At 44.7% G+C, this 128,764-nt stretch overlaps 4 protein-coding genes, 1 long non-coding RNA gene and 1 pseudogene across 5 annotated transcripts; all 6 read left to right on the top strand.

Annotated features, from left to right (window-relative positions):
• The first annotated feature begins 24,075 nt into the window (after window positions 1-24,075).
• Window positions 24,076-25,101, top strand: LOC121549170 (trace amine-associated receptor 1-like). Its single transcript, XM_041861038.1, has one exon. It carries the CDS (start codon window positions 24,076-24,078, stop codon window positions 25,099-25,101), a length of 1,026 nt encoding a protein of 341 aa, XP_041716972.1.
• A 2,830-nt stretch (window positions 25,102-27,931) lies between these two features.
• Window positions 27,932-40,525, top strand: LOC121549171 (trace amine-associated receptor 1-like). The gene is made up of 2 exons (XM_041861039.1): window positions 27,932-27,980; window positions 39,819-40,525. Exons 1-2 carry the CDS (start codon window positions 27,932-27,934, stop codon window positions 40,523-40,525), a joined length of 756 nt encoding a protein of 251 aa, XP_041716973.1.
• Window positions 40,526-62,683: 22,158 nt separating this feature from the next.
• On the top strand, window positions 62,684-65,053 carry LOC121549172 (annotated as a pseudogene).
• An 8,904-nt stretch (window positions 65,054-73,957) lies between these two features.
• Window positions 73,958-80,131, top strand: LOC121548982 (syntaxin-7). Its single transcript, XM_041860734.2, has 10 exons — window positions 73,958-74,028; window positions 75,130-75,242; window positions 75,499-75,568; window positions 75,692-75,782; window positions 76,864-77,001; window positions 77,087-77,136; window positions 78,707-78,803; window positions 79,053-79,125; window positions 79,527-79,609; window positions 79,738-80,131. The coding sequence occupies exons 2-10, from the start codon at window positions 75,158-75,160 to the stop codon at window positions 79,831-79,833; spliced, it is 783 nt and encodes a 260-aa protein (XP_041716668.1). The 5' UTR covers window positions 73,958-74,028; window positions 75,130-75,157; the 3' UTR covers window positions 79,834-80,131.
• Window positions 80,132-83,168: 3,037 nt separating this feature from the next.
• On the top strand, window positions 83,169-95,573 carry LOC121549296 (DBH-like monooxygenase protein 1 homolog). Its single transcript, XM_041861158.1, has 12 exons — window positions 83,169-83,633; window positions 85,018-85,164; window positions 85,367-85,534; window positions 85,717-85,800; window positions 88,062-88,241; window positions 88,386-88,488; window positions 88,690-88,856; window positions 89,080-89,271; window positions 89,662-89,721; window positions 91,156-91,298; window positions 94,567-94,735; window positions 95,233-95,573. Exons 1-12 carry the CDS (start codon window positions 83,352-83,354, stop codon window positions 95,386-95,388), a joined length of 1,851 nt encoding a protein of 616 aa, XP_041717092.1. The 5' UTR covers window positions 83,169-83,351; the 3' UTR covers window positions 95,389-95,573.
• Window positions 95,574-107,720: 12,147 nt separating this feature from the next.
• LOC121548983 lies at window positions 107,721-128,022 on the top strand. Its single transcript, XR_005996719.2, has 3 exons — window positions 107,721-107,912; window positions 122,462-122,568; window positions 127,379-128,022. It is a non-coding gene; the product is annotated as an uncharacterized LOC121548983 (long non-coding RNA).
• The last annotated feature ends 742 nt before the right edge of the window (window positions 128,023-128,764 follow it).

Genomic DNA, 128,764 nt, shown 5'->3' with positions numbered 1-128,764 from the left:
AGTAATATTGTAGCGACCGCACAGACAGCTGTGTGTTATGTGTTAGGCTAGTAGATGGTTGTGTTGTACCTACCAGTACCCAGTGTTCGCGGGTCCGACATGTCAATCAACCTGCTATCTGCCAATCACGGGAATGCCTGGAATGTTCTGATGCCGGGCATCCTGGCGGTTGGCGGAGTGGCATGGAGGGGGGTTGGGCAGGGGATGGAGCATTGGAAGTTAAGACCAGGTTTAGCCTTTGTTCTCTCTCTTTTTACGTCTGGGCTTCACAAGAGAAGGTCACGATTGGCTTGTGGGTTATCTTTCATTTATTTGGCGTGGGCTACGGCCAAACAGTAGCCTGTGTAAAGTTGGTTTAATAAACCGTCCATTCGTAAACTCAATCCTCTGTCTGGACAGTTGTTCTTTTATGATCTAGTCAGGTCATTACATTGGTGTCAGAAGTAAAAACGTTGATAAAAGTTAGCCAGCTAGCTAGCTGACTTCTGTGGCTAGCTACCGTAGGTGAGAACGGGGGTTGAAGATGCTTCGAGGAAATCCAAAAGTGAAGGTGGAGGTAGGGGACGATTATGGCCAAGGAGGTGCGTGTGCATGGACGTCGGGGGTTCTGGCTGAGGAGATCGCCAGGGCATCGGAGCCCAGAGGCCGCTTTTGAGGGAGGACGTTAGAGTGATGGCGGCTGAAGCGGGCATGAGTGCTTCGTCGACTGTGTTGCGCGGATTCTGGTGGGCGGACCGAAGGGGTGACGTCGACGCGGCGGGACGAGGAATCTGGGGCTCAGGATGTAAACAAACATGGCGGCGCCCAGTTCCCGGCTGCGTCCGTATCCATTAAGACCCCGAAGTATTCCGGTAAGGCGGATTGGGAAGCTTTTCATGCTCAGTTTGAACTGTTAGCTCATTTTAGGGGGTGGTCGGATGAAGATAGGGCACTGCAGTTGGCTTTATGCCTCACGGATGAAGCTCTGGCCTGTTTGATATTGATTAGCCCCGAGGACAGACGTGATTATGGTGCTTTAGTGGGAGCACTGAGGAGGCGCTATGGACAGTGTGTACCACCCGGGCTACTGCGCTCCGAACTGAGTAATAGACGCAGGCAGCCTGGAGAGCCTCTACGGGTGCTAACTAATGACATTGAGAGCCTCTCTCGGCGGGCATATGCTCACATGCCCCCCTCCGTGCAGAGCGAGCTAGCACGGGACCAGTTCATACAGGCGCTCTCTCCTACGGAGCTGCGCATACAGACCCAGCTGGCTCATCCTGAGTCATTGCAGGTAGCCTTGGAGATGGCTTTGGAGAGGGAGCTGGTGTGGGCTGGGGCTTCAGCTGGGGCTTTGGTGGGGGTGCAGGGAGACAGACCCTTTGTGCGAGCTGGGGGCAGAGCAGCCCGGAGCCGGAAAGCCTGCATGGGTGGCTGAAATGACAGAACTCATTCGTGCTGTGTCGCTACAGGCGGCACGAAACACACGCCCTGGTCCCAGGGTCTGCTGGGGTTGTGGCCAGCCAGGCCATCTGCAGATTGCCCCATGTCCCCCAGAGCTCAGGGAAACGGCTCGGGGTCCGCATAGACCGGGTAGTGCGGACCCCTGGCTTTCTATCCCAACCACCATCTTCTTCAGGAGGAGCCCACCGGCAAAGACGGGGAAGCAAGGCTCCACTTCCCCCAGAAGCAGACGAGGGCAAGCGGATGGAGCCTGTTGTTGTGGTGGGCCGGACCTGTGTTGGGGACTTTTGTCATGTCCCTGTCACTGTGGAGGGGGTGCCCTGCTCCGCCCTGGTGGACACTGGGTCCACAGTAACCCTGGTGAGGCCAGATATTGTGCCAGGTTGGACTCAGTGTGAGCCTACAACTGTGCAGCTCCGCACAGTCACAGGTGAGCTGGCACCCATGAAAGGGAAGGGAATAATGACTCTGACAGTAGGGGGCAGGACTGTGCGTCATCCTGTGTGGGTGGCGGCTGTACAGGACCCTTGTATCCTGGGGTTGGACTTTCTTAGGAGCACAGGCTGCCAGTTAGACCTAAATAGGGGCACACTGAGCTTCCAGGGAGGGCCGGAGGTCGCCATGGCCCCTAATGTCACATTCACTCAACCCAACAAACCCTTTACTCCAACAGTTAAAGCAGCAGAGACTCATGGCTGCCCCCTCCCCCACATCTGGGTGTGACTTTTCCCCCAGCCCCCTGTCACCTACGGCGTTGCGTTACATTCCCCCAGCTACCTCCACGACACAGTCCTCTGTGAGCCCGGGCCGCGCCCCCCCAGCCCAGCTACCCCAGATGGGAGGGGAGAGGACACTGTCTGCAGTGAGGGAGATATGGGGGAGGAACTGTGTTGGTCTTGACCCCGAGTAGCAGGAACGGTTGAGGCAGTTGCTGTTTGAATTCAGAGACAGCTTTGCGCTGAGTGAGGAAGAGGTGTGTCAGACTCATCTGGTGCAGCATGAGATCGACACAGGTGATGCTCGACCTATCAAGATGCGTCCCCGCCGTATCCCGCTGGCACGCCAGGAGGCGGCAGACAAGGCTGTGTTGGAGATGCAGCGGGCAGACTTCATTGAGCCCTCAGACAGCCCCTGGGCGCGCCAGTCGTCATGGTTCCGAAGAAGGGGGCAAGCTGAGGTTCTGTGCGGACTACAGGCGGCTGAATGAGGTAACCAGGAAGGACTCATACCCCATACCACGTATCGATGAGTCGCTGGACCTGGTTAGGGGGTCCTCCTGGTTCTCCTCACTAGACCTCCGCAGTGGCTACTGGCAGGTGCCCCTCTTCCCAGAGGCCAGAGCCAAAACTGCGTTCTCCACTAACAGAGGACACTGGCAGTTCAAGGTCCTGTGCTTTGGCCTGTGCAACGCTCCAGCTACTTTTGAGCGTTTGATGGACAGGGTGCTGGATGGCATCCCCCGACAGCAGTGTCTGGTATACCTCGATGACATCCTGGCCCATGGCAGCTCCTTCCAGTCAGCCCTGGGGGCGCTACGGTGTGTGCTGGAGAGGGTGGCTGCCGCAGGTCTGAAGCTCCACCCCGAGAAGTGCCACTTCATGAGGAGAGAGGTGTCCTTCTTGGGCCACCGAGTGGGGAAGGAGGGGGATCAGCACCATGGAGGACAAGGTAGCGGCTGTCAGAGACTGGCCCACCCCCCACCGACCAGCGTCAGCTGAAGAGCTTCCTGGGCCTGGCCTCGTACTACAGGAGGTTTGTACGGGGCTTCTCAAGCGTTGCTGCTCCACTGAACCGCCTGCTGCCGAAGGACAAGGCTTTCACTTGGACAGTGGAGTGTGAGGAGGCGTTCAACACCCTCAAACATGCACTGATCGAGGCCCCGTGCTCGCCCCCTGACCTCACATTGCCCTTTATCCTGGACACAGATGCGAGCAATGTGGGCATGGGTGGGGTGCTGGCCCAGGTGGGGCCAGAGGGGGAGAGAGCGGTGGCGTACTTCAGCAAAACATTTGACAAACATGAGCGCCGCTACTGTGTCACCAGCGGGAGCTCTTGGCTGTTGTGGCTTCCGTCAAACACTTCAGTACTACCTGGGTGGTCTGCCCTTTACTGTAAGGACTGACCACTCTACTCTCCAGTGGCTCATGTCTTTCAGAGAGCCAGAGGGGCAGGTGGCACGCTGGTTGGAGGAGCTTCAGCCGTATGACTTCACGGTGGTGCACAGGGCAGGGGCACGCCATTCCAACGCCGACGCCATGTCCCGTCGGCCCTGTACTGCAGACGGCTGCCGCCACTGTGAACGGAGAGAGGGACGGGAGAGAGAGCTGTGTGCAGAGGAGGGGGTCTGTGCCACAGTGTGTCGGGCGAGCGGGCCTGTCTGCTGTGAGCTGCAGACTGTCGACGTGGCTGAATGGGGGCAGCAGCAGGGACGGGACACAGACCTACAGCCAGTGCTACAGTGGGTAGAGGCGCAGGTGAGGCCACCATGGGAAGAGGTGACAGCGCTCTCACTCGCGACCAAAGGGTTGTGGTCAAAGTTTGAGCGACTGCGGCTGGCTGATGGCGTGTTACAGAGGGCATGGAAGGAGTCAGCTACGGGGGAGGAGAGGTGGCAGGTGGTGGTCCCAAAAGCATTGCGGGAGGCTGTGCTCCAGAGTACTCATGGGGGGTGGGGACTGGACACTTTGGGGTCACAAAAACACTGCGCCGCCTCCGTCAGGGCTTTTACTGGGGGCAGCACAAGAGGGATGTGGAAGACTTTTGCCGCCGCTGTGACAACTGCACAGCGAGAAAGGGCCCCCAGGCCGCTCTCATGCTCAGCTCCAACAGTTCCCAGTGGGGGCTCCCATGGAGAGGGTGGGAGTGGATGTAGTTGGGCCGTTCCCCACCACAGACAGTGGAAACCGCTGGGTGCTCACGGCCATGGACTATTTCACAAAATGGCCCGAGGCCTATGCTCTGCCTGACCAGGAGGCAGAGACCATCGTCGACGCCCTGACAGCGGGGATGTTCAGCAGGTTTGGAGCTGCAGAGTCCATCCACAGCGACCAAGGCAGAAACTTTGAGTCCCGTGTGTTCGCCACCATGTGTGAGAGGCTGGGTATGCACAAGACCCGCACTACTCCTCTCCATCCTCAAAGTGATGGCCTTGTGGAGCGCTTCAACAAAACGCTTGGACAGCAGCTGGCCATCGTCTCTTCCAAACACCAGCGTGACTGGGACAAGCACCTGCCTATGGTCCTCATGGCATGCCGCTCCGCTGTCCAAGACTCCACCTCCTGCACGCCTGCCCTCCTCATGCTGGGGAGAGAGATCCGTACCCCCTGCGGAGATGGCGTTTGGTCGGCCCCTGGATAGCCCTCATGTTTCCCGGGGCCGGAGTATGCCCGGAGACTCCAGGACCGCCTGGAGACAGCCCACACCTTCGCCAGAGAGCAGCTGCTGAATGCAGGTGTGAGGCAGAAGAGGAACTATGACGTGCACACCCGGGAAGGCACTTTGTGGCTGGGGAGCTGGTCTGGGTCTACAGCCCGCTAAGGAAAAAAGGCAGATGCCCCAAGTTGGACAGTCACTGGGTGGGACCCTGCAGTGTCCTGGAGAGGGTAGGGGAGGTTGTTTACCGGGTGCAGCTTCCTCCCAGGGGGAGAAAGGTGACACTGCACCGGGACAGGTTAGCCCCATATAGAGGGGTCTCTTCTCCCCAAACCCCAGGAACCCCCACAATTCCCCTCTCTGGCAATGACATTCTCCAGGCACCCACCCCCCAGGTGCCGCAGACAAGGCTCCAGACAGCCCACTCCCCCTGTGTCACCGCGTGGTTCCCCAGAGCCACGGACTGTATTACCCGTTCCCGCTTCCTTGTCCCCCATGTCCTTGCCTTCATCCCCTGGTTCCCAGAGGGGCACTCTGCGGCCATCACAGCCACGCAGGCAAAGGAGACCTCCGGGTCGCTTCAGAGACTTTGTTTGTTCCCTCGGTGACGAGGGACTTTGTGGTGGGGGGCTGTGTAGCGACCCGCACAGACAGCTGTGTGTTATGTGTTAGGCTAGTAGATGGTTGTGTTGTACCTACCAGTACCCAGTGTTCGCGGGGGTCCGACATGTCAATCAACCTGCTATCTGCCAATCACGGGAATGCCTGGAATGTTCTGATGCCGGGCATCCTGGCGGTTGGCGGAGTGGCATGGAGGGGGTTGGGCAGGGGGATGGAGCATTGGAAGTTAAGACCAGGTTTAGCCTTTGTTCTCTCTCTTTTTACGTCTGGGCTTCACAAGAGAAGGTCACGATTGGCTTGTGGGTTATCTTTCATTTATTTGGCGTGGGCTACGGCCAAACAGTAGCCTGTGTAAAGTTGGTTTAATAAACCGTCCATTCGTAAACTCAATCCTCTGTCTGGACAGTTGTTCTTTTATGATCTAGTCAGGTCATTACAATATTATTCGTATCTCAGAGCCATTTGCTTTGCTAGTTATAGCCTAATGTTAGCTAGCTAACATTGAACCTGGTTTGTTAGCTACCTGCAGATTCATGCAGGGTAGTAACGTCATTGTCACGGTTTCAGCCGAGGCTGCCTCTCTCCCTTGTTCGGGCAGGCTTCGGCGTTCGTTGTCTCCGGAATACTAGCTGCCACCGTTGTATGTTTCATGTTCGTTTGCTTTTGTCTGATTGTTGTCACACCTGTTTTCATTTAGTGTCATTAGTGTCCTATTTAGTTCTCGTTGTGTTTGTCAGGTGTTGTGTGTTATTGATTTTGTCAGTCGTGTTTTTCGCTCGGTTGAGCTTCTCTCCACTGCGCTGGAGTTATTACGCACCTGTTTTGTGCGCTGTTGTTTCGTTTCGCCTTCGTGCGTATTTCGCCTTCGGGCAAGTGTTGTCCGTTTGCCGTGTTTTGGCATTACTAAAGTCTGTTGGATTATCCGTCTGCGTCCTGCGTTTGATTCCACCACTGCACCTACAGCACGCTTTGACAGAATAACACACCTCAATGGAATCAGCAGGAGCCGCAGCAGCCCAGGCGACTCTGGAGGACAGGGTCCGGGAACAAGGTGACCAGATCCTGCAGATGGGGACCGCACTGCAGGAGGTGATCACCACCATCCGAGGTTGGGGGACGCCTCCACCGCCACCCTCCGTGCAAGCACCATCGGCCAGTCAGCCTATTCCCGCACCAGAACCCCGAGGAGTCCGACTCTCGCTCCCGAGGGCTTACGATGGGACCGCGACCGGGTGCCAGGGTTTCCTTCTCCAGGTGGAGCTGTACCTGGCCACCGTGCACCCGGCGCCCTCGGGACATGAGAGCGTGTCCGCCCTGATCTCCTGCCTGTCCGGGAAGGCGTTGGAATGGGCCAACGCGGAGTGGAGGAGGATCGACGCGGACACCATAACTTACGACGAGTTCTCCCGCCGCTTCAAGGCGGTGTTTGACCATCCCCCGGAGGGGAAAGCGGCGGGGAGCGTCTGGTCTTCCTCCGGCAGGGGAGGAGGAGTGCTCAGGAGTTCGCCCCTCGAATTCCGTACTCTAGCGGCAGATGCAGGGTGGAATGATCGGGCCCTCGTCGATCACTACAGGTGTAGTCTACGAGAGGACGTCCGTCGGGGAGCTGGCCTGTAGGGACACCAGCCTCACGTTCGACCAGTTGGTCGACATGTCCATCAGGCTGGATAACCTGCTAGCTACCCGCGGACGTTCCGAGGGGGTCCGTCCATTTCACCCTCCAGCGCTTCCGAGCCGTGCCCCATGGAGCTCGGGCGCTGGCGCTAGAGAGGAGGGGTCGGCTTACTAGGGGGTCCATCCCCTGCACCAACTGTGGTCGGGGAGGACACACCGCGGCTAGGTGCTGGGGATGGCCTCTAGGGGAGAGGACGACAGGTCCCGCACTGGGGATTCCCTCCAGGTGAGTAGGCGCCCCACTCACCCAGAGCTCTCTGTTGCACATTTTTGTATGCCTGTGCGTTTTCCACAGGTAGCACCTCATTCCCAGCATAAGGCGCTGGTAGATTCAGGCGCGGCTGGGAATTTTATTGATAAGAAGTTTTGTTTAGCTTTAGGGATTCCCCTTCTTCCTGTTGATGTTCCTTTCCCCGTTCATGCCCTAGATAGCCGTCCGTTGGGTGCGGGCTTGATCAGGGAGGTCACTGCGCCACTTAGGATGTGTGCGCAGGGGGGTCATCAGGAGATGATTCAGCTATTTCTGATTGACTCTCCTGCGTATCCGGTGGTGCTGGGCATGCCCTGGTTGAGTACCCATAACCCATCCATTTCGTGGCAGGAGAGGGCTCTGATGGAGTGGTCTGCCCAGTGTGTGGGTAGATGTTTAGGCGTTTCCGTAGGGGCTACCTCGGTGGAGAGTCCAAACCAGGTGCCCGCATTGCACGTTCCCCCTGAGTATGGGGATTTGGCTATTGCGTTTAGTAAGTCGAGGGCGACGCAGTTGCCGCCTCATAGGCAGGGAGATTGTGTGATAGACCTCCAGGCAGGAGCGGCGCTCCCACGGAGCCATGTGTATCCTCTGTCTCAAGAGGAGAAGAAAGCTATGGAGACTTACATAGACGAATCTCTGAGACAAGGATACATACGGCCTTCCACTTCCCCTGCGTCCTCGAGTTTCTTTTTGTGAAGAAAAAGGATGGTGGTTTGCGCCCGTGCATCGATTACCGTGGTCTCAATCAGATTACGGTGAAGTACAGTTATCCACTCCCGCTGATTGCGACCATGACTGAGTCGTTGCATGGGGCGCGTTTCTTCACTAAATTAGATCTCAGGAGCGCGTACAACTTGGTGCGCATCAGGGAGGGCGATGAATGGAAGACAGCCTTTAGTACCACCTCGGGCCATTACGAGTATCTGGTCATGCCATACGGGTTGATGAACGCTCCGTCAGTTTTCCAATCATTCGTGGATGAGATCTTCAGGGACATGCAGGGGCAGGGGGTGGTTGTGTACATAGATGACATTCTCGTGTACTCGCCTACCCGTGTCGAGCATGTGGCCCTGGTGCATAGAGTGTTGCGGAGGCTGGTGGAGCACGACCTGTATGTAAAGGCAGAGAAGTGTCTGTTTTTCCAGGAGTCGGTCTCCTTTTTGGGGTATCAGTTGTCTGCGTCAGGGGTGAAGATGGAGGTAGACCGGGTGTCGGCCGTGCGTAATTGGCAAACACCAACCACTGTGAAGGAGGTGCAGCAGTTTTTGGGGTTTGCGAATTACTACCGGAGGTTTATCCGGGGTTTTGGACAGGTGGCAGCTCCCATCACGTCTCTTTTGAAGGGGGGTCCGGTGCGTCTGCAGTGGTCGGCCGAGGCGGACAGGGCGTTTGGGAGGCTGAAGGACCTGTTTACCTCGGCCCCGGTGCTGGCGCATCCGGATCCCTTTGCCGTTCCAGGTAGAGGTGGACGCGTCAGAGGCCGGTCTAGGAGCCGTGCTTTCACAACGGTCTGGCGCGCCACCTAAACTCCGCCCCTGTGCTTTTTATTCTAAGAAGCTCAGTCCGAGCGGAGCGGAACTATGACGTAGGGGACAGGGAGCTGTTAGCCGTGGTACAGGCCCTAAAGGTGTGGAGGCACTGGCTTGAGGGGGCTCAACACCCTTTCCTCATTTTGACGGACCACCGTAACCTGGAGTACATCCGGGCAGCGAGGAGAATGAACCCTCGCCAGGCAAGATGGAATATGTTCTTGACCAGGTTTACTTTTAAGATCACGTACATCCCTGGGTCACAGAACGGCAAGGCAGATGCGCTGTCTCGGCGGTATGACACGGAGGATAGGTCCGTGGAGCCCACTCCCATACTGCCGGAGTCGTGTCTGGTGGCACCGGTAGTGTGGGAGGTCGATGCTGAACTCGAGCGGAGCGTTACGCACCGACCCTAGTCCACCACAGTGCCCGGAGGGTCGGAAGTACGTTCCGCTCGAGGTTCGGGATCGATTGATCTATTGGGCTCACACGTCACCCTCCTCTGGACATCCGGGTATCGGCCGGACAGTGCACTGTCTTAGTGCCAAGTACTGGTGGCCCACGTTGGCAAGGGATGTGAGGGTTTATGTTTCCTCCTGCTCGGTGTGCGCCCAGTGTAAGGCGCCTAGACATCTGCCTAGGGGTAAGTTACTACCCCTGCCCGTGCCACAACGACCATGGTCCCACCTCTCGGTGGATTTCCTTACTGACCTTCCTCCTTCACAGGGGAATACCACTATACTGGTCGTTGTGGCCGGTTTTCTAAGGCCTGTCGTTTGCTCCCCATGCCGGGCCTTCCTACCGCCCTGCAAACTGCCGAAGCCCTATTCACCCATGTGTTCCGGCACTACGGGGTACCCGAGGATATTGTGTCTGATCGGGGTCCCCAATTTACCTCCAGAGTCTGGAGGGCCTTTATGGAGCGGTTGGGGGTCTCGGTGAGCCTCACCTCGGGTTACCACCCTGGAGAGTAATGGGCAGGTGGAACGTGTAAACCAGGATGTGGGCAGGTTTCTTAGAACATACTGCCAGGACCGGCCGGAGGAGTGGGCAAGGTACGTTCCCTGGGCCGAAATGGCCCAGAATTCCCCTACGCCATTCCTCCACTAACCTAACCCCTTTCCAATGTGTGTTAGGTTACCAGCCGGTTCTGGCACCCTGGCAGCAGAGCCAGATCGAGGCTCCTGCGGTGGATGAGTGGGCGAGGCGCTCGGAGGAGACATGGAACGCTGCACACGTCCACCTGCAGCGGGCCCTCCGACGTCATAAGGCGAGCGCCGATCTCCACCGCAGTGAGGGACCGGTGTACGCACCTGGTGATCGAGTCTGGCTCTCTACCAGAAACCTGCCCCTCCGCCTGCCCTGTCGGAAACTGGGTCGGCGGTTTGTAGGGCCATTTAAAGTCCTGGGAAGGTTGAACGAGGTGTGTTATAAATTACAGCTACCTGTTGAATATAAAAGTATTAACCCCTCGTTCCATGTGTCCCTTCTCAGGCCGGGTGGTAGCTGGCCCACTCCAAGAAAGTGAGATCAGGAGACTCCTCCGCCCCCATTGGACATCGAGGGGCACCGGCGTACTCCGTGAGGTCCATCTTGGATTCGAGACGTCGGATGGGGGTCTCCAGTATCTAGTGGAGTGGGAGGGGTACGGTCCGGAGGAGCGGTGCTGGGTGCCGAGGAGAGACATTTTGGACCCGTCTCTCCTGACGGAATTCCATCGTGGGCACCCGACGCACCCTGCTCCGCGTCCTCCGGGTCGTCCCCGAGGCCGGAGTCGGCGCACGTCTGGAGCCGCGCGTCAAGGGGGGTACTGTCACGGTTTCGGCCGAGGCTGCCTCTCTCCCTTGTTCGGGCAGGCTTCGGCGTTCGTTGTCTCCGGAATACTAGCTGCCACCGTTGTATGTTTCATGTTCGTTTGCTTTTGTCTGATTGTTGTCACACCTGTTTTCATTTAGTGTCATTAGTGTCCTATTTAGTTCTCGTTGTGTTTGTCAGGTGTTGTGTGTTATTGATTTTGTCAGTCGTGTTTTTCGCTCGGTTGAGCTTCTCTCCACTGCGCTGGAGTTATTACGCACCTGTTTTGTGCGCTGTTGTTTCGTTTCGCCTTCGTGCGTATTTCGCCTTCGGGCAAGTGTTGTCCGTTTGCCGTGTTTTGGCATTACTAAAGTCTGTTGGATTATCCATCTGCGTCCTGCGTTTGATTCCACCACTGCACCTACAGCACGTTTTGACAGTCATGAGTTGGGATTATGGTTCATTGTTTAGCTAGCTAGCTTGCTACATGTCGTAATAAAAGACTCCGCTATGCAAGTAACCATGTTAATAAAATGTTAATGATGTAACTGCGACAACTGTTGATAGACGTAGCTGGTAAATTCGCTCTGGCTATCTACGATTTCAGAGCACTCTCTTCTGAGTGTGCCAGAGCGCAGAATAACTGACGAACGCTCAACATCCGTTGAATATGGCCGGTGTCAGTAAACGTTGGCAAGAAAGCGTAAATTGTTGCCAGCAGCACAGTTGCAGTCACCAACGCTCTGGATAACATAAAATTAGCCTAACCAGCTCTGCTTGGGCGAGTAAAATGGTCAGAGTGAGCAAGCTAGCCAATGTTAGCCAGTTAGCTTGGGTGCTTGTCTGCTGTTGTTAGGACAGAACACCCGGATCAACCCTTAAAGAAATGGGTGGGGCTAAAGCTTAAGAGGGTGTGAACGATGCTGAATGGTGTAGACAAAGAGAGGTGTCCAGTAGGTGTACCAAACATTCAAAGGCCATTTTCTCAAAAGTGAGGTTACAAGTTTATCAACTTTCAAAGCAGAATTACTTTCCCATTGTTCCTCAACTCTAGTGTATGATATACAATTATCAAGCTCTGTGTCTCTACTTTTATCCAATGTAAAAACACAATTTCAAATTTTAAGCTGGTCGGTCACATTTACAAGCATAGAAAATATGTATTTTTTGGTCATTTATTATATGGCCAAATTTCAACTGCTCATACGTTCTCAATGAAGTAAGCATTATATCACAATTACTTTTAAATCCATTTAAAATAGGAGCCAAATTGAAAGATTGCAACATGTAATATCTATTATTGCTCCCATCTGTCACATGCACTTATGTTAGCTTTTTCAAAAGCTTCCGAAACTGGCAGTGATGATGTTCAAAGTGTTCCAACCTACAGCATTAACCAACAGACCACTTAAACTAAACTGAATAAAAATATAAACGCAACATGTAAAGTGCTGGTCCCATGTTTCAAGAACTTAAATAAAAGTTCCCAGAAATGTTCCACACGCACAAAAGACTTATTTCGCTCAAATTTTAAACACACATTTGTTTACATCCCTGTTAGTGAGCATTTCTCCTTAGGTGGATGGATTATCTTGGCAGACAGGTGTGGCATATCAAGAAGCTGATTAAACAGCATGATCATTACACAGGTGCACCTTGTGCTGGGGACAATAAAAGGCCACTCTAAAATGTGCAGTTTTGTCACACAACACAATGCCATAGATGTCTCAAGTTTTGAGTAAGCGTGCAATTTGCATGCTGACTGCAGGAATGTCCACCAGAGCTGTTGCCAGCGAATTGAATGTTAATTTCTCCTCCATAAACCGCCTCCAACGTCGTTTTAGAGAATTTGGCAGTACTTCCAACAGGCCTCACAACCGCAGACCACGTGTAACCACGCCAGCCCTCCACATCCGGCTTCTTCACCTGCGGGATTGTCTGAGACCAGCCACCCGGACAGCTGATGAAACTCGGGGTTTGCGCGACCGAAGAATTTCTGCCAAACTGTCAGAAACCGCCTCATGGAAGCTCATCTGCGTACTCGTCATCCTCATCAGGATCTTGACCTGAATGCAGTTCGGCGTCTTAACCGACTTCAGTGGGCAAATGTTCACCTTTGATGGCCACTGGCACGCTGGATAAATGTGCTCTTCACGGACGAATCCCAGTTTCAACTGTACTGAGCTGATGGCAGATGGCGTCGTTTGGGCGAGCGGTTTGCTGATGTCAACATTGTGAACAAAGTGCCCCATTGTGGTGGTGAGGTTATGGTATGAGCAGCAATAAGCTACGGGCAACGAATACAATTGCATATTATCGATGACAATTTGAATGCACAGAGATACCGTGACAAGATCCTGAGGCCCATTGTCGTGCCATTCACCTCAAGTTTCAGCATGATAATGCACGGCCCAATGTCACAAGGATCTGTACACAATTCCTGGAAGCTGAAAATGTCCCAGTTCTTCCATGGCCTGCATACTCACCAGACATGTCACCCATTGAGCATGTTTGGGATGCTCTGAATAGACTTGTACGACAGCATGTTCAAGTTCCCGCCAATATCCAGCAACTTCACACAGCCATTGAAGAGGAGTGGGACAACATTCTACAGGCCACAAACAATAGCCTGATCAATATGCGAAGGAGATGTGCCGCACTGCATGAGGCAAATGGTGGTCACACCAGATACTAACTGGTTTTCTGATCCATGCCCCTACTTTTTTTTAAAGTTAACTGTGACGGATGCATATCTGTATTCCCAGTCATGTGAAATCTATAGATTAGGCCAAATGCATTTATTTAAATTGACTGATTTCCTTATATGAACTGCAACTCAGTAAAATCTTTAAACGCATGTTGCGTTTATAATTTAGTTTAGTTTACAATAACATTCTCAGTAACAGTTACAGAAATTATATTTTCTTGCTATGACTGATATGTTGTTGTCACGCCCTGACTCAGGGGACGTTTATTTGTTGAGTCAGGGCGTGTATATTCCGGGTTATGTTGTGTTTTTCTATGTTTAGTTCTAGATCGTTTAGATCTGTGTTGGCCAGGGTGGTTCCCAATCAGATGCAGCTGTAGTTCGTTGTCTCTGATTGGGGACCATACTTAGGCAGCCTTTTGGCACCAGTCAGTTGTGGGATCTTGTTCTGTATAGGTTTGTTTGGTTTAACCTTAACACTTCACGTATCGTTTGTTTGTTGTTTTGTCGTGTGTCTAATCGTTTAATAAAATGTACGCTTATCACGCTGCGCCTTGGTTCCACGAATCTATAAACGATCGTGACAGAAGATCCCACCAACTAAGAACCAAGCAGCGTGTCCAGGAGCAGACAGCCTGGACCTGGGAGGAGATCCTGGACGGGAAGGGATCCTGGACTTGGGAGGAGATTCAGGCCGGAATGGATCGCCGTCCTTGAGAGGAGACTGTGGAGGCGCGCTATAGAGAGGAGCAGCGGCAACGCAGAGGGTGCCGGCCGAGGAGGAAGGCCGAGAGACAGCCCCAAGATAATTTTTTGGGGGTGCTAAAAGGGTGGTTGGCGGAGCCTAGGGTTAGAGCAGAGCCAACTCCCCATACTCATGCTAGGAAGCGTGTGACTGGGCAGGCTCCGTGTTATGCAGAGCCACGTACTGTGCCGCGAGTGTTCGGCACAGTCCTGTACGTCCTGTGCTAGCACCACGCACGTGTCGTGCGAAGATGGGCATTCAGCCAGGACGGGGTGTGCCGGCTCAACGCTCGTGGTCTCCAGTACGCCTCCTCGGTCCCGTATATCCTGCGCCGGTGCTACGTGCTGTATCACCAGTACGAGTGCACAGCCCCGTACGTCCTGTGCTAATGCCTCACACATATTGTGTGGAAGTAGGCATTCAGCCAGGACGGGTTGTGTCAGCTCTCTGCTCCAGACCTCCAGTCCGCCTCCACAGTCCGGCCCGGCCCGTTCCTGCTCCCCGCACCAAGCCAGTGGTGCGTGTTCCCAGTCCGGCCCGGCCCGTTCCTGCTCCCCGCACCAAGCCAGTGGTGCGTGTTCCCAGTCCAGCCCGGCCTGTTCCTGTCTCTCGCACCAAGCCTGTGGTGCGCGTCCCCAGCCCGGTCCGGCCTGTTCCTGTCCCTCGCGCCAAGCCAGTGGTGCGCGTCGCCAGCCCGGTCCGGCCTGTTCCTGCCCCTCGCACCAAGCCAGTGGTGCGGCGTCGCCAGTCGGTACGGCCCGTTCCTGCTCCCGCACCAAGCCAGTGGTGCGCGTCGTCAGCCGGTCCGGCCCGTTCCTGCTCCCCGCACCAAGCCAGTGGTGCGCGTCGTCAGCCCGGTCCGGCCCGTTCCTGCTCCCCGCACCAAGCCAATGGTGCGCGTCGTCAGCCCGGTCACGCCCGTTCCTGCTCCCCGCACCAAGCCAGTGGTGCGCGTCGTCAGCCCGGTCCGGCCCGTTCCTGCTCCCCGCACCAAGCTAGTGGTGCGTGTCGTCAGCCCAGTCCGGCCCGTTCCTGCTCCCCGCACCAAGCCAGTGGTGCGGGTGTCCAGTCCGGCACGGCCCGTGCTGGTTCCACCGGTGCCTGGTCCGGCACCGGTCAGCTGCTCCACTCCGGACCCAGAGCAATCCGCTCCACCGGGGTCCAGTCCAGCTCCGGTCAGCCGCTCAACTCCGGAGCCAGAGAAGTCCGCTCCACCGGTGCCCAGTCCAGCTCCGGTCAGCGGCTCCAGTCCGGAGCCTGTACAGTTCGATCCACCGTCGTCGGATCCAGCTCCAGTCAGCGGTGCCAGACCAGACCAGGGGCGCAACAGGGAGGTGGAGAGAAAGTGGTGGTCACGCCCGGAGCCGGATCCGCCTCCGAGGCGGAATGCCCACCCGGCCCCTACCCTGTTATGTTTATATGGCGCGGTCGGAGTCCGCACCTTTGGGGGGGGGGGGGTACTGTCACGCCCTGACTCAGGGGACGTTTATTTGTTGAGTCAGGGTGTGTATATTCCGGGTTATGTTGTGTTTTTCTATGTTTAATTCTGTGTTGGCCAGGGTGGTTCCCAATCAGAGGCAGCTGTAGTTCGTTGTCTCTGATTGGGGACCATACTTAGGCAGCCTTTTGGCACCAGTCAGTTGTGGGATCTTGTTCTGTATAGGTTTGTTTGGTGTAACCTTAAGACTTCACGTATCGTTTGTTTGTTGTTTTGTCGTGTGTCTAATCGTTTAATAAAATGTATGCTTATCACGCTGCGCCTTGGTTCTACAAATCTTTAAACGATCGTGACAGTTGTTGTTTACAGTGGCTTGTGAAAGTATTCACCCCCCCTTGGCATTTTCCCTATTTTGTTGCCTTACATCCTGGAATTAAAATATATTTTTTGGGGGTTTGTATCATTTGATTTACACAACATGCCTACCACTTTGAAGATGCAAAATATTTTTTATTGTGAATCAAACAAGAAATAAGACAAAAAAACTGAAAAGTCAATACTTTATAGAGCCACCTTTTGCAGCAATTACAGCTGCAAGTCTTTTGGGGTATGGTCTATAAGCTTGGCACATCTAGCCACTGGGATTTTTGCCCATTCATCAAGGCAAAACTGCTCCAGCTCCTTCAAGTTGGATGGGTTCCGCTGATGTACAGCAATCTTTAAGTCATACCACAGATTCTCAATTTGATTGAGGTCTGGGTTTGACTAGGCCATTCCAAGACATTTAAATGTTTCCCCTTAAACCACTCGAGTGTTGCTTTAGCAGTATGCTTAGGGTCATTGTCCTGCTGGAAGGTGAACCTCCGTCCCAGTCTCAAATCTCTGGAAGACTGAACCTCCCTTTTTTTTTGCGCCATCTATCATTCCTTCAATTCTGACCAGTTTCCCAGTCCCTGCCGATTAAAAACATCCCCACAGCATGATGGGATGGTGTTCTCGGGGTGATGAGAGGTGTTGGGTTTGCGCCAGACATAGCATTTTCCTTGAAGGCCAAAAAGCTCAATTTTAGTCTCATCTGACCAGAGTACCTTCTTCCATATGTTTGGGGAGTCTCCCACATGTCTTTTGGCGAACACCAAACGTGTTTGCTTGTTTTTTTCTTTAAGCCATGGCTTTTTTCTGGCCACTCTTCCGTAAAGCCCAGCTCTGTGGAGTGTACGGCTTAAAGTAGTCCTATGGACAGATACTCCAATCTCCACTGTGGAGCTTTGAAGCTCCTTCAGGGTTATCTTTGGTCTCTTTGTTGCATCTCTGATTAATGCCCTCCTTGCCTGGTCCGTGAGTTTTGGTGGGCGGCACTCTCTTGGCAGGTTTGTTGTGGTGCCATATTCTTTCAATTTTTTTATAATGGATTTAATGGTGCTCCGTGGGATGTTCAAAGTTTCAGATATTTTTTTATAACCCACCCTGATCTGTACTTCTCCACAACTTTGTCCCTGACCTGTTTGGAGTGCTCCTTGGTCTTCATAGTGCCGCTTGCTTGGTGGTGCCCCTTGCTTAGTGGTGTTTCAGACTCTGGGGCCTTTCAGAACAGGTGTATATATACTGAGATCATGTGACAGATCATGTGACACTTAGATTGCACACAGGTGGACTTCATTTAACTAATTATGTGACTTCTGAAGTTAATTGGTTGCACCAGATCTTATTTAGGAGCGTCATAGCAAAGGGGGTGAACACATATGCACACACCACTTTTCCGTTATTTATTTTTTGAATTTTTTGAAACAAGGTATTTTTTTCATTTCACTTCACCAATTTGGACTATTTTGTGTATGTCCATTACATGAAATCCAAATAAAAATCCATTTAAATTACATGTTGTAATGCAACAAAATAGGAAATACTTTTGCAAGGCACTGTATCTACCTTTGTCTAATGCACTGACTGTAAGTCACTTTGGATAACAGCGTCTGATGAATGACCAAAATCTAAATATAGATATCCGTGGACGTTGAAATCAATGCCGGTCCAGATCGCACCAAAAAAGACCAAAAAAAGACGTCCAAAAACGTCGCCGTCGGTCCGTGCGTCGCCGTCGGTCCTAGGTTACTCAGGATCTAATGCCTCCTGCACCATGCCTCCTTTGCTTCAAATAAATTAGCTCCACACGCTAACTCACATGTTTATACTGTCTCTGGCACCATCTGTTTCAATTTTTCACCTGGTCTTCATTGCCATAGATCGATATGAGGCTGTGTACAATCTACTTCACTATTCCACCAAGATTACTATACCAATTGCATGGCTCATGGTTTTTGCCGGTTGGGCCATTGCTGCATTGTACTCCTATGGCATACTATCTTAATCGGCAAATGTCAGTGACCTGGATAAATTCCTTGTGTAACGATCCCGGCAGTCTGAGTCGGGTCCTGTCTGGTGACTAGTTTTTCTGTTCGTGATCTCCAGTTTCCCGAGGGTTCGGGAATGCTCCGGGGAGCTCTCTTGATTTCCGCACCTGCATCCCATCAGCAATCTGCACACCTGGTCCTGATCATCACCCTTCTTAGGCTCTGGCCTAACATCCATTCCCTGCCGGATCGGTAGCCATGAACAGTAGGTTTACCAGAGTATCAGTCTTAGAGCCTAGCGTTAGTTTTGTTGTTTTTGCACCTTGTTGGTTTGTTGCTTACTTACCCCCGTTTTGTTCCATCTGCAGTCACCCGTCCGGAACCTTCATCCAACCTCTGCCTGGTGGTCGGCGGCTGCCGACCCAGGATGGGATCAACCACTGCACCCCCCAACAACTAATCAACGCCGCCCGCTCTGTTCCCTGGATTATTCAGCATCACTCTTGAATTTGTAATAAACACTCACCTTCGTTTCAACTTACCTTGTCCTGGTCTGCTTCTGGGTTCTGGCTTAGCAACTCGTGACAGAACGATCCGGCCAGTAATGAACCCAGCGGACCTGGACTCTGTTCGCCATGCCATTACCCAGCAGGAGAAGATGTTGGGCCATCATAGCACGGTACTACAGGAGATCGCGTTGTCAGTTCGGAACCTTTCTACCGGTCTGACGGAGGTCCAGAACCAACGCAAGTGTCCGGTGGAGGATCCACTACCGGTTTCACCCATCTCGCCTGCCGCTTCTGAAGCTGTGTCCTTCCGTGAGCCCAAGGTTCCGACGCCGGATAAATATGAGGGGAGCTGGGAAGATGCCGTTCTTCCTTATGCAGTGTGGATTAGTGTTCGATCTACAGCCCTACTCTTATGCCACAGACAAGGCTAGGATAGCCTTTGTGATTGAGTTGCTGCGTGGTCGAGCGCTGGAGTGGGCTTCAGCCGTTTGGGAACGACAGGATCCCTGCATGGCTTCATACCAGGGGTTCACGGCCGAGATGAGGAAGCTCTTCGACCATTCCGTCCGAGGGAGGGACGCAGCTAGGCGCCTGTTTTCGCTTCCGCCAAGGAACTCGCAGCGTGGGCCGACTTCGTGATCGAGTTCAAGACGTTGGCTGTGGAGAGTGGGTGGAATGAGGAGGCTCTGCAAGCGGCCTTTTACCAGGGTCTGTCGGAGCAGCTCAAGGATGAGTTGATCTCCTATCCGGAGCCTAGTGACCTGGACAGCTTGGTAGCCTTGTCTATTCGGGTGGATAATCGAGTCCGAGAGCGAAGGAGGGAGAAGCAATGGGTTCCGTCCAACCGATCAGCTTCTCAGGTTCCAGTCGGGTCGTCAAACTGCGCGCTCGCTAAAGTTGGGAGGACTTTTAGCGAGCCAGTTTCGACCTCTCAATACCTCTGTCAGACCCCGTTTCCCGGCTACCCTTATGAACAGGAATCAGAGCTTAGCGATTAACGCTTTTATCGATTCAGGTGCCGGTGGAAGCTTTCTAGATGCCGAGTTGGTGGAACAGCTGGGGCTTTCCAAGGAGCAATTGCCGGAAGCCATTGAAGCTACCACTCTGAACGGCAGTAGTCTGGCACGTATCACGATGAGGACTGAGCCGTTAAGATGCGGTTGTCGGGGAATCATTCTGAGATGATTTCATTCTTCATTCTGCCGTCTTCCCATGTTCCTCTGGTCCTTGGATACCCCTGGCTGAAGGAACACAATCCCACGTTCGATTGGGTGACGGGCAAGGTAACGAGTTGGAGCCTTGATTGTCATGCTAACTGTCTCAAGACTGCCTGCCCCCATTCGGTTCCCAGTCAGGTGATTGAGGCTAAACCCCCAGATTTGTCCCTGGTTCCCGAGACATATCACGATTTGGGGGAAGTGTTCAGTAAGCAGAAGGCTCTGTCACTCCCTCCCCACCGACCATATGATTGTGCCATCAACCTGTTCCCTGGAGCTGTCTACCCCAAGGGAAGGTTATACAGTATCTCCCGACCTGAACGTGAGGCTTTGGAGACCTACATCAAGGAGTCCCTAGCTGCTGGTCTCGTTCGTCCCTCGTCATCACCCCTGGGGGCAGGATTCTTCTTTGTGGGTAAGAAGGATGGCTCTCTTCGACCGTGTATTGATTATCGGGGGTTGAATGACATCACGGTCAAGAACAAGTATCCCCTGCCCTTGATGAGTTCTGCCTTCGACTCCTTACAGGGTGCTACGGTGTTCACCAAGCTAGACCTACGCAATGCGTATCACATGGTCCGGATCAGAGAGGGGGACGAGTGGTTGACGGGTTTCAATACACCGATGGGTCACTTCGAGTATCAGGTGATGCCGTTTTGACTGACCAATGCTCCAGCGGTATTCCAGAGTATGGTGAACGACGTCCTGAGAGATATGATCGGTCTCTTTGTGTTTGTTTACCTGGATGACATTCTGATCTTCTCGAAGGAACCTTCCGACCACGTCCAGCATGTCCGGCAGGTTCTGCAGCGATTGTTGGAGAATCGCCTGTTCGTGAAGGCCGAGAAGTGCGAGTTTCACGCCCACACGACATCCTTTCTCGGGTACATCATCTCCAGGGAGAGATTAGGATGGACCAGGAGAAGGTTAGAGCGGTTCTGGAATGGGCCCAGCCCGGTACGAGATTGCAGCTCCAGAGATTTTTGGGGTTTGCGAATTTCTACCGCAGATTCATCCGGGATTACATCCGTGTGGCCGCCTCCGTTAACTGCCTTGACTTCCAGTATCAGGACCTTCAAGTGGAATCCGGAGGCGGATCGAGCGTTTCTGGATTTGAAGAGGCGATTCACCAACGCACCGATTCTCTCTCAACCGGACACGGCCCGTCAGTTCGTCGTTGAAGTGGACGCGTCTGATGTGGGAGTTGGCGCCATCCTGTCGCAGCGATGCTCCACGGACAGTAAACTCCATCCCTGCGCCTACTACTCTCGTCGCCTTTCGCCTGCGGAGAGGAATTACGATGTGGGTAACCGGGAGCTTCTCGCGGTGAAACTTGCCTTGGAGGAGTGGCGCCACTGGTTGGAGGGGGCGGAGCAACCGTTTATTGTCTGGACTGACCACAAGAATCTTGCTTACGTGCAATCGGCTAAACGTCTCAACTCCCGTCAGGCCAGGTGGGCGTTGTTTTTCAGACGATTCAAGTTTTCCCTGACGTTCCGACCTGGATCTAAGAACGGCAAGGCGGACGCCTTGTCCCGGATGTTCTCCAAGACGGAGGAGAGTGGGTCCAAGACCGAGACAATTCTCCCCCGGAACTGCGTCGTGGGAGCAGTTATGTGGAAGATTGAGGAGGAGGTGCTGGCGGCCCTTCGGACTCAGCCCGGTCCCGGTAACGGTCCACCCGGGTCGGTTGTTTGTGCCTGAGTCGGTTCGTCCTGCTGTCCTCAAATGGTCCCACGCCAGCAAGATGGCTTGTCACCCTGGCGTGGCTCGGACAATGGCGTTTCTTCGCAGACGTTTTTGGTGGCCTGCCATGGCCGAGGATACTCGGGGTTTTGTTGCTGCCTGTCCAGTGTGTGCGCAGAATAAGAGTACCAATCGGCCCAGCTCTGGACTACTTCACCCCCTTCCTATTCCCCGGCGACCATGGTCGCATCTGGCCCTGGACTTCGTCACTGGGTTGCCCGCTTCTGAGGGGAACACGGTCGTTCTGACTATCGTGGACAGATTCAGCAAGTTCGCCCACTTTGTGCCAATTGCCAAGCTTCCTCTGCCTCGGAGACGTCCGAGATCCTGGTTAGGGAGGTTTTCAGGGTCCACGGTTTGCCCAGTGATATCGTTTCCGACCGTGGCCCTCAGTTTACCTCTGCTGTCTGGAAGTCCTTCTGTTTGGCCATTGGAGCTACAGTCAGTCTCACATCTGGTTTTCACCCCCAATCCAATGGTCAGGCGGAGAGAGCCAACCAGAAGATGGAATCCACGCTACGCTGCCTGGTCTCTTCCAACCCCACCTCCTGGGTCTCTCAGTTGCCTTGGGTTGAGTATGCCCACAATACTCTCCCTACATCTGCCACTGGGATGTCTCCCTTCCAGTGCCTGTATGGCTACCAACCTCCCCTGTTCCCTTCTCAGGAGAAGGGAGCTCTCAGTGCCTTCTGTTCAGGCCCATATTCGTCGTTGCCACCGGACCTGGCATCGGGCCAGAAAGGCACTCCTTAGAGTTTCGGACCGGTATCAGCTCCAGGCGAATCGTCGCCGGATCCCCGCTCCCACCTATTCCATCGGAGATAGGGTCTGGTTGGCCACACGGGATCTTCCGTTACGGACTGAGTCTAGGAAGTTGTTACCGAAGTTCATTGGTCCGTTTGTGGTGGAGAAGGTGATCAATCCGGTGGCAGTTCGACTCAAACTCCCGAGGACGCTCAGAGTCCATCCCACCTTTCATGTCTCCTGCCTCAAGCCTGTTTTCCTCAGTCCTCTGTTGCCTCCTCCGCCTCCTCCTCCTCCTCCTCGGATGATCGGAGGTGGTCCTGCCTACACGGTGCGTCGCATCATGGATTCCAGACGGCGGGGCCGGGGTTTCCAGTATCTCGTGGACTGGGAGGGGTATGGTCCTGAAGAGAGGAGTTGGATTCCGCGGCGACAGGTCCTAGATGCTGACCTCATCAGTGACTTCTACCGCCTCCATCCTGGCGCTCCGGGGAGTCCGCCCGGTGGCGTCTCGCCGGAGGGGGTACTGTAACGATCCCGGCAGTCTGAGTCGGGTCCTGTCTGGTGACTAGTTTTTCTGTTCGTGATCTCCAGTTTCCCGAGGGTTCGGGAACGCTCCGGGGAGCTCTCTTGATTTCCGCACCTGCATCCCATCAGCAATCTGCACACCTGGTCCTGATCATCACCCTTCTTAGGCTCTGGCCTAACATCCATTCCCTGCCGGATCGTTAGCCATGAACAGTAGGTTTACCAGAGTATCAGTCTTAGAGCCTAGCGTTAGTTTTGTTGTTTTTGCACCTTGTTGGTTTGTTGCTTACTTACCCCCGTTTTTGTTCCATCTGCAGTCACCCGTCCGGAACCTTCATCCAACCTCTGCCTGGTGGTCCGGCTGCCGACCCAGGATGGGATCAACCACTGCACCCCCCAACAACTAATCAACGCCGCCCGCTCTGTTCCCTGGATTATTCAGCATCACTCTTGAATTTGTAATAAACACTCACCTTCGTTTCAACTTACCTTGTCCTGGTCTGCTTCTGGGTTCTGGCTTAGCAACTCGTGACACCTTGCATCCCATATACTGCCTGGGAAGTCAGAATATTTTATTTATTACATTGTGGGGCTCCATATACACATTGATAGACTAAAATGACAGATGTGGTGTTTTGTGCTAGTGCACATAATTACATTACCCGACCTCCCCCAGTAAAACTAAATAGAACTGAATTGAAGCATTTGAGAAATATCTTTTGCACATTATACTGCTCTCAAAATGTGGCTGTTTCTTTTTGTGTAACAGTGTTTAACTGAAAATCTGAATTTGAGTCCTTTATAAAATGGCATGATACTTGTCAAGGTTTAACAATTATCCTCAATGGTGCTGCTGAGGTGAGAGGTTACAACCATATGACATCATCAGCTTTAGTGCCCTGTAGAGTTGAATGTAGCGATGTCTGATTGGTCAAAATGATATTGTAATCATCATTATGGTAATAGACTATGGGTACAAAAGCATGAGATTCAAGTTCCGATTTTTGTATCACATTGTGACCAGGGAAAAGGGATTCACATGTGATGCATCACCATCTGCATCGCTGAGAGGTAAGGTATGATGAAGCACCATGAAAACAAATCATACTTGCTGAATTGGAAACACTTACATTGTATGTCACACCTTTTGAAATGGAAAAAACATGTCTCTGGGTATTTGTGAAAATATTTCATATGAATAAGCAACAATAATTTAATACATTAAACTAAGTGACACTATACTGTGTTGAAAAACATAGCTTTTACATTTTAAATTAAACCATGCATAATGTAATTATTTCCAAATAATATTCTGTAATTGATGTTTAAAATGTATAGTAATAATTAATGTGACAATAATGTATATATTTTTTTATTTCAGATAAGATTCTTTCAACCACGACCATGGAACCAGGAATCAGTCTAAGCAAGGCTGATATTGTTGAGAATATACTTCTATGTTTTGAATCAGTGAATGGGTCTTGCAAAAGATCAATCTTTCCTCCAACAATACGAGTATTACTTTATCTCTTCCTTGGCTCAATGTCTGTTCTCACAGTGTGTGGCAACCTTCTTGTAATCATCCCCATCATTCACTTCAAACAGCTCCACACCCCAACCAACTACCTCATCCTCTCTCTGGCTGTGTCAGACCTCCTCTTGGGGGTATTAGTGATGCCTCCCAGCATGGTACATTCAGTGGAAAGCTGCTGGTATTTTGGAGATTTATTCTGTAAAATCTACACCAGCACTGATGTCATGTTGTGCACTGCTTCCATTCTTCATTTGTGTTTTATTTCTATTGACAGGTATTATGCAGTGTGTCGCCCTCTCCTTTATAGAACTAAAATAACTGTTCACGTTGTTCTGATTATGATGTTGGTCACCTGGACTGTTTCTGCCATAGTAGGGTTTTGTATGATATTTCTGGAGCTCAATATTTGGGGCATTGAGGATTTTTACTATAAAAATGTTGCCTGTGAGGGAGGATGTATTTTGTTTCAAAACAAAGTGTCGAGTACTGTGTCTTCGGTGATCTCATTCTACATCCCAGGAGTAGGGATGCTTAGCATCTACCTAAAGATCTTCCTTATAGCACGGAGACAGGCACGCTCAATTCAGGGTACAACCAATCAGAAGTCTGTAGGCAAATCACAGAGGAAGGCCACCAAAACACTTGCTGTCATTATGGGGGTATTTCTATCATTCTGGACACCCTTTTTTGTCATCAACTGTATTGATCCTTTTATTAGTTACTCTACCCCACCCGTTTTGTTTGTAACGTTTGTATGGATTGGCTATTTGAATTCAACTATTAATCCCATGGTGTATGCATTCTTTTACAGTTGGTTCAGGAGGGCGTTTAGAATGATCATTTCTGGTAAAATATTTCAACCTGACTCTTCATTAATACAATTGTTTTCAGAATAAATATGTCCAAATCCAATACTGACAAAGAAGTGTGACAAATATGTGCCTTGCTCACAGTCCTTTCTTAAACAATATCAGACACAGGTGTGTAGGTTTTACTGTTTAGAAATGAATGCACTTTATGTATCTACAGAGTAGGTTCTTAATTTGTTCACCCTTTTTTTGCCAAGAATTTTCCTGCACAGCAGGAAATGCAAACTTGTAGTGTATTTGAGTTTTAAAAAGGCTTCTAAAGTTTCTAATTTCCACTTATTTTATTTGCCATAACAAAAAAATCTATCAGCCCCTACAAAAATGTCCATTCATTATAATCCACATAATAATTCACATTTCCAGTTGCTGCAGGATTATTTTGTGGTCCCCTGAATTTGAAGGTGTCATAAGTATTTGGACAAATTCACTTATAGTGTATTACATTTAGTCAATTTTTGTATTTGGTCCCTTTTCCTAGCACACAATGACAACATCAAACGTGTTGGATTCATTTGCAGTTTGTTTTGTTTCAGATTATGTTGTGCCCAATAGAAATGAATGGTAAATAATGTTTTGTGTCATTTTGGAGTGACTTTTTTGTAAATAAGAATATAATAGTTTCTGAACAGTGCCGTTTCTAGGAATAAGAGAGACAAGTGGCCGCTTAGGGCCCCCCCTTAGGTAAGGTAGTCTAGCCAGCTATCTAAACCTTGAAGTAATCATGGCCAAATTACTGGCCGGTCACGCAATCCATATCTCTAGGGCAGGGGTTCTCAGTGAGGTCCGCGGACCCCTGTTTTTCTTTTTTACATTTCTTTAAAAAATGAATATTACAAACAGATTGGAATAATAATATTTAGAGAGTGTAATATAATACAATGTAATATTATTAATCTACAATGTATGTTCTTAACCCTGGGCAACATGGGCCTGGGAGGTTTACAGGGATAGTGGTATCCACAGTACTCCACCAATTATACCATTTTCAACTCAATACTTCTTGTATTATTTTTGTACATAAATGTACTAATTTAAAGCTACAATGTCACTTTTTGGGCGATCTGACGAAATTCACATAGAAATGTGATTTATAGATCTGTCATTTGCATTAGAAGCAAGTCTAAGAAGCAGTAGATATATTCTATGTGTGCTATTTCTATGGTTCCCCTTAAGTTTTGTTTTTGCTTCTTTTCCTTTTGGTTTTGTACACCAGCTTCAAAACAATGGAAAATACAATATTTTTGGTTATGGAAAATATATCTCACAGCGGTTTAGATGGTCCAATGATTCTCTACACAATGACTGCTTGTTTTGTCACATAAACTGAAATTAGGTGAACTATTAGAATAATTTTAGCAACCAGGAAATGCTTAGGGCCCCCAAAATGCTAGAAACTGCCCTGTTTCTGAACACTTCTACATTAATGTGGATGCTACCATGATTACAGATAATCATGAATGAATCATCAATAATGATGAGTGAGAAAGTTACAAATACTCAAAGACACGCTTACCTCTCACAATTACCAATAACAGGGGAGGTTAGCATGTTTTTGGGGGTATGATCTTTGTTCCTCTGTAACATTCTCACTCATCATTATTCACAATTAATTCATGATTATCCATACGTATGGTAGCATCCACAATGTAGAAGTGTTCAGAAACATCTTCTCTTCTTATTTACAATAAAAGAGACTCCAAAATGACACAATACATTATTCATCATTCAGTTCCTATTGGGCAAAACATAATCTGAAACACAACCAAAACAAACTGCAAATGCATCCAAAAAGTTTGTAGAGCCACAAGCTTGATGTAGTCATTGCATGCTAGGAATATGGGACCAAACGGTAAAACAGATATGTATGAAAATACACTCAAATAAAAGGTGACATTCTGTACTGTTGCCTCATATGACATTTTTAATCTTAAATCCAAAATTCTGTAGTATAGAGCCAAATGTAAAAATAATTGATTCACTGTCCAAATAAATATGGACAGACAAACAAACTTCTTCAGTTGAGCACCTGTCAGTTTTGCAGAGAAAAAGATTATCAAGATGGATAATTCATTCCAGGTGATTCAGTACTGATATGTTTTCATTTGTTTACATTAATTTGTTTTCAAGAGCACAAAAAGAACATGTGCAGAACATACAATAAATAACTCTGCATTCTGTTCATAAGAGTGTGATGAGGTTCGCATACCAATATGAATATACTGTCCCACCCAGATGTACCATCAATTACAAATCTGAGAGTTACACAAGATCCTTTCAGAATTGTTGTTTTAGTTGTGCCGTTCTCAATAGTGCAGTAAGGGAACATTGGAATCTCCCTCAAACGGCCTTTGAAGATACTGCTGGGAGCCTTGGTTTCCTACAACAGTTTTTCTGGTCTCTCTTATTGCAAAGGAATGCTTGTGCTGATTCTTCTTCAATGAACATTCAGAGCTCTGCTTTGCTGGTGTTCTGATAATGGTGCACTCATTACCCACCAACATGTCAATCTCTATTTGTCTGAATTTGATCTACTACACCCGGATCGTCCCTGCCCAGCGTGTACCCTTCATCAGGGTGAAGAGGAACATCAAAATAATAATCTACTGGGTTTGTCGACACCATGTTCTCACTGTTATATCTTGCTGTAGCTACAACATCATTAGTTGATCATCTCGACAATGTCTCATGAAATACTAATAGCACTTATACATCAATTAATGGCACTGCTGCTGGCTCACCAAATGTACTGTATTACACAAAGCAGGCATGTCATTATTTTAGAATGATCTACTTCTTTTCTGGTGTCTGTGTGGTGGTTGGGTCGAGCTGTGCCACTGTGTGCTACCTTTGTAGACGCATGAGGAGCATGAAAGAGAGCAGCCCCTTCTCCTCTCCCCAGCAGCACAGTAAGATGAGGGTCACCATCACTGGGATGCTGCAGGGAATTCTCTGCCTCCTTTATGAGCTGTTGATCTACATCGATGTCTACACAGATAAACTTTCACCTACTACAGACATTGATAATATTTTATTCACAGTCATCCATAGCCGCGGGAAGTAGGGGTGCTGAGGGTGCTGCAGCACCCCCTGATAAATCAGAACAAAAAAATAAAATTACTAAATACATTACAAAAGTAGTGCACTGGGCCTTTATTACTCCTGTATGAGCGGACCAAAATAGCCTTCAGCAGCGCGGGGAGAAATAATTCTCTCAGCCATCATTGCTGAGAGAATAACATTGGCATTAAATGGTTTATAGTCAAAAAGGGGCGATCGGATTGAATCCCGGATCATAAAAATATCAGACCATATGCATGTAACCCAAGGGCAATCTGGGATTTTGCATGTTCATGAAATCACATTTTTTGTTCTTGTTTTATAAACCAGAATTAAACCTACACCTGGATTTATTTAATCTAGGTTGTGAAAATCAAAACAAATTGTATTTGTCACATGCGGCGAATACAACAGGTGTAGACCTTACCGTGAACTGCTTACTTACAAGCCCTTAACCAACAATGCAGTTCAAGAAATAGAGTTAAGAAAATATTTACTAAATAAACTAAAGTAAAACATTTTATAAAAAGTAATAATAAAATAACAATAACGAGGCTATATACAGGGGGTACAGGGACCGAGTCAATGTACTGGGGTACAGGTTAATCGATGTAATTTGTACATGTAGGTAGGGGTAATGTGACTATGCATAGATAATAAACAGCGAGTAGCAGCAGTGTAAATAGTCCGGGTGGCCATTTGATTAATTGTGCAGCAGTCTTATGGCTTGGGGGTAGAAGCTGTTAAGGAGCCTTTTGGACCTAAACTTGGCGCTCCGGTACCGCTTGCCTTGCGGTAGCAGATAGAACAGTCTATGAATTGGGCCTTCTTCTGACAGTGTCTAGTATATAGGTCCTGGATGGCAGGAAGCTTGGCCCCAGTGATGTACTGGGCCGTACGCACTACCCTCTGTAGCGCCTTACGGTCGGATGCCGAGCAGTTGCCATACCAGGCGGTAATGCAACCGGTCAGGATGCTCTCGATGGTGCAGCTGTATAATATTTTGAGGATCTGGGGACCCATGCCAAATCTTTTCAGTCTCCTGAGGGGGAAAAGTTGTTGTCGTGCCCTCTTCACAACTGTCTTGGTGTGTTTGGACCATGATAGTTTGTTGGTGATGTGGACACCAAGAAACTTGAAACGCTCGACCTGCTCCACTACAGCCCCGTCGATGTGAATGGGGGGCGTGTTCGGCTCTCCTTTTCCTGTAGTCCACGATCAGCTCCTTTTTCTTGCTCACGTTGAAGGAGAGGTTGTTGTCCTGGCACAACTGGCCAATAATGTATGCTATAATGTGATAATTATGCTTTCTATTTTACAAACGAGTCATTCATATTATTTTGATCTATTTATATATTTATTTATATATGTTTTCCTCTTTTGGTTCTTGTTTTTTCATTGTGATTTCAATCTATATCTGAGATTCACATATTTGTCTTGCGATTATTTCGTTAACTTACACTATACAGTGCATTCGGAAAGTATTCAGACCCCTTCCCTTTTTCCACATTTTGTTACTGTCACGGTTTCGGCCGAGGCTGCCTCTCTTCCTTGCTCGGGCAGGCTTCGGCGGTCGTCGTCTCCGGAGTACTAGCTGCCACCGTTGTATGTTTTGATGTTCGTTTGGTTTTGTCTTGATGTTGTACACCTGTTTTCATTTAGCGCTCATTAGTGTCCTATAAGTTCTTGTTGTGTTTGTCAGGTGTTGTGTGTGACTGTACTTGCTGTCGTGTTTGTGCGCTACTGTTGGTTGTCTGTGCTTCGTTGTTTTCCTCCTCTGTTAGGGAGGGTTCTCGCACATGTTAGTGCGCATTTTGTTTTACGCCTGTGTGCGTATTTTCTCGCCTCCGGGCTTTTTGGCTCGTGTTATGAGTGAGTGTTCACTAAAGTCTTTTGGACTAAGTTTCTGCGTCCTGCGCCTGATTCCTGCACCACACCCACCTACAGCACCCACTGACAGAATCACACACCATAAGGATGGAATCAGCAGGAGCCGCAGCAGCACCTGAGTCTCTGGAGGATAGGGTCCGTGAGCAGAACGATCAGATCCTTCGTATCGGGACCGCCCTTCAGGACGTGATTAACACCCTTCAACGCTGGGAGACCAGAGGGACACCCACAACTCCACCTCCCGTGCCATCACCATCGGCCAGTCAGCCCATTCAAGCTCCGGAACCCAGGGGAATTCGGCTCTCGCTCCCGAGGGCCTATGATGGGACCGCTGCCGGGTGTCAGGGCTTCCTTCTGCAGGTGGAACTATACCTGGCCACCGTACACCCGGCGCCCTCGGGACACGAGAGCGTGTCCGCCCTCATCTCCTGTCTTACCGGCAAGGCGTTGGAATGGGCCAACGCCGAGTGGAGGAGAATAGACGCCTCCACCATCACCTACTCTGAGTTCTCCCGCTGCTTCAGGGCTGTGTTTGACCATCCACCTGAGGGGAAAGCGGCGGGGGAGCGTCTGTTCTACCTCCGGCAGGGGAGGAGGAGCGCCCAGGAGTTCGCTTTAGAATTCCGAACTCTAGCGGCGGATGCAGGGTGGTATGAGCGGGCCCTCATCGATCACTACCACTGTAGTCTACGAGAGGACGTCCGTCGGGAGCTGGCCTGCAGGGATACCAGCCTCTCTTTCAATCAGTTAGTGGACATGTCCATCAGGCTGGACACCCTGCTGGCTACCCGCGGACGTTCCGAGGGGGGTCCGTCCATTCCATCCTCCAGCACCTCCGAGCCGAGCCCTATGGAGCTCGGGGGTGCTGGCGCTAGAGAGAGGAGGGGTCGGAGCACGAGGGGGGCCGTCCTCTGCACCAACTGTGGCCGTGGAGGACACACCACGGCTAGGTGCTGTGGAGGGTCTCCTAGGGGAGAAGACGACAGGCTCCGCACTGGGGAGTCCTTCCAGGTGAGTAGGCGCCCCACTTACCCAGAGCTCTCTGTTGCGCACTTCTGTATACCTGTGCGATTTCCACAGGTTGCACCTCATTCCCAGCATAAGGCGCTAGTAGATTCAGGCGCGGCTGGGAATTTTGTTGATAGAAAATGTTGTTTAGAATTAGGGATTCCCCTTCTTCCTGTTGACGTCCCATTCCCCGTTCATGCCCTAGATAGCCGTCCGTTGGGATCGGGCTTGATCAGGGAAGTCACGGCACCACTTAGGATGTGTACGCAGGGGGGTCATGAGGAGATTATCCAGCTATATCTGATCGACTCTCCTGCGTATCCGGTGGTGCTGGGAATGCCCTGGTTGAGTATCCATAATCCGTCTATTTCGTGGCAGGAGAGGGCTCTGATGGAGTGGTCTGCCCAGTGTGTGGGGCGATGTTTAGGTGTTTCCGTGGGGGCTACCTCGGTGGAGAGTCCAAACCAGGTGCCCGCATTGCACATTCCCCCCGAGTATGAGGATTTGGCTATTGTGTTCAGTAAGTCGAGGGCGACGCAGTTACCTCCTCATAGGAAGGGAGATTGTGCGATAGACCTCCAGGCAGGAGCTGCGCTCCCACGGAGCCATGTGTATCCTCTGTCTCAAGAGGAGAAGAGAGCTATGGAGACTTACATAGACGAATCTCTGAGACAAGGATACATACGGCCATCCACTTCCCCTGCGTCCTCGAGTTTCTTTTTTGTGAAGAAGAAGGATGGAGGGTTACGCCCGTGCATTGATTACCGTAGTCTCAATCAGATCACGGTGAAGTACAGTTATCCACTTCCTCTGATTGCGACCATGACGGAGTCATTGCACGGGGTGCGTTTTTTCACAAAATTAGATCTCAGGAGCGCTTACAACTTGGTACGCATTAGAGAGGGTGATGAATGGAAGACAGCGTTTAGTACCACCTCGGGTCATTACGAGTATCTTGTCATGCCATACGGGTTGATGAATGCTCCTTCAGTTTTCCAATCATTCGTGGATGAGATCTTCAGGGACATGCAGGGGCAGGGGGTGGTTGTGTACATAGATGACATTCTCGTGTACTCGTCTACCCGAGTCGAGCATGTGGCCCTGGTGCGCCGAGTGTTGAGGAGGCTGTTGGAGCACGACCTGTATGTCAAGGCAGAGAAATGTCTGTTTTTCCAGGAGTCAATCTCCTTTTTGGGTTATCAGTTGTCTGCGTCAGGGGTGAAGATGGAGGTTGACCGGGTGTCAGCCGTCCGTAATTGGCAGACTCCAACCACTGTTAAAGAGGTGCAGCAGTTTTTGGGGTTTGCATATTACTACCGGAGGTTTATCCGGGGTTTTGGACAGGTGGCAGCTCCCATAACGTCTCTTTTGAAGGGGGGTCCGGTGCGTTTGCAGTGGTCAGCCGAGGCGGACAGGGCTTTTGGGAGGCTGAAGGACCTGTTTACTTCGGCTCCGGTGCTGGCGCATCCGGATCCCTCTTTACCATTTCAGGTAGAGGTGGACGCGTCAGAGGCCGGTATAGGGGCCGTGCTTTCGCAACGGTCCGGCACGCCACCTAAACTCCGCCCCTGTGCTTTTTATTCCAAAAAGCTCAGTCCGGCGGAGCGAAATTATGACGTAGGGGACAGGGAGCTGTTAGCCGTGGTACAGGCCCTAAAGGTGTGGAGGCATTGGCTTGAGGGGGCTCAACACCCTTTTCTCATTTTGACTGACCACCGTAACCTGGAGTACATCCGGGCAGCTAGGAGACTGAACCCTCGCCAGGCGCGGTGGAACATGTTTTTGGCCCGGTTCGTATTTAAGATCACGTACATCCCTGGGTCACAGAACGGTAAGGCAGACGCACTGTCTCGGCGGTATGACACGGAGGAGAGGTCCGTGGAGCCCACTCCCATACTGCCGGAGTCTTGTCTGGTGGCACCGGTAGTGTGGGAGGTCGATGCTGAGATCGAGCGGGCGTTGCGCACCGACCCTAGTCCTCCTCAATGCCCGGAGTTTCGGACGTACGTCCCGCTCGAGGTTCGGGATCGATTGATCTATTGGGCTCACACGTCACCCTCCTCTGGACATCCTGGTATTGGCCGGACAGTGCACTGCCTTAGTGCTAAGTACTGGTGGCCCACGTTAACGAGGGATGTGAGGGTTTATGTCTCCTCCTGCTCGGTGTGCGCCCAGTGTAAGGCGCCTAGACATCTGCCTAGGGGTAAGTTACAACCCCTGCCCGTTCCACAACGACCATGGTCTCACCTCTCGGTGGACTTCGTCACTGACCTTCCCCCCTCGCAGGGGAATACTACAATACTGGTCGTTGTGGACCGGTTCTCTAAGGCCTGTCGTTTGCTCCCTATGCCGGGCCTTCCTACTGCCCTACAGACCGCCGAAGCTCTATTCACCCACGTTTTCCGGCACTACGGGGTACCCGAGGATATTGTGTCTGATCGAGGTCCCCAGTTCACCTCCAGAGTCTGGAGAGCGTTTATGGAGCGTTTGGGGGTCTCGGTGAGCCTCACCTCGGGTTACCATCCTGAGAGTAATGGGCAGGTGGAACGTGTGGACCAGGATGTGTGTAGGTTTCTTAGATCATACTGCCAGGACCGGCCGGAGCAGTGGGCACGGTACGTTCCCTGGGCAGAAATGGCCCAGAATTCCCTACGCCATTCCTCAACTAACCTAACCCCTTTCCAATGTGTGTTAGGTTACCAGCCGGTTCTGGCACCATGGCAGCAGAGCCAGATCGAGGTTCCTGCGGTGGATGAGTGGGTGCAGCGCTCGGAGGAGACGTGGAACGCTGCACACGTCCACCTGCAGCGGGCCCTCCGTCGTCAGAAGGCGAGCGCCGATCTCCACCGCAGTGAGGGGCCGGTGTACGCACCTGGTGATCGAGTCTGGCTCTCTACCAGAAACATGCCCCTCCGCCTGCCCTGCCGGAAACTGGGTCGGCGGTTTGTGGGGCCGTTTAAAGTCCTGAGAAGATTGAACGAGGTGTGTTACAGATTACAACTGCCTATTGATTATAAGAATATTAACCCCTCGTTCCATGTGTCTCTTCTCAGGCCGGTGGTAGCTGGTCCACTCCAGGAAGATGAAATCAGAGAGACTCCTCCGCCCCCATTGGACATCGAGGGGGCACCGGCGTACTCCGTGCGGTCCATCTTGGATTCGAGACGTCGGATGGGGGGTCTCCAATATCTCGTGGAGTGGGAGGGGTACGGCCCGGAGGAACGGTGCTGGGTGCCGAGGAGAGACATTTTGGACCCGTCTCTCCTGACAGAATTCCACCGTAGTCACCCGACGCGCCCTGCTCCGCGTCCTCCTGGTCGTCCCCGAGGCCGGAGTCGGCGCACGTCTGGAGCCGCGCGTCAAGGGGGGGGGTACTGTCACGGTTTCGGCCGAGGCTGCCTCTCTTCCTTGCTTGGGCAGGCTTCGACGGTCGTCGTCTCCGGAGTACTAGCTGCCACCGTTGTATGTTTCGATGTTCGTTTGGTTTTGTCTTGATGTTGTACACCTGTTTTCGTTTAGCGCTCATTAGTGTCCTATAAGTTCTCGTTGTGTTTGTCAGGTGTTGTGTGTGATTGTACTTGCTGTCGTGTTTGTGCGCTACTGTTGGTTGTCTGTGCTTCGTTGTTTTCCTCCTCTGTTAGGGAGGGTTCTCGCACATGTTAGTGCGCATTTTGTTTTACGCCTGTGTGCGTATTTTCTCACCTCCGGGCTTTTTGGCTCGTGTTATGAGTGAGTGTTCACTAAAGTCTTTTGGACTAAGTTTCTGCGTCCTGCGCCCGATTCCTGCACCACACCCACCTACAGCACCCACTGACAGTTACGTTACAGCCTTTTTCTAAAATGGATTAAATAAAAAAAATCCATCTACACACAATACCTCATAATGACAAAGAAAAAACTGGTTTTTATAAATATTTGGAAATGTATAAAGAATTTAAAAAACAGAAATACCTTACATAAATAAGTATTCAGACCCCTTGCTATGAGACTCGAAATTGAGCTCAGGTGCATCCTGTTTCAATTGATCATCCTTGAGATGTTTCTACAACTTGATTGGAGTCCACCTGTGGTAAATTCAATTGATTGGATATGATTTGGAAAGGCACACACCTGTCTATATGAGGTCCCACAGTTGACAGTGCATGTCAGAGCAAAAGCCAAGCCATGAGGTCGAAGGAATTGTCCGACCAACCCGATGGTTACTCTGACAGAGCTCCAGAGTTCCTCTGTGGAGATGGGAGAACCTACCAGAAGGGCAACCATCTCTGCAGCACTCCACCAATCAGGCCTTTATGGTAGAGTGGCCAGACGGAAGCCACTCCTCAGTAAAAGGCACATGACCGCCTGCTTGGAGTTTGCCAAAAGGCACCTAAAGGACTCTCAGACCCTGAGAAACAAGATTCTCTGGTCTGATGAAACCAAGATTTAACTCTTTGGCCTGAATGCCAAGCATCACATCTGGAGGAAACCTGGCACCATCCCTACAGTGAAGCATGGTGGTGGTAGCATCATGCTGTGGGGATGTTTTTCAGCGGCAGGGACTGAGAGACTAGTCAAGATCGACGCAAAGATGAACAGAGCAAAGTACAGAGAGATCCTTGATGAAAACCTGCTCCAGAGCGCTCAGGACCACAGACTGGGGTGAAGGTTCACCTTCCTACAGGACAACAACCCTAAGCACACAGCCAAGACAACGCAGGAGTCTCTGAATGTCCTTGAGTGGCCCAGCCAGAGCCCGGACTTGAATCCGATCGAACATCTCTGGAGAGACCTGAAAATAGCTGTGCAGCGAAGCTCCCCATCCAAACTGACAGAGCTTGAGAGGATCTGCAGAGAAGAATGGGAGAAATCCCCCAAATACAGGTGTGCCAAGCTTGTAGTGTCATACTCAAGAAGACTCAAGGCTGTAATTGCTGCCAAAGGTGCTTCAACAAAGTACTGAATAAAGGGTCTGAATACTTAAAGTAAATGTGATATTTCCAGGTTTCTTTAAATACATTTGCAAACATTTCTAAAAACCAGTTTTTGCTTTGTCATTATGGGGTATTGTGTGTAGATTAGAATAAGGCTGTAACGTAACAAAATGTGGAAAAAGTCAAGGGGTCTGAATACTTTCAGAATGTACTGTATATTGAAAATTATGTAGACAGCACATGGCCATGCAGTCTCCATAGACAAACATTGGCAGTAGAATGGCCTTACTGAAGAGCTCAGTGACTTTCAACGTGGCACCGTCACAGGATGCCAACTTTCCAACAAGTCAGTTTGTCAAACTTCTGCCCTGTTAGAGCTGCCCCGGTCAACTGTAAGTGCTGTTATTGTGAAGTGGAAACGTCTAGGTGCAACAATGGCTCAGCCGCGAAGTGGTAGGCCACACAAGCTCACAGAACGGGACTGCCGAGTGCTGTAGCACGTAAAAATCATCTGTCCGGTTGCAACACTCACTACCGAGTTGCTTCCAGAGGCAGTTTGGAGCGTCCGCACAAGAACTGTTCGTTGGGAGCTTCATGAAATGGGTTTTCATGGCTGAGCAGCCGCACACAAGCCTAAGATCACCATGAGCAATGCCAAGCGTAAAATGGAGTTGTGTAAAGCTCGCCGCCATTGGACTCTGGAGCAGTGCAAACATGTTCTCTGGAGTGATGAATCACGCTTCACCATCTGGCAGTCCGACGGACTAATCTGGGTTTGGCGGATGCCAGGAGAACGCTACCTGTCCGAATCCACAGTGCCAACTGTAAAGTTTGGTGGATGAGGAATAATGGTCTGGGGCTGTTTTTCATGGTTCGGGCTAGGCCTCTTAGTTCCAGTGAAGGGAAATCTTAACGCTGCAGCATACATTGACATTGTTGACAATTTTGTGCATCCAACTTTGTGGCAACAGTTTGGGGAAAGCCCTTTGCTGTTTCAGCATGACAATGCCCCCGTGCACAAAGCGAGGTCCATACAGAAATGGTTTGTCGAGACCGGTGTGGAAGAACTTGACTGGCCTGCTCAGAGCCCTGACCTCAACTCCATCTAACACCTTTGGGATATATTGGAACACCGACTGTGAGCCAGGCCTAATCGCCCAACCTCACCAATGCTCGTGGCTGAATGGAAGCAAGTCCCCGCAGCAATGTTCCAACATCTAGTGGAAAGCCTTCCCAGAAGAGTGGAGGCTGTTATAGCAGCAAAGGGGGGACCAACTTGATATTAATGCCCATGATTTTGGAATGAGATGTTCGATGAGCATGTTATTTCAAGTTATCCCTTTGGAGCGCAATATCACGTGTTAAAAAAAGATGCCTAAATTGAGCATGCCTATAAGTTGCACAACTGAAAGCATATATGGCCTTTGTTAACTTTGATTGTGTTCGGTAAAAATTATAAACCTTTATGCAACATTATCGGCAAGTGACTTGATGCCTACTGTGCTAAAGCGATTTAAAGTTGTCGAACGGGAGTGACGAGTGTGTCGATATAACGGGGGTAATATTATACAAATTCTGCTTTCAACAACCATCATACTGTATGATTTAGTGCAATATGCCTATCTCTGTGACGAGGTGTGAATGAAGGAGTCAGGCGCAGGAGGTAAAACACCGAAGTCCAGAGTTTATTCCGTTTACATAAATAAAACGCACCCAGCGTCAAAACGAAACTATCACAAGGGAAATAATCCACCTTGGCAATAACAAATGGAAGAGTAGCTCAACCGAGCTACTCGCTCTCACAATGAAACAATCACTCACAAAGACCAGGGGAACAGAGGGAACACTTATACACATACTAATTAGGGGAATGAGCACCAGGTGTGTGTGATTGACAAGACAAGACATGACAAGTGGAGTGATGAGAATGGGATCGGCAGTAGCTAGTAAACCGGTGACGACGAACGCCGAAACCTGCCCGAACAAGGATGGGAGGCAGCCTCGGCGGAAATCGTGACAGTACCCCCCGAGCGCGGCTCCAGCAGTGCGCCGACCCCGGCCTCAGGGACGGCCAGGAGGACGCGGAGCAGGGCGAGTCGGACGGCGACGGTGGAAATCCCTCAACAGGGAGGGATCGAGGATGTCCCTCCTTGGGACCCAGCACCGTTCCTCCGGACCGTACCTCTCCCACTCCACGAGATACTGAAGGCCCCCCACTCGACGCCTCGAATCCAGTATGGAACGGACCGAGTACGCTGGGGCCCCCTCGATGTCCAGAGGAGGTGGAGGAACCTCCCGCACCTCAGACTCCTGGAGCGGACCAGCTACCACCGGCCTGAGGAGAGACACATGAAACGAGGGGTTAATACGGTAATCAGGGGAGAGTAACAACCTGTATGTAACCTCGTTTATCCTCCTCAGGACTTTAAACTGCCCCACAAACCGCAGGCTCAGCTTCCGGCAGGGCAGGCGGAGGGGTAGATTCCGAGTTGAGAGCCAGACCCGATCCCCCGGTATGAAAACCGGGGCCTCCCTGCGGTGGCAGTCAGTGTTCGCTTTCTGACGACGCACGGCGCGCTGGTTTTCAGAACGTATGCTGCTTTGCGATCTATTAACAGCAAGGGTTGCATTAAATAGGCGAAATATGTTTTACTGATGCATTTGGCAATATTCAATTCATACGCACAAAACATAAACAAAAGCATTCACTGTAAAAGTTGACACATGTAGGCCATTTATACATCTTATGCGCAGTACTTCGTTCAATTTATCGAATCAGTTATTTTCTTGCTCAAACCGCAGAAATGTATCTTAAAACACAGGGATGTAGATTCGCACGGGACTAGTATTATCAGAGGACCTTGGAATTTGCCAAAAAAAACAGTAGGTTATTCTGGCTGGAATTGTTACTCTCCTGCCATGTAAAACCTTCTGACATGGCAGATTCGGACGGGACTAAAATTACAGATGTGGTGTTTTGTGCTCATGCACATAATTACATTACCCGACCTCCCCCAGTAAAACTAAATAGAACTGAATAGAGTCCTTTATAAAATGGCATGATACTTGTCAAGGTTTTACAATTAACCCAATGGTGCTGCTGAGGGGAGTGGTTACAACCGTATGAAAAATGTATGCACTCACTAACTGTAAGTCACTCTGGATAAGAGCGTCTGCTAAATGATTAAAAAATGTAAAAAAATATAATAATATGACATCATCAGCTTGAGTGCCCTGTAGAGTTGAAAGATAGAAATGTCTGATTGGTCGAAAGGATATTGTAATCATCATTATGGTAATAGACTATAGGTTAAAAGCATGAGATTCAAGTTCAGATTTTTGTATCACATTGTGACCAGAGAAAATCGATTCTCGTGATGCAACTCCATCTACATCGTTGAGAGGTAAGGTATGATGAAGCACCATGAAAACAAATCATACTTGCTGAATTGGAAACATTTACATTGTTAAACCTTTTGAAATGGAAAAAACATGTCCCTTTGGGTATTTGTGAAAATATTTCCGATGAATAAGCAACAGTAATTTAAAACATTTTACTAAGTGACAGTATACTGTGTGGAAAAATACAGCATTTACATTTTATTTTAGTTAAACCATGCATAATGTAATTATTTCCAACTAATATTCTGTAATTGATGTTTAAAATGTATAGTAATAATTAATGTGACAATAATGTATATATTTTTTTATTTCAGATAAGATTCTTTCAACCACGACCATGGAACTAGGAATCAGTCTAAGCAAGGCTGATATTGTTGAGAATATACTTCTATGTTTTGAATCAGTGAATGGGTCTTGCAAAAGATCAATCTTTCCTCCAACAATACGAGTATTACTTTATCTCTGTATTTACAGATTTATTCTGTAAAATCTACACCAGCACTGATATCATGTTGTGCACTGCTTCCATTCTTCATTTGTGTTTTATTTCTATTGACCGGTATTATGCAGTGTGTCGCCCTCTCCTTTATAGAACTAAAATAACTGTTCACGTTGTTCTGATTATGATGTTGGTCACCTGGACTGTTTCTGCCATAGTAGGGTTTTGTATGATATTTCTGGAGCTCAATATTTGGGGCATTGAGGATTTTTACTATAAAAATGTTGCCTGTGAGGGAGGATGTATTTTGTTTCAAAACAAAGTGTCGAGTACTGTGTCTTCGGTGATCTCATTCTACATCCCAGGAGTAGGGTTGCTTAGCGTCTACCTAAAGATCTTCCTTATAGCACGGAGACAGGCACGCTCAATTCAGGGTACAACCAATCAGAAGTCTGTAGGCAAATCACAGAGGAAGGCCACCAAAACACTTGCTATCATTATGGGGGTATTTCTATCATTCTGGACACCCTTTTCTGTCATCAACTGTATTGATCCTTTTATTAGTTACTCTACCCCATCTGTTTTGTTTGTAACATTTGTATGGATTGGCTATTTGAATTCAACTATTAATCCCATGGTGTATGCATTCTTTTACAGTTGGTTCAGGAGGGCGTTTAGAATGATCATTTCTGGTAAAATATTTCAACCTGACTCTTCATTAATACAATTGTTTTCAGAATAAATATGTCCAAATCCAATACTGACAAAGAAGTGTGACAAATATGTGCCTTGCTCACAGTCCTTTCTTAAACAATATCAGACACAGGTGTGTAGGTTTTACTGTTTAGAAATGAATGCACTTTATGTATCTACAGAGTAGGTTCTTAATTTGATCACCCTTTTTTTGCCAAGAATTTTCCTGCACAGCAGGAAATGCAAACTTGTAGTGTATTTGAGTTTTAAAAAGGCTTCTAAAGTTTCTAATTTCCACTTATTTTATTTGCCATAACAAAAAAATCTATCAGCCCCTACAAAAATGTCCATTCATTATAATCCACATAATAATTCACATTTCCAGTTGCTGCAGGATTATTTTGTGGTCCCCTGAATTTGAAGGTGTCATAAGTATTTGGACAAATTCACTTATAGTGTATTACATTTAGTCAATTTTTGTATTTGGTCCCTTTTCCTAGCACAAAATGACAACATCAAACGTGTTGGATTCATTTGCAGTTTGTTTTGTTTCAGATTATGTTGTGCCCAATAGAAATGAATGGTAAATAATGTTTTGTGTCATTTTGGAGTCACTTTTTTGTAAATAAGAATATAATAGTTTCTGAACAGTGCCGTTTCTAGGAATAAAAGAGACAAGTGGCCGCTTAGGGCCCCCCCTTAGGTAAGGTAGTCTAGCCAGCTATCTAAACCTTGAAGTAATCATGGCCAAATTACTGGCCGGTCACGCAATCCATATCTCTAGGGCAGGGGTTCTCAGTGAGGTCCGCGGACCCCTGTTTTTCTTTTTTACATTTCTTTAAAAAATGAATATTACAAACAGATTGGAATAATAATATTTAGAGAGTGTAATATAATACAATGTAATATTATTAATCTACAATGTATGTTCTTAACCCTGGGCAACATGGGCCTGGGAGGTTTACAGGGATAGTGGTATCCACAGTCCTCCACCAATTATACCATTTTAAACTCAATACTTCTTGTATTATTTTTGTACATAAATGTACTAATTTAAAGCTACAATGTCACTTTTTGGGCGATCTGACGAAATTCATATAGAAATGTGATTTATAGATCTGTCATTTGCATTAGAAGCAAGTCTAAGAAGCAGTAGATATATTCTATGTGTGCTATTTCTATGGTTCCACTTAAGTGTTGTTTTTACTTCTTTTCCTTTTGGTTTTGTACACCAGCTTCAAAACAATGGAAAATACAATATTTTTGGTTATGGAAAATATATCTCACAGCGGTTTAGATGGTCCAATGATTCTCTACACATTGACTGCTTGTTTTGTCACATAAACTGAAATTAGGTGAACTATTAGAATAATTTTAGCAACCAGGAAATGCTTAGGGCCCCCAAAATGCTAGAAACTGCCCTGTTTCTGAACACTTCTACATTAATGTGGATGCTACCATGATTACAGATAATCATGAATGAAGCATCAATAATGATGAGTGAGAAAGTTACAAATACTCAAAGACACGCTTACCTCTCACAATTACCAATAACAGGGGAGGTTAGCATGTTTTGGGGGGTATGATCTTTGTTCCTCTGTAACATTCTCACTCATCATTATTCACAATTAATTCATGATTATCCATACGTATGGTAGCATCCACAATGTAGAAGTGTTCAGAAACATCTTCTCTTCTTATTTACAATAAAAGAGACTCCAAAATGACACAATACATTATTCATCATTCAGTTCCTATTGGGCAAAACATAATCTGAAACACAACCAAAACAAACTGCAAATGCATCCAAAAAGTTTCTAGAGCCACAAGCTTGATGTAGTCATGCATGCTAGGAATATGGGACCAAACGGTAAAACAGATATGTATGAAAATACCCTCAAATAAAAGGTGACATTCTGTACTGTTGCCTCATATGACATTTTTTATCTTAAATCCAAAATTTTGTAGTATAGAGCCAAATGTAAAAAATAATTGCTTCACTGTCCAAATAAATATGGACAGACAAACAAACTTCTTCAGTTGAGCACCTGTCAGTTTTGCAGAGAAAAAGATTATCAAGATGGATAATTCATTCCAGGTGATTCAGTACTGATATGTTTTCATTTGTTTACATTAATTTGTATTCAAGAGCACAAAAAGAACATGTGCGGAACATACAATAAATAACTCTGCATTCTGTTCATTAGAGCGTGATGAGGTTCGCATACCAATATGAATATACTGTCCCACCCAGATGTACCATCAATTACAAATCTGAGAGTTACACAAGATCCTTTCAGAATTGTTGTTTTAGTTGTGCCGTTCTCAATAGTGCTGTAAGGGAACATTGGAATCTCCCTCAAACGGCCTTTGAAGATACTGCTGGGAGCCTTGGTTTCCTACAACAGTTTTTCTGGTCTCTCTTATTGCAAAGGAATGCTTGTGCTGATTCTTCTTCAATGAACATTCAGAGCTCTGCTTTGCTGGTGTTCTGATAATGGTGCACTCATTACCCACCAACATGTCAATCTCTATTTGTCTGAATTTGATCTACTACACCCGGATCGTCCCTGCCCAGCGTGTACCCTTCATCAGGGTGAAGAGGAACATCAAAATAATAATCTACTGGGTTTGTCGACACCATGTTCTCACTGTTATATCTTGCTGTAGCTACAACATCATTAGTTGATCATCTCGACAATGTCTCATGAAATACTAATAGCACTTATACATCAATTAATGGCACTGCTGTTGGCTCACCAAATGTACTGTATTACACAAAGCAGGCATGTCATTATTTTAGAATGATCTACTTCTTTTCTGGTGTCTGTGTGGTGGTTGGGTCGAGCTGTGCCACTGTGTGCTACCTTTGTAGACGCATGAGGAGCATAAAAGAGAGCAGCCCCTTCTCCTCTCCCCAGCAGCACAGTAAGATGAGGGTCACCATCACTGGGATGCTGCAGGGAATTCTCTGCCTCCTTTATGAGCTGTTGATCTACATCGATGTCTACACAGATAAACTTTCACCTACTACAGACATTGATAATATTTTATTCAGTCATCCATAGCCGCGGGAAGTAGGGGTGCTGAGGGTGCTGCAGCACCCCCTGATAAATCAGAACAAAAAAATAAAATTACTAAATACATTACAAAAGTAGTGCACTGGGCCTTTATTACTCCTGTATGAGCGGACCAAAATAGCCTTCAGCAGCGCGGGGAGAAATAATTCTCTCAGCCATCATTGCTGAGAGAATAACATTGGCATGAAATGGTTTATAGTCAAAAAGGGGAGATCGGATTGAATCCCGGATCATAAAAATATCAGACCATATGCATGGGCAATCTGGGATTTTGCATGTTCATGAAATCACATTTTTTGTTCTTGTTTTATAAACCAAAATTAAACCTACACCTGGATTTATTTAATCTAGGTTGTGAAAATCAAAACAAATTGTATTTGTCACATGCGGCGAATACAACAGGTGTAGACCTTACCGTGAACTGCTTACTTACAAGCCCTTAACCAACAATGCAGTTCAAGAAATAGAGTTAAGAAAATATTTACTAAATAAACTAAAGTAAAACATTTTATAAAAAGTAATAATAAAATAACAATAACGAGGCTATATACAGGGGGTACAGGGACCGAGTCAATGTACTGGGGTACAGGTTAATTGATGTAATTTGTACATGTAGGTAGGGGTAATGTGACTATGCATAGATAATAAACAGCGAGTAGCAGCAGTGTAAATAGTCCGGGTGGCCATTTGATTAATTGTGCAGCAGTCTTATGGCTTGGGGGTAGAAGCTGTTAAGGAGCCTTTTGGACCTAAACTTGGCGCTCCGGTACCGCTTGCCTTGTGGTAGCAGATAGAACAGTCTATGACTTGGGCCTTCTTCTGACAGCGTCTAGTATATAGGTCCTGGATGGCAGGAAGCTTGGCCCCAGTGATGTACTGGGCCGTACGCACTACCCTCTGTAGCGCCTTACGGTCGGATGCCGAGCAGTTGCCATACCAGGCGGTAATGCAACCGGTCAGGATGCTCTCGATGGTGCAGCTGTATAATATTTTGAGGATCTGGGGACCCATGCCAAATCTTTTCAGTCTCCTGAGGGGGAAAAGTTGTTGTCGTGCCCTCTTCACAACTGTCTTGGTGTGTTTGGACCATGATAGTTTGTTGGTGATGTGGACACCAAGAAACTTGAAACGCTCGACCCGCTCCACTACAGCCTCGTCGATGTGAATGGGGGGCGTGTTCGGCTCTCCTTTTCCTGTAGTCCACGATCAGCTCCTTTTTCTTGCTCACGTTGAAGGAGAGGTTGTTGTCCTGGCACAACTGGCCAATAATGTATGCTATAATGTGATAATTATGCTTTCTATTTTACAAACGAGTCATTCATATTATTTTGATCTATTTATATATTTATTTATATATTTTTTCCTGTTTTGGTTCTTGTTTTTTCATTGTGATTTCAATCTATATCTGAGATTCACATATTTGTCTTGTGATTATTTCCTTAACCTACACTATACAGTGCATTCGGAAAGTATTCAGACCCCTTCCCTTTTTCCACATTTTGTTACGTTAATGCCTTTTTCTAAAATGGATGAAATAAAAAAAATCCATCTACACACAATACCTCATAATGACAAAGAAAAAACTGGTTTTATAAATATTTGGAAATGTATAAAGAATTTAAAAAACAGAAATACCTTACATAAATAAGTATTCAGACCCCTTGCTATGAGACTCGAAATTGAGCTCAGGTGCATCCTGTTTACATTGATCATTCTTGAGATGTTTCTACAACTTGATTGGAGTCCACCTGTGGTAAATTCAATTGATTGATATGATTTGGAAAGGCACACACCTGTCTATATGAGGTCCCACAGTTGACAGTGCATGTCAGAGCAAAAGCCAAGCCATGAGGTCGAAGGAATTGTCCGACCAAGAACCCGATGGTTACTCTGACAGAGCTCGAGAGTTCCTCTGTGGAAATGGGAGAACCTACCAGAAGGGCAATAATCTCTGCAGCATTCCACCAATCAGGCCTTTATGGTAGAGTGGCCAGACGGAAGCCACTCCTCAGTAAAAGGCACATGACCGCCTGCTTGGAGTTTCCCAAAAGGCACCTAAAGGACTCCCAGACCCTGAGAAACAAGATACTCTGGTCTGATGAAACCAAGATTTAACTCTTTGGCCTGAATGCCAAGCATCACATCTGGAGGAAACCTGGCACCATCCCTACAGTGAAGCATGGTGGTGGTAGCATAATAATAATAATAATAATAATATGCCATTTAGCAGACGCTTTTATCCAAAGCGACTCACAGTCATGCGTGCATAATTTTTTTTGTGTATGGGTGGTCCCGGGGATCGAACCCACTACCTTGGCGTTACAAGCACCGTGCTCTACCAGCTGAGCTACATACAGCATCATGCTGTGGGGATGTTTTTCAGCGGCAGGGACTGAGAAACTAGTCAAGATCGAGGCAAAGATGAACGGAGCAAAGTACAGAGAGATCCTTGATGAAAACCAGCTCCAGAGCACTCAGGACCACAGACTGGGGTGAAGGTTCACCTTCCTACAGGACAACAACCCTAAGCACACAGCCAAGACAACGCAGGATTCTCTGAATGTCCTTGAGTGGCCCAGCCAGAGCCCGGACTTGAATCCGATCGAACATCTCTGGAGAGACCTGAAAATAGCTGTGCAGTGAAGCTCCCCATGCAAACTGACAGAGCTTGAGAGGATCTGCAGAGAAGAATGGGAGAAATCCCCCAAATACAGATGTGCCAAGCTTGTAGTGTCATACTCAAGAAGACTCAAGGCTGTAATTGCTGCCAAAGGTGCTTCAACAAAGTACTGAATAAAGGGTCTGAATACTTATGTAAATGTGATATTTCCAGGTTTCTTTAAATACATTTGCAAATATTTCTAAAAACCAGTTTTTGCTTTGTCATTATGGGGTATTGTGTGTAGATTAGAATAAGGCTGTAACGTAACAAAATGTGGAAAAAGTCAAGGGGTCTGAATACTTTCAGAATGCACTGTATATTGACAATTATGTAGACAGCACATGGCCATGCAGTCTCCATAGACAAACATTGGCAGTAGAATGGCCTTACTGAAGAGCTCAGTGACTTTCAACGTGGCACCGTCACAGGATGCCAACTTTCCAACAAGTCAGTTTGTCAAACTTCTGCCCTGCTAGAGCTGCCCCGGTCAACTGTAAGTGCTGTTATTGTGAAGTGGAAACGTCTAGGTGCAACAATGGCTCAGCCGCGAAGTGGTAGGCCACACAAGCTCACAGAACGGGACTGTCGAGTGCTGTAGCATGTAAAAATCGTCTGTCCGGTTGCAACACTCACTACCGAGTTGCTTCCAGAGGCAGTTTGGAACGTCAGCACAATAACTGTTCGTTGGGTTTTCATGGCTGAGCAGCCGCACACAAGCCTAAGATCACCATGAGCAATGCCAAGCGTAAAATGGAGTGGTGTAAAGCTCGCCGCCATTGGACTCTGGAGCAGTGGAAACGTGTTCTCTGGAGTGATGAATCACGCTTCACCATCTGTCAGTCCGACGGACGAATCTGGGTTTGGCGGATGCCAGGAGAACGCTACCTGTCCGAATCTACAGTGCCAACTGTAAAGTTTGGTGGGTGAGGAATAATGGTCTGGGGCTGTTTTTCATGGTTCGGGCTAGGCCTCTTAGTTCCAGTGAAGGGAAATCTTAACGCTGCAGCATACATTGACATTGTTGACAATTCTGTGCATCCAACTTTGTGGCAACAGTTTGGGGAAAGCCCTTTGCTGTTTCAGCATGACAATGCCCCCGTGCACAAAGCGAGGTCCATACAGAAATGGTTTGTCGAGACCGGTGTGGAAGAACTTCACTGGCCTGCACAGAGCCCTGACCTCAACTCCATCTAACACCTTTGGGATATATTGGAACACCGACTGTGAGCCAGGCCTAATCACCCAACCTCACCAATGCTCGTGGCTGAATGGAAGCAAGTCCCCGCAGCAATGTTCCAACATCTAGTGGAAAGCCTTCCCAGAAGAGTGGAGACTGTTATAGCAGCAAAGGGGGGACCACCTTGATATTAATGCCCATGATTTTGGAATGAGATGTTCGATGAACATGTTATTTCAAGTTATCCCTTTGGAGCGCAATATCACGTGTTAAAAAAAGATGCCTAAATTGAGCATGCCTATAAGTTGCACAACTGAAAGCATATATGGCCTATGTTAACTTTGATTGTGTTTGGTAAAAATTATAGACCTTTATGCAACATTATCGGCAAGTGACTTGATGCCTACTGTGCCAAAGCGATTTAAAGTTGTCGAACGGGAGTGACGAGTGTGTCGATATAACGGGGGTAATATTATACAAATTCTGCTTTCTGTATGATTTAGTGCAATATGCCTATCTCTGTGACGAGGTGTGAATGAAGGAGTCAGGCGCAGGAGGTAAAACATTGAAGTCCAGAGTTTATTCCGTTTACATAAATAAAACGCACCCAGCGTCAAAACGAAACTATCACAAGGGAAATAATCCACCTTGGCAATAGAAGAGTAGCTCAACCGAGCTACTCGCTCTCACGATGAAACAATCACTCACAAAGACAAGGGGAACAGAGGGAACACTTATACACATACTAATTAGGGGAATGAGCACCAGGTGTGTGTGATTGACAAGACAAGACATGACAAGTGGAGTGATGAGAATGGGATCGGCAGTAGCTAGTAAACCGGTGACGACGAACGCCGAAACCTGCCCGAACAAGGATGGGAGGCAGCCTCGGCGCAAGTCGTGACAGTAACACCCCGACGCGCGGCTCCAGCAGTGCGCCGACCCCCGGCCTCGGGGACGGCCAGGAGGACGCGGAGCAGGGCGAGTCGGGACGGCGACGGTGGAAATCCTCAACAGGGAGGGATCAAGGATGTCCCTCCTTGGGACCAAGCACCGTTCCTCCGGACCGTACCTCTCCCACTCCACGAGATACTGAAGGCCCCCCACTCGACGCCTCGAATCCAGTATGGAACGGACCGAGTACGCTGGGGCCCCCTCGATGTCCAGAGGAGGTGGAGGAACCTCCCGCACCTCAGACTCCTGGAGCGGACCAGCTACCACCGGCCTGAGGAGAGACACATGAAACGAGGGGTTAATATGGTAATCAGGGGGGAGTAACAACCTGTATGTAACCTTGTTTATCCTCCTCAGGACTTTAAACTGCCCCACAAACCGCGGGCTCAGCTTCCGGCAGGGCAGGCGGAGGGGTAGATTCCGAGTCGAGAGCCAGACCCGCCACCCTCCTGCGGTCAGACGATCACGGATAAGCACAGGCACGTACTGCAGCCCAGCCGGACACTGCAGTGGAGATGGATCTGTGCATAATGCCTGCGCTATATCCGCGTCCATCGCCCATACTACCGGCACCACAATGCATGAGGCCGGGAGTATGGGAGTGTTGTCTCTGGGCCTCTCCTCTGTGTCATACAGCCGAGACAGTGTGTCTGCCTTCACGTTCTTCGTACCTGGAATGTATGAGAGTGTGAAATCAAACCGGGTGAAGAAGAGGGCCCACCTGGCCTGGCGAGGATTCAGCCTCCTCACTGCCCGAATGTACTCCAGGTTACGGTGGTCTGTCCAGACGAGGAAAGGGTGTTTCGCCCCTTCAAGCCAATGCCTCCACACTGTCAAAGCTCGGACAACAACCAGCAGCTCCCGATCACCAATGCCGTAGTTCTGCTCCGCCGAGCTGAGCTTCTTCGAAAAGAAGGCACAGGGGCGGAGCTTGGGTGGTGTGCCCAAGCGTTGGGATAAGACAGCGCCTATCGCTACCTCGGACGCATCCACCTCCACTACGAACGGTAGTGATTAATCTGGGTGAGCCAGTACCGGGGCTGAGGTGAACAGACCCCACAATCTACTGAAGGCCAAATCAGCCTCAGCAGACCAGCGGAGCCGGGAGCCGCTGCACCTCCTTCACCGTGGTTGGAGTCGGCCAATTACGCACGGCTGAAATGCGATCTCCCTCCATCTCCACACCTGTGGTAGTAATGCGGTATCCGAGGAAGGAGATTGACTGCTGGAAAAACTCACACTTCTCTGCCTTGGCATAAAGATCATTCTCCAGCAGTCGGACCAGTACCTTGCGAACCAGGGACACATGCTCGGAGCGCGTAGCGGAATACACCAGGATGTCATCGATGTAGACCACCATACCGCGACCAAGCATGTCCCGAAACACCTCGTTCACAAAGGACTGGTAAACGGATGGAGCATTCATCAAACCGTAGGGCATCACCAGGTATTCATTATGCCCCGAGGTTGTGCTGAATGCTGTTTTCCACTCATTCCCTTCCCGAATACACACCAGGTTGTAGGCACTCCTGAGGTCTAATTTGGTTAAAAAAAACGGGCCCCATGCATTGACTCAATCACTGAAGGAATGAGGGGAAGAGGATAACTAAATCGTACCGTCACCTTATTCAGTGGTCGATAATCAATGCACGGGCGTAAACCGCCATCTTTCTTCTTCACAAAGAAGAAACTTGAGGAAGCAGGTGAAGTGGAGGGACGTATATACCCCTGGCGCAGGGACTCGGTGACGTATGTTTCCATAGCCTCCGTTTCAGCCTGCGACAGGGGATACACCAAAGGTTTATCGCGCAATCCCCCTCCCGATGAGGTGGTAATTTAGTGGCTTGCGTCTTGAAAAACGCGAGCGCCAGATCATGGTATTCGGGGGGAATGCACACGGTGGGGGTACCGTCTGGACTTTCCACCGTGGTCGCACCAACGGAAACACCTAGACACCTACCCGGACACTCAAGCGACCACCCCGTAAGAACCCTCTGCGGCCATTAAAATTTGGGGTTGTGAAGGGCTAACCATGGAATACCTAAGACTACAGGGTAAGCAGGAGATTCAATAATCAAAAAAGTGATCTGCTCAACATGCGTCTCCTGTGTAATCATGGTGACTGGTACAGTAACCTCCTTAACTAACCCGGACCCTTAATGGTCGACTATCAAGTGCTCTGATGGGGAGTGGAATGGATAGGGGAACCAATGAAATGCCTAGACGGCGTGCAAATGCCCTGTCCATAAAGTTCCCAGCTGCGCCTGAATCGACTAGCGCCTTACACTGGGAAACTACCAGGAGATCGGGAAAGGAGATAGATAAGGTACAGTGCGCCGCAAAGGGCTCTGAACAAGTTTGGGTGTTCGTTACCTGGGGTGATGTGTGAGTACCCTGCCTACCGCCTCCAGACCCAAAGGAACATTGACTGCGACGTGAGGTGGATTGTCCCTTCATGCCACCAGAGTGGCACTGTCGCTGTCCTTCTGCGCTCTCTCGACCGGCGGCTCCCCCCAGCTCCATCTGCTCGGGGTCAGTCGTCCGGAGTGGGAACGGGCAGACCCCTACCAGGACGTCCTCTGGCTGCTAGCAGATCGTCCAGCCGGATGGCCATGTCCACCAGTTGGGAGAACGATAGCATGGCATCACGGCAGGCTAGCTCCCGTCGGATGTCCTCCCTTAGGTTGCACCGGAAATGGTCGATCAGGGCCCGCTCGTTCCACCCAGATCCCGCTGCCAGCGTCCGGAACTCCAGTGCGTAGTCCTGTGCGGTCCTCGTCCCCTGCTTCAGATGGACCAGTCGTTCGCCCACCTCTGGACCCTCAGGTGTGTGATCGAAAACGGCCCGAAAGAGGCGAGCAAACTCCCTGTAGTCCTCCAACAAGGCACCTCCCTCGTTCCACACCGCGTTGGCCCACTCCAGGGCTCTCCCACAAAGGCAGGAAACGAGGACGGATACCTTCTCCCGCTCCAGTGGCGCCGGCCTGATGCAGGAGAAATACAACTCTAGTTGGAGCAGAAATCCCTTACATCGCGCTGCCGTCCCATCAAACGCCGGTGGCCGGGATATCTGGATCCCTCCAGGCGCTGGGGTGTAGGTGGCTGGATCCGGATGACCAGCTGGTCTCAATAGATCGAGTCCTCTCTTCTCCAGGTGTTGTACTATGTGTACTTACTATAGATTTGTTGTAATATACTGTAGAATGCTTATACTACACACTGAAGTATCTCTTAATCATGTACTGTAGTGCTTAGTTAGCACAGGGCAGGGTTCAGACCCATGGCCCCGAGCTTAGTGATGAGCTTGGATGACACTATGGTGCTGAAGGCTAAACTGTAGTCGGTGAACAACATTCTTACATTGGTATTCCTCTTGTCCAGATGGGATAGGGCAGTGTGCATTGCGATGGGGATTGCGTTATCAGTGGATCTGTTGGGGTGGTATTCAAATTGTAGTGAGTCTAGGGTGTCGGGTAAGGTGGAGGTGATATGATCCTTAACTAGCCTCTCAAAGCACTTTATGATGACAGAAGTGAGTGCTATGGGGCGATAGCCATTTAAATTAGTTACCTTTGCTTTCTTTGGCACATGAACAATTGTGGACAACAGACTGGGATAGGGAGAGATTGAATATGTCCGTAAACCAGCGGTACCCAAACTAGGTATGGAGACCCCATGTGGGGTCGCCTGATATGAAAATGGGGTCGCGGATGAATTTCCAAAATCCTGCTAAAATATATATATATATATATACAGTGGGGAGAACAAGTATTTGATACACTGCCGATTTTGCAGGTTTTCCTACTTACAAAGCATGTAGAGGTCTGTAATTGTTATCATAGGTACACTTCATAGGTATCGCGAGATCTTGGCCAACAACCTCCTTCCCTCAGTAAGAGCATTGAAGATGGGTCGTGGCTGGGTCTTCCAGCATGACAACGACCCGAAACACACAGCCAGGGCAACTAAGGAGTGGCTCCGTAAGAAGCATCTCAAGGTCCTGGAGTGGCCTAGCCAGTCTTCAGACCTGAACCCAATAGAAAATCTTTGGAGGGAGCTGAAAGTCTGTATTGCCCAGCGACAGCCCCGAAACCTGAAGGATCTGGAGAAGGTCTGTATGGAGGAGTGGGCCAAAATCCCTGCTGCAGTGTGTGCAAACCTGGTCAAGACCTACAGGAAACGTATGATCTCTGTAATTGCAAACAAAGGTTTCTGTACCAAATATTAAGTTCTGCTTTTCTGATGTATCAAATACTTATGTCATGCAATAAAATGCAAATTAATTACTTAAAAATCATACAATGTGATTTTCTGGATTTTTGTTTTAGATTCAGTCTCTCACAGTTGAAGTGTACCTATGATAAAAATTACAGACCTCTACATGCTTTGTAAGTAGGAAAACCTGCAAAATCGGCAGTGTATCAAATACTTGTTCTCCCCACTGTATATATATATATATATATATATATACATACACACACACACACTGTATATATATATATATATATATATATGATATCGTCTTTGTCTCTCAAAACCATTGTAAAAAAATCTAAATGAAAATGATTAAAATCTAAAAGTCAACCAGAGAGCCCCCTTAAAAAAGTCTGCACTTGAATCAGTCTCATGATGAATAGCTAGGCCCGCTACTCTATGAAACCACACACTATTGCACAGACTTTGATATCACCGGCCGCAATGGATATGGTGAAAACAATGTGTGGGGAGGCAGAGGCACAGAAACTCACATCAATACCTTTGTCAGATAACACAATACACACACTCACACCAGGGCTGGCGTTATGGGCCTGCCCTACTGTACCTCCTTGAATTGTTGATCATTTATTTGAACGAGACGCGGCAGACAGAAAAACACATCAATCTCAGATAAAGCATCCGAGCGAGCGCCCCTCCGTCGAAGTATGTGTAGACAATGTATATGATGCTGTCTGGACCAAAAGAGTATGGCATGTCATACTATTTCTGGCCAGACAGCATCCGATACATGGGCTTATATAATTTATTCCGCCACTGTGTGACAGTTGTCTTTTTGTAGTCACACCTACTCATTTCAGGGTTTTTCTTTATTTTTACTATTTTCTACATTGTAGAATAATAGTGAAGACATTAAAACTATGAAATAACACATAGGGAATCATGTAGTAACCAAAAAAGTGTTAAACAAATCAAAATATATTTTAGATTCTTCAAAGTAGCCACCCTTTGCATTGATGACAGCTTTGCACACTCTTGGCATTCTCTCAACCAGCTTCATGAGGTAGTCACCTGGAATGCATTTCAATTAACAGGTATGCCTTGTTAAATGTACATTTGTGGAATTTCTTACCTTCTTAATGTGTTTGAGCTAATCAGTTGTGTTGTGACAAGGTAGGGGTGGAATATAGAAGATAGCCCTATTTGGTAAAGGACCAAGTCCATATTATGGCAAGAACAGCTCAAATAAACAAAGAGAAACGACAGTCCATCATTACTTTAAGACATGAAGGTCAGTCAATCCGGAAAATGGCAAGAACTTTGAAAGTTTCTTCAAGTACAGTCGCAAAACCAATCAAGCGCTACAGTGAGGGAAAAAAGTATTTGATCCCCTGCTGATTTTGTACGTTTGCCCACTGACAAAGAAATGATCAGTCTATAATTTTAATGGTAGGTTTATTTGAACAGTGAGAGATAGAATAACAACAACAAAATCCAGAAAAAAGCATGTCAAAAATGTTATGAATTGATTTGCATTTTAATGAGGGAAATAAGTATTTGACCCCCTCTCAATCAGAAAGATTTATGGCTCCCAGGTGTATTTTATACAGCTAACGAGCTGAGATTAGGAGCACACTCTTAAAGGTGAGAAGGTGACAACAGTTGGTGTGATTATTCGCAAATGGAAGAAACACAAAATAACTGTCAATCTCCCTCGGCCTGGGGCTCCATGCAAGATCTCACCTCGTGGAGTTGCAATGATCATGAGAACAGTGAGGAATCAGCCCAGAACTACACGGGAGGATCTTGTCAATGATCTCAAGGCAGCTGGGACCATAGTCACCAAGAAAACAATTGGTAACACACTACGCCATGAAGGACTGAAATCCTGCAGCGCCCGCAAGGTCCCCCTGCTCAAGAAAGCACATATACATGCCCGTCTGAAGTTTGCCAATGAACATCTGAATGATTCAGAGGAGAACTGGGTGAAAGTGTTATAGTCAGATGAGACCAAAATGGAGCTCTTTGGCATCAACTCAACTCGCTGTGTTTGGAGGAGGAGGAATGCTGCCTATGACCCCAAGAACACCATCCCCACCGTCAAACATGGAGGTGGCATTATGCTAAGGGAGTGTTTTTCTGCTAAGGGGACAGGACAACTTCACTGCATCAAAGGGATGATGGACGGGGCCATGTACCGTCAAATCTTGGGTGACAACCTCCTTCCCTCAGCCAGGGCATTGAAAATGGGTCGTGGATGAGTATTCCAGCATGACAATGACCCAAAACACACGGCCAAGGCAAAAAAGGAGTGGCTCAAAAAGAAGCACATTAAGGTCCTGGAGTGGCCTAGCCAGTCTCCAGACCTTAATCCCATAGAAAATCTGTGGAGGGAGCTGAAGGTTCGAGTTTCCAAACGTCAGCCTCGAAACCTTAATGACTTGGAGAAGATCTGCAAAGAGGAGTGGGACAAAATCCCTCCTCAGATGTGTGCAAACCTGGTGGCCAACTGCAAGAAACGTTTGACCTCTGTGATTGCCAACAAGAATTTTGCCACCAAGTACTAGGTCATGTTTTGCAGAGGGGTCAAATACTTATTTCCCTCATTAAAATGCAAATCAATTTATAACATTTTTGACATGCGTTTTTCTGGATTCTTTTGGTTGTTATTCTGTCTCTCACTGTTCAAATAAACCTACCATTAAAATTATAGACTGATCATTTCTTTGTCAGTGGGCAAACGTACAAAATCAGCAGGGGATCAAATACTTTTTTCCCTCACTGTATGATGAAACTGGCTCTCATGAGGACTGCCACAGGAAAGGAAGATCCAGAGTTACCTCTGCTGCAGAGGATAAGTTCATTAGAGTTACCAGCCTCAGAAATTGCAGCCCAAATAAATGCTTCACAGAGTTCAAGTAACAGACACATCTCAACATCAACTGTTCAGAGGAGACTGCGTGAATCAGGCCTTCATAATCGAATTGCTGCAAAGAACAAACTACTAAAGGATACCAATAATAAGAAGAGACTTGCTTGGGCCAAGAAACACGAGCAATGGACATTAGACTGGTGGACATCTGTCCTTTGGTCTGATGAGTCCAAATTTGAGATTTTTGGTTCCAACCGCCGTGTCTTTGTGAGACGCAGAGTAGGTGAATGGATGCTCTCCGCATGTGTGGTTCCCACCGTGAAGCATGGAGGAGGTGGTGTGATAGTGTTTATTTTTATTTTTTGGTATTCTTTCTTAAAACGGCATTGTTGGTTAAGGGCTTGTAAGTAAGTATTTCACTATACCTGTTGTGTTCAGCGCATGTGACAAAACATTTCATTTGATTTGTAGTTCCCGCCGTGAAGCATGGAGGAGGAGGTGTGATGTTGTGGGGGTGACACTGTGTGGGGGTGACACTGTCTGTGATTTATTTAGAATTCAAGGCACACTTAACTAGCATGGCTACCACAGCATTCTGCAGCGATACGCCATCCCATCTGTTTTGCGCTTAGTGGGACTATCATTTGTTTTTCAACAGGACAATGACCCAACACACCTCCAGGCTGTGTCAGGGCTATTTGACCAAGAAGGAGAGTGATGGAGTGCTGCATCAGATGACCTGGCCTCCACAATCACCTGACCTCAACCCTATTGAGATGGTTTGGGATGAGTTGGACAGCAGCGTGAAGGAAAAGCAGCCAACAGGTGCTCAGCATATGTGGGAACTCCTTCAAGACTGTTGGAAAAGCATTCCAGGTGAAGCTGGTTGAGAGAATGCCAAAAATGTGCAAAGCTGTCATCAAGGCAAAGGGTGGCTACTCTGAAGAATCTAAAATGTAAAATCTATTTTGACTTGTTTAACACTTTTTTTGTTACTACATGTGTTATTTCATAGTTGTGATGTCTTCACTATTATTCTACAATGTAGAAAATAGTAAAAATAAAGAAAAACCCTTGAATGAATAGGTGTCACCAAACTTTTGACTGGTACTGTATATCTATACATCTATACATGCATATCTATCCTGAGAAAATCTTTAAAACGCAACATGCAATAATTTCAACAATTTTACTTAGTTACAGTTCATTTAAGGAAATCAGTCAATTGAAATGAATTCATTAGGCCCTAATCTATGGATTTCACATGAATTAGTTTTTCCCACAAAAGGGCTTTATTACAGACAGAAATACTCCTCAGTTTCATCAGCTGTCCGGGAGGCTGGTCTCAGACATTCCCACAGATGAAGAAGCCGGATGTGGAGGGGCTGGTGTGGTTACCCGCGGTCTGCGGTTGTGAGGTCAGTTGGACGTACTGCCAAATTCTCTAAAAAAAACGTTGAGGCGGCTTATGGTAGAGAAATTAACATTAAATTCTCTGCCAACAGCTCTGGTGGACATTCTTGCAGTCAGCATGCCAATTGCACACTCCCAAAAAATTGAGACATCTGTGGCATTGTGTTGTGTGACAAAACTGCACATTTTAGAGTGGCCTTTTATTGTCCCCAGCATAAGGTGCATCTGTGTAATGATCATGCTGTTTAATCAGCTTCTTTATATGCCACACCTATCAGGTGGATGGATTATCTTGGCGAGGGGAGAAATGCTCACTAACAGGGATGTAAACAAATTTCTGCACAAAATCGTCTGTGGTGGTCAGCAAACCCTCAATCTTCTGGCCCGTAGCCCTGCGTGGCATCGACCGTGCCACAAAAGTATGCTTAAGTGGCAAAGTCTATATCCAGGTTTATAAACACAGGGTCACTACAGTTATTATTATTTGTGGGCGTAAACATTATTTTGAGTTCATTCTTTGAGGGGGGAGGGGGTTAATTTATTTTACAGTACACTTTCGTTTCTCTGCAAACATCTGAATAACAGAAGCGAAGGAAAAAGGTGTTACCTTAAATTTCAGTCCAAGGACGTCTAATGACTGTAAAACACCCTCAGTACTTTCCCATACTTGTTGGCAATACGTCACAACGATCTTACTCCTCACCCATCCTCCCTTTGTCTTCCCTATTCACATCTTCATCCCTCAGTCTTTCCTCCTTCCTCCTGCCCATCCACCTCTCAATCCAGGCTCTGAAGCATCCCTCATTCTTCTTCTGCCTCTCTTGGTTGATGTCCAGACCGTCATTGTCTTCAGGCCTTCCTTCAGGTCGAGCTCTATGTAGGCCAGTTTTTCCTTCAGCTATACAGGCTCTCCTCATTACAAATACCCATCGCAAAGAGCAAATATGAACACGCTGATTTTGCGGGTTTCATAAAAATGTGGGCTCATATCACGTACATTTCATAATGTACAATATTGGGATTTTTAGACATGGTTAACAACTTCCACATTCCATTGCATAGGCCTAGACTAAAGGCCAATTTATGCTTGTTCCAAAAATGTGGTCAGAGGCTCCATATGGAGGGTGTGACGCAATTGCGGAGCTTCCAGAGGCATGCAGAGGCCAAATTGAGTTCCTTACCGCATCGCCATGCCCCTCCCAAATTTTGTAACAATGTGGAGAGCTCTGTATAGCTCCGCATTGACATGATTGGTTGACGGTAGGTGGAGGCAGTACATCCTGTAGAAAACACAAACTCACTTCCTTCACAACAGCTCTGCAGTGCTCCGCGAAGCACAAGAAGTATGAATGCCTTGACTTCTGCTGAGGCCATATCACTGTAAATGCTGCATGGCCAATGCAGACGTCGGATTGACCATGCGCCCAGATGCACTTCTCTTTCCAGAATGCTCTCTCTCCTGCCAATTTGTGCACATTAATTGTTTCATATATTCATTGTGTAAATTGTTTGCCTTTGATTGTTAGTGTATATCAATTCCCCATTACATATATCAACAGTAGTACATTTATATTTAATTCCTATCATTTCTAATCTACACTGTTTGCAAACAATGATACTGGGAAGAATGGAATAATAATATTGAATGCATTAACAGGAATTACTGTAACCAAAGTAACAGAGTGCACAACCTATGCTACACTTATGAGAAACAAGTTTTGGTTTATTTCATTCCATTTACAAGTTTTGTCAATTTAGTCATTGTCTTTTGTTTAGAGCGCTCCTGTTAATGTTGAGTAAGGCCACGCACGCATAGAAGTAGGCCTATAGGCTACCTGGCCTGCGCGCAAACGTAGGCATATAAATGTGCCCATTTGGGAATCTGATAGTATTTCTGATTGGCTTAGCGCACCACCACTGTGGAGCTTCTGAAAGTAATGTTTTCTTCTCCTCAAACAGCAAGCAAACAAAGTCTGTTTTTACATCCATTGAGAATTACAATAGTTCTTCAATGTATTTGAAAAATCTTTCCAGCTCTCTCCCTTTCGTTTACCACTCAGCGTGAAAGGGAAAAATGTCATGCTCTGTTCCAGTGGAAACGTCATAAAATAGGCCTACCTGATTACTTCTTATCAGTGCTTGTCTTGGACTGAAATAGGTTCAGGTACTCATTTTGGGTGCTGGTACTGTTTATATTTAGGTGCAGGAGCTCCACAACACTAATATTCTATAAGAGGAACAGGAGCTCAAGCAGTAGAAAATGTGAGGTGCCGGTCCTGCCCAATTCAAGCACTGCTTCTTATCCCTTGCGCAAATAGCCTACAGCTGTGTCTGTCCCGAGCTCACTGGCACAGGAAACTCTGAGGGCCCAGAATATTTAATACAATGTTGCAAATTCGCTAGTGCAAGCTTCTTCGGGCCAGACCCAAGTTAATAGTTGATAAGATGTTTCAAGTTTGTTGCAGAAAGGCCATGTGTACCCAATGTGATTTATAGGATATTTATTTTCATCAGGACATTTTCTACCTGCAGGCTGCAATGTTTTTATTTGTTGGCTTTATGTAGGCTATTTTTACACAGTTGGCAATGGCGATAGAAGTTACTTTTTCGGTTTGTATCATTTTCATTTAGATTTGGATAGAATTTTGATTAACCACATGACAATGATTTTGAGATATGAAGACGTTATTATAAATTAAATGAAACTGTTTCACGGAAATGTGCATATGAAAACCATAACTGGCAAGCAGATCTGTAGAAATGGTAAGATAAATTGGCATACCACATGAGAAAGGTTGCCGACTCCTTGTGTAGCCTATTACCGGCAACTTCAGGAGAGGAATGGCGGAATCTGCGAAAGCCAGCAGGAGAATAGTTGGTCAGGTTACGTTTTCTATCTTCTGGTTATCTAGATCTCTGGCGCCCTCTTGAGGCATGTCTTATTTCATTAAACCGTAAGTTTAAACCATCAGAGCACCTTATTGCATTTAGCTGATTTTATTTAAACACATAGGGTGTCTATATATGGAAAAATACACTTTAAATATTTTGACCAGTCCGTGTTTCAGAGGATGCATGGCTTTCGACCTTCGCCTCTCCCGAGTCCGTAGGGGAGTTGCAGCAATGGGACAAGACTGTAACTACCAATTGGTTTTTGGTCGGGGACAGCCCTACTGTTAATACATCTCCCATCTGATGTCGACATCAGCAAACGATTTGAGGGCCAAAAATGGTTAGTAGCTTTGACTGCATGCTGACAGTGAATTCAGACATCATTTTACCAGATTCCTATGAAGCAATACCCTATGAAAGTCCCGCCTACTTGCTGGTGCAAGTCCCATTTTCATGAATTTGATGTCTAAGGTTTCAATAGTAACCAAGGGGGGCGGGGCTTAGCGAAGGGTGAATTCCATCCAGGTCATCAGGAGGGATCAGCCTTGAGCAAACATTTCATAACTGCAGGTGGCAGTAAATCGCCAACCATGGCTTCATACCTGTTCAAATAACACATTACAGGTGGCAGTATGCACCGTTTTAGTTTGTTTACTAACTCATAGAAATAGTAGAAGAAAATTGACTACTTCAAAATGGAGATAGCCTCAATGGCGCTTCCCATGCTCTCACAGACGCCATAATGGAACACACACAATGGTGTGTCCTCTAACTATCTCTATGGGGCATCCCCTACGCCAGGGGAGGCATAGCTCTGCACAAAACCTATTCTTTGGCATCGAATACTATTTGTAGATCAGTGATTCTACACCTCACTTTGCTCAAGCTGATCCTCCCCAATGCTTGGAAAAATGTAAAATTGGGTCAATTAGGGGCAGTTAAAGGGGAGAGTCGATGAAACCAACCATGGAAGTGTATTGTAGCAAGTTCAGGAGTAACCCCGACCGCGACTCGAACCTGGGTCCAGCGACTGTCAAGCCAAAACCTTTCACATTAAGCCAAGAGGTCCAAACTCTTGGTTGCTGTAACAGTTACATTTTTGGCTTGACAGTTGCTGGATCCCGGGTTTGAGTCCCGGTCGGGGCTACCCCCCGAATTCACTACATTGACGTCAGAAGTGGGATGGCGCCCATCTGAGAGGCGAGTACATGTGAGGGGGCACGCTCTCCCGAAGGAAGGGGGTAGTGTCGTGACCTTAAGCCAACACCTAGCAAGCTCGTCAAGAGGTTCGGTCCTCTTGGCGTAACGGTTAAGGTGTTGGCTGCACCTGGGTTTGAGTCCCGTTCGGGTTTACCCCCCGAATTCGCTACAATATACTTCCATGGTTGGGTTCATTGACACTGCCCCTAAGGCTGCGTTTAGACAGGCATCCCAATTCTGATATTTTCTTCCACTAATGCAGATCAGCTCTGAAAAAGTTCTGATATGCTGCCTAATTGACAATTTTGTTCGCTGCAACTTCTGAGTCCATTAGAAAGGATCAGCTTGAGCAAGGTGAGGTGTAGAATCACTGATCTAGAAATACAGTGTGCTCCAAAAGTATTGGGAGTGTGACAATTTTTGTGTGGTTTTGGCTCTGTTCTCTACAACTTGGATTTGAAATTATACAATGAATCTTAAGTTAAGGGTATATTCATCCATATCGGGTGAACCGTTTAGAAATTACAACACTATTTGTACATAAGTCCCCCCCATTTTAGGGGACCAAAAGTATTGGGACAAATTACCTTATATGTATATTAAAGTAGTACAAAGTTAAGTATTTGGTCCCATATTCATAGCACGCAATGACTACATCAAGCTTGTTGGATGCATTTGATGTTTTTTTGGTTGTGTTTCAGATAATTTTGTGCCCAATAGAAATGAATGGTCAATAATGTATTGTGTCATTTTGGAGTCACTTTTAATGTAAATCAGAATAGAATGTTTCGAAACACTTCTACATTAATATGGATGCTATCATGATTACGGACAATCCTGAATGAATCGTGAATAATGATGAGTGAGAAGGTTAGACGCACAAATATCATACCCCCCAAAGAATGCTTATCACCCCTCGCTCTTATTGTTATGATGAGAGGTTAGCAAGTCTTGGGGGTATGATATTTGTGCGTCTGTAACTTTCTCAAATTAAATACCCTTAAATTAAAGCTGACAGTCTGCACTTTAACCTCATAGTCATTGTATCATTCCAAATCCAAAGTGTTGGAGTACAGAGCCAAAACAACAATAAATGGGTCACTGTCCCAATACTTTTGGGGCTCACTGTAGTATTCCCTGCAAAATAATAGCCTTTGTGCAATTTGCAGAGCTACACCTCCCCTGGCTACACCTACCCCTACTAAACACACACGCACAACCAAACATTGATTGATTGATTGATTGGAGACATCTTCTGTCAATTAAATAACATTTCCTAGAATCTTTTACCTCCACCAACACTAGTGCATAACGTTGGAAATAGCGGTAAAAGCAAAGTGCCTCAAAAAGTGTTTAAAAAGCATGGCTCGTGACATCATCTTACTATCTATCATAGCGTTGTACATTAATTTAACATACAGATGTAAATCATGTAACCTATCGTAACTGGTTGTCAGCCTGTAAGGGGGTGTGACCAAAATATCCCTAGAGTATATAAACACCATCCTTCTAAGAAGACTGTGCTTGATTCAGCACCACTCTCACACCTGCACCTGTGATTACAGTAGCAACTGATCCGCTCTAACTTGAATGTCTTTTTGTTTTGTTTTTGGAAATGGATATCTCATCAAAAATGTTATCCAATGCTGTTCTGTTACCCAGAATATAATGCTTCCTGCACCTGAGCAATCTTCAGTGAAGGAGCTCAAATGGCTTTAAAATCTTTTTTTTTTGTTTTTGGTATGCTGGTCACCATTCTTGGGAATGGTGTGGTTATTATCTCCATTGCTCAGCTACACAGGCCAACTAACATGCTTATGTCTCTGGCACTTGTAGACCTAATGCTTTGAGTGACTGTGATGCCTTTTAGTACAATAAGAGCTGTCAAGGGCTGCTGGTACTTTGGAGATGCTTTTCGTTTGCTGCATTCTAGTTTTGATATGTATCTCACTTCTGTTAAAATTTTTCACATGGTGTTCATTGCCATAGATCGATATCGATATGATATTGTGCAATCCACTTCGCTATTCCACCAAGATTACTATACCAATTGCATGGCTCATGGTTTTTGCCAGTTGGGCCGTTGCTACATTGTACTCCTATGGCCTACTATATTCAAAAGCAAATGTAAGAGGACTGGATCAATTCGTTGTATCCATATACAGTGGGGGAAAAAAGTATTTAATCAGCCACCAATTGTGCAAGTTCTCCCACTTAAAAAGATGAGAGAGGCCTGTAATTTTCATCATAGGTACACGTCAACTATGACAGACAAAATGAGAAAAAAAATTCCAGAAAATCACATTGTAGGATTTTTAATGAATTTATTTGCAAATTATGGTGGAAAATAAGTATTTGGTCAATAACAAAAGTTTCTCAATACTTTGTTATATACCCTTTGTTGGCAATGACACAGGTCAAACGTTTTCTGTAAGTCTTCACAAGGTTTTCACACACTGTTGCTGGTATTTTGGCCCATTCCTCCATGCAGATCTCCTCTAGAGCAGTGATGTTTTGGGGCTGTCCCTGGGCAACACGGACTTTCAACTCCCTCCAAAGATTTTCTATGGGGTTGAGATCTGGAGACTGGCTAGGCCACTCCAGGACCTTCTTACGAAGCCACTCCTTCGTTGCCCGGGCGGTGTGTTTGGGATCATTGTCATGCTGAAAGACCCAGCCACGTTTCATCTTCAATGCCCTTGCTGATGGAAGGAGGTTTTCACTCAAAATCTCACGATACATGGCCCCATTCAGTCGTCCTGGTCCCTTTGCAGAAAAACAGCCCCAAAGCATGATGTTTCCACCCCCATGCTTCACAGTAGGTATGGTGTTCTTTGGATGCAACTCAGCATTCTTTGTCCTCCAAACACGACGTGTTGAGTTTTTACCAAAAAGTTATATTTTGGTTTCATCTGACCATATGACATTCTCCCAATCCTCTTCTGGATCATCCAAATGCACTCTAGCAAACTTCAGACGGGCCTGGACATGTACTGGCTTAAGCAGGGGGACACGTCTGGCACTGCAGGATTTGAGTCCCTGGCGGCGTAGTGTGTTACTGATGGTAGGCTTTGTTACTTTGGTCCCAGCTCTCTGCAGGTCATTCACTAGGTCCCCCCGTGTGGTTCTGGGATTTTTGCTCACCGTTCTTGTGATCATTTTGACCCCACGGGGGTGAGATCTTGCGTGGAGCCCCAGATAGAGGGAGATTATCAGTGGTCTTGTATGTCTTCCATTTCCTAATAATTGCTCCCACAGTTGATTTCTTCAAACCAAGCTGCTTACCTATTGCAGATTCAGTCTTCCCAGCCTGGTGCAGGTCTACAATTTAGTTTCTGGTGTCCTTTGACAGCTCTTTGGTCTTGGCCATAGTGGAGTTTGGAGTGTGACTGTTTGAGGTTGTGGACAGGTGTCTTTTATACTGATAACAAGTTCAAACAGGTGCCATTAATACAGGTAATGAGTGGAGGACAGAGGAGCCTCTTAAAGAAGAAGTTACAGGTCTGTGAGAGCCAGAAATCTTGCTTGTTTGTAGGTGACCAAATACTTATTTTCCACCATAATTTGCAAATAAATTCATTAAAAATCCTACAATGTGATGTTCTGGATTTTTTTTCCTCTATTTGTCTGTCATAGTTGACGTGTACCTATGATGAAAATTACAGGCCTCTCTCATCTTTTTAAGTGGGAGAACTTGCACAATTGGTGGCTGACTAAATACTTTTTTCCCCACTGTACTGCCTGGGAAGTTGTAATGTTTTCTTTAATGCACTGTGGGGCGCCCTAGTCACATGAATATACTTTTTCTTTCCATGCTCTATTATGGTGGGTTTTTATACCAAAATATTTTTGGTGGAAAAAGAACATGTAAAAAAGATTGAAGACAGCCAAAATAATTCCAATGAGGAAGGTAGAGGCATGGTGTCTCAACGAAAAGCAGCTAAAATGTTAGGCATTGTGGTGGGTGTTTCATCTTTTGCTGGCTGCCTGTCTTTGTTAGTGCCATAGTAGATCCATACACAAACTTTAGCACACCTGCCATTCTCTATGAAGCGTTTATCCAGCCAGCCCGAGCCGCATGCACGCCCGACCCCCACCTGTCTAGTCAATAACTCAACTCTCTCCCAACACAATTTCCTTCCCAGTTCCCACCTTACATTTTTTTTATTCCCAAGGGAAAGACTTGGGAACAACAAAAAATCACAAAAAAACCACATACACATTAACACAAAGAAACAGCAAATCCTCCATATAATTAATGTCATAGGCCTAATAGTACTGTAGAGCTTTTTTTTCTTGCACACAGTATAGCTGGGTCGCCCCGTCCTGTCCCTAGGGGTCCACCACCCTGCAGCCCCCCCAACCCAACACACCCCACTCAGCTTTGGGATTTTTGTGAAACATTCATTATTGGTTTCGGGTGTGTTAGGCCAAGGCCAGAGTGACAACCCACAGGACGGCAGACCCCCACGGCCAGGACTGAGCAGCCCAGCAGTTAGGGATTGCCTAAATACAGTGCATTCGGAAAGCATTCAGACCCCTTCACTTTTTCCACATTGTTACGTTACAGCCTTATTCTAAAATTGTTAAATTCATTTTTTCCCTCATCAATATAAACACAATATCCCATAATGACAAAGCCAAAACTGTTTTTTTATGAGGAAATAAAAACTGAAATATCACATTTACATAAATATTCAGACGTTTTACTCAGTACTTTGTTGAAGCACCTTTGGCAGCGATTACAGCCTTGAGTCTTCTTGGGTATGACGCTACAAGTTTGGCACACCTGTATTTGGGGAGTTTCTCCCATTCTTCTCTGCAGATCCTCTCAAGCTCTGTCAGGTTGAATGGGGAGCGTCGCTGCACAGCTATTTTCAGGTCTCTCCAGAGATGTTGATCGGGTTCAAGTCCGGGCTCTGGCTGGGCCACTCAAGGACATACAAAGACTTGTCCCGAAGCAACTCCTGTGTTGTCTTGGCTGTGTGATTTGGGTCGTTGTCCTGTTGGAAGGTGAACCTTCGCCCCAGTCTGAGGTCTAGTCTCCCAGTCCCTGCCGCTGAAAAACATCCCCACAGCATGATGCTGCCACCACCATGCTTCACCATAGGGATGGTGCCATGTTTACTCTAGAATTGATGCTTTGCATTCAGGCCAAAGAATTCAATCTTGGTTTCATCAGACCAGAGAATCTTGTCTTTCATGGTTTGAGAGTCCTTTAGGTGCCTTTTGGCAAACTCCAAGCAGGCAGTCATGTGTCTTTTACTGAGGAATGGCTTCCGTCTGGCCACTCTACCATAAAGGCCCGATTGGTGGAGTGCTGCAGAGATGGTTGTCCTTCTGGAAGGTTATCCCATCTCCACAGAGGAACTCTGGAGCTCTGTCAGAGTGACCATCAGGTTCTTGGTCACCTCCCTGACCAAGGCCCTTCTCCCCTGATTGCTCAGTTTGGCCGGGCGGCCAGCTCTAGGAACAGTCTTGGTGGTTCCAAACTTCTTACATTTAAGAATGATGGAAGCCACTCTGTTCTTTGGGACCTTCAATGCTGCAGAAATGTTTTGGTACCCTTCCCAAGATCTGTGCCTCGACACAATCCTGTCTCGGAGCTCTACGGACAATTCCTTAGACCTCATGGCTTGGTTTTTTTCTCTGACATGCACTGTCAACTGTGGGACCTTATATAGACAGGTGTGTGCCTTTCCAAATCATGTCCAATCCGAAACATGTTTTTTTATTCCATTTAAAAATAAGGCTGTAACATAACAAAATGTGGAAAAAGTCAAGGGGTCTGAATACTTTCCGAATGCACTGTAGGTATCTCCCCTGATGTGGGCATGTTTTCAATACAGACTCCTGTATTCATACTGTATTCCATATAAGGCATCCAGAACTTATGAAAGTTGCCCAGTATACCCTTAATCTTGTAATTAATAAAATCTAGTGATACATAACTTGACATTATGGGAGGATAACCAACCTTCCAATTAATGGCAATGCATTTCTTAGCCGCTATAAATGCTTGGTTACACAGTTTCTTCAGATAACAGTCTCCAGTATCAATATTTCCAAGTATACAAAAACAGGGAGAATCTGTAGACCTGCCGAGATAAAAGTACATACTCTTTGCAAGAATTCAGCCAGCCTTCACAAGACCATAACATATGCAAATATGTCCCCTTTTGTGTTTTACATTTCTGAGTGCATGTAATTCCGTTTCACTGGCATATAGTATGTTCTACGGATGGTCTTAAACTGCAGTAATTTATGTCTGAGATTATACAGTGGGGAGAACAAGTATTTGATACACTGCCGATTTTGCAGGTTTTCCTACTTACAAACATGTAGAGGTCTGTAATTTTTATCATAGGTACACTTCAACTGTGAGAGCTTTTTATTGCATGACATAAGTATTTGATACATCAGAAAAGCAGAACTTAATATTTGGTACAGAAACCTTTGTTTGCAATTACAGAGATCATACGTTTCCTGTAGGTCTTGACCAGGTTTGCACACACTGCAGCAGGGATTTTGGCCCACTCCTCCATACAGACCTTCTCCAGATCCTTCAGGTTTCGGGGCTGTCGCTGGGCAATACGGACTTTCAGCTCCCTCCAAAGATTTTCTATTGGGTTCAGGTCTGGAGACTGGCTAGGCCACTCCAGGACCTTGAGATGCTTCTTACGGAGCCACTCCTTAGTTGCCCTGGCTGTGTGTTTCGGGTCGTTGTCATGCTGGAAGACCCAGCCACGATCCATCTTCAATGCTCTTACTGAGGGAAGGAGGTTGTTGGCCAAGATCTCGCGATACATGGCCCCTTCCATCCTCCCCTCAATACGGTGCAGTCGTCCTGTCCCCTTTGCAGAAAAGCATCCCCAAAGAATGATTTTTCCACCTCCATGCTTCACGGTTGGGATGGTGTTCTTGGGGTTGTACTCATCCTTCTTCTTCCTCCAAACACGGCGAGTGGAGTTTAGACCAAAAAGCTATATTTTTGTCTCATCAGACCACATGACCTTCTCCCATTCCTCCTCTGGATCATCCAGATGTTCATTGGCAAACTTCAGACGGGCCTGGACATGCGCTGGCTTCAGCAGGGGGACCTTGCGTGCGCTGCAGGATTTTAATCCATGACGGCGTAGTGTGTTACTAATGGTTTTCTTTGAGACTGTGGTCCCAGCTCTCTTCAGGTCATTGACCAGGTCCTGCCGTGTAGTTCTGGGCTGATCCCTCACCTTCCTCATGATCATTGATGCCCCACGAGGTGAGATCTTGCATGGAGCCCCAGACCGAGGGTGATTGACCGTCATCTTGAACTTCTTCCATTTTCTAATAATTGCGCCAACAGTTGTTGCCTTCTCACCAAGCTGCTTGCCTATTGTCCTGTAGCCCATCCCAGCCTTGTGCAGGTCTACAATTTTAACCCTGATGTCCTTACACAGCACTCTGGTCTTGGCCATTGTGGAGAGGTTGGAGTCTGTTTGATTGAGTGTGTGGACAGGTGTCTTTTATACAGGTAACGAGTTCAAACGGGTGCAGTTAATACAGGTAATTGGTGGAGAACAGGAGGGCTTCTTAAAGAAAAACGAACAGGTCTGTGAGAGCCGGAATTCTTACTGGTTGGTAGGTGATCAAATACTTATGTCATGCAATAAAAAGCAAATTAATTACTTAAAAATCATACAATGTGATTTTCTGGATTTTTGTTTTAGATTCCGTCTCTCACAGTTGAAGTGTACCTATGATAAAAATTACAGACCTCTACATGCTTTGTAAGTAGGAAAACCTGCAAAATCGGCAGTGTATCAAATACTTGTTCTCCCCACTGTATGTACATGACTGGGCATTCAAACATATCTGTATCTATTCATCATCATCATCATCAATAGCTTATACCAGATCTTTCTCATATTTTTGTTTTACATGTTTTGTGTCATCGGGAAAAGCCTCTATCAAGCCTTGATACAGCTTGGAAATCAACTTTAGAGGTTTGTCAGACTGCCTTAAAATAGCATCTGGCTTGTCCAGTGTTTGCTGCACAGAGAGAAAAGTGTTGTATCTGCAAAAACTCACCTCAGCGCCGTCACAGACTGGCCTTCCCTGGCTGCCTGACCCTGCTGAGACCCCTGTCACAATCTGATCCTCCTAAGATGAGGCATGACAAAGAATTACCTTGGTGAATATTTATACATTATATTATCCAAGAATAGAATCAATGGTTTAATAATTGAAATTATCATTATTCCCAGATCCCAGACTGTAGCTTTAAGCTTAAAATGCTGTCCTGTAGCTACTGTAGGTCTACCCATCAATTCAAGATGGAACTTTGTATTATTAATATACTGCTCACATGAGCTCCGTAGACTGGTCTTCCCTGGCTGTCTGACCCTCCTGGGACCCCTGTCACCATCTGATCCTGCTATGATGAGTGTAGTGTTGTATACTGACTGTGCACTAGAGGGCTGCATTCTCGCGGGATGCCTGCGGTACCTGCGGGTCCTGACCAGGGACGGCCTGTTCAATAGGGCGATATGGGCAGACGCACTGCCAAACGGGAAAAGGAAGGGATTTTTTTTCTAATCAATTATATCACGGCAACAGTAGTTATCAGTGTTCTAATCTGATCTGACTGCCACTAAATGTCAAATCAGGCTAAAGTCGTGCTTCAAATGGCCCCGCCCGTTTTTGGGGCGATTTCAGTCAGGTTGAAAATCGCCCAGAAGACTCTCATAGCCTGTCATGTAAAATCAATTTTTTTCAAATTTCAAAGCTTTCAATACAATCTCTATGGGTGTCTTAGGGCTTGCACTTACGCGCTTTCGTCATACGTGACGTAACCATGAACGTAACTAAGAAAATAGCGGCTAGCAGCGTCTCTGTTGCGACCTGCAGTGTGGCGTTATCTTGTGTTTTTAATTTGTACACTTTGTGGCGTTATTTTATGTTTTTAATTTGTACACTTAGTTTACAAACATTCTGCCAACCATGGATTTCCAGTGGTGGGTTTTGGACTGATCTTGTTGATCGTGTACATACCCGCTACGAACGGACTAAATAATGAAAACGCTGCTGGCAGCGGAATCCAATACAGCTGGGAGACTTGGCTGGATGACAGAGTCCCGGACAGAGAAGTGGAGCCGGCCGGCTTCACCCTGGTCAGAGCGGACCGCGATCCTGGTAAGAGAGAGCGACTCTGTACCCCCGACATTGAACTGCTTTCTGTGTCACTGCGACCTTACTATCTGCCCCGTGAGTTCCCCCAATTGTTTGTTACCGTTGTGTACTGTTGATAATCACAAGTTTACTGGAGAACTGAGACCAAGTAGAGACTTTGGACAGGGTGGATATGGTATAATAAAGGCAGTTTATTCAGAGGTAAAGATATCTGGAATCGCGTGCACGGACTCGTTCGTCAAACTCTTAGGGAGCTATCTGAAGAGAGCCCCGAAAACATTGTGTGCAGACATTTTATACAATAAATGATGTAGGTTGAATCTAGTAGTTCTGATCTTCTGATTGGTCCTGATGAGTTGGGCGAGGTCCCCTCCACTGTTGCATTGGCTCTGAGTCGGGTTCTCTGTCTTCAAATGTTCAGCCTAAAGAGAGGGGATTTGTGTGTGTGTGTGTGTGTGTGTTTAACAGTGATGATGTGTGTGTGTGTGTGTTATCAGTGATGATGTGTGTGTGTGTGTGTGTGTGTGTGTGTGTGTGTGTGTGGGTCCTCAGAGCAAGAACTCGTGAGTTGGAAGAACTGAGAGACCTATGGCGTGGCTGTTGTCCTTGGCCACCTGCTGACAAGGCTGACAAGATAGGACTCTTTTGTCCATTGTTATAGGATAGGAACAGCATTGATTGAAAACAAACGCCCAACACAAAATGGGTCATGCACAAGATTTTAGTCAGACCAAGCTATAACATTATATATTTACTACGACAGTACATTCAACCAAAAGCTAATATAACAAAGGCATCAGAGATTATTTATAATCTGTCACAGAAACTGGAATCCATCTCCCCAGATCAGTCAATAAATGCTTCTGGTATTGACTTATATGCTGCCCCTGTCTTCATGTTGTTGCTGGACATATCTTTTTTTAAATGTGTGTAGGTCACCTAAATCATCAGAAAAATTGCCCCTCCTGAGAATTTTTTCAGGAGCCGCCACTGGTCCTGACAGAGATCATTTGGGCGCGGTCCGCATTTTTCATTCTGCGGGCGGTCAGACACATTATTTGGAAACAGTCCTCTTTCTGCGTTAGCCTACCTATTGTATTAAAAACACATATTTTTCGCATTATTCACACGCTTCAACTTCAGTATCCTACCTCTCCAAGTTGGGCATGAGAGTTCAAGTGCGCCTAGTATGTGTGGTCTCATTGAAATAGAGTAGGATACTGAATGGGCGGAGAATCACCCAGAGAATCACGTGACAGTTAACTTAAATATGAAATTATCTTAAATATGATTAGACTGTAGTTTACTACAGTGTCTGTAAATAAACATTGATAATGGAAAGAAGTGGAGGGCGCTCAACCAACGTGTCGAAGTGCAATCAAAAAATGTAACCATTGAAAAGGAAAAGGCACAACGCACACATAGGTTAGGCTACTATGGTGAGCGAGCGGTGCGCCTTTTCGTTTTCAATAAGTATTGATTACCCATTTATTTGTCTCTGCCTGCAAAGCGTCCTCCTAAAAGGTAGGCTATATCCTATAGGCCTATGCAAAACGTAGCAAGTGTCGCTGTCATTATTCTTGCTGCTTCAAGGTCAGTAGCCATACCTGCGAGATCAGGTGCGCGTGTGCTCTCAATTAAATAGAGTAGGCTATAGCCTATGAATGGGCGGAGAAGCACGGGGCAGTTATCTTTCCAAGGAAATGTACTTCCTAAATAGGCCTATGATTAGGCTATAGTTGAACAAATTGCCTAGAAATAAATATTGACATATTTCTCCATCTGAAAATCTTCCCACTCCTAAAAGGTAGGCTATAAAAATTGCTCAAGAGAAAGTGCAAGTCTCTCCAACTCTGCTCTCTTCAAACTACATCTAGCATATTGGCTGATATAGCCAGTAATACAGATAGCCTAATATACTGTTAGATGCATGTGAGAATCTCAGGTAATTTAACCTTATCTTTGCACATTTGACATTGCCAATAGGACGCAAAATTGCTGGGATCATGGCTGGCAAGTGAGGTGCGTCACATACGCCTAAAATAACATTGCGGGGCTGCGGTTGGGTTTGGGACCAGTACTAGCGGTAGCGGGTGGGAGAAAGCCAGTGGGTGCTGGCAGGGTGCGGTATGAAAAGCTGCAGGTGCAGGCGGTATGACGAAATTGGTCCCGCTCAGACCTCTACTGTGCACCATGACAGTGAAGCCTGTAAGGTTAGAGCTGTTTATTACTGTGTCAGTGTGAAAAGTAGGGAATTAGCTAGGGAAACTGACAGCTCAATAACATTACATGCAATACTGACTAATACAAACTCACATTGCACTGAAAGTTTTTTGGGGGCCGATGGTTTCATCGTTTGATTCAGGTCGAGTGTGATTTATGTAAAAAATAATAGCTAACATTAGCCAACTTTTGGCCAGCTCTCTCTAACGGTACATCACCTGTAGCGCAGTTGGTAGAGCATGGCGCTTGCAACGCCAGGGTTGTGGGTTCGTTTCCCACGGGGGGCCAGTATGAAAATGTATGCACTCACTAACTGTACGTCGCTCTGGATAAGAGCGTCTGCTAAATTACTCAAATCTAAAATGTAAAAGTTAATTTACTTCTGTTGAAACGGGACTAAACAAAGGCTACAAAACATTTCCATACAAACAACAGCCATTAGATAGTAATAATAGCCACCTGACAGATACAGTAGCTAGCTAGAGGATAGAGCTGACCTGGCTGCGGTAGCTACTAGCTATCGTAGCTAATTCATTCACCTCAGTCAAGAGGGGATGAAACATGAGCTAACGTTACTGTACATGTCAGTTACAATAATAGCTCAGCACTGCGAATAAACACTAGTTTCGTTTTCTGTTAAGTTAAACAGCAGTTACATCAGCATACTCTGCTTGCTTTTACAACTTGTGGAAAGAGCGCAACACATACACACTTAACTATTTTCAACTCTCCTGTGCTAGTCCAGCCAGCCTTCCATCTATCAAAATGGCTCTGATCTTGCGTTTAGCCTCCAGCTGCTCTGTGGTGTCCACGTGGTCATAAATCCAGCCAACCGCTCTGAGGCATCCGCATGGTCCTAAAGCACACAGGAGCCAGTTTTTGTATCACATTGCAATGATAAAACTGGGGGGGACTACAAAAATGCAATTTCAGAATGTGGGGGGGACATGACTCCAGTGAAAGTTGTGTCCCTGCTGTTTTATCATTGGTTCCAAAAATGTCTTAATCTCATTGTCACATTGAACATATTTAATACAACTCCTCCTATATAAAATGTATTTACTACTACTAGGACATTGTAAAGCTACATCACTAGTATGTGTGAACAGTATGTACCTAATTTATTGCAAACAATTTACAATGTTTCATGATGGCCCTTTTTGGGGGGGCAGATGGCTGGTCCAGGGAATTTACTTCCCAGATAATTGCTTTTATTGGATTAATGTCAATAAAATGTACTGTATGTGGTATAGTGGTAATATATATATATATATATATATATATATATATATATATATATATATATATATATATATATATTGACATTGCCCACCTTTGATAGTGTGTTCAAGCAGGCAAACGATGAGACGCATTTGAGAAACTTATTCTGCACACTTTCATTCTACTGCTGTCAATGTTTGCCTGGTCTTTTTTGTCTAACAGTGTTTGACTTATAAATCCTTAAACTATTTTATTAACATTTTAATGTACCGTAGAATAAAGTGTAAAAAAGGTCATAAAATGTATCTTTTTTCTTCTTTTTTTTACTCAATCTTCTTTGGGTTAATAGCTGATTTTGAACCTAACAGTTGCGGGTACCCTGTAAAGCAGAGCAGATCATGTGACTGAAAAGCATGACACACAAATAAGGAAGCAGAGTGCAGGCGGGGCAGACTGTCAAGACAGAACTAAGGTAAACGAAACATGGAAAACAAGTATTTAGTCTACCCCGAATTTTACCAAAAGTAATGTTTGGGCATGTAATGATTTGGCAATGTCAACAAGCGACAATTAAGCTGTACCCATGCGACCTTAAAGGAACGCTAATGTTATAGTCTGCGTTCACAAACAGTTGCCAGCAGTTGTGCAACTGAAGAAACAATGTATTTTTACCTCTGTATGGGGGCAGTATTTACTTTATATAAATTCACATGGCTACTTTACAATTAACGTCTATTGCGTTTGTTGAAATGTATATGATGACATAAGTCGCAAAAAGAGAGGTTATTCAGGGTTCTGCATTTCCGCATTTTTCTGGCCTTGTTAATCAGGTTGATCACCCACGTGGGTATACTCCTAGAAAACAATGAGGAGGCGGGACTTGCAGTGCATCAAGAGTAAAACATAGATGCGCGCAAGCAGTTTGGATGAAATGATTGAAATACATGTATGTGCCAGTATATTAGCTTGTGCTATAGGTGCCCTCCCACTGTGAAAAAACGTGTTGAATCAACGTTTCCACATCATTTATACCCAAAAGTCTATGTGATGATGTTGAATCAACGTGGAAAACATTGGATTTGTAAAAAGTTATCAACGTAAGGGCATTTCGTCTTTTCACCCAAACTTTTAAACTAAATCCAATGACATGGTAACATTTTTTATTGTGTTCACTTTAAATTCATGTTAGTTGACAACTCAACCAAATATAGGCTTAATCAAAATTAGACTTTGAACTGAGTCTGCGCCTTGCCTCTTTTGAAGGCCTATCTAATCTGAGTGGAAGGCTGATGAATTTAAACTAAAACCTCTTGCAGACTGTACCGTGTACATTAATTTGTTTCTCTTACAGACAGCCTATTATTAGTATGTTAAATATTCATGAATATAATATGTAGGGTTATTCATTTTAAAACAAGTTGATACAAGCAAGTAGGATTTTTACCACTTTGGTGACAGCACTACAGTATGTCTAGGGGAATGAGTGTACATAATACATAAAGCAGGTGGAGTGAACTGAAGCTGTGTGAGTGACTAACCTACAACAATACTTGTAACATTTTATATTTCAAAGTCTTAGGGAGACTGCCAATGCGTCAACCATGGCCTACCAGTACGGAAAAGTGCAGGACCCAAATGTGCTTACTCAGACGATAATCTCCAACATCCAGAAGATAACACAACAAAGTAATTGATACATATGGGCAAACTGTGCACACAACATGTAAATCAGTACACAAGTTTGGTCATATCCTCTGAATTTAGTAGGCCTGTAGGCTACTATACCTCTCATATGAGGCCTGGTGATTGACTCAAAAGTATTAATATACCTGTACATCATATTTTTGTTTTGATAGAACTTTCGAATTGAATAATTTTCCTATTGAATGAACACACATACTGTCATTGTTTTGTCACAATATTTGTGCCCTGTTTCTACCAGCATCTGAAATACAGAAAATTGTGAATCAGTTGGGAACACCACAAGACACAACTGAGCTCAGACAGCAACTGTGAGTTCCGTTCTAATCAGAAGAGGGCTCTTGTAGTGTGTAGCTTTTACATTTTATTACATGCTGGTATGTGTATTTCTATGGAATGTTATCTAAATGAGGCTTTTGACTTTTCAAATGTAGGCAGCAGAAACAGCAAAATGTCAACCACCTTGCCAAAGAAACAGACCGATGTATGAAGGAATTTGGCGCATTGCCTGTCACAACTGAACAGGTAATCAACTTTTTTGTATGGTAGCTTCAACTTAATTTACAACGAGCAACAAAATGTATAATAATTGTGTGCACTGCATGGAACTTGTAGTGTAATGCCCAATAGCAGACAGAATGTTAATCATACAGTAATGTGAAAACAGCCAGGTGAACAGCACCTCAGTGCTCATTGGTCACATGTTAGGTGGGCGGGCCTGTGCTGTCCAAGCTGGTCCCTGGATGACCTGTTCCTGTTAATCAACACAAAAAAATTGCAATAGTGCCCTCTGTTCACCTGTTATGAATGCATGTCATTAAACAGCACATGTCGCCATCTACAGGCAAGCATTTAAACCCTGCAATATAAAATAAATGTACATGCTGTTTTTGCATCTTTTATCTTAGCCACCTGTCTTCAAATTTACCCTGCATAATCAATGTTTTACTTCTATGACACATTTGAGATTATAAATTGGATAAGAATTTATTCTCAATGTAATTCTTTAAATAATTAACACTTTTTCATTACATTGTGTAATGATCTATAACAGGAAAGTTTAAGGTGCGCTGTTTTATTTATATATTCAGCTGGTGCGCTATTCTTAAGCACATTAGGCCTTTATTTCCTGTTTTTGTAGTTGTGGCTTCTTGTTCAAGGAAGGCCCAAGGCACACATCATGAGCAGTTTTCCTGACAGCACATATCCCACAATGTTGAAGGAATTTGTGCTTGTGTGTGGTAAAGAAAGAAATTATTGCATTCTTGTAAAGTTCATATGGCTGGAACGCAGGAATAATTCAATTCTTACAAACATCCACAATGTTTTTCAATACTGTCTTGGATGATTAATTTCGACAATGGAAAGAAAAGTCTATGTTTAATTGCAAACACATTCTAGTTGTATTTCTTTAAAAAAAAATGAATATAAATGTGTTTAATAAGATGTTAGTATTTCACTTCTGTTTATGTAAAGTAGGGCATAAGGGTCTGAGACGGAAGTCCTAAGAATAATTCTCAATCGGTTTAAATTAGAGTGCTATGACACAGTATCATGTACACTGTACAGTATGTGATGTTTACTCATTTGTTTACCTCTCTTCTAGCGCCAGAGAAAGATCCAGAAAGATCGTCTTATCAACGACTTCTCCAATGCACTGGCCAATTTCCAAAAGACACAGAGACAGGCTGCTCAGAAAGAGAAGGAGTTTGTTGCTAGAGTCCGTGCCGAGTCCAGAGTGTCGGTTAGTAGTCAATGCTTTACACAAACAAATCAAATTGCACCTGAAATGAGAGCGCATCAGGCTGACTGTTCTGTCCCCCCTTCAGGGTGGCTTTCCTGACGACAGCTTTGGAGGAAATGGAAACCCCTTTGAAAGGTCAGAGTTCAGCATTTCAGTCATCTAGGTCTTTTGAGTCACGTAGTGCACAGACATGCTGCACTAAACATACTGTGCAAGCTGTCTAAATACAACCCAATGTTTGTCCCCACATAAAACTGCATGCCGACAACAGAGGAAAGAACCGCTGTAGACACACATAATCCTGATTCAATTATTGTTGCCTACAGTTGTGGAGGATGTAAACATCCTCTTTTCTCAAAACCACAACAGTCGAGATAATATTTATTTGGTCTATTAGGGTTTAGCTCTATTTTTAATGTCCTATTTTGTGACTATATAGGGTCAACCTCTTGTTCTACTATGAATTGCTCCTCTGTACCCCCTAAAGTCGATTGAAGCGCCACAGCTTCAAACGGTGACATCAGTTTTAATCTTGAATAGCTCCCTGTATGCTTATGCTAGAGACTTACCGTTTCTTGTAGAGCCTGCAGCTCAATCCCCTCTTTCTGCCATTATAACGTTTTCGCCTATTCCATGACATGGGGCTTGTGAAAGCGGCCTTTTTCTACACATGAGCGGATCCAGACAAGAAAATCATAATGAAATCGGCTGTAAAACCCGAACCATGTGAGCTACAAACTAATGCCGCATTCAAAACAACTGGGAACTCGGAAATCTCTGACTTCCGACTTCAGTGCATTCAAGACAACTGGGAACTCAGAAAAAAAACTAGCTCCAACTGGGAAAAATATTTTTGAATGTTCATCCAACTCGGGAACTCTGACCTCTTTCTACACCACTATCGAAAAGGTAGACTCTCACGATCACGACAGCGTTAGTTGTTTTGCTCTACGACATCCACACGCTTTACGGCAGTTGTCTGAACCTTTTGTCGCGGACATCCTGACTTCGAAGAGGTCTTCTCACAAAACCGACTGTCCAGACGGAACCGTTGGAGCTACAAACTAATATGTCACCAATAAACGAAAGGGGAGACTCTCATGAACACAAAGGTTCTGTTGATCTGCTCTAAGGGGGGAGTCTGAAGGTAACCCATGACCGGGCTGTACAAATTGCAAAAAAGTGAATATGTGGTAAAATAAGTTTTGTTCTCTCTCTGACACTTCAAAACCTTGTTCCTTTATGGTTTATTTTTTATCTGTCTGTTTAGCCATTTATGAATGTGTTATTCAATGCGTTGAGGCCAAATTAAATGTTTCATCAAATAATTATATATATATATATATATATATATATATATATATATATCCTACAGGGGTCCTAAAATTCCAAATCAAATGGCTAAATTATACATTTTATGACCATCTTAAAACAATTCCATATGTTAGCTTAGTAGATATTGTGATCTAAGGGCTTAGACCTACAGGGGTTTTAACCATCAAATGAATGTTCAATAAGAAAAACCCACAGTTTACTATTCTCTGACTACTACTAGTCTGCTTGTTTTATCTAACCATCTACTTTAGTGTTATCATGTCAGTCTATACAGGCCCTTCAGGCCCATCTCTCTGGCCCAGCCTGACAGTGGGAGGTGAGTGTTTGCTTTGGGTGGTTGACCACGTGTTTCCCATGTCTGACTCTGCAGTGGGGGGCAGGTCCAGTCACAGTCCCAGGAGGTGGCCATCACCGAGGAGGACCTGCAGCTCATCCAGGAGAGAGAGACTTCCATCAGACAGCTAGAGGTGACAGCACTCACCTATTGTTACTCATAAACAATGTGCAAGATTCAGGGTTGAATTAAAGATTTTGTAGGGGGTCTATCGTTCCTCCAAATTACATTGGTTGCCTTTCAATTAATGTATACAGGAAGCCATACAGTAAGCACACCTTATGCTATCCTGCAAATCACACTTACATAATGGATTTATATACAGTCTATTTAATTTGTTATGTTGTCTGTGTATTCAATGCTTGGTTTTACTTTTTTTCAGTCTGATATTACAGATATAAATGAAATATTTAAGGACTTGGGAATGATGGTCCATGAGCAGGGTGATATGATCGGTAAGCATCCATGCAGTCATTTACACCTCTAGACTTCTGAATACATCAGAAACTCTTCCACTTTCAAAACATTGACAACATACTGCATGTTTAGGAGTCTTATTGGAGAAGAGTCTAACGAGTGTTCTGGGAACAGAGGATGACAAACAGCTACGCTACGCTACACACACACACACACACACACACTGAAATATGTCCCACAACACTCAGAGGATCAATTCAAGGTGTTAAAACTGACATCCTCTGAGAGTTGAATCATCGTCATGGTGTACAACAAGTCAAAAGTAACAGTGTTCTGAAGTAAACATCCAACTTGTCTGCAAAGTTAAGAAAACATTAAACCTAAACTGTGAACTTCTGTGAGAGGATGACCCTTTCACTGTATTTTCTTATACCCCTAGACAGTATAGAGGCCAATGTCGAAACTGCCGACCTTCATGTTCAGAATGCCACCCAGCAGTTAACACAGGCTGCAGACTATCAGGTAGGTAACATGAAAATCATTCTTGAATAAATACATAATTATTCAATGAAATTAGTTAAATAAATTATTACAATGCTGAATCAAATCAATTTGCATATTACATGAAGTGTTTCTTCTGACCCTTTCAGCGCAAATCTAGAAAGAAGATCTGCATTCTCATTGTTGTTCTGGTTGTACTTGCTTTTGTCATTGGTTTAATCATCTGGGCATCAGTCAAAGGATGATGATGCTTTTCACACACTCTTTGGTCCTGGCATTTTAATGATTCGTTAGGACTAAGTTTGAGTAAGTCTAAGTCTCAAGGCCATTGCTTGTAAAATGAAGACAAAGACGACAGATGTTTCGTACATACTGTCACTTTACTATACTGAACAAAAATATAAACGCAAAATGTAAAGTGTCGGTCCCACTTTACAGAAATAAAATATCCCCGAATTTTTCATTAGGCACAAAAAGCTTATTTCTCTCAAATTGTGTACACAAATTTGTTTACATCCCTGTTAGTGAAAATGTTTCCTTTGCCAAGATAATCCATCCACCTGACAGGGAGCGTGCAATTGGCATGCTGACTGCAGGAATGTCCACCAGAGCTGTTGCCAGAGAATTTAATGTTAATTTCTCTACCATAAGCCGCCTCCAACGTTGTTTTAGAGAATTTGGCAGTACGTCCAACCGGCCTCACAACCGCAGACCATGTTTAACCACACCAGCCCAGGACCTCCACATCCAGCTTCTTCACCTGCGGGATCATCTGAGACCAGCCACCTGGACAGGTGATGAAACTGAGAAGTATTTCTGTCTGTAATAAAGTGGGGAAAAACTCATTCTGATTGGCTGGGCCTGGCTCCCCAATGGGTGGGCCAGACTCCCAAGTGGGTGGGTCTATGTGCTCCTGCCCAGTCATGTGAACTCCATAGATTAGGGCCTAATTAATTTATTTCAATTGACTGATTTCCTTATATGAACTGTAACTCAGTAAAATCGTTGAAGATGTTGCGTTTATATTTTTGTTCAGTATATGTAGATTATATTGAAATTAAAATAGATTACTTTTTAAGGGAACTTTGTGTCAATGTGCCATTGTTGGCTGCTATTTGCTAAAATAATCAATCAGTAATGAATTAATAATGTATAAACTCCTTAAATTGTATATGATATAAAGAGTACGTTATTTTGGCGTCTAAATACTGTATGCCATCTGCAGACACACACTGAGTAAATAAAACATTAAGAACACCTGCTCTTTCCATGACATAGACTGACCAGGTGAATCCAGTTGAAAGCTATGCTCCCTTATTGATGTCACTTGTTAAATCCACTTCAGTCAGTGTAGATGAAGGGGAGGAGACCGGTTAAAGAAGGGGGGTTTTGTGTCCAGGCTATTGCCGTTGTCATTCCTGACTGTATCCTGAGATATTGAAATCATGTTTTCATTGATTGTGAACTAACACTATAGTAAAAAGAATACACACAGAATAGACCCGGAATAGGCTTGTGTGATACCTGCTGATTATTATGGACCGTAGCCTTGTCTATGCACTAGAGGTCAAGGTTTGTGCAATACTAAACAATATCTTGCATCACTTTCGCTGTAAGGTTCCTCAAAGGAATGCTGCCTCATTCTTCACTTTATGAATTTGTGTTTAATCTCACAAAGACTCTCACTGAATGATTAAATATGTATGGATTATATACGTTTTTTGGACCTTTGAATGTTTTTGCTGCCTCAAAAATTGTATCTTTTTTTTATACAGCTCTTTCCGTTTTCACTTTCTTCAATAAAAAGCAGTGCACCACTAGATGCAATGAACTCTTAAAGCTAGAATACGTAGTTGCTACATCCATTTTTGGACTTATAAATTTATGACATATACCCTTTGATTCTTGAAGAATATAACTTATAAATGCCTAATGAGATTAGTTCAACTGTCATACCCCATCAGAACCCAAAATGTAAGCTTATTTTACTTTTTAGTTGTTGTTGAAAGAATGTAAACGTAAACATGGTTAAAACTATATCATGGATGGTCAGTCCTTGCATCCATACCTCTGTCTATTTGAGAGTGGTTACATTTCTCCTGGCTCATCCCTCAGCTTTTTTACCAAAACTGAGGCAGGGTGTCCGCTTTGTTATTGTTTCAATTAAGGATTCTAGCTTTAATTCCTGGCTTCCCTTTTCCCCCTTCTGACCTTCGCATACTATATTAATTCAGTGTGTTTTGGTCGTACTTTAGGCTACAAAATGTTTTATCTGCCTTAACGTTTTAATGGTAAAGGTAACAATCAAAAGTTGAAATTATGTTTTTGAACTTTTTGATTCTTGGTTATGTCCATTTGTATATTTGAATATTTATTTCTGAAGAAGGAAGCTTTACTGTACAATATACTAATTAAACCTGATTAACGAGCTATATAAATGAGAATAAAAAACCTGATTTGTGTACTCAATCTCATATGCTTAATTGCATTATTCTTGTTGAACGATTTTTACTTGGCTACTTATTTTTTTAAATTTGCATATAGGAATTCCAACACATTTTCCATTTTATGCAGTGGGTGATTTCATTTCCTCTCCTCATCTTGCATGTAGGTGTGTTTCTGAAGGAGGGACAGTTCCTGGAAGTTTTGGCAGCTTCTGCTTGTCTCACTGCAGTCAGTCTGTTGACTGATGGCTGCTTTTCTAGTTCACCAAACACCAGGCCTACAGACTGGATGGCACTGATACATTTAGGAGAAGTTCAATTTAAGAGACTTATACCACAAAATATATGACATGGTGAGATACGAGAAACACAGGCCTTCTGTATCTTGTATTATTTTGTATTAATGTAATACTCTTGTTTTCCTTCCTCTGTAGACCTATTCTAATTTAGCCAGAGTTTTTGCTTTGAGTTTTTTAGATTTTTTTTAAATCTCAGGTTGGTATTTAGGCTAATAGTCTATTATGTCCTTACATGTTCAGAGATTATCCATCCAGTGTCTAATTAAGCAATAAAGGCCGAGGAGGTGTGGTATATGGCCAATATACCATGGCTAAGGGCTGTTCTTATGCAGGATGCAACGCAGAGTGCTAGGACACCGCCCTTAGCTGTGGTATATTGGCCATATATCGCAAACCTCTGAGGTGCCTTATTGCTTTAATAAACTGGTTACCAACGTAATTAGAGAAGTAAAAATAAATGTTTTGTCATACGCATGGTATACGGTCTGATATACCACGGCTTTCAGGGCTCGAACCGCCCAGTTTATAACTATACATTGTGACCAGGCACCCTGTTGCAGCCATACGTAAAAATGTATGCACACATGACTGTAAGTCGCTTTGGATAAAAGCGTCTGCTAAATGGCATATTATTATTATTCTGAATTGATGTGCTTGTCACGCACCCATTCTGTACGCTCTGTCCTGTAAATACAGGCAGTTAAATGTATGTATAGCCTCTATCACGGTCCTATGCTGTACTGCCGAAAGCCATAGCCACCTGTATGTACAACAAACACCTCAGGTAAGGCCTGACCACAGAAGTAGCCGTGTGGGACGTGTCTCTAAAGATCAAAGGGGCCAGCACAAGTTTCGACAGTTGTAGTGAGAGGATGAGAGAAGCGCTGCTTCCTCGCAGATGGGTAAGCGTGCTAGGTCGCCGCGCACAACTGGCAAACCAAACACATAAAGAAACGTCAATTTATCTAAACGACATTCAAGGAGACATTTTATTTTGTTTGTAGTTGTTTTTTTTCGTCAATGTTCACAATGTTACCCGCGAAATATCGTAGTGCCCTAGTTTTCTTCACAACGTTTTGGTTTTACGGAACTTTTTCCCACGGGACCGGATTTAGACATTCAACTATCTTGGACCCTCATGGGAAATACCATCTAAAGTGGAGGTTTGACCGGAGAACAATTACTTTTGAAATAGAAGTGGAAACGAGAGGATATATAGGATTTGGTCTATCTCCCAATGGTGCAATGGCGTTGTCGGATATTGTCATTGGTGGAGTCACAGATGGAAGACCCTATCTACAGGTATGCACCTGGGTTTTACAGAATGAAAGTGACGCAGCTAGGCCTATACCTTGCTTTTTATCACGAGGTGGGCTACTTTCACTGAAATTGTAACATTGCATACATACTTCAGTTGTGCTGCTATAGGAAAATAATGATTTATATTACATTTATGTTGAACTATTTCCCCATGGCTATTTGGGTATACTGTGGGTGTTGAAATAGTCCTATCTAAATCCTGATTAAAATAGATGAAATAGTCATTGAGGGTCTCCAAATTGAACTTCTAGTGACATCTGTTATTGGTTAGGTGTAACTAGGTATGGTAAACTGTTGTGATGCACAGCCAGCCACTCATGGCTTAACTCCAACAGGGTAAGGGGTCTGGATATTGCTACACATCACAGGAAGCTTGCTCTGCCTCAGGGATCAAGGATCACATTTCTGGCAATGATGCCACACAATCTAAAAGAACCCCTCTCATTGTGTTACCAGAAGGAGACGGCAGCTGTAGTTTTGTGCCAATGTTGTTGTTGTTTGCCCACCGTAGTGGAAAATTGACATACATATTTACATGCTAGGCTTGGCAGTGACTGCCAGACACTTTCCAACAACAGCCCCGTTTATACCTGGTGCTAACATGGGTCCTGTGTCCTGAGATCTTGTCAAATTTCTGATTGTGCCCACATTTCCAGATATATGTCTACACATGGTATTACAATGTGTCTCATATCTGTCCACTGTGTCCGCATTGTGACCAGAGTTCCTGGTCCATCCCTGTATGCAAATTATTTCACAGCTATTCTTTCGAAATAATATTTATTTATTTATTTATTTTAAGACACATAGTCAATGATGCCACCTGTCAATGATTTTAGATGTTTCACTGTCCAGATCCGTCTACACTTGTAAGATATCCAGACACAATTCCTGACTACCACCGGAGGTGTTCAATGCCTGACTAATGCATGCCTGACTACCTCCGGATTTGGACAGGAAGATCTGATCACAATCAGATCACAATGCGTCTTTTAATCGACTACACCTGTCTAAAAATGTGGGGACAATCAGAATGTGGACAAGATCACGACAAAAGACGCTACTACCAAGATGTTAGTACCAGGTATAAACGGGGCTCAAGACAAATTAAGTATAGTAACTATGGTAACAGTCATTATCCTAGCTACAGTAATAGATCAATATTAAGCAAAGTAATGCACATTTGTTGTTTACAGTGCTCTTTCAATTGTGTCATAAGAACACTGGTTTTCCCCAAGTTTAGTGATTTACATCTATGTATGTATATTTAAATTGAAGAGCTTTCTTATCCCCTCCTTAATTTTTTGTTCATTACAGTATTATTGCAGCCAAAACAGTTCTGTTTTATCCGGCATGCTTTCTACAGGATTACTTTGCAGACGCCAAGAGAAAAGTGCAAAGAGATGTTCAGCAGAACTACAGGCTGGAATATGGCAGGGAGAACAATACACATACTGTACTGGCTTTCAGCAGGGACCTCCTGACCTGTGACACAAATGACAAGGACATCACGGTACGTGGGTGGTGGAAGTGTTTTATCTATGGGAAATGTGGGTGTTGTTTGTGTGTTTAAATGTGTGCTTGTGTATGGGGTAAGGTGGGTGGGCGTTTTAGTTTAAATGTCAGTTCATGCCCGAGGTGTCATAGTACTTCTTACAGAATGTTAAAATTGAAATTAATTTATAGATAATAGATGTGTAATATGTGCTGCCCAGGAAAGCACAGTGAGAGTGATATGGGCCTACCACATTGAAGATGTGGGACCGTCAGGACCGATGTATCATGGAGTGAACAGGGGGAGGAAGAGTATGCGGCTACTCGACCCAGGAATGAAAGCTAATATTCCCTCTGGGGCCGACTTTTTCAACTTGCAAAACATAAACGTAAGTGTGACAGCTGGAGAAGAAATCACCATCTCTTAAACAAACCTGATACCACTTCTAGCTTTTATCACTTCACAGGGACTTTTCCAACTCTGAGACCATATTTGCACTGTGTGAGATTTAGTCACATTTTATGACGAGTAAATATCAGTCTCGCTGTCTGTTTGTTTCTCTCAAGATAGGTGCCAGTGCCATACAAGGACACTACCTACTGGTGTCAGATATTTAAGATCCAGGAGGTACAGAAGAAGCATCATATCATTAGAGTAAGTACACACTTGGAAATCATTGAGCTATATTAACAACACAGCAGAAAAACAATAGCAAATCGACAACAGGCTTTCACTTGAGGAAGTACTCGCCTATAGTTCAGTCATCGCGCAGTCATCGTGTTTACCTTTCTCTAAAGGCATCTCACCTGGATAATTGGAGTTTTTATTAGTCTGCCTGCCTCCGTCTTTCATTGCTGTCGTCTGAAGTATGTTCTCCCCTGTGGGGAGCTTTCTCTCACTTCTGAGGTGCACTGCAGCTTGTTTTCAACTTGAAATTGCTAATGTGTATTAAAAGAGCCATTGTTTTAATTATATACCCCAGACATAATTGAACAATTATGAAACCAAAAGGCTTCAAAGCACACTTGATTAAAGGAGGTAGCGCGTACAATTTAGTATCAAAGGTATGGTACGATGACACATTGATCTGTCATAAATACCAAATGTGCTCTTAAAACTAAATACCAAATGTGCTCTTATGTTTAACTACACTGCCTTAGCTATATAATGTAATTTGGAATAGTGGTACTGTATCACGTTATCATTTGTCACATCACTTACAGTAGGGCTATTCTGTCAAGTCAAACACTGTTACACACAACAACAAAAAAAGGCAAATATTGAGAGCAGTAGAATGTGCAAAATATATTTCTCAAATGCTTCCATTAATTTATCTCTTTGAACACAGTATTCAAGGTAAGCATGTCATTGCTTCTTTTGATGTTTCCATGGCTATGGCCTCTTTGACTTTAGAATGCTTGGACGGAGCAAGAGTTCAAAACAAAGATTCTTCAGTCATTAAGTGAACCAGAGCCAGAAAGATATAAATAGAGCTACCTCCCTGTTCTCTTACTCCCCCTCCAGCACACAGCTTACTGTACTGTACATGGAGCTGGCTCTTCTCTTCTGTTCTCCACTCTGCCACTCCGATGATGACAATTAGAGCATAGACTGAGAAACACCAGCACCATTCTAGCTGAAAAATATGCTCCAGTGGAAAAAAAAGTGTGGAAAATCCTAGCCTTATTAACAGCTGTGTGGCTCAGAGGGTCTCTGATTCCACTATACATAACACACGCTGTTGTTGTAAGATAGCCCATATATTGTCGTGAACTCTTATTTTAGAGAGATCTTTGCATGACGAAATAATGTAAGATACTAAAAGTGTTGCTAGTACACAATTAGAGTGAAACTGAAATCATTTGGTTATCCAAATGCCACGTGGGAGTCAGGCTGTTGTCATTAAACATATTTTTCCATCCCAGATGTTTTCATGTGCGTGTGCATGATGTGTGAGTCAGCGAGTGAGATGCAGTATGTAAGACATCTGTTTTTATGTGTGTTATGAATAGGACTGTCTCATCCAATTCATATGTGGTCTATAAAGAGACATTACTGTTGTTCTTTTTTGGGTTTTAAAGCATTTAAACAGAAGTTTAAAAGAGCCAGTCTCATTTCCCCTGTGCACGCCTATCCTGACACTTAAAAAAGCCCCCATTCCCATGATATATTCTCAGTCACGGTTTCTCTCTCTACCCTCTGCTCCACCTGCTTCGTCCCTCTGGGGGATTTGGTCTTTTACCACTCCACCCTCTATTATCTTGGGCACCGCAACCTCACCTCCTGTTTAGCTGACTCTGACTTTCAAGACTTCCTGAAAACTGTCTACTTGACATGCGTATTCTAGTTTGATAGATGTATTCTATTCAATAACGTCCTCTATTCAGAGAAAGCGGCCTATAAAGTGTTTTATAAAGGCAACATTTGTTACACAGTGTAACAAATCGTCTAACAAGAGATACGCTTTCCCCCCTCTTTCATGGCAAAATCTCAACCTCTAACTTAGACTACGACGGCTGCTTCCACCCTAAATAATAACATTTGAGAAAAAGTAAAAGGAAGAATGTCTAAATATTTATATGGTGGTCATAGGCCAAGCTTTGGTCTAATGTCCTGCTGATTTGAAAGGAGGCCTCACAGTATGATGTCACAGTTTGCCCAGCAGGCAGCAAGCTGCTTTGCTCAGAATCGCAGTCCAAACTAGAGGCCCCCATTGAGGAACAAATATTATTTTTCACTACTTTCATCCTAAGGTGAGCAGGGCCAACCCAATCCTGTTTATCCCATCTCATGTGTATCCTACGGTTAAGAGCAATAGAATTGAGGTCTTTTAAGGCAAGTGTAGGCAATTCAAAAGAAGCCAACTGTGGTTAGAATACATTAAAATGTACAACTTCCCCTCTTTCTGTTTACAGATTGAGCCTTTGATTCAAAGGGGCCACGAAAACCTGGTTCATCACATTTTGTTGTATCAATGTGATAGCAACTTGAATGAGAGTGAGCTCGATGCCAGCCATGAATGTTACCATCCAAATATGCCTGACTCATTTCTCACCTGTGAGACGATAGTCTTCGCCTGGGCCATTGGTGGTGAGGTGGGCAATTGTTTTCTATTTGTAGTGGTTTTAAATTCAGTGTTGTAATACATTTCATAAGCTACATGTATTTGCATGTATCAGAGTGATTATGTAAGCTTCCTTATCAACATGTTCAGTATGCCTCTCAATCTACCCTTACAGGGGTTCACCTATCCACCCCACGTTGGTCTGTCCATTGGCACAGCAATAGACCCTGTCTATGTCCTGATGGAAGTCCACTATGACAACCCAGCCCTTCAACAAGGTATAATACACCAACAAGGACGCATCATGTTACATCATGTTACATAAACAATGAATGTGGCTTGTCTGCCTTGGCCGTTGTATTTGTCCCTTTCACCCATTCACAGCATACACATTTTGTGTGCCAAAGTGATATCTACAGCACTTTACAGTGCAACAGTCAGTTACTCTGTTAATCATAATGTTACTGTTTCCTTGTCAGGAGTGGTGGACAGCTCTGGCCTGCGTCTGTTCTACACCCCAGAGCTGCGTCAGTATGATGCAGGAGTGATAGAGACAGGTGTGTGGGTCAGTCTGTACCACATGCTACCTCCAGGCATGCAGGAGTACGTCTCAGAAGGACACTGTACCCGCGAGTGTCTGCAGGAGGTAAGACAGCCAGCTCTGGTGGTGTTTTTCAATCTGGTGCGATGCCAGACATTCCCATTTCACTAGGGAACAACAGGAGTCAAACATCCACTGTTAAATTACTGTTATGCTATATCACCTACAGTGACAAGCCTCTGTTTTAGTCTTGCTACGTTCCCAAAACAGTGATCATCCAAAAGTGCAATTTAACTAAAAAAGCACTGACTCTTTGCTCCCCCTTCAGTCCCTAGGCAAGGAGATGCCCAGCGGAGTGAGGGTGTTTGCTGTTCTGATGCATGCCCACCTAGCTGGCCGCGCCATCAGAACCAGACACTTCCGGGAGCAGGAGGAGCTGCAGCCCCTGTCACATGACGAGGAGTTTGACTTCAACTTCCAGGAGTTCCAGCTGCTGAAGGAAGAGAGGCTGCTGTTACCTGTTGGTACACTGCTATACTGTTTACCTGACATGTTAAGTAGTGAAGGAAACTCTACTGCTTGAGCTTCCCCTGCAGGTCTAAGCATGTTTACCTCACCCTCTGATGAACAGTAAATATTGATTATCGCATTACTTTGATCCACCTACATAGATACAGGACATAAGTGGAGGTTCATTTTGTTTTTTCTTGCTCACTTATTATGTGAAAAAGATTTCATACAAACGGCTGTTGCCTACAGCCGTGCTAAAACCACAGTAAATCGCACCTCGTGTACTATTGCTTTAGTGTTATATTGATGTTGTACTTTATAACAACGCCATTCTGTTTGATGTGGGGTTCTAAATTCACAACCAAAGAAGAGCCTTGATTTCAATCTGCTTTCCTTTCAGGGTGACAATTTGATCACAGAATGCAAGTACACCACAAAAGGCAGACAAAACATGACCTGGGTAAGAATGCACTACTCACAATCCACATGGATAAATGAATACTTATTTTCCCTGCTGTCTCTTTTTTTGCTTTTTTGAAACTGACCTGTCAGCCCTGAAATGGTGAATGCAGCACATCCTTAAGATGTGGCTTCTTCCTAATGATCTGTTTTTATGAGTTTACAGAGATCACAAAATTTTTCCATGTGTCCTATTTTTCCTCAGGCTGAGCCTATTTGAGTCTATTTGAGCTCATGTTTCTCATCTGTCTGCGTGTTGCTATGAGTTGATGATTTGGTTGATTGCAGGATGGGACAATAGTGATCATATTCACGCTGACTTTATTACACAAACCTTTAGGATAGAGCTATGGGATTATTGCTTTGACTTCAACGTTGCCATAAAACAGACACCAAGCACATTGTTTTGAAACATTCTTATCTTGAAGAATAATTATATTGAAGAACACTATCATTCATATTTCTCAGAATTAAGGCGGATAATTTATCAATAGAAAGAGTGTAGGCTACTTGAATGGCATGGAATGGAATGGAATTTAGTTTTATGTATTTACCGGTTATAGGAATGAGTTGTGTTTCCCTTGCATGAACCTCTTGGTTGATACTTTCAGACGTATGTGTTAAAGGCTGTCTGTTCTTGGCTGAACAATCTGTCTGCAAATACAGCCCCAGGACCACAGATGGAGGATCTTGGTTATATCGCTGTTTGCAGCTACTGGCACTGTTTCTTACAGACACATCAAACGAACAAATTACTGATGACTACAGTCGTAAATCGGGGCTCGTTTTCTTCTACAGTTACTCTCTACTGTTCAGGAGAAAAAATGCTAACTCGTTATTCTGGAACAATATCAGACAGAATTTTTATCCATTGTTATGATTTTGTGAATTCTGTGAATTCGTGCCAATTATTTTCCCCGAAATACACATTGCTTGCCATTACGACTTTGTCCAGCACATGGCGCCACAAAGCAATGCTTTTGTGTCTGCTCCGTGTTAGAAATAATACACCCTGAAGTGGTACTTAAAGGGATAATTCACCCAAGTTACAAAATGTCATATTGGTTTCCTTACCCAGTAAGCAGTCTATGCACATGCTATGACACTAAACCATGCTTTGGACATTGGATATTTTAGCATTTGTGGCACAAATGGGTAAACTATCTACATAGTCTCGTTCTCATTTTTTCAGAAACAGATTTTCATGATTTCTTAGTGGCTGTTAAAGCTGATGATTGTTACAAAGATATAAATGTATTTGTTGACAAATGTTTCTGTGGAGCTAAATAATATAAAATAGAAGTGTAACGTGGTAGTAGTAAAGCATAGTAAATGTAACCTTTAATTTAGCTGTTGTATTGGCGTTTAATATTGAGCAAACTGATTGCCTCCCAGGCTTGATTTCTTGACTATCTTCCTCTGGTTGTTCCCCCAGGGTGGTTTGACCACCAGGGATGAGATGTGTCTGTCCTACCTGCTCTACTATCCCAGAGTGAACCTGGCTAGGTGTGAGAGCCTCCCTGAGATCACCGGGCAGCTCAAGTTCATTGGAGTCAAAGAGATCCAGGTCCCTGTCACGTAAGTATAGGGCTGGATACTGAAACTGCAAAACCCATGTAGCGGTTGAAGTTGGAATCTGCAACAACAATTGGGAAAGATACTTTTGAGGTGAATCGTTTCTCTGCCTGGAGCACCTTACAAAGGTCAAAGGTCATACAGCATGTGTTCTCAGGGAGAAGTTATGTTTTCAATTAGTTACTGCATGTTATACAGAGAGGACATACATACATTTGCTCAGGCCTGAGATAGAGATTGCAGGCCTGAAAAAGAGATTGCAGGTCATTAGAAGGAAGGAATATGGGATATAATCCTGAAGAGCTCGTAGTCACACTAGCCCAGTGGGGTCAACATGTGGAACTGAGCTGCAGCTGAGAACAGTGATACTCATTGTCCTGTTTTAGGCTGTTGTGTTTTGCTTTAACAGTTAGCATGCTGGAATTTGACAGCAAGATATACAAAACAATAGTTTTCCACACTATGTTTTTGCTCTTGCATTCCATTCATTTTGTTCAAAATAACATAGTTTTCATCCAATTAAATTAAACAATGCACAATAGTTGCTGTGAAAATAATCGTTTTGCCATTAACTTTGAATTTGTTTGCTTTATGCGCATAAAATGAAATCCTGAAACATAACGTCATTCTACTTCATATAATGATTACATGACATAGAAGTCAGTTAACAGTATGTCAGTAAATACAGTAAACACAGTTCAACATGTTCCTTAACCTGATACTACGTATTGTAATGTGTCCATGTTGTCTCCTGTTCCTATGCCCCTGATTGGTAGGTTGTGTAAGGGAGACCTTGGCCCTGAGAATAATAAGAGGCCTGGAAATGAGAGCCTATTTGATGGGTTGGGCTGCTGGAGTGCGTTTACTCCTCCTGCTACTACATCGGGGCGCACCTCGTTTTTATAATAGTTTTTGTTATTTTTACCCCTTTTTCTCCCCAATTTCGTGATATCCAATTGGTAGTTACAGTCTTGTCCCATCGCTGCAACTCCCGTACGGACTCAGGAGAGGGAAAGATCGAGAGCCATGCGTCCTCCGAAACACGACCCTGCCAAGCCGCACTGCTTCTTGACACACTGCTCGCTTAACCCAGAAGCCAGCTGCACCAGTGTGTCGGAGGAAACACAGTACAACTGGCGACCGAAGTTAGCGTGCATGCGTCCGGACCGCCACAAGGAGTCGATAGAACAAGGACATCCTCGCCGGCCAAACCCTCCCCTAACCCGGACAATTGTACGCCACCTCATGGGTCTCCCGGTCGCAACCGGCTGCGACACAGCCTGGGATCGAACCCGGGTCTGTGGTGACACCTCCTTAGACCACTGCGCCACTTGGGAGGACAAGGAAGCAACTCCTTTTGTTCTCATCTACAGGAATGAGGAGGTTTTGAATAGGTCAGACTGGCTGCTCTAAACACATTAGGTTACACAGCTCTTTTTTCCATCCGAGAAAGCCTATGTGCTCTCCAAGAAACCTTGACGTGAAGATGAACGCTAACCTTCTGTAAACACAAACAGGCCTTAGCAGGAAACTACTAAATGTCCCACTTCCCGTAACGTCTACCTCATTGAAATGCTTTGGGAATGATTTGGTTAGCAGCTTTGCTCTTTATCCTTCTGACCATACGTTTTGAATAATGTACATGTATAGTTGAAGTCGGAAGTTTACATACACCTTAGCCAAATACATTTAAACTCAGTTTTTCACAATTCCTGACATTTAATCCTAGTTAAAAATTCCCTGTTTTAGGTCAGTTAGGATCACCACTTTATTTTAAGAATGTGAAATGTCAGAATAATAGTAGAGAGAATGATTTATTTCAGCTTTTATTTCTTTCATCACATTCCCAGTGGGTCAGAAGTTTACATGCACTCAATTAGTATTTGGTAGCATTGCCTTTAAATTGTTTAACTTGGGTCAAACGTTTCGGGTAGCCTTCCACAAGCTTCCCACAATAAGTTGGGTGAATTTTGGCCCATTCCTCCTGACAGAGCTGGTGTAACTGAATCAGACTTGCTCGCACACACTTTTTCAGTTCTGCCCACACATTTTCTATAGGATTGAGGTCAGGGCTTTGTGATGGCCACTCCAATGCCTTTGTTGTCCTTAAACCATTTTGCCACAACTTTGGAAGTATGCTTGGGTTCATTGTCCATTTGGAAGACCCATTTGCGACCAAGCTTTAACTTCCTGACTGATGTCTTGAGATGTTGCTTCAATATATCCACATAGTTTTCCTTCCTCATGATGCCATCTATTTTGTGAAGTGCACCAGTCCCTCCTGCAGCAAAGCACTCCCACAGCATGATGCTGCCACCCCCTGCTTCACGGTTGGGATGGTGTTCTTGGGCTATCAAGCGACCCCCTTTTTCCTCCAAACATAACGATGGTCATTATGGCCAAACAGTTCTATTTTTGTTTCATCAGACCAGAGGACATTTCTCCAAAAAGTACGATCTTTGTTCCCATGTGCAGTTGCAAACTGTAGTCTGGCTTTTTTATGGCGGTTTTGGAGCAGTGGCTTCTTCCTTGCTGAGCGGCCTTTCAGGTTATGTCGATATAGGACTCGTTTTACTGTGGATATAGATACTTTTCGCACCAAAGTACGTTCATCTCTAGGAGACAGAACGCGTCTCCTTCCTGAGTGGTATGACGGCTGCGTGGTCCCATGGTGTTTATACTTGCATACTATTATTTGTACAGATGAACATGGTACCTTCAGGCGTTTGGAAATTGCTCCCAAGGATGAACCAGACTTGTGGAGGTCAACAATTTTTGGCTGATTTCTTTTGATTTTCCCATGATGTCAAGCAAAGAGGCATTGAGTTTGAAGGTAGGCCTTGAAATACATCCACAGGTACATCTCCAATTGACTCAAATTATGTCAATTAGCCTATCAGAAGCTTCTAAAGCCATGACGTCATTTCTGGAATTTTCCAAGCTGTTTAAAGGCACAGTCAACTTAGTGAATGTAAACTTCTGACCCACTGGAATTGTGATACAGTGAATTATAAGTGAAATAATCTGTCTGTAAACAATTGATGGAAGAATGACTTGTGTCGTGCACGAAGTAGATGTCCTAACCGACATGGCAAAACTATAGTTTGTTAACAAAAAATGTGTGGTGGTTGAAAAACGAGTTTCAATGACTCCAACCTAAGTGTATGTAAACTTCAACTGTACATCGACTGATATATTGTGCATCAGCAGGTGTACGGGAAACATTCTACCTACTTTCATGTACTTACTGTACATTCCTCTTCTGTCAAAGGACCTGGCCTTTCATGATCAAGAGCCCAAAGAAGTACAGCAACCTCTCCTTCACAGAGGCCATGGACAAGTACAGGTGGTCAAAGAAAAGAGGGAAGTCCTTCAATGAGATGGTTCTACAGCTGCCCATTAACGTGCGCTGCTCCAAGTGGGGGCAGGACGAGTGGTCGGTGAGTGTTCTGTCAGAGCTGGGGCTGAGGATCAGACGGCTGGGGCTGGGGCTGATCTGGTGCTATCAATTAGTCACTGACGGCAATATGTCATCCACAGGGAACCAATGAAATTGTGCCCTTTCACTCTTTTGGGATGTTGATTTATATTAATTTTGTTAAGTTATTTGTTTAATTTGACTGTATAATATAGTGAGGGAAAACAGTATTTGATCCCCTGCTGATTTTGTACGTTTGCCCACTGACAAAGAAATGATCAGTCTATAATTTTAATGGTAGATTTATTTGAACAGTGAGAGACAGAATAACAACAAAAAAATCCAGAAAAACGCATGTCAAAAATGTTATAAATTGATTTGCATTTTAATGAGGGAAATAAGTATTTTTCCCTCACTGTATGTATTGTGATGTATATGCTTGAATGTGCTTTGGATAGTCATCTTCCTCACTGTATTTCATAGTTATTCATATTTCCCTCTCTTTCTTTTCCCCTCCAGATTCAAGGGACGATAGTGTCACCACCAGAGGTGAAGTCTGAAGTCAAGCCTCCCTCCATGGTGTGCCGTTCTGCCTCAGAGCCACACAGTGGAGTGGCTCTACTCTTTACAATGTGCCTCACATACTCCATGGTCCAGACCTGTTTAAGCCTATAGCCATTCCACTGTGTGAATCACACCACACACTCTCTCTCTCACACTGGCTGTGGAACGATATAGCCTTGGTCATCCATCAGATGGGCTAATGTTCACATTGTGGATTTTTGGGGGGTTATTGTCTAAATATATATAAAACATACTTTTTTATATTCTGTATGTCCAAGAGTTAATAAATAACATTGTTTAAAGATTTGTATTTTGGAGGTAGTAGTATTAACTATGGTCAAGATGGTCAAGTTTAGGTTGGTAGTTATTTATGTTGAGTAAAAGAACCCTTTTGCTAGTATTGCCCATGACATATTCTCAGTGGTGGAAAAAGTAGCCAATTGTCATACTTGAGTAAAAGTAAAGATACCTTAATAGACTCAAGTAAAAGTGAAAGTCTAAAGTCTAAAAAGTATTTGGTTTTAAATACAGTGCATTTGGAAAGTATTCAGACCCCTTGACTATTTCCACATTTTATTACGTTACAGCCTTATTCTAAAATGGATTAAAGAAAAATAATCATCATCAATCGACACACAATAGCCCATAATGACAAAGCGAAAACAGGTTTTTAGAAATGTTTGCTTATTTATATACACTACCAGTCAAAAGTTTGGACACACCTACTCATTCAAGGGTTTTTCTTTATTTTTACTATTTTCTACTTTGTAGAATAATAGTGAAGACATCAAAACTATTAAATAACACAAATGGAAGAATGTAGTAACCAAACAAGTGTTAAACAAATCAAAATATATTTTATATTTGAGATTCTTCAAATAGCCACCCTTTGCCTTGATGACAGCTTTGCACACTCTTGGCATTCTCTCAACCAGCTTCATGAGGTAGTCACCTGGAATGCATTTCAATGAACAGGTGTGCCTTGTTAAAAGTTAATTTGTGGAATGTATTTCCGTCTTACAATCAGTTGTATTGTGACAAGGTAGGGGGGGGTATACAGAAGATAGCCCTATTTGGTAAAAGACCAAGTCCATATTATGGCAAGAACGGCTCAAATAAGCAAAGAGAAACGACAGTCCATCATTACTTTAAGACATGAAGGTCAGTCAATCCGGAAAATTTCAAGAATTTTGAAAGTTTCTTCAAGTGCAGTCACAAAAACCATCAAGCGCTATGATGAAACTGGCTCTCATGAGGACCGTCACAGGAATGGAAGACCCAGTGTTACCTCTGCTGCAGAGGATAAGTTCATTAGAGTTACCAGCCTCAGAAATTGCAGCCCAAATAAATGCTTCACGGAGTTCAAGTAACAGACACATCTCAACATTAACTGTTCAGAGGGGACCGTGTGAATCAGGCCTTCATGGTCTAATTGCTGCAAAGAAACCACTACTAAAGGACACCAATAAGAAGAAGAGACCTGCTTGGGCCACTTAACACGAGCAATGGACATTAGACCGGTGGAAATACAGTGGGGGAAAAAAGTATTTAGTCAGCCACCAATTGTGCAAGTTCTCCCACTTAAAAGATGAGAGAGGCCTGTAATTTTCATCATAGGTACACGTCAACTATGACAGACAAAATGAGATTGTTTTTCTCCAGAAAATAACATTGTAGGATTTTTAATGAATTTATTTGCAAATTATGGTGGAAAATAAGTATTTGGTCACCTACAAACAAGCAAGATTTCTGGCTCTCACAGACCTGTAACTTCTTCTTTAAGAGGCTCCTCTGTCCTTCACTCGTTACCTGTATTAATGGCACCTGTTTGAACTTGTTATCAGTATAAAAGACACCTGTCCACAACCTCAAACAGTCACACTCCAAACTCCACTATGGCCAAGACCAAAGAGCTGTCAAAGGACACCAGAAACAAAATTGTAGACCTACACAAGGCTGGGAAGACTGAATCTGCAATAGGTAAGCAGCTTGGTTTGAAGAAATCAACTGTGGGAGCAATTATTAGGAAATGGAAGACATACAAGACCACTGATAATCTCCCTCGATCTGGGGCTCCACGCAAGATCTCACCCCGTGGGGTCAAAATGATCACAAGAACGGTGAGCAAAAATCCCAGAACCACACAGGGGGACCTAGTGAATGACCTGCAGAGAGCTGGGACCAAAGTAACAAAGCCTACCATCAGTAACACACTACACCGCCAGGGACTAAAATCCTGCAGTGCCAGACGTGTTCCCCTGCTTAAGCCAGTACATGTCCAGGCCCGTCTGAAGTTTGCTAGAGTGCATTTGGATGATCCAGAAGAGGATTGGGAGAATGTCATATGGTCAGATGAAACCAAAATAGAACTTTTTGGTAAAAACTCAACTCGTCGTGTTTGGAGAACAAAGAATGCTGAGTTGCATCCAAAGAACACCATACCTACTGTGAAGCATGGGGGTGGAAACATCATGCTTTGGGGCTGTTTTTCTGCAAAGGGACCAGGACGACTGATCCGTGTAAAGGAAAGAATGAATGGGGCCATGTATCGTCAGATTTTGAGTGAAAACCTCCTTCCATCAGCAAGGGCATTGAAGATGAAACGTGGCTGGGTCTTTCAGCATGACAATGATCCCAAACACACCGCCCGGGCAATGAAGGAGTGGCTTCGTAAGAAGCATTTCAAGGTCCTGGAGTGGCCTAGCCAGTCTCCAGATCTCAACCCCATAGAAAATCTTTGGAGGGAGTTGAAAGTCCGTGTTGCCCAGCGACAGCCCCAAAACATCACTGCTCTAGAGGAGATCTGCATGGAGGAATGGGCCAAAATACCAGCAACAGTGTGTGAAAACCTTGTGAAGACTTACAGAAAACGTTTGACCTGTGTCATTGCCAACAAAGGGTATATAACAAAGTATTGAGAAACGTTTGTTATTGACCAAATACTTACTTTCCACCATAATTTGCAAATAAATTCATAAAAAATCCTACAATGTGATTTTCTGGATTTGTTTTCCTAATTTTGTCTGTCATAGTTGACGTGTACCTATGATGAAAATTACAGGCCTCTCTCATCTTTTTAAGTGGGAGAACTTGCACAATTGGTGGCTGACTAAATACTTTTTTTCCCCACTGTATGTCCTATGGTCTGGAGTCCAAATTGGAGATTTTTGGTTCAAACCCGCCGTGTCTTTGTGAGACGCGGTGTGGGTGAACGGATGATCTCCGCATGTGTGGTTCCCACCGTAAAGCATGGAGGAGGAGGTGTTATGGTGTGGGGGTGCTTTGCTGGTGACACTGTCAGTGATTTATTTAGAATTCAAGGCACACTTAACCAGCATGGCTACCACAGCATTCTGCAGCGATACGCCATCCCATCTGGTTAGGGCTTAGTGGGACTATCATTTGTTTTTCAATAGGACAATGACCCAACACACCTCCAGGCTGTGTAAGGGCTATTTTACCAAGGAGAGTGATGGAGTGCTGCATTGATTAACCTGGCCTCCACAATCCCCCGACCTCAACCCAATTGAGATGATTTGGGATGAGTCGGACCGCAGAGTGAAAGAAAAGCAACCAACAAGTGCTCAGCAAATGTGGGAACTCCTTCAAGACTGTTGGAAAAGCATTCCAGGTGAAGCTGGTTGAGAGAATGCCAAGAGTGTGCAAAGCTGTCATCAAGGCAAAGGGTGGCTATTTGAAGAATCTCAAATATAAAATTTGTTTAACACTTTTTTGGTTACTACATAGTTGTGATGTCTTCACTATTATTCTACAAATTAGAAAATAGTAAGAATTAATGAAAAACCCTGGAAGGAGTATGTGTGTCCAAACTTTTGACTGGTACTGTATATATATATATATATATATATACAGTGGGGAGAACAAGTATTTGATACACTGCCGATTTTGCAGGTTTTCCTACTTACAAAGCATGTAGAGGTCTGTAATTTTTATCAACTGTGAGAGACGGAATCTAAAACAAAAATCCAGAAAATCACATTGTATGATTTTTAAGTAATTAATTTGCATTTTATTGCATGACATAAGTATTTGATCACCTACCAACCAATAAGAATTCCGGCTCTCACAGACCTGTTAGTTTTTCTTTAAGAAGCCCTCCTGTTCTCCACTCATTACCTGTATTAACTGCACCTGTTTGAACTCATTACCTGTATAAAAGACACCTGTCCACACACTCAATCAAACAGACTCCAACCTCTCCACAATGGCCAAGACCAGAGAGCTGTGTAAGGACATCAGGGATAAAATTGTAGACCTGCACAAGGCTGGGATGGGCTACAGGACAATAGGCAAGCAGCTTGGTGAGAAGGCAACAACTATTGGCGCAATTATTAGAAAATGGAAGAAATTCAAGATGACGGTCAATCACCCTCGGTCTGGGGCTCCATGCAAGATCTCACCTCGTGGGGCACCAATGATCATGAGGAAGGTGAGGGATCAGCCCAGAACTACATGGCAGGACCTGGTCAATGACCTGAAGAGAGCTGGGACCACAGTCTCAAAGAAAACCATTAGTAACACACTACGCCGTCATGGATTAAAATCCTGCAGCGCACGCAAGGTCCCCCTGCTCAAGCCAGCGCATATCCAGGCTCGTCTGAAGTTTGCCAATGACCATCTGGATGATCCAGAGGAGGAATGGGAGAAGGTCATGTGGTCTGATGAGACAAAAATAGAGCTTTTTGGTCTAAACTCCACTCACCGTGTTTGGAGGAAGAGGAAGGATGAGTACAACCACAAGAACACCATCCCAACCGTGAAGCATGGAGGTGGAAACATCATTCTTTGGGGATGCTTTTCTGCAAAGGGGACAGGACGACTGCACCGTATTGAGGGGAGGATGGATGGGGCCATGTATCGCGAGATCTTGGCCAACAACCTTCTTCCCTCAGTAAGAGCATTGAAGATGGGTCGTGGCTGGGTCTTCCAGCATGACAACGACCCGAAACACACAGCCAGGGCAACTAAGGAGTGGCTCCGTAAGAAGCATCTCAAGGTCCTGGAGTGGCCTAGCCAGTCTCCAGACCTGAACCCAATAGAAAATCTTTGGAGGGAGCTGAAAGTCCGTATTGCCCAGCGACAGCCCCGAAACCTGAAGGATCTAGAGAAGGTCTGTATGGAGGAGTGGGCCAAAATCCCTGCTGCAGTGTGTGCAAACCTGGTCAAGACCTACAGGAAACGTATGATCTCTGTAAATGCAAACAAAGGTTTCTATAGCAAATATTAAGTTCTGCTTTTCTGATGTATCAAATACTTATGTCATGCAATAAAATGCAAATTAATTACTTAAAAATCATACAATGTGATTTTCTGGATTTTTGTTTTAGATTCCATCTCTCACAGTTGAAGTGTACCTATGATAAAAATGACAGACCTCTACATGCTTTGTAAGTAGGAAAACCTGCAAAATCGGCAGTGTATCAAATACTTGTTCTCCCCACTGTACATATATATATATATATATATATATATATATATTTTTTTTTTTTTTTTTTTTACCTCATTATATAGGTATTCAGAACCTTTGCGATGAGACTTGAAATTAAGCTCAGGTGCATCGTGTTTCCATTGATCATCCTTGAGCTGTTTCTACAACTTGATTGGAGTCCACCTGTGTTAAATTCAATTGATTGGACATGATTTGGAAAGGCACACACCTGTCTAAATAAGGTCCCACAATTGACAGTGTATGTCAGAGCAAAAACCAAGCCATGAGGTTGAAGGAATTGTCCGTAGAGCTCCGAGACCGGATTGTGTCGAGGCACAGATCTGTGGAAGGGTACCAAAAAATTTCTGCAGCATTGAAGGTCCTCAAGAACATAGTGGCCTCCATCATTCTTAAATGGAAGAAGTTTGGAACCACCAAGACTCTTCCTAGAGCTGGCCGCCCGGCCAAACTGAGGAATCAGGGGAGAAGAGCCTTGGTCAGGAAGGTGACCAAGAACCTGATGGTCACTCTAACAGAGCTCCAGAGTTCCTCTGTGGAGATTGGAGAACCTTCCAGAGGGACAACCATCTCTGCAGCAGGCCTTTATAGTAGAGAGTATCTCAGACAATGAGAAACAAGATTCTCTGGTCTGATGAAACCAAGATTAAACTCTTTGGCCTGAATGCCAAGAGTCACGTCTGAAGGAAACCTGGCCCCATCCCTACCGTGATGCATGGTGGTGGCAGCATCATGCTGTGGGGATGTTTTTCAGCGGCAGGGACTGGGAGACTAGTCAGGATCGAGGGAAAGATGAATGGCGCAAAGTACAGAGAGATCCTTGATGAAAATCTGCTCCAAAGCACTCAGGACCTCAGACTTGGGCAAAGTTACACCTTCCAACAGGACAACGACCCTAAGCACATAGCCAAGACAATGCAGGAGTCTCTGAATGTTCTTGAGTGTCCCAGCCAGAGCCCTAACTTGAACCCGATCGAACATCTCTGGAGAAACCTGAAAATAGCTGTGCAGCAACGCTCCCCATCCAACCTGACAGAGCTTGAGAGGATCTGCAGAGAATGGGAGAAACTGCCCAAATACAGGTGTGCCTAGCTTGTAGCGTCATACCCAAGAATAGTCGAGGCTGTAATCGCTGCCAAAGGTGCTTCAACAAAGTATTGAGTAAAGGGTCTTAATACATATTTAAATGTGATATTTCAGTTTTTTATTTAGTATACATTTGCAAAAAAATCTAAAAGTCTGTTTTTGCTTTGTCATTATGGGGTATTGTGTGTAGATTGATGAGGGGGGGGAAATAATGTATTCCATTTTAGAATAAGGCTGTAACGTAAAAATGTGGAAAAGATCAAGGGGTCTGAATAATTTCCGAATGCACTGTATATCAAAAGTAAATGTAATTGCTCAAATATACTTAAGTCTCAAATGTTAAAAGTATGAATAATTTAAAATTCCTTATATTAAGCAAGCTAGACGTCACCATTTTTCTTCTTTTTAAAATTTACGGATAGCCAGGGTCACACTCCAACACTCAGACATCATTTACAAACAAAGCATGTGTATTTAGTGAGTCCATCAGATCAGAGGCAGGAGGGATGACAAGGGATGTTCTCTTGATAAGTGTGTGAATTGAAAAAATGTTCTGTCCTGCTAAGCATTCAAAATGTAATGAGTACTTTTGGGTGTCAGGGAAAATGTATGGAGTAAAAAGTACATTATTTTATTTTACAAGGTAGTAAAGTAAAAGTAGTCAAAAATATAAATAGTAAAGTACAGATACCCTAAAAATCTACTTAAGGAGTACTTTAAAGTATTTTTACTTAAGTACTTTACACCACTGCATATTCTTCATAAAGCCTATGATTTGTGGATACATCGCCCTGAATTTAGGCCTACAATATAGTCCAAATACCAGTAAAATTCTCCAGACCTGATTTAAAATCATTGACAAGGCTACATAGAAACATAGAAATAGATGGTTTCCCATTATCCTGTGGCAGCTCAGGGTAGTTTCAGTACTGTACGGCCACTGTTACAGCCTTGGTCTCCCTGGTACCGCTAGGAACATCTCTCCTTAAGGCCGCAGGGCTGCCAGCACCACTAGTCCGACTTACAGCGATTATTCTGACTGAGTAACTCCAATGTGCCAATGTCCCATACAGTCGCAAACAGGGCGAAAAGGAAGGTCTCGTTCTTGCTTTTCTGTTAGGAGTAGTTGGAGAGAAGAGTCATGGAATATGGAATATTGTGTTATTTCCAGACCATGTGGATGACATTGGATGAATGGATGGACATTTCATCTAATGGATACAGCAAGATACATCAGTGGGATAGGGACAGGAAAAAAAAGGTATGTGAATTATTAGATTACATGGGACATTTATGAAAATGTATTACCATCATTGTCTTTTAGTAAGTTATTGAGTGTTTTGTTTCTCTTTGTGCCTCTAGTCAGGCGTGGATTACTATGAAAAGGCAGTTTTCTTAATGGGGATGGACTTTGAATTTGCCACCATCTGCGGTGTGGGACTGATGTGTATTGTTTGAGAGAGTCATGGGTGAAAACATTACCTTTTTCCCTGATGGGCTACCTCTCTGTCTGACAGTTCTTCTATCTGTGTTGTTCTATGAGTCTGTGTCAACTTTCCTTTCTGTGTCTGTGGTGCATTACATAGAGGTGATACCATAGAATACTGACAGTATGAGATAGTATCCATCCACCCTCTCTCAAAACTGGCAAATCAAGACCACCCATATTTAAAAATGGATTTTATGTATTTATACCAAAACCAGAAATCCAAGTTAATTGATGATTCCCTGATAGTCATAGTGGTCTGTATGCACTGAGGTGACCTTTTTTAATGTTTTCACCCCCCGGAAATCGAATTAGCATAATAAGAACATCTCCATCAAAATCTGTCTGTTTAAGCAGTCCTTGACATTTTTAACAATGGTACATCCACAGCTGAGAATACTGCAGAAATGTGAAAACATATAACAGTTTGAGGAGCCTTTCAAGAGCAACCTGTTGCATAGTCCCCTGTAGCTCAGTTGGTAGAGCATGGCACTTGCAACGCCAGGGTTGTGGGTTTGTTTCCCATGGGGGGCCAGTATGAAAATGTATGCACTCACTAACTGTAAGTTGCTCTGGATAAGAGTGTCTGCTAAATGACTAAAATGTAAAGTGAGAAGCCATGTAAGAGCATTGCAAAGTTGTTTGGTTTTCCTGACCCTAAGTGCCCTTGTCAAATGCCATGGGACATGAAAGAGGCACTCTAAAGATGAGCATGTTTAGAATAAAATATGTGGCTGTGGTGCATCAGAGTAGTTTGTGTAATCTGTCCAATGATGTTGTTAGATCAAATTCAATTTACTCCTTAGGCTACTTCCTCTGTTGCTACAACTACTATTACTACTATGACTACTATGACTACTACTACTATTACAACTACTACTACTACTACTACTATACTGAATGTCAATATGTCAATGTTACACAAATATAATTACCAGTAGCTGATTATTTTCATTCACATGACATCAAAGCTAGTCCTACTTGGGTAGCAACATAATGCTTTTTTGCGTCCATATTTTCAAGATATCAATTCCAAACACATCCAGCAGAGGTCAGTATTCACTAGCAAATTGCTGCATCTCGTTCTCAAACCAACACAGAAATAGTGTGAACATGTGAGGACATCCTTATGACTAGTATCTCAGTGTGATACTGTGATCTTGTAACATTAAAACATTGCAGACACTGATTTTCCATAGTAAGCCTTGTAATGTATGTATAATTTAAATCCATTATCAAAAGTATGAAATCTCCTTTACGTCAGACTGTGTAATACAAGGATCACTGCCAAATTTCTTTTTTATTAGGAGCTCTATCCTGCACTGGGTGTGACTTGCTGACTAACCTTTGGATATGAACACACTGATCCCTCATAACATATCCATCATGTATAGTATGTCTCAGCCCAGTCTCAGACACAGACAGACACAATCTCTCTGTCTGGTAGCTGCATGGAAGCTTTTGTTTCAAATTCGTGGTCAGTCTGCAGGGGCAGGAACCCTCCGCTGAGTCATCTGAACCTGTGAGGTCGTCACTCATGTTTGGGAGACCATTGGTTCCTCTTCCTGTAACAGAGAGATTATTATTGAGCCCAGAGGAGGGTAGTGAGAGAGACTCAGACCACTGTCATTTCTCAAGGCCTCACAGGCTGCTGTGGGTAGTGTGTAAACACACCCATCTGGCCAAACCACTTGGGAATGACCTTTTCCCATCCTACCCCCCTCCTTTCTCCTTCTCTCTTCCTCTCCTCCTGTCCTTCAACCTTTTACAGCAGCAGACTCACAGTCAACAATTGGCACTCCCCGCAAACGGCATTCAAGCCGCGGAGACCTGCTTATATAAGACAAGAAGACTGCACAAGTCTCCTACTACAGAAGGTGCCATTTTCTCCTGGCTGGCTGGAGGATATGGATGGAAACGAATGTCGAGGCCTTTCTGAGGCCTGTTATGTAAAGTCCTGCTTTGATGCTGCTCAGCACAGGATGAGGCCGAGGCAGCAGGGGAATTGAAAAGGACATAAAACTCATTCCTCACTCAGGCAATATGAGGCCAGGAGAATGGCAACACAAGCTATGTATTTACTACAGACTTAATCAAAAGCACACAGTGTAGGCTATACTAGAGAATATTTATTGTTTGTTTGAATATCCATCTGACAACACATATAACATTAGGCTTTTGGTGTTGTTTATCTAATTCAAACAAACAGTAAATAAAACTGTCATAATTGCACATAATAATATTTCACTTCTGACCAAAGCAGACTCCCAAGACCGTGTCTGATGGATTTATAGATAACATTGAAGCCCTTGAAGTGGGCTTTCTAAGAATCTGATCCGAGTCCTCAGAAAACCTTGACTTTTCTGTCCTCCGCCCCTGGTCTTTGAACCTTGACTTTTCTGTCCTCCGCCCCTGGTCTTTGTTGTCTCTGTACATTGCTATGGTTTTTGTCCAGAGACTAGAGTCTAGTCTGGGTACCATGGTTTCCTCATTACTGGAAGCATGCCATCCTGCTATATAAATAGGATATGATGGTCTGACAACACATTGACCTACATTTTATTGAGAAAAAAAACAGAAGCCAAACCATCTTTAGTTGTCCCAACACCAGACACTATCACCTAATACTGGCCCTGTAAGAGTACTTACATATTCTCAGCCACTAGCTAATAGCTTTCAGCGCCACACTCCACATCTGCAACAAATAAGCTCCAAATAAAACTCTGACTACAGAACTGTGTAAAATCATAAATGTTGATTTAGATTTTACTTGATAGGACTATTTTATCAAGAATGCCCCAAAGGAGATTCCCATACATGTATGTTTATGCAGGTGGTATATCATGAAACAAGCACATAGGCTGAGGTTCAGCTTTTCCACTGACTTCTCTATAAAGTAAACTTAGCAAACCTATTTTTGATACACAGCTGCCCTTAACTCAAAGACAAGAGATGTAACACACAATGGGCATGGTCTTTTCCATAGCCAGAGGGTTTTATATTTGGGTTGGCTGATAGGATACAAGCCACACCAATAACTGGCCAATGGGAAGAAAGAGGGAGCTGGTTTAACCAACCACCAGTCTCTTGGTTGAGCTGGGTAAGGCTAAGGATCCAGGCCCAGGGCCCAGAGAGGGGTCTCCTTGGGAGTATCTCAATTACATACTCCTCGCGCCTTTCTCCTTTCTCCTTCACAAAACCCATTGGATGAGAAAGCCAGAGGTCCCTCCCCTCTGACCTTCTCCAATGGTTTTTGAGGAGGCAAGAGAGAGTAGAGAGGACGCAAGGAGTGTGCAATTGCGATTATCCCCTTGTAAATAGAGGGTTCTGGTTGAGTACCACACGTGAGTAACAAAAATACTCCATGTCTAAACTGAGTTATATTCACTTCCATCATATATCTCACTTTCAATTGATGAGCATAGGGAAATAGCCAGGTGATTTATTGTATATTCCAATAGAAAATAATCTCCATTCCTAAGCCAGATGACCTGAGTGTGTTATGCTGACAGTATTTTTAGGCCTTGCTAAAGCCCACGGGAAATATATCTCTTTATTTACCTTTTCACAAGCGGGAGGAAATAGCTGCAGACCAGCAGCTACAACTGTGTTGGCATCGTACATTCCTGCTCTGCCCAAAAAAGTGGCTCCCACTGGTAATACCCATGGCCCCATGAAAATAGAGCCTCGCAAGAACACATTCCGACAGATTCATCGAACTCCCAAAGGAATGTAAACTTTACTTTGGAGCTGGTCTGTTGTTCATGCTGTACTAGATCTATGTACCAAGGAATGTTGTATTTGCTATGAAAGTGTGCACTGCGATGGCTGCTCTGAGAAGGCATATTTGAAAAAACGTAATAAATAAAGATGAGATCTCTCTGTGCAACTGGCAAGTTTTAACATAAAACCACTTTATAGGAAGGCTTCGGTATACCAGTAAATATTGATGTTTTGCAACGTCTTCTAGCGATTTGTGGCTGTTGGCCAATAGTTAAATATGGCCCTGGTGTTTTTCAACTGAAGTCACTCTCCCAGGCAGTCTTTGAAGTTGTTGGTCTGCTCTCAAAATCGGACAGAATATTTCATTTGGCGGGTGCGGTTTTGGGCTAATATATTTGTTTCACGTCAATTGCACGCCTGGCCTGACAGCCATCACGGTGCAATTGGCGGTAATGAAACGCTGGAGAGCATTAGGACAGAAAACATTCCCCGACATACCCCATATTGCCTTCTAATGCATGACAGGGACGCATATTTGTTTTCTAAAATACACAGACAAATGTTTGCACAGGACCAGTGGTATTTTGATACACGTGAACAGCAGAGAGGCAGTTAAATATTCAATGAGTACTATGGGCCTCCAGTCATCACAGGACACAAACAACAGCCAGGCAGCCAGCCACTCACTGTCCAGAGCATTTTCCATGTCCACCATGATCAAAAGTGCACAGCAAGGTTGACCACATTCCACTGTAGTCTGTGAAAAACCAGAAACATTTGATCTGCCAGTTGCGCACAACATGGCTACATTGTGTCCTGTCACGATCTGCAACAACAGCTTTCCTCTCTACTCCCTACCCAGGACCAGCCTGGGTGAGTACTCTGTACACCGTTGGCAGCTGTGTTTTCCCCTTCCGTTAGCGACATTGAAAAGTGAACTGCTTTAGTTGAGTTAGGGTTAGATGTGTATTTGAAATTCATATTTGCAGGACAAGGTGCACTCTTGAGTAGAGTCCCATGTTCCTACTTCCTCCTATAAAGGTTGGATGTGGCTAAAATGTGGTTGAGACCACACAAATGCCACAGGATGCCAGTGGTATACAGGATGGTGAAAACACGGTGAGGCGAAGGTCTCATAAACAGACGGTTGTAGTTCAGCACTCCTCCCCAGTACGTTCTCAACCGACGTTGCCAAAGAAAATGAACTAGACTATTACGAGTTATCTACATGGCCTGAGTCTGTTACCGTGACGACAGACTGTGTTTGTTGTTGTAATTACACGGTACAGTAAGGAAGGGAAAACATTGATCGTCGTATAATTGGAAACTTCACCCTTGACCCTGTACTTCGGTTGTACAGGAACCACTATTGAGCAACCACACAAGGTTGGTCTCACAAATCATTTCCACTGCAACCAGAGAGAGACCCTGAAATACAGGAGTGATAAAACATTTAATTGTGACAATAAGATTTAAGATTACGTGGGCCCCTTTATAAAGCTATAAAGCAGGACTGTGGGTACATTGCTTGTACATTAAGCAGATCCCAGACCATTCCTGACTGCACCATGAATGCAAACCTACAGGGGTGGGTGGGATAGGGGTGGGGTGGGACAGGGGTGGGGTGGGACAGGGGTGGGTATGTTGGATGAGTGAGAGGCCAGGGGTCAGGCCATGGTGTCTGGTCTGGGCGGATGAGGAAGGGAAGAGAGTTCCAGTGCGTCCTCCCATCTAGTGCACATCCGTAGCACCTAGCCGACTGTAAACACCACGGCTGCAGCTGTCAAAATGAGACCCACAAAACATCCCCCTGGTTGTACACCCTCTATTTGTTCACAGGCCACCGTTACTTTCGTCATGTCACACTCACTGAGATACGCAGACGTTCTTGAGTTTTTCCACCTGTGTGGTTTGAGGGGATATTCTGTACTATTATAGTGGCAGAGGTGATCAATGTTAGATTTCCACTGGATTTGGTTATTTTACAACCTAGCTGTGGAGGGATAAAAAAACGTCAGTTACCGACACTAGGACTTCAACCTACTGTAACCCAAAACTATTTACAACAGGTATGTTCATTCACCAATAGGTTGTTGCTCTTCTCAAACCAGTTTGAGCTGACCCTCTGCAGGACATAGCCCCACATCATCAAAATATATTTTTAATCAAGTGGTCAAAAGCAATTGCACAAACATTCTAAAGTAGCTTACGAAAACACCCTCCCAGACCCAGGGAAGAGAGAGGCCTTCTTCTGTCGGCTGGAATTCATACTAGGCCTTCTTTCCACATTTGCCATAACACAGGATCTCTTTGTAACTGCCCGGCAACCATGCGGTATGGTGGAACTCGCAGGAATTTGGGCTGTTTTTTATGAGGAAAGCACAAGTTGTTTGTTTTCCTTACAATGTTTCAATATAGTTCACTTTAGGTATATACTGTATGTGTAGATTGCATGTATGTTTGCATTAATATACATTGACCACACAAAACATTAAGAACACCTGCTCTTTCCATGACATAGACTGACCAGGTGAATCCAGGTGAAAGCTATGATCCCTTATTGATGTCACTTGCTAAATCCACTTCAATCAGTGTAGATGAAGGGGAGGAGACAGGTTAAAGAAGGATTTTTAAGCCTTGAGACAATTGAGACATTGATCGTGTATGAGTGCCATTCAGAGGGTGAATGGCTCAGTTGGTAGAGCATGGTGCTTGCACCGCCAGGGTCGTGGGTTCATTTCCCAGGGCCACCCATATGTAGAATGTATGCAAGCATGACTGTAAGTCGCTTTGGATAAAAGCATCTGCTAAATGGCATATATTATTATATATATTACAAAATATTTAAGTGCCTTTAAACTGGGTATAGTAGTAGGTGCCAGGCGCACCTGTTTGTGTCAAGAACTGCAACGCTGCTGGGTTTTTCATGCTCAACAGTTCCCGTGTGTATCAAGAATGGTCCACCACCCAAAGGACATCCAGCCAACTTGACACAACTGTGGGAAGCATTGGAGTCAACATGGGCCAGCATCCCTGTGGAATGCTTTCGACCTTGTAAAGTCCATGCCCCGACGAATTGTGGCTGTTCTGAGGGCAAAAAGGAGTGTGCAATCAATATTAAGAGGATGTTATTAATGTTTGGTATACTGAGTATATAGCTCCCTTGTACATGTGCACATTTTAAGCAAACACCAACTTCACCTGTTTGAACTGGGATCAAGTATAAATAGGAATGAGAGACTTTATGAACTTTTTTTAATCAGTAAGTGGTGTTTATGTTTCATTTAAGATTCCAAATGAAGCTATTGGAACGAATGAACTTCTCCTCCAACTGGCTGGCACACGGATGAGAGTAAATTATAGCAAATTTTAAGTCATGACTGAATTTAAAATAGCACAGGTTATTTTCAAGGTATGAGGGAACATTTTACTTCTCATCAGTCGTGTGACATAGGGCCTACTTTCGGTAAAGCGCTTATGTGTACCCCTATATTGTTGATGTGCTCCTGCCATGCAATTAAACAGTGGTAGCTGAATTCAAACTGGAGAGTGGGCACATCAGAGTGTTGGGTTGCAGGTTTAAGTTCAGGAGTTAAGATTCAACAAATGTTCTAATGAAAAACAGCATATAAGCCCAGTTTCTCAAACTCTTATTTTTTATATTTCTATTAAATCGTCTTAAAGTTCCACCATAATCTGCCCCTCTTTCAATCATATAGACATTGCCTAAATAACACATGGAATGTTCCAGCTTTCCCCCAAAGTAGCAATGATGCCTGTTAACTTACAGAGGCTTAACGAGAGTAATTCAGACTTATCCCCGCTAGGGGTTTTAATGCTCTGTTTCCCTGATCTAACACTGCAGGACCAGAACAATGTGGCTCTGTCCCAAATGGCACCCTATTCCCTATAGTGCACTTCTTTCAATCAGAGCCCTATGGGCCCTGGGAAAAAGTAGTGCACTACATAGGGAATAGGGTGCCGTTTGAGACACAGCCTGTAAATCTTGGACACGAGAAAATGATTAGCGGCGCCTGACATGCTTAATGCGGATCACTCACTGCCAACCAGGGCATTTACAGGCCTGGGCAATAGAGGCCCTTTCAGAGATCAATGCTCTGTAGACGCTCATTAGCAGCACCATTAGCAAACAGTAACCCCAAATGAAGGAGCACCATGAGGTAGCTACTTATGGTGCTCTCATAAATTAGATTGGGAAATATTGTCTCTGCTCGATTGAGAATGTACAGAATATACAATGTGGTCATATATACATTGGCCATGTACTGTATGTGGTCATATAGCTTTATGCCCATATGCTTTTTAGGTTGCTGGGTTTTTTTCTTAAATGCAGCAGCTCTGTTGGGAAGCCTGCATAGTGCATACGGTAGCTTGGACACTCTGAAAGAGGTTTGGCTCCCTATCAAGTGGCCTCAAATTGCCAGTTTCTTGAGTAGAACATTTCGCAAATCAAATAACATCACTCTTAAATGATCAGCCAGCTAGACTAGTCTAATGATTAACTGCCCATCAGGGCTGGAATATGCATGCACTCAAAAGTAAACAAGGTGAACTTCATCAGTTTTCAGAAGAGCTAACATATTGAAGAGATCCCAAAAGTTTATATAAGAGGCTTCCTCCTCACATTTGTTTGGCTTGTGCAACGCGGTACCAGTTCCATGGACACTAACAATGACATCACTGCCATTATCTTTGGGTTCATGATGAGGGAACAGTAGAGAAATTAGATGAGGTAAACAAGCTGTCCCCAGGGCGCTGTAAGACAGCTCTGTTTACAGTACTGCACCGGGATGATTACTAGGGGGCTAGTAATGCTTGGCTCAAATAAACCATAATGCATCCAGAGGAATTCAAACCTTGTCTTCTTCTGAGGTGAGGCAATGTCTTGGTGAGCTCATCCTCTGAGTTTTGATGCAGTGTTGCTATTAGAGACTGGCTGGCTGGCTGCACGTTTCCTCTTTATCTTATCTCCGGGCCCCAGTCCTGTGGCTGTGTTGTGCTTGTGTTACACTGTATTACCTGAAATACCAGTCATAGTCATAAACAAGGCCCAAGTTAGACTGGACTTCATCACTGGCACACGTGAGACTCTGGCCACCACATGAGCTGCATTCGACCCTCATTTGTGTGAAGAGAAAACACTTCATATAGGATAAAGCCCTCTTTAGAGGTTGTTTTTCTCTTTTCAATCCATTGAGAGTGACCTGATGTAAACTGGCCCTATGGCAGGGCAGTTAATCCTGTGAACAACGTGGGGCAGGAAAAGACAGTGTTGACCCCAGGCAAACACCAGCGGGCTACACAGCCCCTGACCCAATGTTGAAACATCCCATTCTGTACAAACAGTTCACACTTTTACAGAGAGAAAACAAATCCTCCCCAGTCTACCGTTTCGTTTTCCGAAGGGGAGGAATTTATCATGCTGAAAACATATCCTTCAGCCTAGGGTCCGTTTGCACATAGGGGTCATGAGTCACTCACGACTGGGGTCATTGGCAACAGAAGAGTATCTGGACTGGCCAGGCAGCGCAGCCATTTATCCTGCTACTCAACGTTTGGGGGATTATAAATGTCAGTGCGAGCCACAGAGCGGCTGAAGAGCTTTTGTCAGATTGATATGTTGACATATAGGTGGTGGGCCGAAGCCAAAAAACGTGAAGTTGATCGATCCCTGTCGAGGGAGGAGCAGATTTTTTGTATATGACAGTCAAACATTCTTGTGATGACTATAGAATTTGTTGGCACCGTCAATTCTTGTACATTTTCTCATAAAAAGTATATTTCAACATTGTCTGCTCAGGCAAATTTGACGAAATGCTATATAAGATAAATATCTGTTTTCAAGTGCACTTGAAATATGCAGCATGTAATACAAATTGTCTTTATCATATGAAGAGTAACTCCATTGACCATTTAGCCAATTTATTGAAAGCTATCCAATGTTACAGTTTGACAACCCAGCCAGCTACTGTAAATGTCCATTTGTGTTTCATTAGCTATCTCTCTGTCAGTGAATTACATTTTTTAATCATGTTTTGGCATGATTATATGTCTCATTTCAAGTAACTAGCTGCAGGCTTAAAGAAACATTCAATCATATACTTTGCATAGAAACCCAAATAAAAGCGTGTAGATGTGTGTGTGTGTGTGTCATGTATGCTAGAATGGAGGTTTAAAAACGACAGCTGCATATACAGTACCAGTCAAAAGTTTGGACACACCTACTCATTAAAGGGTTTTTCTTTATTTTTACTATTTTCTACATTGTAGAATAATAGTGAAGACATCACAACTATGAAATAACACATGTAGTAACAAAAAAAGTGTTAAACAAGTCAAAATAGATTTTAGATTTTAGATTCTTCAAAGTAGCCACCCTTTGCCTTGATGACAGCTTTGCACACTATTGGCACTCTCAACCAGCTTCACGAGGAATGCTTTTCCAACAGTCTTGAAGGAGTTCCCACATACGCTGAGCACTTGTTGGCTGCTTTTCCTTCACTCTGCGGTCCGACTCATCCCAAACCATCTCAAATGGGTTGAGGTCGGGTGATTGTGGAGGTCAGGTCATCTGATGCAGCACTCCATCACTCTCCTTGGTCAAATAGCCCTTACACAACCTGGAGGTGTGTTTTGGGTCATTGTCCTGTTGAAAAACAAATGATAGTCCCACTAAGCGCAAACCAGATGGGATGGCGTATCGCTGCAGAATGCTGTGGTAGCCATGCTGGTGAAGTGTGCCTTGAATTTTTAATAAATCACAGACAGTGTCACCAGCAAAGCACCCCCACACCATCAAACCTCCTCCTCCATGCTTCACGGTGGGAGCCACATATGTGGAGATCATCCGTTCACCTACTCTGCATCTCACAAAGACATGGCGGTTGGAAACAAAAATCTCAAATTTGGACTCAGACCAAAGGACAGATTTCCACTGGTCGAATGTCCATTGCCTGTGTTTCTCCTCTGAACAGTTGATGTTGAGATGTGTCTGTTACTTGAACTCTGTGAAGAATTTATTTGGGCTGCAATCTGAGGTACAGTTAACTCTAATGAACTTATCCTCTGCAGCAGAGGTAACACTGGATCTTCCTTTCCTGTGGTAGTCCTCATGAGAGGCAGTTTTTGATGGTTTTTGCGACTGCACTTGAAGAAACTTTAAAAGTTCTTGACATTTTCCGGATTGACTGACATTCATGTCTTAAAGTAATGATGGAATGTCGTTTCTCTTTGCTTATTTGAGCTGTTCTTGCCATAATATGGACGGTCTTTTACCAAATAGGGCTATCTTCTGTATAGCATGCATGAGAGCATCAGCTGTTCCAGATTACTATGTGATCACGCTCTCCGTAGCCGATTTGAGTAAGACATTTAAGCAGGTCAACATTCACTAGACCGCAGGGCCAGACGGATTACCAGGACGTGTACTCCGAGCGTGCGCTGACCAACTGGCAAGTGTCTTCACTGACATTTTCAACATGTCCCTGACTGAGTCTGTAATACCAACATGTTTCAAGCAGACCACCATAGTCCCTGTGCCCAAGAACACTAAGATAACCTGCCTAAATGACTACCGACCCGTAGCACTCACGTCTGTAGCCATGAAGTGCCTTGAAAGGCTGGTCATGGCTCACATCAACACCATTATCCCAGAAACCCTAGACCCACTCCAATTTGCATACAACCCCAACAGATCCACAGATGATGCCATCTCTATTGCACTCCACACTGCCCTTTCCCACCTGGACAAGAGGAACACCTACGTGAGAATGCTATTCATTGACTACAGCTCAGCGTTCAACACCATAGTGCCCTCAAAGCTCATCACTAAGCTAAGGACCCTGGGACTAAACACCTCCCTCTGCAACTGGATCCTGGACTTCCTGACGGGCCGCCCCCAGGTGGTAAGGGTAGGTAACAACACATCTGCCACGCTGATCCTCAACACGGGGGCCCCTCAGGGGTGCGTGCTCAGTCCACTCCTGTACTCCCTGTTCACCCATGACTGCATGGCCAGGCACGACTCCAACACCATCATTAAGTTTGCAGACGACACAACAGTGGTAGGCCTGATCACCGACAAAGATGAGACAGCCTATAGGGAGGAGGTCAGAGACCTGGCCGTGTGGTGCCAGGATAACAACCTCTCCCTCAACGTGATCAAGACAAAGGAGATGATTGTGGACTACAGGGAAAAAAAGAGGTCTGAGCACGCCCCCATTCTCATCGAGCCTATTCCCGCAAAACACCAGTCTCAACGTCAACAGTGAAGAGGCGACTCCGGGATGCTGACCTTCTAGGCAGAGTTGCAAAGAAAAAGCCATATCTCAGACTGGCCAATAAAAAGAAAAGATTAAGATGGGCAGTCTGAGATATGGCTTTTTCTTTGCAACTCTGCCTAGAAGGTCAGCCTCCCAGAGTCGCCTCTTCACTGTTGACGTTGAGACTGGTGTTTTGCGGGTACTATTTAATGAAGCTGCCATTTGAGGACCTGTGAGGTGCCTGTTTCTCAAACTAGACACTCTAATGTATTTGTCCTCTTGCTCAGTTGTGCACCGGGGCCTCCCACTCCTCTTTCTATTCTGGTTAGAGCCAGTTTGCGCTGTTCTGTGAAGGGAGTAGTACACAGCATTGTACGAGATCTTCGGTTTCTTGGTTATTTCTTGCATGGAATAGTCTTCATTTCTCAGAACAAGAATAGACTGACGAGTTTCAGAAGAAAGTTATTTGTTTCTGGCCATTTTGAGCCTGTAATCGAACCCACAATTGCTGATGCTCCAGATACTCAACTAGTCTCAAGAAGGCCAGTTTGATTGCTTCTTTAATCAGCACAACAGTTTTCAGCTGTGCTAACATAATTGCAAAATGGTTTTCTAATGATCAATTAGCCTTTTAAAATGATAAACTTGGATTAGCAAACACAACATGCCATTGGAACACAGGACTGATGGTTGCTGATAATGGGCCTCTGTACGCCTATGTAGATATTCCATAAATAATCAGCCGTTTCCAGCTACAATAGCCATTTACAACATTAACAATGTCCACACTGTATTTCTGATCAATTTGATGTTATTTTAATGGACAAAAAAATTATTTTCTTTCGAAAACAAGGAGATTTCTAAGTGACCCTAAACTTTTGAATGGTAGTGTACGTTTCATGCATATACATTCGAACAAAGAACACAATCACAAATAGTGTTTCACCATTTATTGTGTAAGTAGACAAATAGCAAAGGTGTCTCAGGCAGTATTTGAAGTATCTAAATATAGTGTAACCTATCAATCAATGTATATCAAGTGCCGTGGAGAACACAATCTCACAATGTTGCAGTCCAGAGATGAGAGCTTTACCATCTATGCCAAAAGCCTGGACCTCTGATGTCATCAACTCATGCTTTAGTATTCCCCTTTTTCTCTAGGAGCATATCAAAAGGATCCCACCCTGGTCACTAATGTAGCTGACCGATGTAGAGAGAGAGAAGTGCCTTAGCAAATTGCAATCTAAGGCTTGTGTAGTATAGAGACGAGAACTCTACCATCTATGGCAAAAGCCTGGGCTCCTGATGGGGACAATAGAATTATCCCCACTGCATGTTACAATAGTAAAATGATCTGTTTGTCACGTTAAACTGATTCTACATTGAATTTAGTCTTCGAGATGGATTCTACATTGAATTTAGTCTTCGAGATGCTCAAACAAGCATGTGTGTCTGTAGTTGGTGTTCTTCAACTCTAAAATGCACTAAACTGTGTAAGACAAACCCCACAAAGAAAAGACAACAGGCAAATGCATATGTCGTCTCAATGTGTACAGTACCTTCAGAAAGTTTTCGTACCCCTTGACTTATTCCACATTTTGTTGTGTTACAGCCTGAATTCAAAATTGATTAAATATACTTTTTCTCTCAGCCATCTACACACAGTACCCCATAATGACAAAGTGAATTTTTTTTTTTTAGAAATGCCTAGACTTGAATCCCATTGAAAATATGTGGAAAGATTTGAAAATTGTTCTTCACCGCCACTCCCCATCTAACGTAACAGAGCTTGAGAAAATCTGCGAGGAAGAATGGGAGAAAATCCCCAAATCGAGATGTGCAAAGCTGATACAGACATAACCAAGACGATTCAAAGCTGTAATCGCCGCCAAAGGCACTTCTACAAAGTATTGACGCAGGGGTGTGAATACTTATGTAAATGTGATATTTATTTGCTAAAATGTCATTATGGGGTATTGTGAAAAAAATAAGTATATTTAATCCATTTTGAATTCCGGCTGTAACACAACAAAATGTGGAATAAATCAAGGTGTATGAATACTTCTGAAGGCACTGTAAATAGTGACAGCAGGGCTAGTTCAAACTGCAGGACTTGGTGAATAGATCATGGGAGACAAAAGTGAGAGACAACAATGAATAAAGATGCTCAAACAAGCATGTGTATCTGTAGTGGGTGTTCTTCAACTCTAAAATGCACTAGACTGTGTAAGACAAAATCCACAAATAAAAACGACAACAGGTAAATGCATATGTCGTCTCAATGTCTAAATAGTGACGGCAGGGCTAGTTCAAACTGCAGTAGAATGGGTCTCACAGGTGAGTGAATCAGCCCATGCTTGCTGAATATCACTTGGTTGATCTCTTGGAGCAGGACACAGGAGAGCTGAAGAGATAATCTGAGACAAAAGTGAGAGACAAGAATGAATCAAATAAATCATCACAGCAAAGGAATGTAGTTTGTGATCTAGAAAATGAACATCCTGACAGTCTGAGGCAGTGTGCTCTGCAATCATCCTACTCCAACAATTGACAGGGATAATGTATTATTTGTCAGTATGAATGAAATTAGTGGGTCCTGCCTTGATGACTGTATTATATTTTCACTACTTTTGTAGTCTTAAATTATCACAATAAATTGATAGCTAAAACGCTCCTTGTCCTGGAATGACATGCTAGCTAGTGATAAAGCTATCTACTCCTGCTAGCTAGAAACATATCTACTTGTTGTAACTAGCTAGCAAACTAGCAAACTAGCAAGCTAGCAAGCTAGCTACATTACTAAGGTTACTGTGTTCTAAGTTGGGAGTCATTTTACAGCTTGCATTGATGGTATCACGTTTCTATAACTAAATAGTTAGATTACAAATAAATAAAAAAGACTTTACCTGATAGTTTGTCGGACAGAGATCTCTCTCTCTCTTCTCTCTCTCTCTCTCTCTCTCTCTCTCTCTCTCTCTCTCTCTCTCTCTCTCTCTCTCTCTCGAGTTTTGGTCTAGACTCTGGCCTTTACAATACTTTTTCCATCACAGACTTTACAGTGCATTGCTTTTTTCCTTGAAAAATCTTGAAAACGTTTTTGGAGTAGTCTATTTTGTTTAGTTTTGTGTTCATAGTCGAAAGCATCGAGAGATTAGAGAGAGACCAATGCACATTCTACCCCACAATCTATTGTGCAATCCGATAGAAAAACAGTATGCTTATGACGTGGTCAGGGGGCTGTTACAACTGAGTCTTTATGTCTTGTCATTCATTTTGGTGTATGACACACCACATAAATCACAACTATAAAATGCAACATATGCAGGGTGATTTCCGCCTGACCCTAATGATCTCATCAGAATACCCACTCCATGACATCACAGATGTTTAAAGAAGCGTCTTAATCTACTTCTGATACTGTCCAATATAGATGCTAGGCTACCATTATTCTGGCCACAGCTGCTCCAGAGAGCTGGTCTTACAAAAGGGCCATACAACTCTGAACTATATTTATAACTAGTCAGGCTTGTTTGGTATCCAAGACACTCTTCAGTGAGGTCCGCAGGATGGCTCCATGCAGGGTGCTCATCATGAATGCTGTTTTTACTGAAGATCGTGAATGTGTGTGGCTGGCATGGGAGGGCGAGACACTACTACCTCCATGCTTTGAGACCTCCGTGCTTTGTTTACAGTACCTGTTGCTTGGTGCTCATAGGCTGCTATAGAACATAGTCAATAATAGGATAACATAGAGCAGGCCCCCCGGGAACCAATAATACATTTGGAGAGGATGATGTAAAATGGATTTATGCTCCTTATTGATGTAACAGCCCCTTCTCTTTGTTTTCTCTCATATTTTTATCTTCCACGGTCTTCATTTAGAAGCACATCTCCTGGATGGTCCTTGCAGTCTCATTTCCGCAGACCACAGGGGCCTACGTCAAAACCCACACATACATACCCTCGCAGCCCCACATTCACACACCCTCGCAGCCACACACAGACACTCACTCAGACACACACACACACACTCACTCTTTGCGCAGAAACACTTGTCTCCCTGCGCTAGCTGGCAGTGTGGAGACCAAATCTCCTTTGCGTCATCATGCCACACACAGACTGACCCAAAATGATGTAGGGCCCGGGCCGCGAGCAAGGCAGACAGAAAGACAGCCCTGTAAAGCAGGGCAACCCAAACACACAGGGTGTGGGCGTACAGTCAGTGGTGTTCCTCTCTGCCAAGGACAGGCTGTTCACCACAATCAGGATGTAGAAAGGTGGTATTATGGACATTGTTATTTGATTTTGTACTATTAGCCTCATACACAAGTTGTACATGCACTCTTAGAAAAAAGGGTTCGAAAAGGGTTCTTCGGCTGTCCACATAGGAGAACCCTTTTTGGTTCCAGGGAGAATCCTTTTTGGTTCCACGTAGAACCCTTTTGGGTTCCATGTAGAACCCTCTGTGGAAAGGGTCCTTATATGGAAACCAAAGGGGTTCTACCTGGAACCAAAAAAGGTTATTCAAAGGGTTCTCCTTTGGGGACAGCCAAAGAACCCTTTTAGGTTCTTGATAGCACCATTTTTCTAAGAGTGTACTGTATCGATTATGATGTACAGTAGCTAATAGTGAAATAACCTGCAACAGCAGCCCTTGTAGTTTACTTCTGTTGATTAAGTTCATCTCTAATGCAACAGCTGCCAGGGAGATAAGCATCATTAGAGTGTGCAATATCAGAAGGGGCTGTACATTATGCAAGAGAGAGAGGCCACGCATAACAGGCAGGTGGGGGCTCTGATCCAAATGCTGCCGCTGACCACTGAATCGCCTCACACATTGAGTAAGACTGAGCCACATTGCTATGACCTACATATTTAAATTATAATGGTAAACCTGCCACCTGCTTTGAACATCAAGACAGGCATAAGGAATTGTATTCTTAATGCAATAAAGGTCAGAGGTCATTATTGTGTTCCCTCACTAGAGAACCGTTAGTCTAATCAACATCACCTTGCTCTATTGCTCTGTCCATAACTTATCATACACAACCTCCTTAAAACTATCAGTTTCATTTGTTTACCCTCACGTTGTCATTTTTGTCAACCTTCTTTACATGCAACCCATGTCGAGAAAACAAAATATTACATTCTTAATAGTGCTATTGGAAAGCAGGCATATCCCAGCTAGCGCATAATGTTCTGAGAACCATATGTTTCTTAGAGCTTGGTGAGAGTGTGGTTGTCCTATGGTTATTTTGCATACAACCTTCCCACAACATTCTAGGAAGGGTGCAGAATAGTTGCTTGGCTTTGGAACATTCTCAGCACATTTAAGGAACTTGACAAAAAAAAGTACTTTTCTTGGTATTTCATTACTTTAACAGAACGTTTCCTAAAAGTTCAAACACGGTTACATAATATATATATATATATATATATATATATATATATATATATATATATATATATATATATATATATATATGTTCTAGGAACGTTCTCCAACTGGTTTGACATTGGGAATGTTCTCAAATAGTTCAGAAAAACAGTTTTTTCCTGTGTTTTTAACAATATTTCCACACTATGAGGTCAAAATAACTCTCTGAAAATGTGAAAATGTTGATAATGCACTTTTTGTGTAAGAGCTGTTAAAAAAAAACACCTGGAATTTCAGCCTGTTCGGGTGGGATGTAATTTTTGTCTGCCACATGACGTCACCCGGCAATCTGATTCTAATAGACCAATGAATGTTAATTGTTTATTTACATATTCCTTCCTAGTTTTGGTGCTGGTCCCGCCCAAAAGCAACAGAGATTGTGCAGTATGGCTGCCTTTGCACTGTATTCCATCCACACAATCACTTTGTTTGATTTGGCATTGATTTATTTTTCATAATCAACTGTCATTCTGCTAATTTTCTCATCGATGAAACATCTGAATTGAGTTTGTGACCACGCATACTTCACAGAGGAGGCGTTTCCTAACAGAAATATACAAATACATCCTACAACAAGCCAATAGGATCTCACTAGCTCTTGCTTGGCTTTGCCCACCTCCTTGCTTGTTATGCCCACTATGCTTAATTTGCTCCCGCTGTAAATGACACAGATTAACTAACAGGTTAGTTATAAATATCTTTGGTTCTACTTGTTACTCAATGGCATTCTCTGAGCCGTCATGTGCTGATGAAGATTTTGTTTAATGTGCATTATAGTGACTTGGAAAAATGATTACATTTCATTAGTAGGAAAACCTTTTGTCATGTTGTCAGTTTGACTTTAGATGGCGTATAACTTTAGCTAGCTAGCTAACATTGAGGTACAGGACCGGATTTGAACTAACTAACATTAGCATTCCTAACTAGACATTTTTGACTACATTTTCTAGCTATGGCAATTAACATATCTCTAAAGTAAATTTGACGACATAATAATGATGGCAAAGTTGTTTCCTACTAATGACTTGCTTACTTTAGCAATGTCATCGTATTTCCAGGCCAATATAGTGTCTCCTCAGTTAATGTTAGCTAAATTGCTAGCTACCAAAGTCTGCAAGCTAACTAATGGTATTTAGCCTGTTGATTGTTGTTCAAGCTGCAGTCAGAGTCAGTCACCCAAAAACGGACCAACGGTAGCCTACTTGATTTAGCTTGTGTCTTGTCTTTTTTATGTTCATGTTTTCTTTGATGACTGTACAAAATAAAATGCTCAAATTGACAATCTGAAGAGTAATTGTCATTAGGTATTAGTGCAAAAATGAACTGACTTGTGATTGGATTTGTAGCTACTAGCCAGCTGGAACAAGAGAGAGGGTAGCTATTATTATTATTAGCTAGCTAGATAACTCATTAGCTGTATGTTTATCTGTGATATAATTCCTAAAAAATAGTAAGCCTTCTGGCTGTTGCATGCAAGAATGAATGTATAACTCTTATGATAGATCATATGACTTATGAAAGCTCAGGGTGGAGGTCTAGCTGGTTTGACTTTGCTACAGGCATACATTATTATATTATTTCAGTTATGGACTATCAGATATGAAATTACGTTACGTTTTCTCAAATGTTAGAGTAGAAACCTTTGGTTTATAAAATGTAACGAATTCCCGTCCATTCATGATCCCGTTTCTTATGTGCTAAAGGGTCATCGCTGACGAAGGCCTGCAGGATGAGAAGGACCATGAGGTCATGGACTTCTTGGAGGAAGATGCTTTGATGAAAAGCTACTTGGTGAAGACTAGGACAAAGAGTATGAGACACAAACACATATACACACACACACACACACACACACACACACACAGAGACAGCACATACAGGTGAACATCGACTGGCAGAGAAGCAGCTGAACTGGTTCCCCCCCTAACCCTCTTAGATTGCTGCTGGTGGCTGCTGTACATAACAAGTTGTTGGTGCAGGTTGTAGAAATGCTAAACCCTGGTCCCAGATCTGTTTATGCTGTCTTGCTAACTTTTAATGTACAGTGCATTCGGAAAGTATTCAGACCCCTTGACTTTTTCCACATTTTGTAACGTTACAGCCTTATTCTAAAATTGATTAAATAAATGTTTTCCTCATCATTCTACACACAATACCCCATAATGACGAAGCGAAAAGAGGTTTTAAGATTTTTTTGCACATTTATAAAAAATAAAAAACAGAAATACCTTACTTACTCTGGCTTGAGAAAGTATTCACCCCCCTATGGCATTTTTCCTATTTTGTTGCCTTACAACCTGGAATTAAAATGTGTATCATTTGATTTACACAACATGCCTACTACTTTGAAGATGCAAAATATTTATATATGTGAAACAAACAAGAAATAAGACAAAAAAACTGAAAACTTGAGCGTGCATAACTATTCAACCCCCCAAAGTCAATACTTTGTAGAGCCACCTTTTGCAGCAATTACAGCTGCAAGTCTCTTGGGGTATGTCTCTATAAGCTTTGCACATCTAGCCACCGGGATTTTTGCCGATTCTTCAAGGCAAAACTGCTCCAGCTCCTTCAAGTTGGATGGGTTCCGCTGGTGTACAGCAATCTTTAAGTCATACCACAGATTCTGAATTGGATTGAGGTCTGGGCTTTGCCTTAGCCATTCCAAGACATATAAATGTTTCCCCTTAAACCCCTCAAGTGTTTCTTTAGCAGTATGCTTAGGGTCATTGTCCTGCTGGAAGGTGAACCTCCGTCCCAGTCTCAAATCTCTGGAAGACTGAAACAGGTTTCCCTCAAGAATTTCCCTGTATTTAGTATGCGTGTCAGGAAGGATGGGAGGCCACTGGTGCTAATCTTAGAATAAGTATGTGATGGAATCTCCTGACTAGGCGGCAAAATGATACCATATAGGGTGATACTATTGTGGTTAGGAGTGACACTCAATAATGGTTGGCAACTGTTGGATAGAATTAGCTTGCCTAACAGTATATAAACTGAGAGATTTTCTATGTATGTCATTCAGATAACGAGGGGCAACTCACGTGCCGTTCGTTATGCTGAATCCGGTACTGTATATTAAATACATTGTATCAACTCTCCATCTAAGTGTTTAACTATCTTATTGCATACTGAATTACTTGATGCCAGAGAAACTCATCATAACAATATGTTTGGGGAATCTTCCACATGCCTTTTGGTGAACACCAAACGTGTTTGCTTATTTTTTTCTTTAAGCAATGGCTTTTTTCTGGCCACTCTTCCGTAAAGCCCAGCTCTGTGGAGTGATTTAATGGTGCTCCGTGGGATGTTCAAAGTTTCATATATTGTTTTATAACCCAACCCTGATCTGTACTTCTCCACAACTTTGTCCCTGACCTGTTTGGAGAGCTCCTTGGTCTTCATGGTGCCGCTTGCTTGGTGGTGCCCCTTGCTTAGTGGTGTTGCAGACTCTGGGGCCTTTCAGAACAGGTGTACATATACTGAGATGTGACACTTAGATTGCACACAGGTGGACTTTATTTAACTAATTAAAGGTAATTGGTTGCACCATATCTTATTTAGGGGCTTCATAGCAAAGGGGTGAATACATATTCACGCACCACTTTTCCATTATTTATTTTTTAGAATTTCTTGAAACAAGTTATTTTTTTATTTTCACTTCACCAATTTGGACTATTTTGTGTATGTCCATTACATGAAATCCAAATAAAAATCCATTTAAATTACAGGCAACAAAATAGGAAAAACGCCAAGGGGGATGAATACTTTTGCAAGGCATTGTACATATTCATGCACCACTTTTAGAATATAGAACCTTTGCTATGAGACTCGAAATTGAGCTCAGGTGCATCCTGTTTACATTGATCATCCTTGAGATGTTTCTACAACTTGATTGGAGTCCACCTGTGGTAAATTCAATTGATTGGAAATAATTTGAAAAGGCACACACCTGTCTATATAAGGTCCCACAGCTGACAGTGCATGTCAGCGCAAAAACCAAGCTCTGAGACAGGATTGTGTCGAGGCACAGATCTGGGGAAGAGTACCAAAGAAATTATGCAGCGTTGAAGATCCCCAAGAACACAGTGGCCTCCATCATTCTTGATTGGAAGAAGTTTGGAACCACCAAGACTCTTTCTAGAGCTGGCCGCCTGGCCAAACTGAGCAATCGGGGGAGAAGGGCCTTGGTCAGGGAGGTGACCAAGAACACGATGGTCACTCTGACAGAGCTCCAGAGTTCCTCTGTGGAGATGGGAGAACCTTCCAGAAGGACAACCATCTTTGCAGCACTCCACCAATCAGGCCTTTATGGTAGAGTGGCCAGACGGAAGCCACTCCTCAGTAAAAGGCACATGACATCCCGCTTGGAGTTTGACAAAAGGCACCTAAAGACTCTCAGACCATGAGAAACAAGATTCTCTGGGCTGATGAAACCAAGATTGAACTCTTTGGCCTGAATTCCAAGTGTCACGTCTCGAGGAAACCTGGCACCATCCCTACGGTGGCAGCATCATGCTGTGGGGATGTTTTTCAGCGGCAGGGACTGGGAGACTAGTCAGGATCGAGGGAAAGGTGAACGGAGCAATGTACAGAGAGATCCTTGATGAAAACCTGCTCCAAAGCGCTCAGGACCTCAGACTGGGGCGAATTTTCACCTTCCAACAGGACAATGACCCTAAGCACCCTGCCAAGATAACGCAGGAGTGGCTTCGAGACAAGTCTCTGAATGTCCTTGAGTGGCCCAGCCAGAGCCCGGACTTGAACCCGATCGAACATCTCTGGAGAGACCTGAACATAGCTGTGCAGCGACGCTCCCCATCCAACCTGACAGTGCTTGAGAGGATCTGCAGAGAAGAATGGGAGAAACTCCCCAAATACAGGTGTGCCAAGCTTGTAGCGTCATACCCATAGACAACTCGAGGCTGTAATCGCTGCCAAAGGTGCTTCAGCAAAGTACTGAGTAAAGAGTCTGAATACTTAATGTGATATTTCCGTTTTTCATTTGTAATACATTTGCAAAATTTCAAAAAAACTGTTTTTGCTTTGTCATTATGGGGTAATTTGTGTAGATTTACTTAATCCATTTTAGAATAAGGCTGTAACATAACAAAACATGGAAAAGGTCAAGGGGTCTGAATACATTCCGAATGCACTGTATGATAGTTACCATAGCAGTTGGCTTGGCTATACATTGGAGTTGGCTATATAGCACAAACAGATCAAAGACCAAGCTAACATTTAGCTGATTGTCAGAACCGAAACAATGAAACTTCTAAAAAACTACTAAAAAAAATCATTGCTCCCAGAAAAACTTTCAAGCATAGTAAAACATTCTCAGAACCTCCCTGCAACCTCAAAATGAACATTCTCAGAATAGGCAACATTTTCCCTTCCGTTTTCAGAACGTTTAAAAAACGTTCAGTTGTACCGGTCAGTCAACGTAAGGCTTCGTTCCCAGAATCAATGGGAAACCAAAAACACATGTTCTCACAACTGTCAATGAACCAAATGTGGAAGCTAGGATAGTTCTGTCTGTGTGTCTTTTTCTTTTGGAAGCAACAGGTGCACAATACTAAAGGCAACAAACACCCCAAGGTATTCTGCAGTGCACAAACAAAAGTCTGCAGTAGTATGCTTCTCTGCTGAACAGGCCCTCCCTTGTGCCTGTCATGCCCCCTCTTGTTTTCTTCAAGAACAAGGAGCCAGAGCCAGGCCAGCAGACAGGAGATGTGTCCTGTGTGGACTTTTTTATTCAGAACATACTGTTGCAAAGAGAGCCAGATCCTGGCTGGCTCCCAAGAGCCAGGGTTAGTATATTTTAAAAATAGCTAAGTTTAGATTCACCCCCTCACATAGAACTAGCCGTTTATTTTTCTCTCTCTCTCGCTTGCCATCTTTTGCGATAATTCGAGGAGTGGTCTCTTTTGGTTTTTACACACAGCATGATTGGCATACATTACACTGTATTGGACGAATTAGCTCACACAAGCTAGTCTTTGATGTATATGATGTGTTAGAGGGTGTGGAGAGCTAAGCTAGATGTTTTTAAGGGTCTCCGCCAGGGTAATGCTTTGTAATCTCATATCTCAGTGTTGACCCCATTGTAAACCTCCCTCCCTGAGCAAAGCTCTGCTACTGCCTGTCTGTCATAATTGCAGTATAGCGAGCTCTTGGGTGGACCTTGAACTGCACAGTTCCCGTAAAAGGAGGAAATACCACCTATGGGCAGTCCCACTCAAAATGCCCCGCACCTGCAAAAACATACTGTGCAATCCGCTGAGTGCAGACGCCCTGTGAATACCGGCAAATCACTTGTGCATAATATACTTATTTTGGGGGGGAGCACAATTTGCACGCACACACAAGCACAGAGAGCAAAACTTTTTAGTCTTTCACACATTCACACATCTTGTTTTCTTTGCCTGAAATCAAAAAGCAAATCCACAATGTTCCTTCTCCCCCTGCCCCAGACTCTATAGGCAAGGCAAAGGGATAGGCTAATAAGCAAAATGGTGCTTCATAGGCAAACATCTCTGGTGGTGGCCTCTGGACTGCCTTGTCTTGCTGTAAATGCCAACATATCTGCACCTCAGCACCTGACCACACATGTTTTTCAGGCCCAGTCTGCCAACTGCTGCCTGGCCTTCCGGACTCATTTACACTACCTACAGTCACATCAGAGACAGAAGAAAACATCCATTAAGAAGAATACACCGACTACCAGGATGAATGAAAGAGGAAATAATTGGAACAACATACTGTAGCTGAAGCATGTGGCATGAAATAAAAACTTGTGGACCCATTAATGCCCAACAACTCAACATGGTCCTTGGAAGCAGTTCTTTTCGTTGGTTTACTTCCTCACCTTTTAACACTGAGATGCTTAATCAAACCATGGCTGAATATTTTAGCAAGAAAATAATGATCTGTAGTTTGTTAAATGAGTCCTGACTCCTGAACTAGGAGGTTAGGGTGTTGTTTTATTTAGATGTTTTCATTTTTATAGTGTGGAATATATGTATGTTTTATAGGGTGAAAGCAGGTGTGAAGATACACATAAGCTGTCTATGTTTGTTCATGATTCCTTTATGAAGGAGAGGGTTACAGTATAGCCAAATGTGTTCTTAAGAATGTGTAGTGAAATGGAGCATAAAGAGCTACAAAATACATAAGCTTGTAATTACCATTCCTTGGCAGACCTGCACTTTTAATGTCTGGAACCTCGACATAAAATTAAAAGTGTATTACTTTTTTTCATTGATTTGATCATGCTTTGCTTTTGTTTTCTCTTATGTCTTTCTCCTCAAGGCCCACTGTGACCAATTAAGGTACTTAGGTCTGTCTGGTTTTATTTCCAAAGTCTCCTTTCTCTCTTACAGCTGCGATTGGAAAACTCCCCACTGCTCGCAACATTGCCAAGTAACTTCTTTATTTTACTCATGGCAGTGGGAGGACTGGAGGAGGCTGTGCTCCGACAGGTCTGGAGAAGCATACAGATTGAGGTGGGATTCTGGGGGAAGGCGTTCCCCCACTGAGCGCCATGCAGCCAGCGCTGCTATGGGACGTTCTCACCCACCCAGAGGAAACCAGTGCATGTACCAGACCTCCAGAACCACCTTTGTCCAAATGATCAACCCCTGGCTGACTGTGTCTGTGATACTTTCTCTGGGACCTCTTTCCCTCCTCACCATTTCTCCTTCAGCAACACCTCGCAGGGCAGGGAAGGGTAGCTAGCTAGTCGTCCCTTTGTGGCAGCTGGTGGGTTTATGGTGAAATAAGTCAACATGGCTTGGCGAGTTGGGAAAAGGGTTCAAAGAGCCTTTTGTGTTTGCGCCATGACTATCGTCATACCGCACGTCACTGAGGAGAAGTTAAAGAGAGGCTGAACCCCTAAGAGAAGTAGCACCCTCTGGGGAAAGGGTTCTACATGCAACCCAATAGGGTTCTACCTGGAACCGAAAGGGTTCTACCTGGAACCAAAAAGGGTTCTTCAAAGGGTTCTC

The sequence above is a fragment of the Coregonus clupeaformis genome, chromosome 33 (genome assembly GCF_020615455.1).
Source record: "Coregonus clupeaformis isolate EN_2021a chromosome 33, ASM2061545v1, whole genome shotgun sequence".
NCBI lineage: Eukaryota > Metazoa > Chordata > Actinopteri > Salmoniformes > Salmonidae > Coregonus > Coregonus clupeaformis.
The sequence above is the reverse complement of the archived record's forward strand: the minus strand, read 5'-3'. Positions and strand labels throughout refer to the sequence as shown.

Excerpts from the sequence above, each read along its gene's own strand:
- LOC121548982 (XM_041860734.2), top strand. The coding sequence starts at position 75,158 with ATGGCCTACCAGTACGGAAAAGTGCAGGACCCAAATGTGCTTACTCAG. Across the intron at positions 75,243-75,498 it reads CCAGAAGATAACACAACAAA|CATCTGAAATACAGAAAATT; the intron begins GTAATTGATACA and ends TGTTTCTACCAG. Across the intron at positions 79,610-79,737 it reads CACAGGCTGCAGACTATCAG|CGCAAATCTAGAAAGAAGAT; the intron begins GTAGGTAACATG and ends TGACCCTTTCAG.
- LOC121549170 (XM_041861038.1), top strand. The coding sequence starts at position 24,076 with ATGGAACCAGGAATCAGTCTAAGCAAGGCTGATATTGTTGAGAATATA.
- LOC121549171 (XM_041861039.1), top strand. The coding sequence starts at position 27,932 with ATGAGGAGCATGAAAGAGAGCAGCCCCTTCTCCTCTCCCCAGCAGCAC. Across the intron at positions 27,981-39,818 it reads CTCCTCTCCCCAGCAGCACA|ATTTATTCTGTAAAATCTAC; the intron begins GTAAGATGAGGG and ends CTGTATTTACAG.
- LOC121549296 (XM_041861158.1), top strand. The coding sequence starts at position 83,352 with ATGTTCACAATGTTACCCGCGAAATATCGTAGTGCCCTAGTTTTCTTC. Across the intron at positions 88,489-88,689 it reads CAACCCAGCCCTTCAACAAG|GAGTGGTGGACAGCTCTGGC; the intron begins GTATAATACACC and ends TTTCCTTGTCAG. Across the intron at positions 89,272-89,661 it reads AAGAGAGGCTGCTGTTACCT|GGTGACAATTTGATCACAGA; the intron begins GTTGGTACACTG and ends CTTTCCTTTCAG.